General features: G+C 37.9%; 13 protein-coding genes, 1 long non-coding RNA gene and 2 other non-coding genes across 21 annotated transcripts; 12 read left to right on the top strand and 4 right to left on the bottom strand.

Annotated features, from left to right (window-relative positions):
- Positions 1-44,003: 44,003 nt before the first annotated feature.
- Positions 44,004-62,433, top strand: LOC122021573. Of its 4 annotated transcripts, XM_042579695.1 has the most exons (20): positions 44,004-44,554; positions 45,131-45,418; positions 45,884-46,063; positions 46,612-46,747; positions 49,431-49,762; positions 51,409-51,538; positions 51,942-52,070; positions 52,199-52,243; positions 52,756-52,835; positions 53,933-54,029; positions 55,462-55,551; positions 55,609-55,674; positions 56,205-56,270; positions 56,339-58,669; positions 58,761-59,173; positions 60,702-61,355; positions 61,469-61,529; positions 61,633-61,729; positions 61,815-61,903; positions 62,050-62,433. In XM_042579695.1, the coding sequence occupies exons 1-14, from the start codon at positions 44,184-44,186 to the stop codon at positions 56,489-56,491; spliced, it is 2,163 nt and encodes a 720-aa protein (XP_042435629.1). In that variant the 5' UTR covers positions 44,004-44,183; the 3' UTR covers positions 56,492-58,669; positions 58,761-59,173; positions 60,702-61,355; positions 61,469-61,529; positions 61,633-61,729; positions 61,815-61,903; positions 62,050-62,433. The 4 variants fall into 4 exon arrangements, with proteins under 4 accessions (XP_042435629.1, XP_042435630.1, XP_042435628.1 ...); XM_042579696.1 differs by having other exon boundaries at positions 55,621-55,674; positions 61,815-62,433; XM_042579694.1 differs by having other exon boundaries at positions 60,933-61,355; positions 61,815-62,433.
- Positions 57,648-63,358, bottom strand: LOC122019056 (ABC transporter B family member 10-like). Its single transcript, XM_042576564.1, has 11 exons — positions 63,321-63,358; positions 62,930-63,260; positions 62,776-62,830; positions 62,515-62,690; positions 61,979-62,179; positions 61,619-61,878; positions 61,214-61,527; positions 60,913-61,151; positions 60,496-60,848; positions 59,781-60,214; positions 57,648-59,179 (listed from the first exon to the last, which is right to left on the bottom strand). Exons 1-11 carry the CDS (start codon positions 63,356-63,358, stop codon positions 57,648-57,650), a joined length of 3,933 nt encoding a protein of 1,310 aa, XP_042432498.1.
- A 2,361-nt stretch (positions 63,359-65,719) lies between these two features.
- On the top strand, positions 65,720-73,954 carry LOC122018486 (secretory carrier-associated membrane protein 1-like). 2 transcript variants are annotated; one of them, XM_042575813.1, is made up of 13 exons: positions 65,720-65,875; positions 68,038-68,100; positions 68,234-68,338; positions 69,323-69,385; positions 71,174-71,207; positions 71,281-71,403; positions 71,913-71,975; positions 72,184-72,277; positions 72,379-72,424; positions 72,506-72,573; positions 72,889-72,937; positions 73,110-73,175; positions 73,608-73,954. In XM_042575813.1, the coding sequence occupies exons 1-13, from the start codon at positions 65,816-65,818 to the stop codon at positions 73,704-73,706; spliced, it is 933 nt and encodes a 310-aa protein (XP_042431747.1). In that variant the 5' UTR covers positions 65,720-65,815; the 3' UTR covers positions 73,707-73,954. The 2 variants fall into 2 exon arrangements, with proteins under 2 accessions (XP_042431747.1, XP_042431748.1); XM_042575814.1 differs by lacking the exons at positions 65,720-65,875; positions 68,038-68,100; positions 68,234-68,338 and adding an exon at positions 69,097-69,202.
- Positions 73,955-77,148: 3,194 nt separating this feature from the next.
- On the top strand, positions 77,149-80,400 carry LOC122020543 (receptor-like protein kinase THESEUS 1). Of its 2 annotated transcripts, none has more exons than XM_042578513.1 (2): positions 77,149-77,472; positions 77,586-80,400. In XM_042578513.1, the coding sequence occupies exon 2, from the start codon at positions 77,702-77,704 to the stop codon at positions 80,219-80,221; it is 2,520 nt and encodes an 839-aa protein (XP_042434447.1). In that variant the 5' UTR covers positions 77,149-77,472; positions 77,586-77,701; the 3' UTR covers positions 80,222-80,400. The 2 variants fall into 2 exon arrangements, with proteins under 2 accessions (XP_042434447.1, XP_042434446.1); XM_042578512.1 differs by having other exon boundaries at positions 77,579-80,400.
- Positions 80,401-80,968: 568 nt separating this feature from the next.
- LOC122019055 lies at positions 80,969-82,155 on the top strand. The gene is made up of 2 exons (XM_042576563.1): positions 80,969-81,245; positions 81,452-82,155. Exons 1-2 carry the CDS (start codon positions 80,969-80,971, stop codon positions 82,153-82,155), a joined length of 981 nt encoding a protein of 326 aa, XP_042432497.1.
- Positions 82,156-82,492: 337 nt separating this feature from the next.
- LOC122021756 lies at positions 82,493-86,707 on the top strand. Its single transcript, XM_042579908.1, has 7 exons — positions 82,493-82,931; positions 83,957-84,034; positions 84,368-84,402; positions 84,485-84,540; positions 85,306-85,407; positions 85,582-85,666; positions 86,460-86,707. The coding sequence occupies exons 1-6, from the start codon at positions 82,521-82,523 to the stop codon at positions 85,638-85,640; spliced, it is 741 nt and encodes a 246-aa protein (XP_042435842.1). The 5' UTR covers positions 82,493-82,520; the 3' UTR covers positions 85,641-85,666; positions 86,460-86,707.
- Positions 86,708-89,137: 2,430 nt separating this feature from the next.
- On the top strand, positions 89,138-89,642 carry LOC122018975. Its single transcript, XM_042576476.1, has one exon. The coding sequence runs from the start codon at positions 89,343-89,345 to the stop codon at positions 89,595-89,597; it is 255 nt and encodes an 84-aa protein (XP_042432410.1). The 5' UTR covers positions 89,138-89,342; the 3' UTR covers positions 89,598-89,642.
- Positions 89,643-89,933: 291 nt separating this feature from the next.
- LOC122018974 (B3 domain-containing protein Os07g0563300-like) lies at positions 89,934-97,820 on the bottom strand. The gene is made up of 13 exons (XM_042576474.1): positions 97,458-97,820; positions 96,882-96,963; positions 96,658-96,756; positions 95,763-96,087; positions 95,273-95,684; positions 95,045-95,141; positions 94,303-94,477; positions 93,842-93,918; positions 93,575-93,623; positions 93,258-93,490; positions 91,609-91,658; positions 91,049-91,077; positions 89,934-90,855 (listed from the first exon to the last, which is right to left on the bottom strand). The coding sequence occupies exons 1-13, from the start codon at positions 97,619-97,621 to the stop codon at positions 90,305-90,307; spliced, it is 2,343 nt and encodes a 780-aa protein (XP_042432408.1). The 5' UTR covers positions 97,622-97,820; the 3' UTR covers positions 89,934-90,304.
- Positions 97,821-102,009: 4,189 nt separating this feature from the next.
- Positions 102,010-104,411, top strand: LOC122021968 (sugar transport protein MST3-like). Its single transcript, XM_042580156.1, has 4 exons — positions 102,010-102,246; positions 102,345-102,667; positions 102,932-103,561; positions 103,783-104,411. Exons 1-4 carry the CDS (start codon positions 102,114-102,116, stop codon positions 104,254-104,256), a joined length of 1,560 nt encoding a protein of 519 aa, XP_042436090.1. The 5' UTR covers positions 102,010-102,113; the 3' UTR covers positions 104,257-104,411.
- An 8,291-nt stretch (positions 104,412-112,702) lies between these two features.
- LOC122020329 (CDP-diacylglycerol--glycerol-3-phosphate 3-phosphatidyltransferase 1, chloroplastic-like) lies at positions 112,703-115,767 on the top strand. Its single transcript, XM_042578214.1, has 8 exons — positions 112,703-113,302; positions 114,096-114,162; positions 114,260-114,334; positions 114,427-114,478; positions 114,675-114,760; positions 114,842-114,916; positions 115,033-115,127; positions 115,273-115,767. The coding sequence occupies exons 1-8, from the start codon at positions 112,791-112,793 to the stop codon at positions 115,337-115,339; spliced, it is 1,029 nt and encodes a 342-aa protein (XP_042434148.1). The 5' UTR covers positions 112,703-112,790; the 3' UTR covers positions 115,340-115,767.
- Positions 115,768-116,440: 673 nt separating this feature from the next.
- LOC122020330 (22.3 kDa class VI heat shock protein-like) lies at positions 116,441-118,207 on the top strand. Its single transcript, XM_042578216.1, has 2 exons — positions 116,441-116,814; positions 117,705-118,207. The coding sequence occupies exons 1-2, from the start codon at positions 116,508-116,510 to the stop codon at positions 117,956-117,958; spliced, it is 561 nt and encodes a 186-aa protein (XP_042434150.1). The 5' UTR covers positions 116,441-116,507; the 3' UTR covers positions 117,959-118,207.
- A 278-nt stretch (positions 118,208-118,485) lies between these two features.
- LOC122022175 lies at positions 118,486-118,696 on the top strand. The gene has a single exon (XR_006122900.1). It is a non-coding gene; the product is annotated as a small nucleolar RNA U3 (small nucleolar RNA).
- Positions 118,697-119,091: 395 nt separating this feature from the next.
- Positions 119,092-121,427, bottom strand: LOC122020136 (SKP1-like protein 1). Its single transcript, XM_042577919.1, has 2 exons — positions 121,008-121,427; positions 119,092-119,503 (listed from the first exon to the last, which is right to left on the bottom strand). Exons 1-2 carry the CDS (start codon positions 121,317-121,319, stop codon positions 119,330-119,332), a joined length of 486 nt encoding a protein of 161 aa, XP_042433853.1. The 5' UTR covers positions 121,320-121,427; the 3' UTR covers positions 119,092-119,329.
- A 557-nt stretch (positions 121,428-121,984) lies between these two features.
- On the top strand, positions 121,985-126,486 carry LOC122020798. Its single transcript, XR_006122333.1, has 3 exons — positions 121,985-122,195; positions 124,663-125,551; positions 125,704-126,486. It is a non-coding gene; the product is annotated as an uncharacterized LOC122020798 (long non-coding RNA).
- A 2,032-nt stretch (positions 126,487-128,518) lies between these two features.
- On the bottom strand, positions 128,519-131,685 carry LOC122021857 (subtilisin-like protease SBT3.5). The gene is made up of 10 exons (XM_042580024.1): positions 131,528-131,685; positions 131,366-131,457; positions 131,146-131,243; positions 130,885-131,040; positions 130,186-130,808; positions 130,030-130,100; positions 129,706-129,960; positions 129,521-129,638; positions 129,274-129,445; positions 128,519-129,172 (listed from the first exon to the last, which is right to left on the bottom strand). Exons 1-10 carry the CDS (start codon positions 131,624-131,626, stop codon positions 128,622-128,624), a joined length of 2,235 nt encoding a protein of 744 aa, XP_042435958.1. The 5' UTR covers positions 131,627-131,685; the 3' UTR covers positions 128,519-128,621.
- A 7,274-nt stretch (positions 131,686-138,959) lies between these two features.
- LOC122022205 lies at positions 138,960-139,062 on the top strand. The gene has a single exon (XR_006122912.1). It is a non-coding gene; the product is annotated as a U6 spliceosomal RNA (small nuclear RNA).
- The last annotated feature ends 1,748 nt before the right edge of the window (positions 139,063-140,810 follow it).

Here is a 140,810-nt window from a genome sequence, read left to right as displayed (position 1 = left end):
AGAATCACTACATGAAGTTGAACATTCATCAGAACCAGAGTTTGAACCATTACTTGATGAGGAAGAGGTAACAATCACCACTCCAGGTACCTTTCAACAGAACAAGGTCAGTATTTTTTGTGATACATCAGAAAATTTCATAAAGGTACCGATTATTGATTTTGTTAGATGTGATTCATTTCTTGATAAATTTTCTACCAACGCTAATATTCTCCTATTCTTTTCTCATTCCATATGTGAGTGGGAGAGGTTTTCTTTGATTGATGTTGTAGGAGAACATAAACTTCCAGAGTGGATGCTTGAACTGAATCGCCTCAGACCTCCAGAAAGAATTTTCAATGGAAAAATAATAAATAAAAAGAATTTGATTGGAACCTCAATTACTCCACTACCGGCGTGGATTCTTTTGTTAAATCTTCTTCAACCACCCGGAATTAAAGAGGAGTTGGTTCCAATTTTGCTTGCTTTTGCATTTTAATTCATGCTTTGTGTTTACTTTTTTCTTTAATAAATTCTTTTTGCTTTATATATTTTGTTAGTTGCACTTTCTTATATTTGCATTTTGTTTCCATACTTTGCATTTTGCTTAGTTTTCATAGCATGTCATTTGAATACAAGCCTCCATGAAATTTTCTAGTAATATTTTTAAGATAGTAAAAGTTTCTTAAATTTGATTATCAATTTTAAGTCATTTGACATGATTAGATGCTCTACTTACATGATATTGGTTAAAATGGTGGTGAATTCTATTTTGATCGATTAAGCTTGATTGCATAAAAAATATCTAGAGAGGACCACTTAAAGTCTATACTTCATTATTTTCTTTTGTGTGACATGCACTTACAACAATTGAAACTCTAGAACTTGCTTAGTTTCTTTTCAAAGTCACAATAGCATTTGTGTGCATGGAAATGAAGGATATTTTTCATTCTTGTTCCCTCATGATTTTCAAATTCTTTCCCCATAATTTTCTTTAATTCTCATCTAGTATTCTAATTCTTGATCTTCTTTGCTTGTCATTTTTCTTTTATTGAGAGTTTTAGTTGAATCTTTGATGAATTAGATTTTACAAGATGACAAAGAAATGAGTGTGTGTGTGTGTGGGGGGGGTGGGGGGTGTATAGTGATTTTGAATGTTAGGATTCATTTGTTAATGGCCGGGATTCAAATTCAAGCCAATGATGGAGATTTGGAAGATGCAATGGAGTTGAATGCTAAAGATTTCAAGGTTGAGGTGCTACTGTTCTAAAAAAGAAAAAATGCTGAAAATATTGTTATGAATGGAATGCTCTTAAGATTGAATGCTAAATGTATCCATATCTTGAGTTTTATCATGTCAAGAGTAAGATCCAATTGCTTTGGATTTTGAGATTTGATACTATGTTGATACATTCAAGACTCTACGAGACATATGTTGAAGAAGGTGACTATTCTGATGGGGATGTTGTCCATGAGCTGTGCTATAGCTTTTAGGAAATTTGTTTATCATTAATCCTTAAAAAATCTGAAACAGAAATGCATAAATCTTTTGCTTGCATTGTGCAGAAATCTAAACATTGTTGTGAGCTGCAGGAATACAAGTTGTGAAATTTCATAAACTGATCAGTGGACATTTTAAATGTAGTTTTTGTTCTTTCATTGGTCATTTGGTATTCCAATTTTCTCTGTGAAGTTTATTTTCAATTGATTCAAAGCTAAGGAAGAAGGGGGTATCTAAATGTGCAAGAGTTGAATTCTTTTAAAAAGAACTGTAGAAGTTGTTAATACAGAAGTTCAATTCTATATTGTTACTGCTAATGGCAACAGTGTTATATTCACAAGAGCTGAGATTTTAGATGCCATGTCTTAACAAATCAGATTCTAATTTCAAGTTGTAGAGGCAGAAATGAAGGCAGACAGTGATGAATTTGAAGTTGTGAAGTGATACTTCAGTCAAGGATTATAATCTAAGTTAGCTTGGAAGTTGAACAAATGAAGAAAAAAAGGACATGTTGTTGCAGGGACAGAAATGATCAGAGACTAGGAAATCAGGAAATGCAGAATTCTGCAGGAAAATGAATGTGGTATTTCTGTGCCAATATGAAAAACAAATTGAAACAAGCTAGAGACTTCTTAGCTGATGCTGTTAGTAGTATAGAGATATTAAGTTGTTGTCAGTTATGTATAAAAAGAAAAGGGCAAGGTGAAGATGTCATTGCCAGTTTCAGATGTTGTTGCTGGAAAAGGTTTCAAAGGAACAGGGAAGTTTCAGGGATTGTTGAAAACTAAAGAATGAAACTGAATTTGAAACTAAGAGTAGGAATTAATTGAAGTTGAGTTTTTACCTCATTGAATTGATACGAAAGCAATCAAATGTTGAATGGTATTGACTTGTTTAACAAAATTGTTTATTAAATAAGCTGGAATTTTATGAGTTTACAGTTTTTGAAATTTAGCAAAACAGAATTTGAATTCTGCAATCTGTGAATGTGTAACTGATTTCTTGGAGTCAGATTCTGTTAGATACGTTTGATCTTTAAGCTGGACTTAATTGTGTGTCAACTCCAGATATTGTTTCTTAACAAAAATCAATTGGAATTGAACTTGTCAGGGGTTGCTGAAATCAAAATCAAAATTCAATTTCATTGAATCTGATTTTGGGAATTGTGAACTAGCAGCTATTGCATTCGAGCTCTCAATCTTTTCAAGTCTACCAGAACTTAAGCATTCGACTACTTTGAGTCAGAATCCTAGAACTTAAGTTATGAATCTAAATTCCTTGAATCTAATTAACAAACTGTAGAAGTGCTGGAAGATTGTAGAATTGCATAACAGGAATCTGTTTGTGTGTGTCTAATCCTTATGCCATTTCTGATCTACATCGTTTTGAATTCAAGTTCCAAACATTTCAGTGCTAAATGATGTTTGCTTCCGAGATTAATCTTCATGAATTCGGCCAATGTATTCAAGAGCTGTTAAATGCATGATTTGAATTCTAAAACAAAATTGAGGGCTCTGAATTGGGGGTTTTCTTTGGCTCTGAATTAGTGGTTAACATTGAGTATTAGCTACAAAAAAAAAATCATATTCTTTAGACTCTAACATCTGAATTAGATACCTTGCATAAAGATAGTAATCATTGCTTGAAACTGCTGTAGGGTGGAAATTGAAAGGTGTTACAGCTTCTACAAAATCCTTCATAATGTCTGAGATTTTAAGGTGCATTAAGATCATATTGGCACTGTTTTCTGAAGTTTATGAATGCTGAAATGTAGGATAATTCTGTTATCAAGGATTTAATTTGATTATTGAAATTTCATTGAATCTAAATTCATTGAAACTTTTGGAAGTATGAAACCTATGTGCTAAGTTCTTATTTGCAGTTTCTAAGCAATAAGAAGTCCAAGTGAAGCTTTTGATCTATGATAGCAATAAGAATATGCACTACCAAATGATTCACTCTCCTAAGCTAAACTGTGCAAGCTTTAACTTGAAGTTCTCTGAGATGTAATTTCTGGATCTTAAACTATGAATTGCATAACAGAATTTTCTCCAGGCTGGTTATTGCAGGGAAGGTTATATATTCAGAAGCTTGGAAGAATGCAGTTGTTGATTCTTACTTGGAATTTGAAAATTACAGTAATTAAGTGTTTTGTGGGAAATCAGATAAGGAATTGGTAAGCATGTTGTGTTTCATTGTCTGAGACGGATAACATTTTAAGTGTGGGGGAGGGAACTCTTCTCCATAAGGTGATTTAAGATTGTTCTAGTCTCCAAGTGATGGAATTGAGGGTAAAAACATAAGGTGATTTAAGATTGTTCTAGTCTCCAAGTGATGGAATTGAGGGTACAAACAGTGAAGAAAAAAAAGTGGCAAATTAAAAGAGTATCAAGTGTGAAGATAGAGTATCAAGAATTTTTTATTGCCATCAAATTGAAGGAGAGGTTAGCTTGATATTTTGAATTGGTAATAACAAATGATATTCATCTCTTTACACATCAAATTGGTCAACTCATCAAGTATATTCCTCCAATACTCTCATATTCTCATTTTCTTCATTGAATTATTTTCTTTTGTCTATTTTCATTCACTTTCATTGTTCTTTTTGATTCCATTTCAATTCTTGCTGATAAAATCCTTTTGATTCATGTATGCTATGTTTTATAGTGATGGAGAATTAGATAATAAGCAAGCTTATGGTAGTGAAATGTTGTGAGTTGCATTGAGTGAACTCCACTTGTACACATGTTGAGTGTGAGAGATAGAATAGGTAAATACCTTGTGAGATTGTAACTTGCTTAATTTTTTTATTGGATTGAAACTACCATACTTACTGATTATTGTTTGGATTGTATTCATGATTATTACTGATCTTTAGATGTTCTTAGTTAAATTCTTCTTACCATCTTCTAGGTATTGTTAGGGAATTTGTGTGGAAATGATTTTTAATTTTTCTTGACTTTCACGGGACGTTCAAGAGTAAGTGTGGGGGATTTGATAACCATGATTTTACTGTATTATTTTCATTTCATACATTCATGGTTTGATGTAGTTTTCATAAATGGAACTCATATTTATATTACATTTTATGCATTGTATCGATTTTGGACTTAATTGCAAATTATTTCATTATAATTTTATTTGATGCTAATTTTTTATGGTTATTTTGTAGGCATCATAGGTTCTTGGACTGGGATGAATTTGAACCAAATTTGTGCTCGGATCGGAATTTTAATGAGACGATCAAGCTCCAGAACAATAGTAGTCGTTCATTCAAGATTGGAGCAGATCTACACCATTCATTGAAGATCCTGACCATCCAACCTAATAAGGAGTGGATCTGGACCGTAGATGAAGATCAGTACCGTTGAATCAAATTTTAGGCGATCTTCCACCATTGATTGAGCTCCGAGCATTCTCAGTCGTTGGATCAGATTGGGAGAGGTTTAAAAGCCGTGAGAAGCTACAATGCTTCCGGGGCTCGGGCGTACGTGGCATTGCTACTGTTCCTTCTTCTTCTTTGCAGTGACGGCCGACGCTCTCGTTCTCTATTCCAGATCTATTAGCTAGCGTTCTTCACCGGCGGCGATCCCTGAGCTCCGGCGTTCATCGTCCAAGGATACAAAGAGTGGCAGAGGGTGTTCCCCAGTCCACGAACTTGATTTCTGTTTCTCCTTACCGCGATCCAAATTAGTGGGTGTTCCCTAGATTTGCAATTTTCACCATCAACGGAGCTTGAGAGGCGTTCCCAGAAGCTTCGATTTCAACCCGAATTCCACTCCTTCTGCTGCACTCGAGTGATCTGATCAATCGGTTAAGTGAAGCAAATTCCAGATTTCAAATCTGTTTCTTCGTGCTTTGAGGACTCCACTCGGTTGTGAGCCCGAAGAGCGTTCTCAGAGGCTATGAACATTCAGATGGACTAGTTGAAAGTTCGAGATTCAAAGCCAATTGCCCGAAGGGCGTTCCCAGAGGCAATCCTGTAGTGACAGCAGGGAGGAGAAGCTTGCGGCAAGGATCTGTGATTGTTGAACGTTTCTTAATTTATTTTTCTTGCAATTACTTTGGATTGTTCATCACATTGCTTAGATATGAAGATCTGATTTATTTACCTTACCATTTCTTCTTTGTTTCAATTTCCTGCAATTCAATTTCTGAATTTCTTTGCAACTTTGTTTTTGTTTGAGTTCTACAATTCGAATCTTAGCTTAATTGTTTGCAATTTATGTTCATTTTGAACTTAAAATTCTGTTTAAGCTAGATTGTTAATTTCGATTATTAGTTGGCAATTCCTTAATCTTTACATTCTTATTTGCATTTAATTCGTTCCTATATCAAAATCACTTGATTTCAACATCAGATCTTTGTGTTGTGATTGAATTTAATTATGGAATACTTAACTTGATGTTTTGATTATTTACCTCTGTTCATTGATATTGAGAATTGAAGACTTAGCTTAATTTGATTGTGATGGTGAATTTGAAATGTTAACTTTGATTTTGGAATTGTATGGAGTTCTTGAGTTTAATGACCACTGTGAATATGAAGGTTGGATGCTTGAATGCTTTGTTTCTGTGAATGTGAATGGAAGATTAATTAATAGACTTAATTGATTATGATACTTGAGAATATGAATTTAATTGCTATTAACTTGACTACCAGGTGTTGAATTATGTTTAGATGAGAATGGACCTTCTTTGCTATAATTCTTGATTATAGAAGAATTCAATTTGCAGTGTGAATCAAATGGAAAAGCTTAGTTGATCTTGTTGATGAAATAATTCGGTTTGAATCAATTCTAGAACACTCACACACTCACTAGTTATCCTTGGAAAAATATGACTTGGGACTCCTTACTACACGTGTTGTCTTTAGTTTAGTTGAGTTCCTAATCTTGATTAATTTGGAGCGCCTAGTGACATGTGAATAAGGCTGACTGCCATCGACCAAATGAAGCTCACCTATCGCTTTCCCTCTGATTATTAAATCGCCATCCCTTCCATTTATGATCGTCCTCACCTATCGCATGACGGCTTTCTCCCTTTCTTTAAGGACCAATTTTATATCGGCCTCCACTTTCCCGTCCACCCCTTTTTCTCGAAAGTTTGCAAATATTTCCACATCTCTTTGCACCAACTAGTGCCCAATTCTTTTAGGTTGCTGTGCGGGGTGGTCGTATTATTCCATCTATATGGGATTCCCTTAGTACCCCACATGTTCCACTATTTCTATTACCCTTTCTATTTTAAGCTCGAGTGGGCACGGTCTATTTTGATAAAATGTCTTCCTCCAATAAGTGCTGGAGGGAGCATTATTTCTTCGTCCATCTTCCCGGCCTGCCTAATTATCTGACCGACTGCCAGATAGAATTGGTGAAACCTCCCTTGTTCAGCAGATACCACAACAAGCTGGACTATCTCCAGGCAGCCTTGAGTCTCACCGGTCAAAAGTACCACATACACCGGCTGCTGTTAGAGGGAGTTTTATACGTGTTCAGGCAAAGCCCAATCCGCACGTAGTTGTTGGTGCAGTTAGCACTAACGGTCTAACTCAGGTTTTGATGAATGACAAATCGGGTTAAGTTAGGTTTGTTGTGATCTAACACTCTGACCGAGTGTGAAGACGAAGTCCAGACAGGTCGACGGGCTGACCAGATGTCTGGCAAGAAGTCCAGCTAGGTCGACGGGCTGACCGGATAGCTGGCAAGAAGTCCAAGCGGGTCGACGGGATGACCGGACGCTTGGCAAGAAGTCCAGACGGGTCGAAGGGCTGACCGGACGTCTGGCAGGTAAGTGAAGGTAAGTCACTGGAAGGGAGTGACTGTGAGGACGCGTTCCCGGGAAGGGAACATTAGGCGTCGATCCGGCTTAGATCCATTTCGGATATCTAAGTCGAGATCGTGACTAGATTCCGGTCTCGGAAAGACGGAATCTAAGTCATACTTTTTATGTCAAACTTATGAACTGTGCTAACACTCTGTTTTGTAGGATATATACTATTTATTTGCCTCGGACTAACCTTGTCTTGCAGGAAAGCTGATTTCTGGAGAAAGGTGGTCCGGGCACCCGGAGGGGATCCGGGCGCCCGGAGGTCCGAGCGCCCGGAAGGGATCCGGGCGCCCGGGAGGAAAGTTTTATCCCGATCGCGCGTCGCCACGTGGAGCTTGCTGGTTGGACTTGCCACGTCTCACCAGGGTGCCTGGAAGGGATTTGGGGCGCCCCGAGCTTCATATAAAAGAAGGGGCAGGGGTGGAGCTTCAAACACAACTCAGAACTCTCTGCTCTACTGTGCTCCTGCGATGCCTTGAGGCTGCTCCGACAAAGCGCTGTCTTCAGTTTACTTCTTTTCAGTTTGTCGGTATTTTCATTCTATTAATTCCTGTACTTTGTTTGTAACATCTTTTCGAATTGATAGTGATTGCCCAACGAAAGCACTCGACGAGTGCGGGCCTTGGAGTAGGAGTCGACACAGGCTCCGAACCAAGTAAAATCGAACTGTGTTAGCCTTGCCTTCTTACTTTGTCTTTACTTTTCCGCTGCGCTTACTCGACGAAAGTTTGAATCGATATTCACCCCCCCCCCCTCTATCGAACGCTTACGATCCAACAACCACTCTAATTTGGTGCAACCACCAATCAGACAGGGGGTGAACTTTCTGTTAAGTTTTTTATTTTTTTTATTTTTTTCGCACAATTCCAAACCGGTAATCTTACCTTTTTGGAAAGTTTTTTTCGTTATTCAGATTGGTGCAACACTCATTTAGATCTCTTTTTCTTCCCACACTGCTAATCCAAGACCAAATCTTGGGACTTTTTCTTGTCTATTTTTTTTACTTGTGTGCAGGATTAAAAATGTCTCAACTTGAAGGATTCAGCACAGTGTGTCCTCCCCTCTTCAACGGGGATGACTTCCCATATTGGAAGAAGAGAATGGAAGTCTATCTCAAAACGGACTTCGACCAGTGGATGAGCATCACCAGACCATATAAAATACCAGTAGATAGTTCCAGAAATCTGCTGGACCCAAAAGATTGGATGTCAGACCTAAAGAAGAAGACGTCAACAGAAAATAAGGCAATCAACACCCTACAGTGCGGATTGACCAGAGAAGAACTGAACCGAGTCGGACCACATAAGAACGCCAAAGAACTATGGGACAAACTGATCGAGCTGCACAAAAGAACGAGCGATGCTAAGGTAACAAAACGAGACTTATTATTAAATAAAATATTTAATATAAAAATGCAGGAAGGAGAAACTACAAGTCAACTTCACGCGAGGATCAAGGACATCCTCAATGGGCTTCACGCCATCGGCCACCAAATGGAGAATCGGGACTTAATAAGGTATGCATTAAACGCATTTCCACGTAATAGTTTGTGAGCATCTATCGTAGATGTCTATAAAATTTCTAAGAATTTATCGAAACTTAAATTAGATGAGTTGTTTTGTGAATTAGAACTACACGAACAAACTAACGTCGGGGCCGAGAAAGGAATTGCTTTGTTTACAAGTCCCTCCAAAGAAAAGAAGAACAAGCCTGAGCCTAAAGCAGACTCTGACCAGGACTCTGAAGATGAAGAGCACCTAGTGAACGTGGTAAGGAAAATGTTCACCAGGAGAAAGAGGGGCTTCAGCAAGAAAGACCTTCAAAAAAATCAACTCCCCCGAATCAAGGAGCGTGACGTGCTTCGGATGCAACAAAAAGGGCCACTACAAGAACGAGTGCCCGAAACTGAAAAACGACAAACTGAAGCTGATCAAAAAGAAGGCGCTCAAAGCGACGTGGGACGACACTTCCTCGGATGAATCGGAAGCAGAAGAACAAAAGAACCAGAGTTACCTAGCACTGATGGCCCGCGAAGAAGAATCGGAGGATGAATCGGAAGACGGGTCTGAACCCGAATCAAGCCACGAGTCCGTACTCGTTTCCGAAGGTTCCGAAGAGGTATACCGAAATCTAAACAGAAAATTTTTTAAAATTATTTCCTGCTTAAATAATAAATTAGTAAAAATAGAAAATGAAAATAAGTCACTCCTCGAAGAAAATCAAGACCTCAAGGAACAAATCAAAAACTCAAGTCCAACTCAAGATCTAACACTTGAGGAGGAGAATCTATCACTAAAATTAGAAATTAATAATTTAAAAGAAATACTAGAAAAATTCACAACGAGGTCAAAGAACTTAGATTTAATTTTAAACAATCAAAAAGCAAGTTACAACAAAACTGGACTTGGTTACAAATCAAGTTCAACTAAAACTTTTAAATCATTAATAACCCAACACAAACCAACAAAACAAGCTTGGGTCCCGAAAGCATGTTTAACCACGCAAGTAGGACTTAATCAATACTATATCCCTAAAGATAAAATATATTATATAAAGTAAAATAAATCAAATAAACCATAATACAAATATGAACCAAAAGGGTTAAAATCTAAACATATTAAAATTCAACAAAATATAAACTATCATCAAGTGAAATTTAATTATAAAAGAAATAGACATAAACCAAGAACAAAGTTAAATTAAATGGTAATTAATTCAGGGGGAAACTCCAGAATAACTGGCACCTCCAAAACTAACCTACCCGGCAGGGTAACCCTTACCAACCTACCCGACAGGGTAATTAGGATTAGTTAAGAAGGGTTCAAGTTTAACTTGAAAAATGGTACTGGTGAAATATTGGATGATAGTACGTTAGGGAAGCTTAGTCTATGCATGTCTAGGAAGATATGGCTTCGACCTGGTGCATTTGGCTAAGTGGAACTGACCGAAGCTACCCTTTATTAATCCTAACCAGTTAGATCAAGGTTTTGTACTAAGTCCAGTGGATAGGACTATTTGGAAAATCTCGAAGGCATGATTACTTTAATGATGTCCGAGTGACTCACCATAGCCCAGAAGTTTATCCAAAGAACGTATATTTGTTGAACCCAAAGCTAAACATGAATCTAACACAAGTTAAAAACAAACTCCAAAATTGAATCTAATTCATCTCACAAAATTATAGGAATCCCTGATTGAAAACATAGGTCGGGTGAGATGACTAAGGACATTAAATTAAAATTAAATTAAAATTAAAATTAAATTAAAATTAAATAAATTAAAATTAAATAAATTAAAATTAAAATTAAATTAAATTAAATTAAAATTAAATTAAAATTAAATTAAATTAAATTAAAGTTAAATGTTCTTTTTTCAAAATTAAAACTTATTTTTTTATTTAAAATATTTTTTTAATTTTTTTTCTTTAAAATTTTTTTAATAAAACTTAAAATTAAAACTTAAATTTTCTTTAACTTAAAAATTTATGTTAAATTTGAAACGTAAATATTTTAACTTAAAAAAAAAACTTAAAACATTTTTAAGTTCAATAGTTAGACTAATCTCAATTCCTACATATTGTAGGAAACTAAGTGTATTTTGGATAGTGGTTGCTCCAAACACATGACTGGAGATCACACAAAATTCACTCAACTCACCTACAAAAGCCTAGGAACAGTTGTCTTTGGGAACAATAGCAAACTCAAGGTAATTGGTATAGGTAACATAGAACTAAAAATTGACTTTATTATTACAAATATTTTACTTGTTGAAAATTTCAAATATAATCTCTTGAGTATCAGTCAACTATGTGATACTAGGTATAAGGTTAGGTTTTTATCTACAGAATGTTTAATCAAACACCTAGACAATCCTAACATAAGCCTAAAAGGGTTTAGAAAAGACAACATCTATGCAATCAACTTAACCACTTCTTCAATTGAGTGTCACTTAACACAAAAAGAAGAAACCTGGTTATGGCATAGAAGGATGTCACACACAAATTTTAGAAATATAAGTAAACTAAATGGATTAGTTAGAGGTCTTCCAAAATTACTTAACTTAGACTCAACCATATGTAATGCTTGTCAACAAGGTAAACAGACAAAATCCACCCACAAACCAACTAATCAATCACAAACCAACTCAATACTAGAACTATTACACTTAGACCTATTTGACTCCCATGGAGTCAAATCAATAAATGGAAGCCTATATTGTCTAGTGATAATAGATGACTACTCTAGGTTCACCTAGGTAAAATTCTTAAAAAATAAGGATGAAACTTTTGAAATTTTTACAAACTTTTGTAAACAAGTTGAAAATGAAAAGGACCTTAAAATTAAAAGGATTAGAAGTGATAATGGGGGAGAATTCAAAAATCATAATTTCAATAAATTCTGTCTTGAAAATGGCTACCATCACAAATTTTCGTATCCTAAAACCCCCCAACAAAATGGGATTGTAGAAAGAAAAAATAGAACATTACTTGAAGCTTCTAGAACGATGTTAAATGAATACAAACTACCTAAATACTTTTGGGCAGAAGCTGTCAGTACAGCTTGCTACGTACAAAACAGAACAACTCTAAATAAAATCCATAACAAAACATCTTTTGAAGTTTATCATAATAAACAACCCAATATAAAATACTTTAGAGTATTTGGGTGTCCCATTTTTATCCTAAACATAAGAGAACACTTAGGAAAATTCACCTCTAAAGTTGAAAATGGAATCTTTCTAGGCAACTCCCTAAATAGTAGAGGCTACAGGGTTTACAATAAGGTTACCTTAAGAATTGAAGAAACTACTAATGTGAAATTTGAAGAATCCAAACAAAATCCAGAACAAACACAACTTCAACCAATTGAATTTGTTCAACAAAATAATAATTTTGAAGGAACTAACCAAACTCTAAGTCTTGAAGAAGAAGAACAACCTAAGGAAAGTCAACCCCCTAGAACTATAAGAGTCAACCCAAATTACCCAACTGGTCAAATAATTGGTGACCCAAATCTTAGAGTTCAAACTAGATCATCCTTCAGAAATCTAAGTCAAATATCTTTAATTTCAAAAATTAAACCCAAAACCATAGCTGAATCACTACTTGACCCAGACTGGGTCATAACTATGCAAGAAGAATTAGCTCAATTTGAGCGAAATGAAGTTTGGGACTTGGTACCACCACCCAAAAATAAGAAAATAATAGAAACAAAATGGGTATTTAGAAACAAATTAAGTGAAACTGGAGAAATTACACGAAATAAAGCCAAGCTAGTTGCTAAGGGGTTTAGTCAAGTAGAAGGACTTGACTATGATGAAACATATGCCCCAGTAGCTAGATTGGAATCCATTAGAATGCTACTAAGTTATGCAGCACACAAAGGGTTTAGACTATACCAAATGGATGTTAAGTCAGCATTCCTAAACAGACTAATAAAGGAAGAAGTCTACGTAGGACAACCACCTGGGTTTGAGAGTCTAGAACACCCTGATTATGTCTATAAATTGAAGAAAGTCTTATATGGACTTAAACAAGCACCTAGGGCATGGTATGAAAGATTAACATCTTACCTAATTTCTAAAGGATTTAACCAAGGACAAATTGACTCAACCTTATTTGTCAAATTAATAAAGGAAGATATCTTTATAGCACAAGTTTACGTAGATGATATAATCTTTGGTTCAACAAATTCAGATTTCCTAGATGAATTTACAAGTTTAATGGAGCACGAGTTTGAAATGAGTCTGGTAGGCAAATTAACCTACTTTTTAGGATTACAAATCAAACAAAGAAATGAAGGTAACTACATTTATCAACAAAAATATACTAAGGAATTACTTAAGAAATTTGAAATGGAAAACACCAAAGAGATAAAAACACCTATGGCAGTAAACACAATCCTAGACGATGATCCCAATGGAAAACCAGTTGATCTAAAGCATTATAAGAGTGTCATAGGTAGCCTACTATACTTAACTGTAAGTCGACCAGATATCTTATTTGCAGTTAGTATGTGTGCAAGATACCAAAGTTGTGCTAAAGAATCCCATCTGACTCAAGTCAAAAGAATCTTTAGATACCTTAAAGGAACAACAAATGTATGCATTTGATATCCTAGGACTAATAACTTTGAATTAATAGAGTACTCTGACTCAGATTATGCTGGATGCAAGTTAGACCGCAAAAGCACAAGTGGCGGATGTCAATTATTAGGTCCATCACTTGTCAGCTGGTTTAGTAAAAAGCAACATTGTGTTGCCCTTTCTACAACTGAGTCAGAATATATAGCAATAGGAGAGTGTGTTGCACAATTATTATGGATGATGCACACCTTAAAAGACTTCAACTTGAACCTCACAAATGTCAAAGTCTTAATTGACAACATTAGCTCAATCAACCTAACAAAAAATCCAGTGCATCATTCCAGAATTGAACATATTGAAATTAGACATCACTTCATCAGGGATCATGTTACTAAAGGGGACATTGAACTCAAATACATTGAGTCCAAATCCAATTTAGCTGACATATTCACAAAACCACTCCCTGAAAGTGAATTTAGCAATCTGCGTAGACAGTTAGGAATGTGTTTAATAGACTAGGATTTTCAAAATTCAAAATTGCTTTCAAATTGACTGTTTTAAATTCTAGGTTATATTTGTTTTCATTTGTTTTAAAACCTTCCAACTTTTAGAATTTCAAAACAACTTTAGCCTTAGACTAGAAAAATCCCCTTAGAAATCATGTTCCCCCAGGACTAGTGTTTGAGCATCTCACCAACACCCTAGGATTACCTTGCTTGTGATTGACAAACTTAGAAAGAGTTGAGATGTATAGGCCAATTGTCTGGACTTAAGATGCTTATGTCAGTGCATCGATATAAGTCTGGGCGTTAAATACAAAACCAACATTAATCAAGTTAAGTTATTCAGCTTAGTCAACCACTAACTGATCACAATGAACTTAACTTGACTAACCAAGTGAAAGCTGACATCTTCTGATAGTCAGTAAGTAACTAATTGGTTAGACAGCTATTTTAGATGTCAGGTTCAGGGGGAGGATTAATTAGTTGGTTTTGAAAATCTAATAAACTTGGTTTTGAAAATCTTACTTTTGCAAAATTATCTTTATAAAACTTATGTTTAAAAAGGTGTTTTAACCTTACAAGCTTATTTTGAAAATTTCAATAATTGGATCTAGCCTTAAAGTTTGATTTGAAAATTAAACTTCACTTCATTTTGAAAATCTGGATTTTGCAAACTTTGACTTGAAAAATAAATTTTAATTAGCTTTGAAAAGTAGATTTTTCAAACTTAGTCTTAAAATAAAACTAAGGGTTTAAATTGGATTTTATAAACTAAGGGCATAGTTTTGAAAAATAGATTTTCAAACTTAATTTTAAAATTTTGATTTTGAAAACTCATGTTTGTAAAGAATTCCAAGTTGAAACTTATTTTGAAAATTCAATTTCTTGAAATTTGGATATCTATACTTGAAAATTAGCTTTTAAAAGTTTGCAAATTCATACTAAGTTATGTTGCTAAATTAGTTATCTTTCAAAAATTAGTTATGTTACAAAAGTTAAATTACTATATGGTGGAATTTAAAACTCCCCCAAGTTAACTTGACATCATTTCCTACATTTCTTTATGCATTCTGTATGTTTTAATTATATCCTTGTTTGATGAATGCCAAAGGGGGAGGGATAGATGGTTAAGTTAGAAAAACAAAATATAAAAACTAAACCCCATGCTAGAACAAAATGTTTAACCTTTTATCTCGCATATTTTTACTAACTTAACCAGGTTGCCATTCCATCAAAAAGGGGGAGATTGTTGGTGCAGTTAGCACTAACGGTCTAACTCCGGTTTTGATGAATGACAAATCGGGTTAAGTTAGGTTTGTTGTGATCTAACACTCTGACCGAGTGTGCAGACGAAGTCCAGACAGGTCGACGGGCTGACCAGATGTCTGGCAAGAAGTCCAGCTAGGTCGACAGCCTGACCAGATAGCTGGCGAGAAGTCCAAGCGGGTCGACGGGCTGATCGGACGCTTGGCAAGAAGTCCAGACGGGTCGAAGGGCTGACCGGACGTCTGGCAGGTAAGTGAAGGTAAGTCACTGGAAGGGAGTGACTGTGAGGACGCGTTCCCGGGAAGGGAACATTAGGCGTCGATCCGGCTTAGATCCATTTCGGATATCTAAGTCGAGATCGTGACTAGATTCCGGTCTCGGAAAGACGGAATCTAAGTCATACTTTTTATGTCAAACTTATGAACTGTGCTAACACTCTGTTTTGTAGGATATATACTATTTATTTGCCTCGGACTAACCTTGTCTTGCAGAAAAGCTGATTTCTGGAGAAAGGTGGTCCGGGCGCGCGGAGGTCCGGGCGCTCGGAAGGGATCCGGGCGCCCGGGAGGCAAGTTTTATCCCGATCGTGCGTCGCTACGTGGAGCTCGCTGGATGGACCTGCCACGTCTCACCAGGGCGCCTGGAAGGGATCCGGGGTGCCCCGAGCTTCATATAAAAGAAGGGGCAGGGGTGGAGCTTCAAACGTAACTCAGAACTCTCTGCTCTACTGTGCTCCTGCGATGCCTTGAGGCTGCTCCGACAAAGCGCTGTCTTCAGTTTACTTCTTTTCATTTTGTCGATATTTTCATTCTATTAATTCCTGTACTTTGTTTGTAACATCTTTTCGAATTGATAATGATTGTCCAACGAAAGCACTCGATGAGTGCGGGCCTTGGAGTAGGAGTCGGCACAGGCTCCGAACCAAGTAAAACCGAACTGTGTTAGCCTTGCCTTCTTACTTTGTCTTTACTTTTCCGCTACGCTTACTCGACGAAAGTTTTAATCGATATTCACCCCCCCCCCTCTATCGAATGCTTACGATCCAACAGTAGCTACTTATCCCTCTAGCTATGTCCTTTTGTTGTTGCTCACCTTTGAATCTAACTCATTTCTCTTTCTTTTTTGCAGCATAAATCATGTTGAGGGCACTGCTAAGCGGCAAGAGTAGACTAGCCGACGTGAAGATCAATGCTAGAGGTGTTGTTGAGTTAGAGAGTTGCGGCTTATTGCCGGTCAAGTATTCCGATGATCCGATCGGTGAGGCAGGAGGAAGCCACGCGATAACTAGCGAGGCAGGAGACAGCCGAGTGGGGACTAGTGATGTTGTGGCCACAACAAGCGAGTTACCTGTTACAAACCACAAGTGTGTGATTACGTCATCATTAATATAAAAGATTATCGAACCTACAAGGACTGTTGATTAAGCACTAGAGATGTCACAAAGTAAGTTATCTAGATAGTTGAAAGTTGGCTTTGGTGCTTGTGAACTAACGAGAGCGATTAAAGAGAGGGAGATAAGGTTGAGATAAAGAAAGAGAAGAAAGAAGAAAGTGAAGTTGGATTTGAGGATGGATAAATGCTAGGATTTCGGTTTCGTTATGATGCTAGTTAATGTCCTTATGCATTATTCATCTACCTAACTCCATGCTTACACTTGTGTAGGGATTCTAACCAAAGCCTAGCACAACCCTCATGTAGGTTGCACTGAAGAGTCTATCTAAGTTCTAACACCATTAAGAAAAGAGGCAACCTAAGAAGTCCGGTTAAGAGGGAATCTCTGTTACTAGGACCCCCCAGTCATATATTCCTAGATTACATAGTCACTTACTAGCGAAAGCACTGGAGTATCCACTCTAATTGGAATGCCCTAACAAGGATTAGTCCCTATATTAAGATCTTTTGACTCTAGAAAGTGGTAAGTATCAATGTCCTCTGTCACTAAAGGTATATATGCCCAGTTGAATGAGTATTATCTGTCATTAAAGATCCCTGATTATCCAATCTAGTAGCAACCTTAACATAGAGACAAACCTCTCATGTCTATATGTTTACATCATTCACACATTTTGTTAAACATATAAAAGGTATAACACTTAGAACAAGTAGTAAACACATCATTGCATAGGAAAATGTCTAAATACATAGTTCATACATCATAGCACATCACACTACTTCGTATATCCTAAATCTATAGAATTTACTCTATTACAAGGGATTACAATCTAAAGATGAAGAAAGAAGCAAACTACAACTCAATACATGGAGATAGAGAGAAGAGATGCATATCTTTGAAGCGTAGCGTCCTTGGAAGCGCTCCCTTGCTCCAGAGATGGATGGAACTTAAAGAAGAAGAGATTTAGGGCTTCCCCCTAAGGAGAGAACCCTTTCCCAAGGAGAAGGAGGAAGTCCTCAATCACAAGATGAGTCAAAGAATGAGGTTCTTGACCCTTTTATACCTCCTCCAAACTAAAAACCAGGATTACAGGGGTCTGATAAACCAAGTTTTTCATCTATTAAACCTAGTTTTCTTGTAATTCACCCCGAACCAAAGTTGTATCTCTTGAAATTATCTATAATCTGATATTTGGATCAAGCCCTAGCTCTAACCGAGTATAAATTTATAATAGTTCAAAATTTGGTCTACGGTATGGGTGGAGGTTCCGATGAAGCCACGGTTGGGAGGCATGGAAGTGCCTTTTAGCATGGCTGGACTCTACTTTCTCTCTATTTAACCTAAAAAAAAGTTGTATATCTTGAAGTTAGATTCGTTTTGGTATAAAGAACATTCCATAACTCAAACAGAATGCAAAGTTATGGCTATTTTACGATTCATCTGCAATTTACCTAGAATTCAGCATGGCTCTGTTTTGGCATGACACAACCTCGGCTTCTCCTCCACACGGCCGTGGCATGCATGGTCTTGGTTGGATATGCATGGCTATATGGATTAACACAGCCACAGTCAGCTCCTGTTCTAGAAATTCCACATGGTCATGTGGATCTACATGGTCGAGGTCTGCTCTGCCTCTGGAATATGTACGGTCGTGTGGAATCCACACGGTCGATGTATGCTCTACCTCTGGAATGTGGTACGGTCATGTCATTTGGCATGACCATGCCTTTCTTCACTTTGGGATGGTCACACGATCGTGTTTTCACATAGCCTGAGCTTGATTTCTTCTAGAGTTGCTCATGTGTGTGTTTTTGCTCCATTTTTTCTTCAAATAATGTCCTTTCAATAAAAAACACACAAAAAACAGATATCCGACAAAAGAGTGGAAATGTAATATTATAATGAAATAAAGTGCAATAATATGCTCAAATATACAAGTAGATATGTGTCAAAATATGCATAAAAGTATATATAATCTACGCACATCACTACCTCCCGAGCGGCAATCCATGGCGTTGATTGTGGTGCATTTGGAGTCGACCACATCAGATGATCCATTAATCCAACGTTGCAAAAGGCACAGAGGGGAAGCTTCTTCCCGCTCAACCACCTCCACTCTGCAAACCTCTGCACCTACCGCCTCTCACCCGCATTCCAAGTGGGGAGAAACCTCATCTTCCGCTATCCCGGAGAAGGAGACAACCACACCAACTCCTCCATCATCCGATCGAATACCTTCATTATCTGTGCTGTCGGCCGAGATGATATACATGTTAGAGCAATCTGGGTACTCTAGATTTTGATATTTGGGAAAAGGTTTAAGTTAGGTTTATTATTGTATTTGATATATATTGTGAGTGTGTAGGATACAAGTACAACAAGGAGAGTCCAAGTGTGATCTTGGCAAAGGAGAAAAGTCCAAGGGTGAGTCTTGGTGATGTAAGTCTAAACATGTAGTCTTGGCAATATAAGTCCAAGTGTGACTTGGCAATGGATGAAGTCTTGGAGGTGTCGTCTCTTGACAAAGGAAGACCCGATAATAATGACATAGTTGATGGAAGCACCAGAAGGCAAAGCATAAAGGATGGGGAGTCATTCGAGGAATGCGAGACTAATGGAAGAGGCTAGAAGGCTAGGTCTAGATTATGCAGGCAAGGACAAGTGCAAAAGAGACTATACTTAGTGTAAAAGTCTAGGATACTGTAGCGTTACTATAGCAGTCAACCGGTGTTTTCATCAGTTGACTGGTAGTCGATCGTTGTCTTGTAACAATTGAATTTCACTTAGGACTAGTCGACTGGTGATTGTACTAGTCAACTGGTGGCGGAAAAATAGCTTGGTATTTTCCTCCCGAGCTCTATTTAATAGAGCTCGAAGTGCTTGGGCATTATTGATGAAATTAGTGATGGTTAACCCTAATTAGAGTCTTCAAGTGCTCAAGTGATCTAGTGTGGTCTTGTGCGAGTTGTAGTGAGGTTTATCCACCCACAAGGAGCTATGCGAGCTAGCCGGAAGTTTTCCGGGGAATTATCCACCGATGGATTGGGATCGTCCACCTTACAGACAGCTGTGAAGTAGGAGTAAGTGATCTCTGAACCACGTTACATAAACGTGTTAGAGGTCTGATTTTCTTGGTTATTGCCTCTAAGTTTAGATTTCTCTTATTAGTATTTATTTTTATATTCTACTGTGTGTACTAACCATTATAGGAAGCGACGATTTGGGTGATCGGCTATTCACCCCCATCTAGCGGACGTCAAGATTCTAACAATACGCACAGTCAGTTGCTTACATACCACCCTAACTGGTCACCTCCACTGCCCAGGTGTCCATGATGCGCTCCTCCCCGATGTCCAAGTCTAAGGGTCCAGCCACATATAAGCCATCATATCTGAGCGGTCGTAGACACATAACGGTCGTTATCCACTTGCTGACAGACGAGTGGTGTCACCCTGATAAAGCCGAGCCACGCTCTCCCAAGCACCAGATTAAGATCCAAGGGTCACTAGTGCAAGTTTAGGCAGATTCTAGGGCCCGGGCGATGACTATTCCACCTGGGGAGCTCGCGGACGGCTTCACTCAGAAATCCACCAGGGTATATTTTTAACCATGTTTTTCCTTTCCATTTCCCGATTTGCACTGATTAGCTTTTCCATCCTGTAGTACTGGGTTAAGAATCTAGCCATGTACCAGAGGCTAACGTTTTTGGAGCATGAGGTTCAGCAGCTATACGCTCCGGTCGAGTGATCAGAAACCTCCCAAGCCCGCATTGATCAACTAACTACGGAGGTGGCCCAACTGAAGGAAGACTTGGACCGGAGTTCTGAGTAGCTATTGGGCTTCAAATGAGTGCTTACTATTGAGAAGAACAAAAATCATGAGCAGGCCCTTCAACTTGATCGGCTGACCAAGCATGCCCACAACTTCGAGTCAAAAATAAATTTTGCCGATGCTAAGAAATTTCAACCATTGAGGACCTCAACATCAAAAACAATGAGGCTCGGGCCTTGGCCCAGAATCTTAAAGAGGCAGAAGCGACTCTGGCAGCCGAATGGGACAGTCGAACTGTGAAGCAAACAACGAGCAAACTCTAGCTCGAGGAGAAAGATGTCGAGCTGACCACCCTAAAGGCTACATTAAAGGCATCCATGGCGTCTTTCCATAGGTTCAAAGAGGAGAAACCTGGCCGGTTGGAATCATTCAGAGTAGACTACCTTCACTCTGATGCTTTCAACGACATGTTTACCGACTAGACCATTCACCTTTTTAATTATAGCATCAATAGGACCCTCTAGCAACTCAAGGACGACCGCTATCTCTCACCCAATCTAATGAGCAAAATTATAAACAGGGATAAGATTACTGAGTCACTCCCGGATGAGATCATTGATTACTTAGCGTAGTTTCCTTTTTAAGTTCTTCATCAGCTTTCTATACTCCCCCCTGGCACTTTGTAAAAATTTATAAGTATGAATAAATGCATGCCCATTCGGCGCTTTAAAGTTTTCGCTGTAGGGTCTTGTTTAAAATTTCTAGGTAGCATTCGGTGCACCTTCTCTCGATGGTTTATGGCTATCCAGTTTATCGTTCTATAAGCTTGTAGACCCTCATTAGGGTAGTCTGCAAAAATCTTCTAAGTATGAATCCACGTGCTCCTATTTAGCGCTATATAGTTTTTGGCTATGGAGATCTGCTTAACTCACCACTCGAGTCAAGAGTCTCCGACACTTGGCATGAGAGACTCGCTCATTAATCACACGGCCGAATGGCTCGTGAGTCTCTTCCACACCTGGTCTAGATCATGTGGTTGATTATCTTCAGGTGCAAGAGCAATGCTAGCTTATAACTCGCCTGATTGGGTCAAGAGTCTTTGACACGCCCGGTCTGGATCCCATGACTATTTATCTTCAGGCGTGAGAGCAACACTCACTTATAACTCGCCCGATCGGGTCGAGAGTCTTTGACGCGCCCGATCTAGTGTTTATCTTCAGACACGAGAGAAACACTCGCTTATAACTCACCTGATCGGGTCAAGAGTCTTTAACGAGCCCAGTTTAGACCCCATGGCTATGTATCTTCAAGCGCAAGAGCAATGTTCGCTTATAACTCACCCGATCAGGTCGAGAGTCTTTGATGCGCTCGGTTTGGACCCCGTGGCTAATTATCTTTAGGCGCGAGAGCAATGCTCGCTTATAACTCGCTCGATCGGGGTTGAGAGTCTTTGATGCACCCGGTCTAGACACCGTGGCTATGTATCTTCAGGCGCGAGAGTAAGATCAGGTCAAGAGTCTTTGACGCGTCCGGTCTGGACCTCGTGGCTAGTTATCTTCAAGCACGAGAGCAATGCTTGCTTATAACTCGCCTGATCAGGTAGAGAGTCTTTCACTCACTCGGTCTGGACCCCTTGGCTAGTTATCTTCAAGTGCGAGAGCAACGCTTGCTTATAACTCACCCGATCGGATTGAGAGTCTTTGACACTTGGCGCGAGAGCATCGCTCACTTATAACATGACCGAACGACTCATGAGTCCTTGACACTTAAATTATTTCCTTTCAAAACTTCCTACATTCATAAAATGAACATTTTGCAAGTTACATAAGTTTATTCATGAACTTACTACCCAGCCTAATAGGGTTATAGATGGTTCGCGCTCCAAGGTTGTTCTAAGTTCCTTCCCATTTCATCTTGTAGATAATAAGATCCTGAGCTGAACTTCTGAATCACTTTGTAGGGTCCTCCAATTTGCTTATGTCGCTAACCGGTTTAACTCTTTTCCAGATAAAGTCGCTGACCTAGAATGATCTGGAAATCACTAGTCTGTTGTAGTTCTGCTTCATCCTTTGTCGGTAAGCCATCATTCACGCGGCTGCTTTGTCCCTAATTTCATCTATTAAATCTAGCTCCATGCGGCGCCATTCAGGATTATCCTCATCGTAGAACTGCACCCAATCTGACTCCACTCCATCTTGACTGGCACTACAGCTACTCCATATACTAAGTGAAACAAGGTGATGCTAGTGGCCTCTCGGGGCATGGTGCGGTAGGCTCATAGCACGCTCAATAATTTGTCCTGCCAACTCCCACTGGTATGGTCGAGCCGAGTCTTGAGTTCTCGGAGGATTTCTCTATTGGTGACCTTCACCTGACCATTGCTTTGGGAATACACCACTGAGGTGAAGGCCTGTGTAATACCATAGCTAGCACACCATTCTCTGAGTCTCCTTCCTTACAATTGCCTTCCATTGTCAGAGACAAGTCTATGAGGGACGCTGAACAAGCAATGATATTCTACCATAAAAATTTTATGACCATCTTGTTGGAATCCCAAGGTTGCTTTGATGTGATCAACCAAGTTAGGTTAGGTTTTGTGGTGTTTTAACCTTGTGTCTAAGTGTGCAGGAGCTTAGAACACAAGAAGTCGAACAAAAGACGTAGCTAGCGAGAAGGACAGCACAGGAGAGAGCCGACGGACTCGGTGCGTCCGAGGGACAACAAGCCAGAGAGGAAGGTTGCTCGAGAAGACCGAAATTGGGTTCAGGTGAGCCTTATTTCAGTTGGCTGAAATCACCCAAGCGAGTGGAGCCTGAGCGGAAGACCCGGACCGAGACGAGCAGCACCGGAGCAAAGGGCCCGGACCGAAAGTCAACTATGTTGACTTTAGTGGTCTGGGCGCCCGGAACCCGATTTTGATCGAATCACGTTTGACTATGATCCGTTACGAAGGGGATAAAACTTTATTCCCCTCCAGGCGCCCGGAACACTTCCAGGCATCCTGACCAAGGCTATAAATACAGCCTTAATCTAGAATCTTTTCAATTCATTCAAAAAATTATAACAATACTTGTGTGTTTTCCTGTTTTGTTTAGCTTCCTTCTTTCTGTGCTTACATTACTGTAAAAGAGGCTTCTCTGTCTGAAGGAGAATTTAGTGCGATCATCTTCCTTGGATTAATAACCTCCCCGGTTGTAACCAAGTAAACTTCAGTGTCTCTTTTCTTTTAAGTTAAGTCTTTAATTATTTATGCAAGTGTTATCTTAAAAAGTTCGAGAAGGGTATTTTTATTTTGTAGAGATATTCAACCCCTTCGACAGTTGGCCACCAACGGTGTCCAACAAGTGGTATCAGAGCCAGGACGTTTCAAGAAGACTAAGCACCAATCGAAGCAAAGACGATGGTCAAACCAAGCATATACCCGCCAAAGTTTGAGGGGGAGTTCGCTAGCTGGAAAAAGCGAATGCAGGTATTTTTTAAAAAACTGATTTTGATTTACTTCTAATAATGGAATTCGGTTTTATAACACCGGAAGATAAGGAAAAATACCAGTGGGCAAAAAAGGAGCAGGCCGACTACGTGGCAAAAGGCAAACCAAAGTTTCATCTTCTGAGCATCCTTCTCCCACAAGAAGTCAACCGGATCGACAACTACGATTCAGCAAAGGAGCTTTGGGAGAAGTTCCTTGGGCTACACGAAGGGACGTTCAAAGCCAAACTCGCGAGACGGGACTTACTTCGCAACCAGCTGACCAACCTACGGCTTGAAGAAGACGAGACAATTGTGCATCTTCACTCGAGAATTAAGGAGTTCATCACCACACTATCGAATCTTGGAGAAAAGGTAAGTAACCGAGATTCGCTAAGGTACGCGTTAAATGCATTCCCTAGGAATACGAAATGGGCTTCACTTGTAGATGCTTTTTATATCTCTAAGGACTTAGAAACTATTACCTTAGAAGAATTATTTTCTATGTTTGAAGTGCATGAATCGAGATGTGCAGGTATAAAGGAGTCGAAGCACAACATTGCCCTCAAGGCAACGAGAGATGAAAATGAGTCAGAATCTTCTCTCGACGACGAGGAAATGATAATGATGGTAAGGCGCTTTAAAAAGTTGTTTAATTCAAGTAAAATTAACCATCCACAGGGTAGAAAGAAAAGGACGATCAGATGCTACCACTGCAACAAAGAAGGGAACGTCAAAGACAACCGCTCCAAGCTAAGGAACAAGGACAAGGACAAAGGAAAGATTCCTGTCCAAACAAAAAAGTTCAAGACACTAAAAGCAACGTGGGACGATATGTCGTCCGAATCGAAAATTGAGGCCTTCTCCAGACTTGCATTAATGGAAAGTCATCAAGACGAGGACTACGATTCAAGCTCGTCCAAAATGAGCATCGAGAGCATTGATGAAGGGGGAGCTACGTCGGAAGAAAGCAGCAGTTCAGGGGAAGCCACTAATAACGAGATCGATAAGATAAGTCAGGTATGATCTCTTCCTCCCGATAAATTATTTAAGTTTGTTAAAATATTAACTAAAGATTGCTGTAAATTAGAAAAAGAGGTTAAAATTTTAAAATTAATTCTAGCTAAATTTTGCCCGTTAGAAGAGTTTGACAAAGTAAAATTAGAAAATGATAATTTGTAAAAAGAAATAAATAACTTAAAAAATCTTGCATGCTCATCTAATACAAGTGTTAGAAAATTCAATAATCTAAATTGGTATTTTTAGATATCACAAAAGATAAATTAGAAAAATTTCTGAGAAATACATTCCAAAGAAATTACTAGTTAACCTAGTCGAAAGGAATCTTTAGTGGGTTCCAAAGTCTTATCCTAATTGAAAATTTTAGGGCTTTCAGAGAGTTCTTTAAATGTTTAATTTCTTTATAAAGCTTTGTCTAGAAGTGGTTGATGATCCAATAACCAAGAAGGCCTAGTGCCTCGTCACAGTCTGGAAGCTAAAATATTGAAATAAAATGTTTAATTGACTAACTGATAAAACATTAAATTAGGATCAGTTAATGCTTTAGAAAAAAAATTTCAAATATTTTTCTTACTTGGAAATGTCTAACTTAGATTTTTTTAAAATTCTTAAAAATATTTTTTCTTGTAAAAACTTATCAAAATTATTTTTTAAAAAAAAGTTAGTCAAAAATATTTTGTTGTTTGAATTTTTTTTTTTACTTAGAAATTTTTCTCAAATTTTTTCAGTACTATCAAAATTTTCAAAGTTTTCAAAATTCGATAGAAGTTATTTCAAAAATTTCTTTTACCCTTAGATTTTTCTTGGAACCCCATTTTTATGTGATCAAAGGGAGAGAAGAAAAAGTTTAAGTCTAGGGGGTAGATTCAAATTTTTTTGCACTTTATTGTAGAATTTATTATTTTAACTTTATGTCTCTTTACCCTAGCTTAATTTGGGTTGCTCACATCAAAAAGGGAAAGATTATTGGAATCTCAAGGTTGTTTTGATGTGATTAACCAAGTTAGGTTAGGTCTTGTGGTGTTTTAATCTTGTGTCTAAGTATGCAGGAGTTTAGGAACATAAAAAGTCGAGCAAAAGACACAGCTAGCGAGAAGGACGGCATGGGAGAGAGTCGATGGGCTCGGTGCGTCTGAGGGATGAGGTGTTGCGGAAGAGTACGCGGGCAGACGAGAATGAAGCGCGCAAAGTTTTCGAGGGACGAGAAGTCGGAGCGGAAGGTTGCTCGAGAAGGTCGAAATTGGGTTTGGGTGAGTCTTATTTCGATTGGCCGAAATCACCCAAGCGAGCGGAGCCGGAGCGGAAGACCCGAATTGAGATGAGCAGCACCGGAGCAGAGGGTCCCGATCGAAAGTCAACTATGTTGACTTTAGTGGTCCGGGCACTCGGAATCCGATTTTGATCGGATCGCGTTTGCCCTCAATCCATTGTGAAGGGGATAAAACTTTATCCCCCTCTAGGCGCCTGGAACGCTTCCAGGCGCCCCAACCAAGGCTATAAATACAGCCTTGGTCTAGAAGTTTTTTAATTCATTCAAAAAATTGTAACAACATTTGTACGCTTTCCTGTTTTGTTTAGCTTCCTTCTTTTTGTGCTTACACTGCTGTAAAAGAGGCTTCTCCACCTGAAGGAGAATTTAGTGTGATCATCTTCCTTCAATTAACAACCTCCCCGGTTGTAACCAAGTAAACTCCGGTGTCTCTTTTCTTTTAAGTTCAGTCTTTAATTATTTATGCAAGTGTTATCTTAAAAAGTTTGAGAAGGGTATTTTTATTTTGTAGGGTTATTCAACCCCTCCGACAGTCGGCCACCAACGGTGTCCAACACATCTGTTCGGTTATCTTGGCTAGCGGCTCGACTTCAACTCACTTGGAGAAGTAGTCTACCGCTATAAGGAGGAATTTCCTTTGTCCGGTCTTCATTAGGAATGACGCTACAATGTCCATGTCTCATTGGTCGAACATGCAAGATACCACAGATGCCTTCATCTCTTTCGTGGGTCTGTGCGATATGTTTTGATATTTTTGGCAGGATAGGTAAGTTGCTACTGTTCACGTGACATTGGCTTGTAGAGTAGGTCAGAAATACCCTGCCAGTAGGATTTTTCTGGCCAACGATCAGCCGCCTGGATGATTGCTACAGGAGCCTTGGTGAACTTCTTGTAAGATATATAGAATGCCCTCTAATTCGATGCACTTGAGCAGAGGTATTGAGTAGGCTCTCTTGTATAGGTGGCCCCCGATTAATGTGAACTGTCTAGCTCTCTTTTTTAGTAACCTAGCCTGCTCCCGATCGGTCGACATATTACCGGATGGAGAAACTTGATCAGAGGTGTACTCAAGTCACTAGATGCTCCTCCGATTGGCCTGTCGATATGAGCTACTAACATCACCTGCTCTTGGCCTATCTAATACCACTGGAGTTAAGGAACTTACTAGCTTTGTCAATTCGTCCATATACTGATTTTCCGCTCAAAGGATCTTTTGAATAATAACCTCTTGAAATCCAACCTTTAACTTTTTGAACACCTCCCCATATAACCTGAGCCTTGCATTGTTTATTTCAAAAGTCTCTCAGAGTTGTTGTGCCACCAATTGAGAGTCTGAGTGGATAATGACTCATGTAGCTCCTGTTGGTGCGGTTAGCACTAACGGTCTAACTCAGGTTTTGATGAATGACAAATCAGGTTAAGTTAGGTTTGTCATGATCTAACACTCTGACCCAGTGTGCAGGATAAGTCCAGACAGGTCGACGGGTTAACCGGATGTCTGGCACGAAGTCCAAGCCGGTCGACGGGCTGACCGGACGCTTGGCGAGAAGTCCAGACGGGTTGAAGGGCTGACTGGGAGTCTGGCAGGTGAGTAAAGGTAAGTCACTGGAAGGGAGTGACTGTGAGGACGCGTTCCCGAGAAGGGAACATTAGGCGTCGATCCGGCTTAGACCCATTTCGGATATCTAAGTCGAGATCGTGACTAGATTCCGGTCTCAGAAAGACGGAATCTAAGTCATACTCTTTTTGCTAAACTATAAACTGAACTAACACTCTGTTTTGCAGGTTATAATTTATATATTTGTCTCGGACTAACCTTGTTTTGCAGGAAATGAGCTCCCTGGAAAAAGGTGGTCCGAGCGCCCGGAGGGGATCCGAGCGCCCGGAGGTCCGAGCGCCCGGAAGGGATCCGGGCGCCCGGGAGGCGAATTTTATCCAAACGCGTCGTCGCCACGTGGAGCTCACTAGTTGGACCTGCCACATCCCACCAGGGCACCCGGAGGGGATCCGGGGCGCCCCGAGCTTCATATAAAAGAAGGGCCAGGGGTGAAGCTTCCACAACAACTCTGAATTGACGATCTGCTCTCTTGCGCTCCTGCAACGCTGCGACTCTGTTTCGACAAGCTCCATTCTTTTCTTATTGTGTTACATTTGTCGGTATTCTACTTCTAGTTTTTCTATACTTAATCATTGAATACATTATTCGAATTGCTAGTGGATTGCCCAACGAAAGTACTCAACGAGTACGGGCCTTGGAGTAGGAGTCGACACAGGCTCCGAACCAAATAAAAAGAACCTGTGTTAGCATTGTCCTTCTGTTATACTTTTCCGCTGCGCTAACTCATTTCGAACGTTTTTCGATATATAACCCCCCCCCCCCTCTATCGATTCCTCATGATCCAACAAGTGGTATCAGAGCAGGTACCGCTCTGATTTGGTGCAACTACCAATCAGACAAGGGGGTGACTTATTTTTAATTTCTTTTCGGATTTCAGTTTTTCGTAAAAGATCCAAATTGGTATTATTACCTTTTTGGAAGTTTCTTTCCGTCGTAATTTAATCTAAATTGGTGCAACACCAATTTAGTTATTTTTATTTAATTCTTCCCGCACTATTAATCCAAGACCAAGTCTTGGAACCTCTCTATATTTTTTTGTGTGCAGATTTAAAATGTCGCAAATCGAGGGCTTCAGCACAGTGTGACCTCCCCTCTTCAACAGGGATGATTTACCGTACTGGAAGAAGCGAATGGAAGTGTATCTCAAGACGGACTTCGACCAGTGGATGAGCATCACCAGACCCTACAAAATACCAGTAGACAGTTCCAGGAATCTACTGGATCTAGAAGATTGGACAACAGACCTAAAGAAGAAGGCATCAACAGAGAACAAGGCAATCAACACCCTACAGTGTGGATTGACTAGAGAAAAACTAAACCGGGTCGGACCACATAAGAACGCCAAAGAGCTGTGGGACAAACTGATCGAGCTGCACGAAGGAACGAGCGACGCTAAGGTAACAAAACGAGACTTGCTCTTAAATAAAATTTTTAACATAAAAATGCAGGAAGGAGAAACGACTAGACAACTGCACGTAAGAATTAAAGACATTCTCAACGGACTCCACGCAATAGGGCACCAAATGGAGAACCGGGACTTAATAAGGTATGCCCTAAACGCCTTTCCACGCAACAGCTTGTGGGCATCTATCGTAGATGCCTACAAGATCTCTAAAAATTTATCTAAATTAAAATTAGATGAGCTTTTCTGTGAATTAGAACTGCATGAGCAAACTAACGTTGGGGTCGAGAAAGGTGTAGCCTTATTTGCAGGTTCCTCAAAAGAAAAGAAGAACAAGTCTGAACCAGAAGAAGACTCTAACCAGAACTCTGAAGATGAAGAACACCTGGCGAACCTGGTAAGGAAGATGTTCACCAGGAGGAAAAGAAGCTTCAGCAAGAAGGACCTTCAAAAGATCAATTCTCCAACCGAATCAAGGAGTGTGACGTGCTTCGGATGCAACAAGAAGGGCCACTACAAGAACGAGTGCTCGAGATTAAAGATCGACAAACCGAAGCAGACCAAAAAGAAGGCCCTCAAAGCGACGTGGGACGACTCCTCCTCGAAATAGTCAAAAGCAGAAGATCAAAAGCACCAGAGTCACCTCGAGCTGATGGCCCACGAAGCAAAGTCGGAAGATGAATCGGAAGACGGGTCCGAACCCGAATCGAGCCACGAGTCCGTACTCGTTTCCGAAGGTTCTGAAGAGGTATTCCTAAACTTAAACCATAAATTTTTTTAAATTAATTCGTGCTTAAATAATAAATTAGTTAAGTTAGAAAATAAAAACAAATTGCTCCTCGAGAAAAATCAAATCCTCAAGGAACAAGTTGTAAATAATAAACCAACTCAAGATCTAACAATTGAGGAGGAGAACTCATCATTAAAATTACAAATTAATAATTTAAAAAATATGTTAGAAAAATTTACTACTAGATCAAAAAATTTAGACTTAATACTAAATAATTAAAAAGCATGTTATAATAAAACCGGACTCGGATATAAGTCGAACTCAAATAAAACATTTAAATCATTAATAACTCAATACAAACCAACGAATAAGGCCTGGGTTCCGAAAGCGTGTTTGATCACGCAAATAGAACCTAACCAATATTATATCCCTAAAGATAAAATATATTACATAAAGTCAAACAAACCAAATAAAAAACTAGAATACAAACCTGAACAAAAAAATTTAAAATCTAAATATATTAAAACTCAACAAAATGTAAACTATCACCAAGTAAAATATAATTACAAAAGAAATAAACATAAACCAAGAACAAAATTAAATTAAATGGTCATTAATTCAGGGGGAGGCTCTAGAATAGCTGACACCTCCAAAACTAACCTACCCGGCAGGGTAACCTTAACCAACTTACCCGACAGGGAAATTAGGATTAGTTAAAAAGGGTTCAAGTTTAACTTGAAAAATGGTACTGGTGAAATATTGGATGATAGTACATTAGGGAAGCTTAGTCTATGCATGTCTAGGAAGATATGGCTTCGACCTGGTGTATTTGGCTAAGTGGAACTAACCGAAGATACCTTTTATGAATCCTAACCAGTTAGACCAAGGTTTTGTACTAAGTCCAGTGGATAGGACTATTAGGAAAACCTCGAAGGCATGGTTACTTTAATGATGTCCGAGTGACTCACGATAGCCTAGAAGTTTATCCAGAGAACGCATATTTGTTGAACCCAAAGCTAAACCTGAATCTAACACAAGTTAAAAACAAATCCTAAAATTGAACCTAATTCATGTCACAAAATTATAGGATTCCCTGATTGAAAACATAGATCGGGTGAGATGACTAAGGAATTAAAATTAAATTAAATTTGAATTAAATTTAAAATTAAATTTAAATTTAATTTAAATTAAAATTAAATTAAACGTAAATTTCTTTTTAAAAAATTAAAAAAAATTAAAACTTAAATTGTCTTTTTTTCTTAAAAATTTATTTTAAAATTTAAAACTTAAATTGGTTTTAACTTAAAAATTATTTTAAAAAAAAATAAAACTTAAATTGTTTTTAACTTAAAAATTATTTTTTTAACTTAAAAATCATTTTAAAAATTAAAACTTAAATTGTTTGTAACTTAAAAATTATTTTTCTTAACTTAAAAATCATTTTAAAAATTAAAACTTAAATTGTTTTTAACTTAAAAATTATTTTTCTTAACTTAAAAATCATTTTAAAAATTAAAACTTAAATTGTTTTTAACTTAAAAATTATTTTAAAAATTAAAACTTAAATTGTTTTTAACTTAAAAATTATTTTTGTTAACTTAAAAATCATTTTAAAACTTAAACTTAATTCTTTTTACTACTCTCAAATTTCTATCTTTAAAATAATAAAAAAAAAATCGGAGTCAAAAACCAGGGGCGGGCGCCCTTGGTATACGGACCCGAGGCGCCCGGAGGGGATCCGGGCGCCCCTCCCCACTTGACCCCGGGCGTCCAGAACAGGTCCGGGCACCCGGAGTCCACTATATATAGGGGGGCAGGGGCGCCCCCCATCCTTGCACCTCCTCTTCCAAACTTTCGTTCAAGCTTCTTCCAAGCTTTACTACGAAAGCATTCAAAGTTAAAAAAATTTCTCGTTCTACGGTTAATACGCGGTCACGAATCAACCGAGGTCGTCAGTTCTAAAATTATTTTAGCAATGGCTCCTTGGTAAAATTCCTATCTTCTATTTAAAGTTTAAGAATATTATTACATGTTTGTTTTCTTTAATTAGTATAATTTTGTTATATAATTTAGGAAACGGTATAAATCTGGTGCTGGGTCCTCTACTCCTAGTGTTGACCCTAAGTTTCCCACTGATGAGCTTAGGATTAAGTTTGAGTCAACCATCTACATGGCCATTAGGACCAAATGTATAGATAGAGCGTTCTTTTTACGCTCTTGCGTTCCAGCCATAGAGGCTATAAACCACTATAGGTTGCAGAACCTTGTTGAATGTACTAGCCCAGTAAATATAAGTTTGTGCGACGAATTTTATAACAACCTAGTGAAAGTAGACGACTTTACCTATACTACTAGGGCAGCTGGGACTGATATCACACTGTCCCCTACTGCCATCCGTGAGTTTTTGGAGTTACGGGAGTCTACCTGTCCCTTTCAGTGCTATCCTCCCAAGGAGCTACCCTTTGGAGATCCCTACTCGCATATCACTCTTGATACGATTTATTCGTATTTTTTTGGGGGCGAGCGAGTACCCACAATGACCTAGTTTAGGTCAGTTACCATTCGAGTCCAAGACTACGCCCTTTATAGGGTCTTAGTCTTTTGCATTCTACCACTGAGCACTCGCGACATCGCGATGATGTGCACATTCCATTCCTTCTCCTCTATGCTTTGTGTCATAGGCTAGATATTGACATTAGCCTGCATATCTTTTCCACCATTATTTACTCGGACGGATACTGACGAGTGGGCGAGTTCATATGCCCTACTGTCACATTCTGATAACATATATGTCCTCTTTGGGCATTGATGTCACCAGAGGTGACATCCGCTATATGACCCGAGTTTGACGTTATAGGAGCTAGGAACTTTTCCCTAACTAGTATTCATATAGATGGTGAGGGTATCATGACTTGGCAGAGGGGGCACAGCACCAGCCTGACCCAGACGCACAGCAGGAGGAGGCCGATGAGTTTCTTCTCACACTCTTTCCTGACGAGGTCGCTCCTGCCCCAGTGCCAGCTCGAGCCCCACGTCCCGCTCCTCGCACTCTAGCCGATCGAGTATCCGGGCTAGAGAGAGCTATGTCGAGCCTCCAGCAGGAGTCCTCCGAGTTTCACCGAGACATACGACGAGAGGTCTTCGATTTCCGATGAGAGGTGCGACGGGAGGTCTCTGATTTACGGCGAGATGTGCGGCAGGAGATCTCCGACCTGCGATGAGACCTACTAGAGGACGACCGGACTCATCACACTGAGATATTGGCACTGCTTCAGTCGTTGGGCTCCGGACCACCTCCGTCATCGTCTCAGTAGTCGTGATTATTACATAGCACTGTTATGACACTATTACAACTTTTGTAGTACATATTATTCTATTGATCTTCATTTTCATATATGATTGGTTATACTCTAATTTAATAGACTAGGGTTTTCAAAATTCAAAACTGTTTTAAAATTGACTGTTTTAAATTCTAGGTTAAAATTGTTTTATTTTTTAAAAAAACCTTCCTACTTTTAGAATTTCAAAACAATTTTAGCCTTTGACTATAAAAATCCCCTTAGAAATCATGTTCCCCTAGGACTAGCATTTGAACATCTCACCAACACCCTAGGTTTACCCTGCTTGTGATTGGCATATATAGAAAGGGGTGAGATATATAGGCCAATTGCCTGGACTTAAGATGCTTACGTCAGTGCATCGATATAAGTATGGGCGTTAAATACAAAACATACATTGATCAAGTTAAGTTATTCAGTTTAGTCAATCGCTAACTGATCACAATGAACTTAACTTGACTAACCAAGTGAAAGCTGCTATCTTCTGATAGTCAGTAAGTAGCAAATTGGTTAGACAGCTATTTTAGTTGTCAGGTTTAGGGGGAGGATTAAATCAACACTTAACACCAAAATTATTTTCTCCACCTTAAACATAATATCTTTTCTAATATTTTTTTATTACAAATTGAATTTTGATTTCAAATTAAAGTTTTTACAAACTTCATAAATCTTGAAAAGAAAAGTTTTCAAATTTAATTTTTGAAATCCTATGTTTCAAATATTTTTATATAAACTAAATTCTTCAATTAGATTTTATAAACTAAGATTTTTTTAAAACTTAGTTTCAATCAGTCTTGAAAAGTAAATGTCTTTAGCTTTGAAATTTTTTTCAAAATTTGAAAAATGTTGGTTGGAAAATCTAGTTTTGAAAACTTAGCCTTAAAATTTTCAAAACTTATGTTTGAAAAATACTTCAAAATTAAAACATATTTTGAAAATTTACCTTGATCCTAAAATTTGAAACTTATACACTTATATTAGAAAATTAGTTTTTCAAAATTTTTTTATTAAGAAAGTCTCTTTTGAATTTGCAAAGTCACTTTTGGAAATTAAATTAATTTTGTAAATGATCCTTAAAAAATTGGCCACTCTTTCAAACTTAGCTATTTTTCAAAAGCTAAAGCTAATAATTTAGACAAGTCTTCAAAAAATTTAAACTCCCCCAAGATAACTAGACATCATTCCTTACATTTTTTATGTGTTCTGTAGTTTTAATGTTTAAATTATATCCTTGTTTGATGAATGCCAAAGGGGGAGGGATAGGTGGTTAAGTTAGAAAAATAAAATGTCAAAGTTAAAAACTAACTTAAACCTCATGCGAGAACAAAATGTTTAAACTCTGTTTACTCGCATATATTCTTTACTAACTTAACCAGGTTGTCATTCCATCAAAAAAGGGGAGATTGTTGGTACAGTTAGCACTAACGGTCTAACTCAGGTTTTGATAAATGACAAATCAGGTTAAGTTAGATTTGTCGTGATCTAATACTCTGACCGAGTGTGCAAGATAAGTCCAGACAGGTCGACGGGCTGACCGGATGTCTGGCACGAAGTCCAAGCGGGTCGACGGGTTGACCGGACGCTTGGCGAGAAGTCCAGCTAGGTCGACGGGCTGACCGAATAGCTAGCGAGAAGTCCAAGCAGGTCGACGGGCTGACCGGACGCTTGGCGAGAAGTCCAGACGGGTCGAAGGGCTGACCGGGCGTCTAGCAGGTGAGTAAAGGTAAGTCACTAGAAGGGAGTGACTGTGAGGACGCGTTCCCGGGAAGGGAACATTTGGTGTCGATCCAGCTTAGACCCATTTCGGATATCTAAGTCGAGATCGTGACTAGATTCTGGTCACAGAAAGATGAAATCTAAGTCATACTCTTTTTGCTAAACTATAAACTGAACTAACACTCTGTTTTGCAGGTTATAGTTTATATATTTGCCTCGGACTAACCTTGTTTTGCATGAAAGGACTCCCTGGAAAAAGGTGGTTCGGGCGCCCGGGAGGCGAATTTTATCCAAATACGTCGTCGCCACGTGGAGATCATTGGTTGGACCTGCCACATCCCACCAGGACGCCCGGAGGGGATCTGGGGCGCCCCTAGCTTCATATAAAAGAAGGGGCAGGGGTGAAGCTTCCACAACAACTCTGAATTGACGATCTGCTCTCTTGCGCTCCTGCAATGCTGCGACTCTGCTCCGACAAGCTCCATTCTTTTCTTATTGTGTTACATTTGTCGGTATTCTACTTCTAGCTTTTCTATACTTAATCATTGTAATACATTATTCGAATTGCTAGTGGATTACCCAACGAAAGTACTCAACGAGTACGGGCCTTGGAGTAGGAGTCGACACAGGCTCTGAACCAAGTAAAAAAAACCTGTGTTAGCATTGTCCTTTTGTATACTTTTCCGCTGCACTAACTCGTTTCGAATGTTTTTCGATATTGACCTCCCCTCTATCGATTCCTCACGATCCAACAGCTCCCACATACCTTGCTGCTTGTAGACCGGCTATTAGCGCCTCATACTTTGTCTCGTTATTCATGGCTCGATAATCTAGCCGAATAAATAGCTGCATTTGATCCTCGTGTGGCGATATCAGAAGTATGCCCATACCGCTTCTTTGTCGAGTGGACGACTCATCCACATAGATCTTCCAAGTTGCTTTTGGCTCGACATTCTGTACCTCTATCACAAAATTAGCGATGGGCTTCACTAATACAGATAAGAAGATAGATAATTCTTCAGCTCTTCTAGCGCCTTATCGCACTCGACATCCCATTGAAATTTTGTAGCCTAGCGTAGAACCTTGAAGAACGAGTGGCTTCGATCGAAAGACTTGGAGATAAACCTAGATAATGTCGTGATCTGCCCGGTTAGCCATTGAGCTTCCTTCAGGTTGCGTGAAGGTGACATGTCTTGGAGGGCTTTTACTTTGCTTGGATTTGCTTCGATTCCTGGCTCGGTCACTATATAACCGAGGAAGCACCCACTCTTTACTCCGAACATGCACTTATTTAGATTGAGTTTGATTCCATACCTTCTCAGCATTGGGTAGGTCTCCTCAATATCTCCATATTTCGATCGATCTGCCTTCGGAACACCTTATTTATCATCTATTGGTAAGTGGCTCTAGCGTTCTTCAGTTTGAACTACATTATATTATAGCAAAAGGTACCGTCAGCAGTTATGAAGCTAACCTTCTCTTGATCTTCTTTGGTGAGCGGTACTTGGTGGTAGTCTTGGTACGCATCCAGCATGCAAATCAGCTCGTAACCCACCGTCAAATCCATCATCTGATCAATGCATAGCAGCAGGTAATAGTCCTTCGGGCAGGCTTTGTTCAAATCTCGGAAGTCGATGCAGACCCATCATTTATTGCTCGACTTGGAGACTAACACCACATTAGCTAGCCGGCTCGAGAATTGTATATGTCCAGCCTCCAACAGCTTTTCTACTTCCACTCGGATGATCTGATTTTGCTCCGAGCTGAAGTCTCTCTTCTTTTGTTTAACTGACCTGGCGTTCGGTCGGACGTGAAGCTCATGGTACGCTATGGATGGTGAAATTCCTAAGAGATCGTGTGTCGCCCATGAGAACACGTCGTGATTTTTCCTAAGATAGGCAACTAGCTCCTTCTTCTTTTCTGTAGTCAGGTCGGCGGCTATGAAAGTAGTAGACTCCGACTGGCTAGGATGAACTTGAACCTTCTCCTTTTCTTCATAGACCAGCGTCAGAGGCTCCTCTAAGATTGTGTTTACCTCTAGCTGCTGGGCCTTCCGAGGGGCTCTTGACTCAGTCTTGACTATCTCGATATAGCATCACCGAGCGGCCAACTGATCGCCCTTTACTTCACTGGTCGAGTTCTCAATGGAAAATTTGATCTTATGACAAAATGTGGAGACGACCACCCAGAATTCATTTAGCACCAATTGACTGAGTATGACATTGTAGGCAAACGAGGCATCCACCATGATGAAATTCGTCATCCTTATCCTCATGAGTGGCTCATTGCCGAGGGATATGGCCAGTCAAACTTGGCCGATTAGAAATACTTCGTTGTCGATCCGTATAAAGGAGTCATCATGGGTTGCAATTCACTCCAGTCAATTTGTAGTAGATCAAATACCTTTTTGAAGATAATATTCACCGAGCTACCTATATCTATAAAAGTACGGTGAATATTGTAGTTAGCAATTATTGCTTTGATGATTAGGGCATCGTCATGAGGGACCTCCACTCCCTCTAAGTTTCAAGGATTGAAACTAATCTCAGGTCCTTCTACTGTTGCTTTGCTACATCCGATAGCGTGAATTTCTAACCGTCAGGCGTGTGATTTCCGAGCCCGGTTAGAGTCATCGCCGGTTGGGCCTCCCACGATCATCCCAATATCATCCCTAGTGGCATTGTTATAGTTTTCTCACCCCCCCCCTCCCCGTGAGACGGGCGCTCCCACTTGCCAGACGCTCAGGCCAGCCTTTGATAGTCTTCACGGTGACGCTACTGTCAGTTCTCTTCGGTTATCGACCTCCTCTCTTCACGCCACCCTCCCGCTCGCTGGTGATGGTGTTTATCAGGGCAGGGGGATTGGAGGCGAAATCTTGATGAAGTAGGTCAGCGGGGTTTCGGTTTGTAACTGTAGCAATCTCTTATTTTGTATGTTGTTGTCTGGTGATATGAGCAAAAGAGCGGGGTCCACAGCCACAACTCGGTGGGCCTCCCCTGCTCGGCCTCCACATATTGGACAACATGGGTCTGGGTCTCTTGGTGTTGCTGCATTGTTCCCGCTCGGGGCCCCTTTGGTGGTTGATATGCATGGGATGTTCGACGCTCCTGGGTAGCGGTTGGCTTAAGGATCACTTCCTTCCTCCAAGCTGTCTGAGCTTCTTTAACATTGATATACTCGGTAATATATCTGAGCAGGTGATCGAAGTCTCTAGGAGGCCTCCGGATTAGCAATCGAAAGAACTCGCCCTCTATAAGTCCTTAGAAGAAGGAGCTTATTAAGATCTCCAGTGTGGCTGATGGAACTTCCATTACCACTTGGTTGAATCTCTTGATATAAGTCCGTAGTGTTTCATTGGGCCCTTGCTTGACCGTAAATAGGTTGACATTTGTCTTCTAATGGCAGCAACTGCTAGCAAAGTGTTGTAAGAACACCAATCAAAAATCTTTGAAGCTTCAGATGGATCCGATCGATAGCCTCTTGGACCACCTTTATGTTGATCTAGAGAGCATGATGAGGAATACATGACTCTTGACTCCGTCAGTATACTGGTGGAGCGTTGCCACATTATTAAATTTGATCATATAATCTTCAGGATCGGTTGCCTCTGTGTATTCCCCGATTGTCAAAGGCCTATAATGGCGTGGCAACTGGTCGTCGAGGATCTTCTGGGAGAACTGTCAGTTAATTCGTTCAGGAGAGGTATCTAGCTAAGGTTCTTTACCTTTTTGCTCATCCCAGACGGACGCGTCATCTGACAAGGAGCTGGGTGTTCGCTCCAGTCGGCCCTGTTCTTTTGACGATGGCGAAACAATGCACGGTGGTAAGGGATGGGCCCGTTCGGCACATCTTGGGAGATGTCGGTCAGCCGGTTGCTTTGCTTCCAGCCGGCTTGATCTTCCACTCAGGCTCTGGGTTCAGCGTACTAATCATTACCCAACACAGCAGGGTCGTCTGCTCAACGATCGACCGCTATTTATTGTTATTCCATCATCTTCGCTACTTAATATTATATCAGTTACTCCAAGTCTTCTTGTGTTAGTGTTACCGTAATCTTGAGGTACTAAAGGTATGTCATATAGATGGAATAGTATGACCACCCTACACAGCAACCTAAAAGAGTTGGTGTAATACCCCGGTTCTGAGATTCTGGTTAAATATGACTTAAAAGGTTAGATGGTACTATCCATATCACCAAGGTGCACCTTCCTTTTCGGAAGCCCAAACTTAAGAACTCCAAAGTTAAGCGTGCTTGGCTTGGAGAAATCTGAGGATGGGTGACCTCCTGGGAAGTTTTCCAGGGTGCGTGCGAGTGAGGACAAAGCACGCTGAAAGGACCTCCGGTGGTTTGTGGAGCTAGTCATCAAACCGATAGGTAATTCTGGTGTCGTTCCTGGTTCGGTGCGGGTGGGGCCCGCCCGAGCCGGGGCGTTACAGATGGTATCAGAGCGACCTTGCGACCGTGAGTGCGCCTGTGGTAGGAGCACCCAGGGCACCACCTAGCGAGGGAGATTCTGGGATTTGTTTGTGGTGTGATTTGTGGTTACACAACGAGGACGTTGTGTCTTTAAGTGGGGGTGATTGTAATACCCCGGTTCTGAGATTCTGGTTAAATATGACTTAAAAGGTTAGATGGTACTATCCATATCACCAAGGTGCACCTTCCTTTTCGGAAGCCCAAACTTAAGAACTCCAAAGTTAAGCGTGCTTGGCTTGGAGAAATCTATGTGTGCGAGTGAGGACAAAGCACGCTGAAAGGACCTCCGGTGGTTTGTGGAGCTAGTCATCAAACCGATAGGTAATTCTGGTGTCGTTCCTGGTTCGGTGCGGGTGGGGCCCGCCCGAGCCGGGGCGTTACAGTTGGGCATTATTTGGTGCAAGGAAATGTGAAAATATTTACACACTGTGGAAAATAAAGGGTGAATCAGAAAACGGAGACCGATGTAAAATTAGTCCTTAAAGAAGGACAAAAAGCCATCAAGAAGTAAATAGGACAGATCATTAGCAGAGGGAATGGTGATTTGATAATTAGTGGAGAAATGATAGGTAAGTTTCATCTGATCAATTTTGTTGTTGTTGAACTTGGACCCGGTAGAAGTGTACCAAAGTCCGGGGATGGACTCATGAGGCTGAGGAGATGAGGCCATAGAAAACCAAGAAGGAAGAAGATTGAGAACTCAACGAGAGAGAGAAAGAAAAAGCTTACTGAGAAATATCGTCGGTGATGACGAGGAAGAAGAGAATCGGCAGCAAATGTGTGTAAGAGAAAAAGGGTGATGAGGAAGGGAAATGACGATGAATAAGGGCTTATAAACCCTGTGGACGGTCGCTTTGAGCCATCCGATCAAGGGTTACAGAAAATGAAGCCAAGATCTGATCGTGGGGTTCAAAACGGTGCTTGTCACATCAATCATGGATATTCGCCTTTCACATCAAGCGTGCGATGACAAAGAGCGAGACACGTGGCAGCTGGCGATAGGGAAGCATTAATGAGACTTAATTAAAAGGCATGGGCGACGTGTTCGGCAATAATGACCAGAGATTTGCACGGTCTTTCAGAAATTGGGGGAATGTCAGCAACCATTAAAAGACACTCATCCAAGGAAGTGGTGAGAAGTGGAAAAATAGCTAAGTGTCGTCGCCAACCATCCCGATCAGCAAAGATCTCTGACTAAAAAATAATCAAGTGTCGGCTCTAAACCCATGGGAGAAAGCAACTTCAACATCCACCATAGTCGAGTGGCAGCTTAAACCTAGGTCAGTAATTGATAGTCGAGTGGCGGCTCTCCACTCGGGTTAGTGGAAGATAGCTGAGCGGGGGTTCTAAACTCAAGTCAACAAGATAAAGTAGAATGGCGACTATGAGAGTGATGTGAGCAATCAGGAGCTCTAGAACAGAGAATGTCTGATCAGGAGAAAGGTCAATGAAGACACTGCTCTTCTAGTCAGTCGGACTTACAACCTCCTTCGATTAGACTTGAGGGGAAGACTTATGATGCGGTGGTAAAAGGGACATATCAAGTATAAGTCAAAAGTGGGACCAACAACCGACATGGAGGTCAAAGTCAAGACGGTCAACGACAGAGAACCAATGGACCCACCAAACTGTCGATCGGCTAGGAGACTTATATGAGTGGATCACCTGTCCGGCTAGGGTCACTACGAAGAGAACATCAAATGCTCACAAATGACCAAGTGAATGTTATGTCGACTAGCGAGCGCATGTCCGGTCGGGCAAGAAACAATCTGCCGAACCAAGGTACTATAGAGAAAAGCAACTGAGATCGACCGGGCGAGGAGTCGCGACCGAGTGACTTTCCCATTCGACCAAGCAATGGACCCCTCCCATATCTTATAATATCCCTCTGGGAGATAATTCTGCTGACAACAGGGAATGATCAACAGACAAATCGTATGATGAAAACTTCTACTGTCATATTTGGGATTTGCATCCCTTATTAAGGTATAGTGTCAAAGACACTTTTCTGACAAATCTTTTCATAGGATAGATGGGAAAACATGACTGTATCTTGAGAAGTGTGCACGTCGCCTACTGTAGCACTATATAAAGGGGGTCCATGCACCGAGGAGGTATGTGATATCTATTATTTGTACTTGTGCTCTCATTGCTACTAGATTGCTCCATCGTCTTTCTACTATTCCGGTGACTAACTTGAGCGTCGGAGAGCCAACGTCGGGGACTCCTTCCTTAGCCCGACACTCACATTTTTTATGTAGCAGATTGGAGTAGAGTATTCGCGCGGTCAACCAAGGAGTCACATCCCCAGCTAGTCTTCTTCACCATTTTCGGATAGGATTAGCCCCATTCTATTAATCCTTCTAAGTTCTAACTCATCCTAAATAAAAGCCCTAAAATGTTGCCCCAAAACAATTTCATACTTACTGGTTGTTACAAGGGAGTTGTGACAATGGTGGATCTCGGAGATGTGACAGCGGGCGTCGAAGCTACAATGATGATGGCAAAGGACCATGATGGAGATGGCAAAGCTGATAGTGCTAGCGATCTTCGACGAAGGGAGGGGACGAAGCTAGAGTTGCTGTCGTCTATGAAGGGACAGGATGGAGCTGGAGCTGTTGGCGATCATTGACACAGGGAGTCATCGATTTTGGGAGGAAATATTTTAGGGTAAAGCATGGGCTTTTGGGAGGGCAAAGCACAAGTTTTGTTTTTGGCTAGCAATCATGTGTTTTTACTATTCAATTTTTCGTTGTCTAGGGAATGTGATATGGGGATAAAAGCTTTTCATGATAAGAGATTCTACTAAAAGCCCTTATATTTGTTAGTACATGATTAATAATTAATCATTGATAATTAAAAAAATATTTTAAAAATATCATTTACATATAAAATTTTGAACACCACAGGTGATATTATTACTTGTACAACTTTAAATAGATATCAATTTAACTATCATTTTACCATTTTAATTTTCTCTCCCCAGGTACAGAAATTCATCCAAAATCCTCCATTAATAAAAATCTCAAAACTCTCTATTAATAGTATTATACCCTTTTTGATAATTTTATAATTAATAAAAAGATCTTATAATACCAAACACATCAATATCTTTAAGTCGATTGTAATAAGTTCACCCAAACACTTTAACAACTTATTTTTAAAATAAGATCTAACAACTTATAAGCTTCTAAAACAACTTATAAGTTGTACGAGCTAATAAACTGTTTTTAATAAGTTTAGCCAAACACCCTCTTAGTTTAAAGGCCAACAAAGTAGTGACGTAGCAGAAACTATTGAAACCTTTGATTCAAATACGAATAACGGAAACAATCTTCTAAATACCTATTGATTTCCCATAATATTAAGCAATAGATATCCAAAAACTCGTCATTTTGGAGGGAAAAAATAACAAGATATTATTGATAAAAACTAACTTAAAACAACTAAATAAATATTTAAATAGTCTCATAATCTTAATTGACAAAAATAATCTAAATTATAAAATAGTCCAAAAGATAATAAAAGAGATTAAAAATCTTTTGAGAAAAAAATTTTAAACGACTTCTTTTTTGTTTAGAAACTTGAAGGTTGAGTTTTACTATATAATTAACTTTAGATCTTTGAACAAGTTTCGATTTGATATATTATAGGTCTCATTGTTCAATCAAGTTAAAAGTTATGACCACTTAAACATTCTACCGATTCTACTCTAATTCTGCTTTGATCATATTCTGATCTTGCTTTGATTCTGCTCTGATCCTATAGATCCTGCTATGATTTCATCGTTGCTATGATTTCATCATTCCTGTTCCAATTCCACTAAAAAAAATAATCCTTCACAATCCAGGATTGATTCGGTATTCTAGATTATAAGATTGTGCGATCCTACGATTTAGGATTTTGCAAACATATCTCTCAACTTTTTTTTGACATGTTAATATAAAGAAATCTTATTGTCGACGCTCTAACATTTTTGAGTAAATTTAGTATCAAGTTTCATAAAAATTTATTTATGTTTATTCAATATTAATATCAATTAAATAAATAATTTTAAATTACATTAATAAATTTGAATTTATATCTATTCATAGTTGGTTAACTTTAATGAACAAAGATGATGAATAATTTATGGACTATATTTGTTAATAAATATCATTTTAAATTTGTAAAATAAAAAATGACATAACTCTCCAATATTGTACTTTTAAGTCCTAAATTGTTTGGGTGCATTATATCCTTTATGGATTTATAACTACTATAATGCACCAATTAAGATGGAAAAAATATAAGAAATATAGTAATAAGAATAAATTATTACTATATAGTGAAAGATAATTGTATATGTGGCACCCTCTTAATAAAAAAAAATTAAAATGGGTATCATTTTGATGATTTAAAAAAAAAACATCCTTTGACTGTTTGTCTAATAAATAAATTAATTTACAATACCAAACTCACTAATCAACTAAATAAACTTAAAAATATAAATGTTAAGCAATGAAAAAACTTCGAAACTTAATAACATTTAAATAAATTAAATTTAATCAAATTCATTGGGGAAAAAAAACAACCTTATTAGATAAATTCATACAATATAAAACTTGGAAGCTGTGGACATCTTACTGTCCGCGTGACTCTTTTGAATCTCGGGTTGACGTGAACGAAGGCACGAGCCAAATCGTGTGGACGTCGATCGGATTGGGCCTTGGGGGATCAACTCCGCCCTCCTACCGCAGGTTTCCGCCTTCTTCTTCCGAATCCCACCGCGGCGAAAGCCACCACTTGCTTCCCATCTCCTTCTCCGATCTCCTTGGTCATGGCCTGCTTGAGCTCCACGGCTAGCTGCTTCGCCGGGCGCTTCAAGCGCCGCCACCTCTCCCCCACTCTGTCCTCCATTTCCTCCTTCCCTGGCGCTCGTTCTGTGACCGTCGCGGCCATTTCTCCAAAGTTAGAGCATCTGCGATGCGAACTGGATGCAGTGTCCGTGGCGACGAAAGAGTGCTCCGAGGAGGAGCCCATTTCGGAGCAGGATGTCGGCACGCCGCCTTCGAAGGAAGAGAAGAGGATCTCCGGGATCCACTTGCCCCGGCAGAAGTACATCTCCGTCAACAAGGTCGACCTCCTTGATGCTATTCTCTCCATGTTTCGGACGAAGAAGGAAATTGAGGAGTTCAAGCGCTTGGCCATGTAAGTTTTCTTGCGACAGGCATCTTGGTTTCGTTGCTACTTATGATCCTATAACAGATTATAGAAGTTTATCAATTGTATAAGTTGGCTCTAGTCATTAATTGGCTATTCAGCAGGCGGTTAATACTTAATATTACTTGCAGCACTGCCATTGGCTGAGTCTGAGATACTAGAATTGCTATGTTTGCGCATCTACTTGTTTTCTCAGTACTTGGAAGTAGATTTAGAATTTAATTGGTAATACTTATTTCAGTCTAAAGTTTATAATTTTGGAAGATCTAGTGCTGACTATGGTAGAACAAACAAGGTTAGTCCTAAAATGATCTTATAAGAACTTGTTTTATGTGCTTTACCAGTCATTTTTTCCTGCTTGATTCTCCTTTTATAAAAAGTACATAGCGTTCATACATTTCACGATGCATTTTCGTTCATAAAACTTGTAATTTAGTCTTGCAGATTAAATTTATAACTTTCAAACTTCAAGTCTTGCTTAGATTTGTCGAATTCCTTTGTTTCCTTATTAATTTTCAATATCATTGCCCATTTATATATTATCTTATTTGTTCCCATCTTCAGGTGCTTGGACTCTATCCTTCATGCTGAACATAAAGCTATGCTTGAGGAGATGAGGGCTTGTTACTCGGGTGCTTCTTCACAAGATAAGCATGCATATGAGGGCTCTTGCTCTTCAATCAAAGCAGAGGATGTATCTAGAAAGAAAAATGCTCCTTCTGAGTTTTCTGGTCATAAGGAAGCAAATGGTTCCAGAAATGACGAAGTCGACAAATGGTTATATCTTAGTGACAGTTTGGACTTATGGAAACTATTTGGACAGTCTGCTGTGGTCTCTTTCCCTGAGTCAAGGTTAGTTTTCCTTCTTCTCGAATCAAGTTCGGTTACATTGTTTTGTCTTACATCTACAATATACAATGTGATTGAAATAAGGATGCTCTCAGATTCTGGAAAGTGTGTTTTTTTAAAAAAAAAAATTTGGAAGAAGTTCGAAGTACATATTGGGAGGAGTAATTTGAAAGTCACATAAGAGGTTATAGTGCATATCCTCAATCACCCATTGCTGTTGTTTGATTAGTATACTTTCCTGTTTGATTGCACACATGACAGTTTCAACTATGCATGTTCTAGTAGAATTCTTTATAACTTATGTTTATATTGCTTAAACCATACCTGTATCTAGAGTTTCGAAGAACCAGACTTTACATTCAATATTTTCTTGAGGCAGTCACAGGAACGTATCAAAATTCTAGATGCTCATAGCTGTTTAGGTGGATCTTCTGCTCCTAATACTTTACAATTTGTTATGAAATGCAGGGCTACCATTGCAAAAAAATTTCAGCGCTCTTTTATGAAACTTCTTCGAGATGCTCAATTTGAAGAATTATCAATAGAAGATTTACTGTTGGCTGATGCATTAAACACTGACTATCTTTTGAGGCTTCCAATATTTGTTGACTGGAAGAAAACATTTGATTCAAATGCTATAATATTCAAGTGAGGTTCTTAATCGGTTAATCCTATTCTTAGCCATATAAAATTTGTCTTTACTCCTCTTTAGCGGTACATCTAAATGGTCTACAGATTGCTAATGATATGATCTTATATAGAATTCAATGGAAAATGGAGGGACAAAAGCTATCAACTAGACCAAGAATAATCATGATACATGGTGTGTTATTGTAGTCCTCTGGACCATGATAATCAAGCTATGGGTGTATCTCTAGTGTTTATATTATTTATATCCTAATAAGCAACTGTTTAGTGTATTGTTCAGACTAAATTAATTGTATTTTTAATACTACAACAGAAACAACAACCAAGCCTTATCCCACTAGATGGAGTTGGCTAAATTGTATTTTTTTTAAAAGATATCAAATTTGATATCTTTTCCATCATAGGATCTTCTTTACTATTTGTTGGATTAGTTGAAAAAATACATTGAAATTTTAGTTGGCTAGCCAAAATTATGATGCTTGGTGAGTGACATGGTGCCTTTGCATTAGTTCCATCTTTCCATTATCCTTGTGCTTCACTCTCTTTAGGCGTGGATATACAACTGAGAGGCAGCAGGGATTACTTATAGTTGAAAAATTGGATTATTTGCAATCAAAGCTCTTGGATTCAATTTTCTCTAGTCTATCAAAACCAATGAAGAAAATTGGAAGATGGATTAATGAGGTTAGTTAATTTTTGGTTCTCTATTTGTTCTTTGTTGTTCTAGTTTATTATTGATTTGACTAGTCATAATGAGTCTTTGATGTTTGCTTGGCTTTGACATTAATGCTTGCAATTCATTCAAGGACTGCTCAATCCTATATATATATTTTCAATTTCCTTTTTCAGAGAACTTTTTCCTCCCAATCTTAGTATGTGAATAATGATGATAATTATGCTCAGTCCTTTTGATCGCATGACTTTTACATAACCATTGGTAGATATCACTTTTGTGAACAAAAGTTCAATATTTATGCTCAGTCCTACAAAAAATTAAGTTGCTTTGAAAAATGTTTTTACACGTCTTAGGGTAACTTCAATTAGCTTTTTGCAAAGTTATAACCTGACTTATGACTTTCTCTGTAATATTATTATTATCTATTATATTACAAGTTGGTCGTGGAAGGTCCTTCCACAGCTACTAAAAAGCCTTTTATTTATCCAGGACTTGAGCATTTATTTTAAATTTTTACTATAAATATTCAATGAAGTTCCTCAACATCTTAAATTCTATCAAATCATGCAATAGGGATGCCATAGAAACTTGCACCTATCATTTAAATATGCAAGTTTGATGTCAATAACTTCCATTATACTGAGTCAAATAATGAAAAAGCATATATCCACTTCAGATGATGGACGTGGAAACCAGCATTTGGTGATACTGATTTCTGGAATCTAATTTTTGGAATTTGTTCTAAGATGCAATTTTAAAATACCAAAAAATACACAAATTATGTGGGAATCTGATGATATCTCAGTTGGTCTATGGTTTGATTTTTTTTTGTTTCAAAATCTATTATTTTACCTTTATTCTTTCCACTTATTGTTCTCTTTTATTTTTTCTCATCCACGCTCGCAAACTTTGACACTGTTAGTGCGAGCTTGTTATTGTGGTGGTCACTTCCGCTTGCATCTTTACCATATCTAAGTCCAACTCTACATGACATTGAGTTATTATGTTTCTTTTGGAGAACATACTTAAGCCTAGTTTTAGTTATTTTTCCTTGATCCTATTCTACATGGTAGGCTACCATCTTGAAGTGAGCAATTAAAGTGTAGTTAATAATAAAACAAGTGAAAATAAGTTAAGATAGTAGGGATATTTTGAAACAACCAAGTGTGAGGAATAAATGTATATTAACAAAATTCTGTTTGATATAAATAAAAATTTATTTATATTTTCTAAGTGGATAATCTATTTATCCTGCCTCATGCAGGTATCACGGTTTGTGTTACTCCTAATTGAATGACATAATATGAAACCATCTTAAACTAAAGTGAATGGACAATATACCCTTCCAGCTGTGGGTTTGATTTCTTCCTATTGAGGCAGAAATTCCTATTATCAGTGGTTTCACCTATTCTTCTCAGTCCACTTACACAACTTTAATTTCTAGTAAAAATGCTAAATCAGGTATAGACTAAAATTTAATTACACTGATGGCAGGTAAGCTTATGTAATGGGAATGGGGTAAGGATACTAATGAATCCTAGTACTGTAGTTGGAATTATTGTAGCGCTACATGTATTAAAGTGTTACACCAATGGTCTTGCTTACTTCCTTGCTTGGTTGGTTAATCTTATATTGAGAGTGATTTTGCCTTTGGCTTAGAAAGCCTCAAGATATTTATATAAAATTTTAAAGTTTTTTATATGTATTTATAGGTAGGTAGAAGATATGGTAGTTATCAACATTTGAAATCTTGATTGGGACATACTAGGCGTGCTGGATGCTAGTGGGTGCGTGAAACCTTTGAAAAAGGAAAGGGGAAAATTGGAGGGAAAGGGAGGATTTGCAATGTAAATTGCTGAAGCTTTGCTTCATTGACAATAGGTCATTCGTTGATCATGAAACTCGTCTCCTCTGCCAGTGACTCTTAGATGGATGAAGCAACTTCATTAGGTGTGATCTTCTTGCCTATGATGTTTTGATCCCAAAATACTTTGTGACCTCCATGGAAGCTTTGTTGACCTCTGAAACACCTTGCAACCTCTATCGAAGCTTTGCAGACCTCCAAAACACCTCACAATGTCCACCGAAGCTTCACAAACCTCTAAAACACCTCACAACCACCCAAAATACCTCACTACTTTTGTCAAAGCTTTCTTGACCTTTGAAAGACCTTGCAACCTCTGCAGAAGCTTTGCTGCATGGGATGTTATGCTTTGATACTAAACAGATGGCGTTGTCATTGACTCACATTTAGAATACTTCATCTTGATTGACCATCTTACTTCGCCTCATGGAAATTTCACTTCCTCGAGGAAGCTTTGCCAACCTTCTATGAATACTTCAGTTGCATTTAATATGATGTTCCAGTTGTTTGGGGTGGTTCCATGTGTCGGTTGGAAAAATGAGGAAGTTCTGCCCCTGTTGAGCGACATAGAAAGATATTTTAATCTATGGTAGGTACCTAGCTACTTGCTTTTGTTTTTTAAAGGAAAGATCAGAATAAAATTATAAAGTAATTTTCTACTGCAAATTTAGGAAGCTTCTGGTCTTCAGATTTGCTGAAAATATTGGTAATTGCTTTGTTTATGTTTTCTCTCCATGTTTAATTTAAATAGTCTAGTTTATTCTCATGCAAGTATTGCTCTTTGTAATTTGAAGCTTCCTGTTCATATCTTTTATAGTTTACAACAGGCTTTGAAAGATTCTCATGAGGCACAAAGTGTTCAAATATGGATGGAGAAAGTGAAGAGTTGGTTGAGGGAGAACTATGCTCTTGAAAGCACATTGTCTTTTGGAGAAAGCACATCGAGAGACCAAGCAAAAATTGACCAGATAGAAGACAGTGGTCTTCCTGTTTGGCTTGCCGCACAAAAGGCAGTCTCTCTTTACGAAGGGCTCTTATCACCCATTGGACCTCGTGGAAGACTTATAAGAAGGTTACTTGCTTGGATTGGAGTAATTTCTTCGCCCCCAGAAGTATCAATTGAGTTTGAGAATGAAGTATATCCAGATATCTATTTGAGGTTAGTGCTGGTAGATTTTCAACTCTGATGGTCCATGGCTCCATGCTAGTCTATTTTGCTGACCTGGACTTGCATGTTTGACTTTGATGGATGCAAACATAATCATATTTCCCTTAATGACTGGAGTACCTAAAGTAAGTGAAATAAAAATATATATTGTCAAAAATGATGCATTCTCTGAGTTGATACATTCTAAACAGTAAGGAATGTGATTAATATGCCTCTTTATTTCAGATACATTAATTAGACGTGCTTCTATGCTTGTGCTGATAATTCCTTCAAATTCTTGTTTCTTTATCACATAGTAAAATATTTATAATTGTAGTTTACTTCTACTACTGGTTTGAGAATGATCGAGAGTTTCATCTGTAATTATTTCTAATATAATCATTTCTCTTGAGAACATTCAAGGTCTGGAATCAATCATTTTGAAAATATTCGTGTTACTGTCAAAACACGCAATCTTCTTCTACAGTTTAGTGATTGTCATATTTGATGTATCTTCATCCTTCTCAGTTTTCTCTTTGACAATGTTATTTGCAGAATAAAGGGACTAACAAAATAGGATACAGTAAGCATGCATTATGAAACTAATAAAAAATATATTTTGAACCATTGCACATATAATTTACCAGTTATAGCAACTAAAGACAGTGAGCATTTCATAACAATTCTAAACGAAGTCAAAGAAAAAATTGGTAATAATGCAATATTTTTCTTATTTGCAATGCAGTTGTAGGTTTTTGAGTGACTTTTTTGTTAGTCAAATATAATTTTTGATGCAATCATCCGATTTAACATTTTATAGTTGTCTAAGTTTTGTTCTCATTACAATATACCATAATACCTAATGTTTTTGAGTTAGATTAATCATAAACTTGCCTGGGCACCAATTCGGTGTTTCCATTAATCCAATTAGTTTAACCTGACAAATAGAGAATACAAAAGGAAAATGTAAAAAGATTCATAAAATTAGTGGATTTGGCCAATCAATCGGGGACAGTGATTTGTCTCTCTAGACTAATTAAAATAATTTCAATAATATCTCGTATTTTAATAAGTCTGGAACTTATCTTTGAGCATGTCAAATATAAATTTTGATTTTAATAACTGATTTGAATGAATTTCCAAAATATTGTATTCACCCACTAAGATAAATTCTTAGGTCTGACTGAGTATATCTATCATTGTCTTATTCCTTATTGGTCTGACTCATTTGAATTGCTGTGTCTTTGTGCTATTGGTCAACATAAAATTTCTGTTATCGTTATGTATTACTCTTATGTATGATGCAAAAGCTTGTATGACTGTGTTTTACTAGTTTTATATTTTCCATTCAAACTAATTTCTTATTATACACGTTAACTTTTTGTTATTCATCTTGCTGCTTTTGTGTGAAGGGGAGCCTTGGCGCAACGATAAAGTTGTTGCCATGTGACCAAAAGGTCACGGGTTCGAATCCTGGAAACAGCCTCTTGCAAAAAGCAGGATAAGGCTGCGTACAATGGATCCTTCCCTAGAACCCCGCATGGCGGGAGCTTCGTGCACCGGGCTGACCTTTTTTTTTATCTTGCTGCTTTTGTGTCCTTCAGAAGTCTATACAATTAATTTATGATAACTATATATATATATATACACCTTTTCAGGCCAAACTTCCTTCCAAGGATAACTCTTAGCAATTTATGGGAACCTGCTACATGGGAATCGTGTGGTTATAATAGTTGGAAAGTTTTAAAAACTGCAGCTTACATCCTATTCTCAAAATCAACTCTTCAGGTATATATTCTATACTATTAAACCAAATGCACTTTAATTTTAAACACGTTTCTATTACATAGTTTACTTGTCTAACTTGCTTGTTTGACAAGTTGATGAATAAAACAAAAACCTGCATCATCTCGCTTATACATACTTCTCCTGCTAGCATAACCATTTGAGTAAATGCTGCTTCTAAAACTAGTATTTTCCTGCATCAATTCCCTTATTAGGATCTCTAGTTCAATAAGAAGAAAATGCTCTACTGAACCTATTAGGATCTGTAGTTAAAAAATGGCATCAGAAAAGGTTAATGTATTTTGGGTTGTGGATATGTACAGAATAGTGTTATTTTCCTAGAAAATTCTAATGCCTAGTAGACCTTTGTTTTATGTAATGTTTCAAATTTTCTAATTCTTATCAGGAACCTGCATTTCAAGAACTGGTTCTTCTTTATGCTGACAAAGGAAGTCGAAATGAAAATGAAGATCTAGCAGAAATAAATCCTGTTCAATTAAAGATATATGAGAAGATACCAATTCCTGATCTTTCGGTAAACGTGTTATGATTGGGACTTAGTGTTATACATTTTTTTTGAGGATATGCATCTTGCACATATGCTTCTATTTGCAGGTTCTATGGGAGACAGGCTTATATATAATCTAACTACTGTGACTGTAGGTTATTTTTCCCCACAAGAAGTTGTCCTTCCGTATCCTGGATACAGTATGTATACACATTTAACCACTTATTATCAAAAATTTATTCATGAATATTTACACACATAACCATGGTTGTCCTTGATGTTGAATCCTATCAGTATCATAATTACCTACTCCACAACAACTTGAAATTTTTGTATGTATTGTATTTTTTAGCTAAATGATAGAGGACAGTATTGACAATTTATTTATTAGCATTAGGACCACTGGATCAAATGATTTTATTATAACAATATATTAACATTAGTACTATATGAAATTACCAATCATATTCAAGATTAACTAGCAGCTATCAGTTGTAACAGTTAGCATTTTCCCAAAACCTCTTGTTTGAATGAATGGGTTAATCCATTTTCTTCTACTATCCATGCCAGCTTAAGATAAAGGCTCCACGCTGTATTTATTGAAGCATAATTGGCCATAAAAGGGAAATGTAACTAGATTTGTCAATATTTCTATCAATTGACATCTTTCTAACTATGTTGTATAATGAACAATATTTCATTTTCTACTCAGGTACGCTTGGATGTTGCAAGCTTAGTTGGGTTGCTGGCATACTTCATTAACTACAAATTTGAGAACATTGCCTCTTCTCCGTACGTATGTGATAGCTTTCTACCTCTGTTTACACTTGGAAAAGTAAACCTGTGTTTTAGTTTCCTTACTAGGGATATGATATTCACATGATATGGTGTTGCATCGTCAATTTGGAAACGGAATAAAAAATTTTTTAGGCCTCTAGCAGTATTGAGATGCTAGATATCATCTACCACTTCCCATTCTGGACATTTGTTAGGTTCAGAGAATTTCAGTGAGCCAATCACTGGGGTACACTTGTTTTTCAAATTGGCAAACCAATAGATATAAGTTATAACCAAACAACTAAAATTTACGTGCATCCCAAATACGAAGGATTTAGGCTATGACACTTGGGTTATAGGTGTCAACTGTCAACTTGATTTATCCCTTGCTGCTATACTCCAGAATTCTGGTTGTAGGGTGACTTTTTACAGCACCTCATTAAGGACATTGGTGAGAATTCAGCAATAAGTGGGCAAACATCTTGTGAGGGATGTATCTAACACTTGGGGTTGAATTACCAATATTAAATCTCAATCATGAGCAAGCAGAGTAGAGAATATCTGAATCTTTGGGCATTCCTATACTACAATAAATGCTAAAAGAAGAAATGGAACAATCGAAGACAGAATTAATGAATTCAAGGAAGCTTTAGTATTACCTAAATCACTTTATTCTTTTCTCCAAATCCTCTAGCGGCTTAATAGTTCCTGTTTACTTATATGATTTAATTTACATGCATGATTCTCCACTATGGCAATGTAACTTTAACAAGATATATGATGATCAGAAATCAAAATGACACTTGAGCTCACACCTTTTTTTTCTCTGTGCAATTTATGTAATAGCTAGTTTAGATTCAAAAATCTGCAATAGAAAGAAAATTTCCACTTGCGGATTATGTATTGGAACTTGTGGCACCTTGCATCTCGAAGGCTGGCAGTACTAATATAATATCCCAGATGGATGGATGAAATAATTTCAGTTAACAAACAATTGTTTAACTTAGTCTCTGCATGCTGCTGATTACTGAATGCACACTACCTTCTACACAAAGTCTACTATTATTGGTATTACCATCACTTTCATTCAGTTTTTGTTTATGTAAAAACAGGTCTGCTGTTTTCCTTGATGTCATTGCCATCACTGCACTTATAATCTATATAACTCGAGTAGTGCTAGGTTACAAACAGACCACGGACCGGTATCAGGTAAGTTCACTTCCTATATTAGATAATGCTGTAGTAAATATTATTTTAATTTACCTTTTTTGAATGTATATTTCAATCAAATATGAATTTGTGCTGTTGTGTTTTCTTTTGTGCTTTGTTCACACACACACACACACACACATAGGAGATTTTTACCTTGCACACTCATGGGCAATTGAGTGTGAGTCTAGGTGTCTGGAGGCCCGTATAGGCTCCCTGATTCACTTTCGCTGATTGGGGCCCCTGGATGGGCTTCTGGGCGCCCAGACTCACACTCAATCGTCCATGAGTGTTCAAGCTAAGGGTGTGCAGGTAAATATATCTATATATATATATATATATAACTTTTTTTTGTCAAAACTAGATAATTATTCAGTGTTACTCAGAGAAAGGTCTTTTAGCCATGCTCCCCAACTTCCGGTATCAGAATATGAAATGTAGTTGCAGTTCATCATGTACACTTGCTATTTTTATCTCTGCTCTCAACAAATATGAGACTTAAAAGAAGTATGTGACCCAAAGATCGTGTCTGAAATGGATAGAGGGAGTAGTTGAAGATTCCAAAAATGAGAAAAACAAGAAAGGATACTTTCTTCTACTTCAATTGGTTTGGAACCATGAGTTGTGCAGAATTCAACAATGGCAACCCAATGAAAGACGAATCATTCTATATCTACTTTAGCCATTATCAGCAATATCACATAGAAGGAGTTGCAAGTAACTAGTCAAAACCCCTAATTCGCAAAGATGACAATAAAGAAGTTGTAGGAAATCATCTGCATTTTGAAATAGAACATGCAGAAACATTTCTGCATTTCATCACTATATATATTTTTTTCTCTGTCTTTCTTTTGAAAGACTTGATTGTGAACTATAGTTCCAATATTAGAGTTTGGCTGGGTTTTTTATGTTTAAGAAAAGCAAACATGGATCATGGAATATTGTCCTGACTAATTTATCCCTATCTGACATTGTTCCTAGAGTCATCTTCTTGAGGGCTCTTCTGCTAGGGTGAAATTATGCTCTCTCTGCTGCTCATGTGATAAATGATTGTGTTCGACATGTTATTCAACATTTCAAAGTATACTAGATCCCCAATTCTTTGTCATGTATTCCATGTTATTCTTGGCCTCTTTTGTCCTCTCACCCTAATTTTTCTCTTTAATGTTAAATTTTTCTTATAAATTAATTTGGCAATTGGTAAGAGGTGAGATAACCTTTTGAAAATTACTAGACAATTCGGTTTTAGTATTCATTAACTCAAAAATGAGGTTGTGATTCCAATAATTTCATAATATATAATTATTACTTTTTTATATTATTTTTATAAAATACAATTTTCAAAATCAGGAAAAATCATGATTACCTTTCCTGTTTTGTTCACTTGACAAAGATATCTTCCAGAAGAACTGAATGCATATATTTGTCTCAGCTGCTGGTTAATAGAACTCTTTATGAGAAAACTTTAGCAAGTGGATTTGGTTCAGTTCACTTTCTTCTTGATGCTTCTGAACAACAACAAGTAAGGAAAAAGTTCTCGCTTGGAGTATTCTTCTCATGTCTTGCCTTTATAATTTAGTATATCATGCAGTTCAAGGAAGCAATTCTGGTTTATTCAATTCTACTCCATCCTGAAACATATCAGGTACATTGACTAAAGTAGTATTCACCAAAAATCTTGAGCTGTTACCAAGGGCTTTGCATTTCTTTTATTTTAATTTTCTTTCACTTATGTCCATTTTTTAATGGTTAAAACCTAAAAGGATAGCTGTAAAGGAAGATTAGTACCATTTCTTGATTTGTATTTAAACTATAAAAAAATGAACTACTAATCTTAATCTTCATTACTGAGGAAGTGATGCCTTAGTTCAAACATCTTTGCATTTAATATGGACTAGAAGGTGCAAAAATTGAATAGATAGCATATAATTTTTCTTATTACTAGATTCTATCCTCTGTAGTGAATGTTTAGAAACTTTGCCACTGATTTCTTCTTGGTATGAACAAAACTATAGTCAGTTGTTTATTTTATCTGTACCTATTATTTAGTTGTCTGTATCTTTTACTTATCGTTGTCTGAAAAAGTGGTGTTGACATTTTCTTAATTTAGTTCTTGAATCTTAAAAGTTTAAGGATCTTAGAAATCTCTAACTGAATTTATGATTCATGATGCAGGTATCTTGTCGTAAAAAGATTAGAGAGTCCTGTGAAAAATTTATTTATGATAGATTCAGAGAAAAGGTATAGGATAAATTATTAATATTTCTGAGATGTGCATAACTTTAAAAATATATATTTACTTTATGCAGATTGAAATGCCTATTGACAAGGCTGTGGAGACCCTGACAAGGTTGGGTCTCTTATCTGAAATTCTTGTGGAAGGGAAGATTATACTAACAGTTCTTCCCAGTTCAGATGCCTTTGAGACCCTAAGAGATCGCTGGATTGGCTTGCTAGCATAGAAGACGCGCCTATTTTTCTCAATACTACTGGAAATGGTTTTGCTGACCTTGATAGAAATACTTCCATTATTCAAGTGCTTCATTTTGGTAAAATATTTTCACATCATGGCATACACACGTTATCAGCATGATGATGCTTATATATCCAGTACAGATGGACAAAATTAGCTGCAAAGATAAATGGATCTCAATGCAAGCATTCATTTAAGATAATCAATGCATAGCCAAGATTGCATAGTTGAGTATGTATTTGAAGCTGCTTCAAAGAAAACTAGATTGACAGTCACAATGACCTTGCAAATATTAATTGTAATCTCATTACCTTGTTGTGGCCTGCTTCAAGTTTCAAATTCAAGACTATTACCAACAAGCCGAGTCCTGCCGATACGAGTCCTTACCAGATTATACTTCTTCGAACAGCCATATGGTATGCTACCAGAAATTCCCCATGTTTTGTTTACAAGCTTGAAGAGTGTAGGTATATCATATTAATTCGTCTGTGTTGTGATTAGTCCAATCGCAATCAGTTTTTCAACTACATGTTTAGAATTGATGGATTGAAGATAGTAAAATGTATAATGATCATTTTTCTCAAACTTTGCTTTAGATGTTGCAAATGGGATGGTTGAGGTTGAGTTTGTTCCTTCCTGATTTTGTAGTGGCTATAAAGATAGTATTTTCTTTCTCAGTTAACTCTTCTTAGGGATCGTTGTTCAATATGTATGGCTCCCTTGCATACATTTTCATTTTATCATCTTCTTTTCTTTTTGTTTTTTGTCAAGTCAGTGCCTTTGCAGAATGTTATTTTTTTCCCCCAGCCGTCGAGTTGTATAAAATGAATGTTTGTAACCATGCTTGATCAATGCACAACAGTTAACATTGCTACCTGGAAAGACTGAAATATAATATACTATATAAAAAAGCAACCTCTCTGGAAGGAGACAAAAAAGTCTCTACAGAACCAACATGGAAATGAGTCCAAAAAAGAGCTTGCCTTTCCTAGCTCTGAAGCTAGAAACCCATAAGGAAGACAGAGTTAAGGTTCACTAATCCCTTCTTTTCCATGTCTGATATCATTTATCAGCTAGTAATTTGCATGATATAAGGTTTTATTTTACCATCAACTTAAAACTTAATTGCTATAGAACTTCATCAATTATGTATCATGGCTCTGAAGCTGGAAAAGCTTTGAGTAAACACCATTATCATCTGCAACTAAAGTTGAATGATCCCCCATCTGAACCACTCTACCGTTTTCCATCACCACAATTGTATCTGAATTGACCACAGTAGACAACCTATGTGCAACTGTTATCCTTGTGATTCTTCTTGATGCCTCCTCATCTCTCCTCCGCTTGCTGGATCCAAGAGCCTGCATGATGATTCTCTCAGTTTCAGAATCTAGTGCACTGGTAGCTTCATCCAACAGCAAAATCACTGGCCTCTTCAGCAGTGTTCTTGCAATGGCAAGTCTCTGCTTTTGTCCACCAGAGATTTGACATCCTTTCTCCCCCACCACTGTGTCATACCCATTTGGCAAACTGCAGATGAAGTCGTGGATGTTGGCCTCCATTGCAGCCTCCACAACCTCAGTCTCTGAAGCACCTTCACTTCCATAGAAGATGTTGTCTCTGATTGACGAGCTGAAGAGAAGTGGCTCTTGTTGAACCAATCCTATTTGGCGTCTCAACCAGTGCAAGTTATACTCTTTTATGTCTTTACTGTCAACCAAAACTCTTCCTTTGAAAGGATCATAGAACCTCAAGATCAGCGCCAAAACTGAGGACTTCCCGGCTCCACTAGGCCCAACAAGTGCCACATATGCTCCAGTTTCGATACTTAAGTTGAAATTATCTAGTACCACCACTTCAGGTCTTGATGGGTATCTAAAGCTGATGCTTTCAAAGTCTATTCTGCCTGTGATTCCCTCAGAGCTTATGGTCTCTGGCACATCTGGTGGAATTTCTGTTTTCCTATCTAGGATTTCAAATGCAGGTTTGAGTATGGTAATTGCAGAAATAACTGTCGGTATCAGTGTCCATAGCTCAGTGATAGATGGAACTGTGAGTGAGAAGATTTGGTATGATCTTATTCCATCCTCAAAGCTGGATTGATGCTTATCGACCAGGATTGTGGTGTACCACAAGGCAACTGCATGAGCAATGTTCCATAAACAAAGTGAGACACCTTGAAACACTCCATACTTGATGCTCTGTACCCTGCTAAGCCTCCTTGGCTCCTCTAATGAAAATTGTGCTTTCTTAAGCAGTTGCTCTTCGTAAACAAAAGAAGCTACAGTTCTTATATGGCTCACAGATTCTGATGCAAGAGCGACAAGTTGTCGGTGAGCCATGGCAGAGTCACCAGAGAAGCCTTTGGCAGATTTGGCTTGTATCAGACCACCGATGAAGTGGCAGGGCATTAGAGCCCAGGCTACTAGCCCCATCCTCCAGTTCACTTTCATGCTCACTACTGTTGCTATTAGGATTGAGGAGATGCATTGCACAATCACAGACATTCTGTCAGATATGATGGTCTTGATCATGGAAGTGTCACTAACAATATGCATTGCAAGGAATCCTACATTGTTCTCAGGTTTCTCAAACCAAGCTACTTCATTTCGGAGTACGGCTGCAAAAATATAAAGGAACCTTGTTTGAGAAAAAGGAACTTCTGATTTAGGTGAGTCTTATTCGATTATCTTTTTCTTTTCTATTTTTGATGGAATATTGTATTTCCTTTGTGATCTAGATTATTAAAATGTAAAAAGTGCTAGAAGTTCTAAACATAATGCCACCAACTACATGTACTGTATAGGATTCATGTCATTTCTGGAAATGCATTTTAGTTTCTTAAACCTAAATTTTGAGAGGATAGGGACACGTTTACAAGTACAGATATTGTAGCACAACTAAATCAAACTGTTTGTTTTGCTTTTGGATACAGAATCTCCAAAGAGTACTCAGAAAATATAGTTCCTAAGAATTCTCAAGGAAAAGAATACCTTGTTAATTTGTTTGACTAATGCTTGGACAAAAAATACATATTTCTTATAAATACTTTTGATAGAAAATCTGTCAATCTTTGTTGTGCATTCTTTTGCAATATAGCATATAATTAAACACAGTCAGGTTCGACCATACAAGCAATATCAAATTATTTCAGTTATTTTCAAGTAGTTTATTATTATGTATCAACCAATCAAAATTTTGACTTCTAATGTGACCAAAAGAAGATCATGAATAGGACAGATGTAAAACGTTCTGATATATTCAACTAAATTTCTTACCTGAAAACAGTGCTACTCTGAGATTTCCCATTGCTTTTTCACCAACCAAACCATAGTGATAGTGTTGCAATATGTGAGTGATTAACGTGAGGAAGCCAACAACAGTGAATATAATAGAATATTTGCCTACTTGTGACTTTGCATCTTCCTTGTAGTATGCCACTCCAATTGTCATAATGTAAAACCCAAACAATGGTTTAGATATTCCAGAGAATGCTGCTCCAAATGATCCCAAAGCTACCTTTGCAAACTCAAATTTGTTCAACCCATACCATATTCTTGAGAAACTAGCAGATCTGCTTTTTGTAGTTTTCGTTCCTTTGGTTGGATTAGCATTGATTGGCTGGCTCTTTAACATCTCATTCACTTCATGCTGTTGAGAAGATGATCTGTATTGAGTGATATCTGGTTTCTCGTTAGTGTTAGTAGTTCCCCTGTTGGCAAAAAAAAGTAAATCAAAATATAAATACTACTACCACATTTTTACCAAAATCATTGAAATCACAAAGTATCAAAGAGAAGTCTTCTTATGTCAAGTTTTAAATTTCATCTTAGTCACGAGATCCTAAAAGAATGAAATCATAATAAGACTACTTGTTTCAGATTCACCATGTATATTTTGATGTTTTCCCCCATAGTTAGCTTAAAGAAAATGAAAGCAACAAGCACAATAGAGGGTTTTTTTTGTTTGTTTGGATAGACAATTTTTCCCTACCTTGAGATTGTGTCTTCTAATTCTGGCTTCATGCTATGCATAGCGAACAAGTTCCTGTAGAAATTGCTGCTTTGCAGCAGCTCGTTGTGGCTTCCACTTTGTGCTACTTTTCCATTCTCAACCACAACAATTGTATCTGAACTGGTTATTGTGGATGTTCTGTGTGCTATCTTAATCACAGTTTTTCCTTGCATGACTCTCCCCAGTGCATCTTGAACCAGCTTCTCTGATTCCGAATCAAGTGCACTTGTAGCTTCATCTAGGAGAAGAATTGGAGAGTTTTTCAGAATGGCTCTTGCTATTGCTATTCTTTGTTTCTGTCCACCTGAGAGTTGTACTCCCCTCTCTCCAACCTGAGCAAACATTTATCAGCTCTTAATCTTAAACAAGATGAAAGAAAATTAATATAACTCTCACCCAAGTTGAGTATTTTTCAGGAAGTTGGGCAATGAATGAGTCTGCATTGGCTGCTGATGCTGCTTTGATGATCTCTTCGTCAGTTGCTTCTGCATTCCCAACCCTCAAATTATCATCTATGGTGCCTGAAAATAGTGCTGGTTCTTGTGGCACTGCTGCTACATTTCTTCTGAGGAACTTGAGATCCAGCTCCTTGACATCATGGCCATGGATCAAAACCCGACCTGCAACTTTATTTCCTATCAGAAACCGCAAATGTCATAGTTCATTAATTTCAATTCATTTGTGAAAAAGAACAGACCTGCCAATGGTTCATAAAACCTTTGAACAAGAGACAGGATGGTGCTTTTCCCACACCCGCTGCTGCCTACCAATGCATACACTTTCCCTGCTGCCATGCACAGTGAGAAGTCTTTAAGGATCAGCTTATTGGGTCGCGAAGGGTAAGCAAACGACACTCGATCTAGCTCTATCACTCCAACAAATTTTTCCAATGTTACTCCTTTTTTCTCACTGCTTATTCTTGGCTTCCTTTCGATCACTTGGAATATCTCAGTTCCTGTAGCTCTCGCAGCATTAAAGATCTGGAAGTCTGGTGCAGCATGAGTTATGGATCTGTAAGTATTTCAACAAGAACAAAAAAAAGTTAAAATTAGTTTCAAAATGACTAAGATAACAATTATCAATTAATTGGTTTATCTCTTACATTGCTCCAAACAGAATGCTCATAATTGCAGCCAATGTCTCGCCTCCATTCGCTCTTCGCGCAACAACAACGACTGCTCCAATCCAAACAACCAAAGCCCATGAGCAGAAGGTGACAGTTTGAAACAATCCCAAACTCAGTCCTTTAATTCCTGCCTCCTTTTTGCTTATGATGTACTGCTGCCTGATGTTCTCAGTGAAGGATTTTATCGACGAGCTCTCTCCCACGAACGAAAAGACCGTTCCAATATGCGATAAAGTCTGTAAATTAATTTTCACATTTGAGGTGACCGTATATCGTTCTTTTCTACCCTCCAATCGTTCAAGTATTTGATGCAATTTATTTAAATTTACAAAATACCTGTTCTACTATAGATGTTGCTTCTGACAAATACATTGTTCTCAAGGATGATAAACTGTTCATCTTTTTAGTGTAAGTAGCTCCGATAGCGAGAATCATCGGCACCACCATCAACGACAGTAACGCTACTTCCCAGCAGCATGCGAGGGCGATTACAACTCCAGCGAAATAAGTGGAGAAACAGGAGATGAAATGACCCAACTGGAACAACAAATAACTACAACGTCAACTCATTCTGAATTCATCGACAACTAGAGAAAAGAATTCATTTCACCATCACAAGAATTTTCTTTGTAATTTCAAAATCATTAGCATACATCCAACTGTTAGGGATTTTAAATTTTATCGCTTAACCATTAACACTGTTAATTCAATTAACAAAACAATGACGTGATAATTATGTTAATGATAGTGGTTAAAAGAATAAAGAGTTTGATATTTTGGCAATTTGGAAACTATAATTTTCAACAAATGAAGTGGTGAAATGAAAGGTTGTCTTCCAATTATGTTATTTGAATATTTAGAAAATAATTTACCTTCTCGCCTATGGCGTCTTGTATGATGCTCATGTGGCTTGTGACACATGCTATGACCTTGGCGGTGGTGAGCTCGGTATCGAAAGCTTCGATGTCTTGGTGAAGAATCGAATCGATGAAAGCTAATCTCATCCGTGCTAATTGTCTCTCGCTTGTGTACATCCAACATGATATTTCTATAATTTTGAATAAATAATTAGTGTTTACTTTCTCGCTATAAAGATACTATATCACTTGTCATATACAATATGTTTAACGTACCAAGTAACCCTGCAGGAAGCGTAGCGATTGCCATATACCATACAAATGGAATCACCTACACAAACCAAATGAAGCAGCTGAAAAGAGTTTCCTTCAATCGAATGTGGTTAATGATATATAACAACACTCCTCGTCATATGACTAACTAAATTACCTTCTCTAGAGCTCTGACCGTGGCTTCTTGGTCACCGATGTTGCTCCCGAAAGCCTCCAACGCTTTGCCCAGCAAGAGGTACCCAATTGGTTGTGCCATGCCGTGCACCACCGAGCCCACCGTCCCTAGACCCATCAAGACCCAATCCACCGTGTCTGCGTAGCTCAGAAGCCTTCCGAACGACACCGGTTTCGACTGCACTGCCTTCTTCTCCTTCTTCTCCAATTCAACCTCATCCATCTCCTTGTGGCGGTTTCCGACAATGGCTACAACAGTAGTGATGGTGGTTAAGTGTCTGTGATCTCCGAACTTAAGAGTGAGCAATGGACGACTATAAAAAAGGAAGGAAGAATGGAATGTGCATGGAATATGCTTGTGAGATTTGGATTACCTGCATGGAATCCATCTGAGATCGTTCTCATGATTCATTGTTGTTGGCTTAACTAATTTGTTTTAATCGACTAATTAAGTATGAATTAGGGCGTCAAACAATCTTATACATGTTTATTTAGTGATTTATAACCCAATAATGTGGGGTTGGAATATTAGAATTTAGATTAGATTACGATCGTATCGCTTGTCGTCTGACTAGTGTCACAAGTGATGGAGTTGACTTCGTCTGTAGTAATAATTTTTAATATAAAATTGTGTAAATTATATATAGATATACACGTGATGAAGAGGAGCCCCACTAGAGGTGAGTCAAAACAGGGAAGACTTGTTGATGTGGAGGTCAAAGTCAAATGGTCAAAGACCTTAGGCGGATGAACGTGTGGGTCGATCAGAGCTCCCAGGTCGGCCGAGCAATAACATCGAACGGCCTTAATCTAAGAGCTATCAAAACGGGAGTTAAAGAAACAAGCAGCAACTTCCAATTCCGACCTATCGGACGCTATAGTCGATCAGACAAAAGTTACTTCCCCGACAATAGGATGGCCGAGCAGATGATAAGTCACTAGTGCCAGGCGACACGACCAAATGCAAGCGGCCCCGCCAAGCAGCGTCCGGTTGGCCAATTATATGGTCCATTTTCATATCTCTCCATATTCTTTTGGAAGTTTGCATCACTGACAACAAAACAAGTACAACAAGTAAATTGTATTTTAGAAACTTTCGGCTTGTTAGATTAGGACATATATATATATATATATATATATATATATATATATAGAGAGAGAGAGAGAGAGAGAGAGAGAGTCGTGATATGCTGCGCGCCGCACAGTGCGCAGTTGCGCGCGCGCGCAGCATATCCGACTTTTTTTTTCAATTATTTTTTTAAAATTCTAATTAAAAAATCAATATTTATTTATATAAATCCCTAATACATAAATATATCTCCTAAACACATTACAATACTCCATAAATACTTAAATTTATTCCATTTTTAATTTTTCTTTTTACTAAACATTATAACCCAATTGGAAAATCTAAACCCTAGAGGTAAAATCTTTAAAAAAAATAGTTTTGATACTATAACCCAAATCCTGAACCCTAGACGTAAAATCTAAAAAAATAGATTTGATATTATAATCCAAAGCCTGAACCCTAAATAGCTTTGATACTATAACTCATGGGCGGAGCCAGCATAGGCCCAGTGTGGGCAGCTGCCCACACTGAGCCAGGACTCACTTAAAATTATTATTAACATAACCTAGGGAAAAAAATAGATGATGGAGATGACACAAAAAAAAAAAAAGAGCTTGTTCATTTTGTCTTGTTACAATAATATTTGATGCATGTTAATAACATTTTTTGCAATCCCAAATTCTTTATAAAATTTCATTGCACTTCAATTACATTATTGAACAAAAACATTAATTTTTTACATTTTTTTGTTGTTGGACCTAGGCATCGAAACCACCCTTAATTTTATGATTCTCTCATCTAGTATTTACTTTTTCCTAACTAAACAGCATAACAAGCATATGCAGTATGCCGAAAGCAAGATATACGTTGATACATTTCTTTTCTTGTTGTGTTTTCCATACAAGTATAAAAAAAAATTAGGCAGATGACGTCAAAAAAAAATTAGGCAGATGATGCAAAAAAAATTTAGCAAGATACACGACAACATGACTTGTAAAGCGGAGAGCTTTAGTTGCTTCACTACTGTTGGGCTGCTGTCGGAACTAGACGAGGCACTCTCCACAACATGTCCGTCAACGGTAACTACAATTGCCTACACTAAACTAATATCCTAGCTCCGCCCTTGTCTATAACCCAAAGTCTGAACCCTAGAGGTAAAATCTAAAAAAAAAAACCCAAAGCCTGAACCCTAAATAGCTTTGATATTATAACCCAAAGTCTGAACCCTAGAGGTAAAATAAAAAAAAAATAACTTTAATACTATAACCCAAAGCCTGAACCCTAAAAAAAAAATTTAAAAAAATATTTTTATTATTATTTTTTAATTCAAAAATAATAAAAAATAAAAAAAATAACACTAAAATCAGAGACATCTGCGCGCGCACAGTCGGCAGGATATATATATATATATATATATATATATATATATATATATATATATATATATATATATATATATATATATAATTTTTTGAATTGTTTTGAGCAAATCATATTTAAAATAATTGATTTAACTTTCGACATTGTTTCATCAAACAGCTTGGTAAAACTATATTTGTTGAAAATAAAAACAAAGTGTTTGAATATAAACGAAATCGGTTGAAACAAAATAAAAAAGTATGATCAATTTATAATAATTTACCATCATAACGGACGGTAGTTTTACGCCAATTCCAGAAGTCGGAGGGGTTTTGTGAGAAAAGATTTAGAAGTTCGTTTCGCGTCCGTTTTCGTTGCTTCGAGTGATTCGTCGTCCGAGGAAGGAGGAGGAAGGCGATTACTGAGACCTCGATCTCATTCATGGCGGGGCGATACGAGAGAAATCCCTTCGACGAGGAGGAGGACGTCAATCCTTTTGCGGTGTGTTGAATTCAACCAACCTCTCGTTCTTCCTTAAATCCACTATGCTCTCTCTCTCACACGCGCGCTCGCGCGCACAACACACACATTTACTTCCGTTGGATTCGTAAATGCCTGATTAACATTGCGTTTCTTTGCCAACATCTACACGCAAGGCTGAATATTGCGGAAGAACTACGGGACTCCGGAGGTCTGGATTTCTAGGGTTGCTTTCGCATTCTTCATTATAGATTATCAAAGTCTTGTTTTTCCCCTCCCTTTATCTCTCGTGTTGCTTTTTCTGATATGTGCTGTTGACGGCTTGATTGAAATTTTCAGAACAGACATGTCGATTTTATGAGTAAGATCTCAAAGCATCCTGTAATTGACGTTAAGTGTTCATTTTAAACACTCATTTATTAGATCATACACGGACATCCTGATAGGGGCCCATCAGGAAGGTTACCAGTGCGAGGAGGACAGTGTCTGAGAGTTTTTTTTTTCTCTGTCTGCCATCACATGTGTCCATTTAATATAGCCCATGGTAACGCTTCCAACCTGGAGCAATTAAGATTGCTTCTTTTGAGGGACGCTCTTCCGTTTGCTATCTCATATTTGAATAACTGAGAGATACCTAATGAACATCCTCATCATTGAGTTTCTTGCCTAAGCATTTGCAACTCGGTTACTGACTCACATTACATTGTTTCCTATGAACCTTAGTCAATTCTTTGAAGAATAGTGGCTTAGCAACTGACTTTCATTTTGATTGATACGGTGATAAAGAGGGGCCCCTGAAAAGCGGGTCAAAACAGCGAGGGTCGGCTAACATGAAGGTTAAAGTCAAATGGTCAATGCCGCAGAGTCGGATGGACCTGGAGACTGCTGACCAGGCAAGGTTGACCGAGCGGGCCTCACAACGCTAGTCGGACGTGAAAGGCCGACTGGACCATCCGAACGGTCGTCCTTCGCAACTCGAAGATGGAATTTGGAGTTAAGTACTGATTCATCCGGCCTACTATCCTAGTCGATCAGACCTAAGGTCCGATCGGGCACAGGACCAATCGGACCTACGGTTCAATTGGGCATAGGGCCAATCAGACACAGTGCGCCTTTCTGACAATATGAAGGGTCAAGTGAAGAACAAGTCGGTAGTTGCATTCTGGAAGGCCGAGTTGGCAAGCTCTCGGCCTAGTGTCCTTGGTCGGCCTATAGCAGAACCTAGATATCTGTCACATCGTACTCTTTTGGAAGTTTGTGCCGGAAAGGAAAGAATATCCTACCGGCAAATCGTCCTTTAGATGCTTCTAGCCTGTCAAGCCACAATGATCTATAGGCCTGTTTAAGGAAAGGTGTCAGTTTATGCCCTACCCTTTCTTAGAAAAGCTTTGGAAAGCGTGCTAATGTTTTGAGATGCGTGCATAATGCAGCAGTAACACTATAAAAAGGGAGTCTCCATTTACGAGCGGAGGTATACGATGCTTCTTATTTACACGCGCTATTTGCTACAGTTGCTACTTTCTTCTCCAAAACCGAGCACTGACTTGAGCATCGGAGGGCTAACTCCGGGGACCCCTTCCTGGTCCGACACTAACGCTCTTTGTGTTGTAGGACAACACGGAGTCTTCATCAAGTTAGCAGCAGAGCCACATGTCTAGCTCACCGCCTTCATCGATTTCGGAGGATCATTGATGATTCTGAATAAGGAAAATTGTCTTTGATTGTAAAAGAAACATATTCCAGTCGAAGCATTGTATTTTAAGGCATCAGTTGCAATTGGGTGTTGTGTAGTAGTTGTAGGTTCAAGCCACAGTTTTAAGGCATTAGTTGCAATTGGGTGTTGTGTAGTAGTTGTAGGTTCAAGGCACAGTTTCGATATTAATTCTAACTTTATTCTCAGTGCACATAAGGAATCTTCAACCTCTGAAACTTACTTCTTTAGTACTGATTTTAGAAAATACTGCATGTGTATTATTAGTGAAATATCCAAAGGCTAGAGTGTGACCCTTGTTACTCTATTAGAGTCTCTTCTTTGTGTACTAAGTCTAAGGGAGTTAAAACTTCCAAAATATGCGCACTAAAAATAAGGTTGTGTACTAAGTCTAAAGGATTCACGGATATAATTGGAGCCTTATTACTGTTTTTTCAAATATATTCAATCTATGTAAAACCTTCTGTTGCAGGATTCTGGTGTCCGTGGAAGAGCAGCTGGGTCAAGTTATGGAGGAGGGCCATTTTACATGACAGTAAGTTTTTTGCTTAATATTTGATCTATTTGAACTGGAAGATGATACATCTAGGCTCTTCATGTTTCCTTCAATAAAGATATACTTGGGTCCATTCTAATGGTTAAGTTTTACTGATATAAAAATATTCCAGAACAACGGAGGTGCTCTTCCTTCATCAAATTCTAGACTTTCACCTCTTGCTTCAGGGGTTGCTGATTTTCGTGCAACAATTGATATTCCTCTTGACACAGAGAAGGTATATTAGTGTACTCTTAATAATTTTGAATGGAGTTGAAAATTCTATTTTTTATTTAATCAGGTCTGATGATTAAACCAGTCACATATGTTGTACACCTGAACAATGCTGCATGCATTTAAGTTAAAATTCCCTGAGAATTTGATCTATTGGGATAGGTGAAGCAATCTAACTGTGCTGCTAGTGAAGAGTAGTAACAAGAAGAAGAAAGCAGGCAACTTGCTGAGAAGTCTTGAATCCCTCAACTGAAATAGCTCCAAATTTATAGCTTTGCTGCATATCAAGGGGTGATGGTTAAGCAAGAGTGATTATATATCAAGAGGAGAAAAAAAACAATGTTATTGCATAAATATCTCCTATAAACTGTTGACTGCTGAGTCTGTGTACTATCCATTAGCCAATACAGCCTTATGTCTTAGAGGGACTGCCCTTCTAAAATGGAAAATTAGAAGGAACTAAAATTTGATTGATACTATGCATTTTGTCTCTCCTATAGAAAGTGGAACTCCAGTGCTTATCGTTTAGGTTCAAATGACCTTTCTTTTCATACCTATAGCAGAGCTTAAATGGAATTTCACATACTTCGCCAAGTAGACAATTCTATACTGTGTTTATTGGAATTCAGCATGAATCTCACTGCTTTTTCTTTACATGATATTTTTTTTTGGCACATGCCAAACTAAAATCTGATCAAAATTACTATATTAGTAAATTATAACTGAATGCTTTTAGTCACCTTCATCCTTTTTTTGTACTTAGCAAGACTAGCTGGTTGCATGCTGAAATCGTTATAAACACCTGACTGTGATCCAACTCTCAAATATTCTTGGTAGGGGGGAAAGCAGTGCTCCAATGCTTCTTAAGGTTGCATATATTGAATCATTTGGATACTTGCTAGAATATACTGATCTGTTGTATTTTTATCATGTCCATTAAGTGAATTTGTGAAGTATTCTCCATGTTCAATTATGTTCCTTCATGTAGGATCTGAAGAGAAGGGAGAAGGAGCTTCAAGCTAGGGAAGCAGAATTAAATAAGAGGGAAAAGGTATACCCTTGAATTAACTACTCAAAGTCAAATCTTAGATGCACTGTTGAAACTATTAGCCTCTCATAATGTTGTGTGAATAAGTAGTTTAGTTGTTTTCATGGCAAGGGACTTGGTGTATGATGGTAAAACTTTGTGACTGATGTTTTGTTAGTTTACTTTTTTTTTAGGAGAAAAGAAAGGAAAACTGTTCAAAGCACACCTCATCTATTAAATTTTATAGTAAGATATGGGAATTCCTATTTGTACATGGGTTGATATATACAGTTAGTAGGTCTACGACGAGGTGTTTTGGCTCATCAAATGGCTCATCAACCGTCTTGGAAAGTAAACATTGTGGTGAGCCAGAGGAGAGCTCTTGTGTAGAATGGTGTTGGTTTCAAAAGTTCTGACCACACCGACCGACCAAATTCGAGTATTGCCTTTGATGGACTTTTTTTCACTTCTTGTTTGACTCTTGCAGTGCCTCTTATCTCAACGAAGGCATACTGAATAAGTTGTTCCAACAAAAGATGGAAGCATCTATTTTGTGAGAATATGCTCATTAGAAATATATATTTTTCACTTTAAAGAGAAGAAGCTAACCAAGTATAACAAGGGAGAAGAAAATAAGCTGATTTCTGTACACTAATCTCAATTAATGTATGAAGAGACAACAGGCCAAGCATGCCTTCACATGCAGCCCTTTTACAATGGAACTCGACCTATCATTAGGTATTTATGTTAACTGAAGTTCCAACTGCCAAATTGGCATTTGCTAGAAGTAGGGGGCCGGCCCTAGACTTTGAAGGGTCTGGTGCAAAAAAAAAATGGACCCTTTGCATTCATAAAAATAATAATAAAATTGATGCTATAAACACTCCAAAAAATAATTTTCGCACTTTCATTGATTGTTGAAGAAGGTAAACTATCCTTGTTAAAACACTATAGGCAACCTCTTCGTTCGTTTAGATATTTGTTCCTGCAGCAAAGACAGCAAATGGAACCACCACATAATCAGACTCCCCAATTCCTACCACAAAATAATAACAAAAAAGACTTCAATTGCAAACTGACTACGTGACAAACCTAGATAAATCTAGCCAAATGGCCCACTCACGTGCGGTCGGAGAAGAAGTCTGGATAAGAAGATTACCTCAACTTTCTTGTTCGGTGAAGAAGTCATGTGAAAGCGCCGTTGATGAGTTCATTGTTCGGTGAAGAAGAAAGTGTCGCCGTCCCTCTTCCCGACACAAACAAAAAAATACGGTTTAATGAAATAATAAACGGACAGTTGAAAAAAGTTTGGGGGACAAGGAGATTTAGCCTTTACTAATTTTTTTTTAAAAAAAAATACTAAAAAAAAATAGAGCCCCACCGGAGGTGGGGCCCTGTGCGACGGCCCCACCTTGACCACCCTAGGTTCGGCTTTGGTCAGAAGGGCTCTAGTAGTCATTCTACAAAAATGATCTGCTTGCTCTTGTTGAATCTAGCACAGGTGTTTGTTGCTTCTTTGAAAGAAGATGTCTGAGACGTTTATTGTATTTCATGGCTAAGTTATCTAGAGTTGATGTATTTCACTGTCTTGAATCATTAAACTGTGCATGCACATAACTTGATAAATTTAGTGTTTCTTACATTATAGCAAAAAATGAATGTACAAATAATGTGTCTATAAGTTGCTACCAACCCAGTCTTCTGTTGTTGTTGTTGTCTCTATAGACTGTATATGACCTTTGCTATTTAATACTCCCTTATTTTCACCTGATTATATATCACACTTTAACCATGATATGCCCCTGCATCTAGGAACTCAAAAGGAGGGAAGATGCCGCAGCCCGGGGTAATATGTCTTTTCTATCTGGTAAATGTTTATATATTGCTCATACACTGATTCTAATTTTTGTGCTTTGCAGCGGGTATTATCATTGAGGAGAAAAATTGGCCATCTTTTTTCCCTATCATTCACCATGATGTTGCAAATGAAATACCAGCCCACTTGCAAAGAATGCAATATTTTGCATTTGCATCATTATTAGGTGTGCTGTTTTTGCTGTCACTTATTGTTCCTTCATTTTCATGAATGACATATTACAATTACAGGTTTTCTGAGGATTGTTATAGTTAATATTTACATATCACGTAATTTCCTTTGACTGAGTGCATGTTGTATTTCAAGGTTAACTGGCTCAGCCATATAATGCATTTGCAGCAATTATGAGAATCAAATATATGGTCACTGATTTGCATGCATGTGTCAGTGTAATATCACCTTGTTATGGATGACTTATGAATGCATATTTGAACGACATAGAGGTGATGACAGAGCAATAGTATGAAAATTGACTTTTCCTGTGGTTGAATGTACATTTCTTGATTCTTTGTTCTGATGATTCTATAAAGAAAGTTGTAAAATTCGCTAACTAGTAATGCATCTGTGTTATAGTTCAATGGAGTGTGGGGAAAAGCATCTCTGACATTTATGTTTAGGTCTTCGACCTTCTTCTCTTAATCCTTGATTCATATCTTGATCAATTTCTAACTGCAGGTTTAGCTGGATGTCTTTTTTGGAATATCATAGCAGTAACAGCAGCATGGATAGTGGGAGAAGGTATCCAGATAAGAGTTAGAGTTTGTCATCGATTGTCTTTTCGTGTTTCATATTTAATATAGTATTTAGTGTATTTTGTCTTAACATAGAACATCAGTCATTTCGCCTTCAGCTCTGATACTCATCATGTGAATCACTGTTTTTACTATATTAAAGATTTTAGTGAGCATTTGTTATATCTCAATAAAGATCGCTCTTTGTTTTTCAGGTGTCAAGATCTGGCTCCTTTCCATCATTTACTTCATCTCTGGGGTTCCAGGTGCATATGTCCTGTGGTATCGGCCTCTTTATCGCGCCATGAGGTATTAGAGCCTGTACATCATTTTGAAGCCATGAATTGCAACTAGGATTTTGTAAACATTAACTTTATGTAGTCATATGATCTTGCATTCTGATTTTGCAGGACTGATAGTGCTTTGAACTACGGATGGTTTTTCCTGTTTTACTTGGTATGTCATGGGTTTCAGATTTCTTGGTGATTTTTTTGATAAAGAAACATCAGAGGCCTCACTGATTCTTAGTGTGTACAGCTTCACCTTGGCTTTGTTATATATTCAGCTGTGGCTCCTCCAATTATTTTCCATGGGAAATCATTGGCGTAAGATTCTATGTTTATTATATATTGAAAGATTCTTAATGTGGTTTGAAATTGTGAACCATATTTCTGATTAATCCGAGATTACATCAAATCTAACAGTTCCTTATTGACAAATTTCTTTTAGAATACTCACCTTACTATAAAATCTAATGTGGTTTTGCACCTTAACCTAAATTCCTATTACAAAATCAGAACATCTGAAGGATACTACTGCATCTTTTTTTGTTCTTGTTTTGTCACCACAGCTAAAGCCTCCAAATATTTGTTTTCAAGTTTAGTTTCAATGATTCGCTAACTTCAGTTTTCCTATAACAGTGGCATTCTTCCAGCTATAGATATTGCTAGTGTACATGCTGTTGCTGGGGTAAGTTCCAGATTAGCATTAAATGCATGCATTTAACTGTTAATTTGAACCAGAAGATTTAGTCAGAATTCGTATTAACCTTGTTGTACATATCATTATCAAATTTCCAGCAAATGTCTCTCTTTTCCCTTTGCCAATTTGCTTTCCTCACTGTAGATTATTTTTCTTGTAGATCTTCTATTTTATCGGCTTTGGATTGTTCACTGTTGAATCACTGCTCAGTGTCTGGGTTATACAGGTCACTTTCATACCCATGAAATTTCCATTTTCGTCAATTTACTCTCCAATTTAATATTATAAATTTCAAAGTTACATTGATTCAGCAAGCCTTTCTCTCTACAAAATACAAACATCATGTTTTTGCCCAGTATCTGGAATATACTTTTTGTTTTCTGTGTTTACTTGGAGAGGAGAAATTAGGAGGGAAATGAAGTAGAGAAGGAATTGAAAATGTTATCTTGCTTACTTGGATATTCAATAGATGCCTAAACTTAATCTCTTTCCAATTTAGAAGAATTAGGTGGAATTGTATTCCTTTCTCCTTCCACTTCTTTCTTTCCAAGTATAGAAGTTTTCTTCTGTACCTGTTTCCGCCCAAGCATGGCAAACGAGGCATGATTCCTGCTGCAGTGTGACTAATCCAAATGGTGTTTTCGCACATTTCCTGCAGGAAGTGTATGCATACTTCCGGGGGAGCGGAAAAGCTGTAGAAATGAAGCGCGAGGCGACACACGGTGCTATGAGAGCTGCAATGTCGTCAAGCATATGAAACCCCGGTCAACATGCGTTAATTGTTAGATGAACTGAGATTACAGCAATGATCAAGCGATAGCTTGCATTCTTATCTTCTTTGTTCATTCATTGTATTTTGAGGTGTTCTTGTAGTTCCCATATCCGAGGATGTATTTCGAGTCATCTTTATGAACTCTATCCCTTATCCCCCAATTGCATTGTCACCCCTTTTTTAGCTTGACATTTTATTCATTAAGGAAAAGTATATCATAATAGTTTCTCAAAGAATGAATTATTCTTTTGATATTTTTCTTTAATAATATTCTCGCATATTGTTGAGAAGTTTAATCTTCTTGTTTGTGTTTTAAATAGAAAATATTCTTATATTCGATGTAATGTGAGAATATCGAAGTAGTTAAGGATAGGGATGACAATGAGTCGGATTCAGGTCGGATTCTATATCCTCCGTATTCATATCTATCGGATATAGGATATCCAATGGGTATACCCATACCCATTAAAGGACCGGATATATTCTATACGTGTAATTTTTCTTCTTTCTATCGAGCTATTATCATTCAACAAAAACATATTAAAATTAACATCCTATATATATATATATATATATATATATATATATATATAAAATTAAAAAAATAGATTAAACATCTATATAGGCCTACTAATATCAACAAAAAAAATAGTAAGTTGATTTTAGCAAAAGAAAATTTTCTTTTATATATGTATATATATTATTTAATCGAGTATTCGGGTCGGGTATCGGTTATTGATAGTCCCTCCATACCCTCCTCCATTCGGGTCGGATGTCGGATCCTCCATTGGGTTCGGATGAAATTGTCATCCCTAATTAAGGAGATCGAGATGGAAAAGGAAACCATTTATAGAGATAGATACTACTCGAGTACTCGTGAAGTCATTCAACACTAATTATTTCTATACGACTTTAAACTCTATCATGCTATCACTCTACTGGATGGATCTATTAGAGTAAAAAATAATATAATTCATTTTAAATGCTTCAATATTATTGGCTTTATAATAAGATACAAATAAATTATAAGAAAATATTTTATTCAGTCCCTAAGATCACGATGGTAAAAAATGAATACGCTTGTCCCAGCACCTTCGTCAATCTTTTTTAGGATTAATACAGAGGAGGTAAATCACGGACGACTATTAATCCTTAGAATAGTGACTAGTAGGGATCCAAATCTTATGATGATAACATCTTATGTTGTTAATCACTATTTTTAAGGATACGAAGAGAGATAAATACATTAAAAAAATTAAGGTATGGCTGGAAGCTGTCTTTCTCATTTACATTCTAGATGTTGACTTTAACTCTCTAATTTCAATAAAATTAAATCCCAGTCCTTGTCACAACGCAGGCTGTCACAACATTTGCCTGAAAAGTAGGTTTCCCATCTAAACAAGTACATTATAGTTTAGAAGAAACCGAGGCAAAATTTTCAAGTCGCCCATCCAAATTCCAGTAATCCTTCTTTAAATTTATCATAATTTTAAATTTTAAAATTGATCTAATTTAATTTATTATTTTTATATGTGTGGTTGAATAAAAGCTGTGGCGTGAGAGGAGAAGAACCGAAGAAGAAAAAGCCAAGAGGCAGAGGGGCCAGATCCTCACATGCACACATCAAATCATGCACAACGGAATTCAACTTGTAATTCGTTAAATCATGTAAAACGTCAAATCAATACGACGGTGGTTGGTCCCCGTCGAATTAATTCATTTTTGGAAAAAAGAAAAAATCTTTTCAAAAAGTTGCCCTTTCGTTATTGGAATAATAAAAGTGCATTCTGTTTTCGTATATCTAAAAGTAATCTTCAATTCCATCTCATTTTATTTTTTAAAATATATTATTATTATTATTATTATTATTATTATTGACATAACAATTATAATTTATAATAAATATTTTAATTCTGATCATATTATAACAGTTATAATTTATACTTAAAAATAAAAGTTTTTTCTCCTAAAATTTGTTACTTGATTTTAACCGTGTAAATATACAAATAGCTCTGTTTCTTTTTTCACTTTCTCCTTTTCTCAGGAAAGATAGAGAAAGAAGATAACATAGACATAAAGCAAGATGGCGATAGCTTACAACTTAATTATGAAGCAATCCCCCCATAAATTTAGCCTCTCGTGGTGGGAAAAAGCAAAGAAAACATAGCAGAGAGGCAACCGACCACATGCTATACTGAGACAGACCACAACAGCTGGGATTTCATTCACATTGCCCAAGATTTTGCCCAATAATATATATGGTGCCATGGTGGTGGGGTGATGGTCGCCTGAATGTATGGATTTCTTTTGCATTTCTTTTGGTTGGGTACTCAAGCCAAAGGTAAACGAACTATCCGAATGAGCTAAATGAGCCCAAGTTTGGTTTGAGAACACTTACGCACTGTTTGAGAAGCGGGTAAAAAGGGATGAAAAGAAAGGAAAAAAAAAAAAGAAATCTCGTCGGGATGAAAGTGAGCTATGGAAAATAAAAATACGGAAAGGTAAAATGAAAGATACTCGGACCACCTAAATTTTAACCTTTTACTTATAAAATGAAAGAATTTTTTACATATGATTTAAGAAAATTATTATTTTAGGTATTCTTTATATCATGATTAAAAATATTCGGCCCGTCTAATTTGCACCGCTCGACGTTCGCATTTTGTTGATGTCAACTTCAACGTAGACACCGATGTCAATTTCAATGCCGATTTTAATGTCGATGTCGATTTCGACGCTGACATTGATACTGATGTCGACGTGAATTTTAATAAATAAGATACATTTACTTAAATACGTAAATCTTAACTAATAAATATATACTAGATATATTAAATACTTGAACATGGAAGTCTTTAATAAAAATAAAAATAATTTATAATTTTATATATTTAATTTTATTATCCTCATTTTCTTTATAAACATAATAACATATGTTATGTTAATAAATGTTCCTTCCTTTTCAAATAAATAGAATATAAATATTTTATTTTTTTCTCCCTTTCCTTCTCTTTCTCTCCCTTAATAAATCTTCGCTCACACAATCCAAACACAGCGTTAAGATGTATCTCCTTACTACAGACACTGTTTCATGTGTCCTCGTGTCTATTTTAAGTTTGATCGTTATGCAAATCGTCAATGCGCCGTTGAAAATGAGCGAGATTCCCTTGATGACGAATGGAGAAGAAATGCTAAGGGTAGCAAGTAGTAGTGTAAAGATTTGATGATGTTTACTTACTAGCTACTATTATTGCTATTATTATTATTTTTACGGATATACAGTCCACTATAAACTAACTAACCTCGTAATATCATTGCTATCATTGTCCAAGTTGCTCATTGCTTCATCTGCTTCCTTTGAATGCCTTACGCCGTGCTCTCTCTGTCGCTTAGCCTGCTGCAAAATTGCTTTTTTATTCGCCTCAAAATCAAGTGGAGAACAGCGAGCGAGCGAGCGAGAGATGATCGATGATCGAAGTGGGTCCTCCGAGTAGGTGGCGACAGCCTCATCCGATTACTTCCCCAGCCTGGAAAGGCGCTGTTTTTGGGTAGATCAAAAGGCCTCCCCACTGATCTGATACCGCAAACAAAAAGGGCAGCAGACAGCAAGAGAAAACCCTCCCTCGATCCTCCTCAGACCGCCGTTCTTCGCCGCATTTTCCCTCCGGAACAGTTCCCGGATCACTACGCAGCTAGAAGTTACGACCTTGGAGGGAGAGGGAGGAGAAGATTTTTCCGCATTGAGCTCCAGGTCAGTTCTCCGTCTTCCCCGGAGCGATCTACGAATATAAAGTTTTTTTGGAAGCTTGACGTCAGTTTTTACTCACTAGGCGCTCGTTTTGCTTGCTTGATGTTAGTTTTCAGGAGTAGAGTAGAGATCTGTGGAGTGAGCTACGGTTGATTTACTTTTCTGGCGGGGTTTGGTAGCATGCGCAATCGCATTTTGTTCTAGGAGCAGGGAAATTAGGGTTCTTACAAGTATGAGGTTGATCTGTTTGCTCCTTGCGATCCCTGCCTTTTTTATTCTTGATGCTTCCTTTGCGGCGTTTGCTCCGATTGATAACTATCTCCTTGCTTGTGGAGCTTCTCAGAATGTGTCATTCCAAGGCCAAGTTTTCCTTCCCGATTCTCAAGAATCAGCCTTTTCCTTAGGAACCTCCGCCGATGGCGTCTTCTCCTCCTCCTCCTCCAATTCTGCTCTCCCTTCCCCGATTTACCAATCTCTTCGCTTCTTCACCCAGCCGGCGCACTACAATTTCGATATCCGGCAGGAGGGCCGCCACTGGATCCGCCTTTACTTCTATCCGATTCCGAATTCCGGCCATGACTTGGTCTCTGCTCCTTTGACAGTGGTGACAGATGAGTTTGTCCTCATGAACAACTTCACCTTCAAGAACTCCAACAGCACCTACATGTTCAAGGAGTACTTGGTGAATGTGACCTCTGATTCGTTGGCCCTCACTTTCATCCCCGCCAACGGCTCCATCTCGTTTGTGAACGGGATCGAAGTCATCTCTGCTCCTGATGGCCTGATCTATGACCAGGCCCTTGCAGTGCCTAATGCTCCTTTCAGTGGCATCTCTGCTCTTGGCCTTGAAACCATGTATCGGTTGAACATGGGCGGCCCTCTTCTCACTCCATTGAATGACTCCCTTGGGAGGACTTGGGAAAATGATGCCAAATACCTCCATGTGAACAGCTCGGCAGTGAAGGTGTCTGCCGAACTTGACAGTATAAATTACCCTGATGGAGTCACAATTGAGACAGCTCCGAGGTGGGTTTATGCCACCGCAGAAGCAATGGGGGATCCGAATGTCACAGATTTGAATTTCAACATCACCTGGGTCTTCTCAGTCGATCCGAGCTTCCAATACTTGATCCGTCTCCATTTCTGTGATATTGTTAGCAAGGCTCTGAACACACTAGTGTTCAATGTGTATGTCAATTCCGACATTGCCATTGCCAGCCTTGATTTATCGTCACTGAAAAGTGACTTGTCTGTGCCATACTACAAGGATTTTGTTGCAAACTCAAATGGTTCGAACACTATGACCGTCAGTGTGGGTCCGGATACAATGGCTGATTTCAGTAATGCTATTCTTAATGGTTTGGAGTTCATGAAGATTAGCAACGATGCTAAAAGCTTGGATGGAACCAGTGCCGTTAAAGATCTTCTACCTGATTCATTGTCATCGAAGAATAAGTTGGGTTTGGTAATTGGAGTCGTGTTGGGCTCGTTGATTGGCATCTCTGCTGCAATTTTGTGCTACTTCTGTTTCGTCATTCGAAGAAGAAAAGCTAGCTCCAATAATCAACCATGGCTACCACTTCCCTTTTATGGGAATTCCCACTCCATCAGTAAAGTCTCCACAACTTCTCATAAGAGCGGAACAGCAAGTTGTATATCTTTGGCTTCTACAAACCTTGGCCGGGTTTTCATGTTCCAGGAGATCTTTGATGCCACCAACAGGTTTGATGAGAGCTTGCTTCTTGGAGTGGGTGGGTTCGGAAAAGTCTACAAGGGGACGTTGGAAGATGGTACTAGGGTAGCTGTCAAGCGAGGAAATCCTAGGTCTGAGCAAGGTATAGCTGAGTTCCAGACTGAGATTGAGATGCTGTCCAAGCTCCGCCATCGCCACCTTGTCTCGCTCATTGGCTATTGTGATGAGCGCTCCGAAATGATACTGGTCTACGAATACATGGCAAATGGGCCTTTAAGGAGTCATCTTTACGGCACCAACCTTCAGTCCCTCTCGTGGAGACAACGGCTTGAGATCTGCATTGGTGCTGCACGAGGGTTGCATTACCTTCACACTGGTGCAGCTCAGAGCATCATCCACCGTGACGTGAAGACAACAAACATCCTTTTGGATGAGAATTTTGTCGCGAAGGTGGCAGATTTCGGCCTCTCAAAGGCTGGTCCTGCGATTGATCAGACCCATGTTAGCACTGCAGTGAAAGGGAGCTTTGGTTACCTCGATCCTGAATACTTCCGGCGGCAGCAGCTCACTGAGAAGTCAGATGTGTACTCCTTCGGGGTCGTGCTGATGGAAGTTCTCTGCGCGAGGCCAGCACTCAACCCTGTTCTGCCAAGGGAACAAGTGAACATCGCGGAGTGGGCAATGGCATGGCAGAAGAAAGGCATGCTCGAAAAGATTCTAGATCCAGCATTGGCAGGGAAAATCAATCCAGCTTCACTCAAGAAATACGGCGACGCAGCTGAAAAATGCTTGGCAGATCAGGGAGTCGACAGGCCGTCAATGGGCGATGTCTTATGGAACCTCGAGTATGCTCTCCAGCTCGAGGAGACTTCCTCACTTGCCGACCCCGATGATAACAGCATAAGGAGCATTTCTGGTATCCTCCTACCACACATGGAACCGCTTGATCCTAGTAGCTTGAGCATGGCTGAGGGAGTAAATGCCAGCACCGTTGACATCCCTGAAGATGCTACCACAAGTGCAGTATTCTCTCAGCTTGTAAACCCTAGAGGAAGATGAAAAGTTAGTATCATTTTTTTGTGTTTGCTTGCTGCTGCACAATTTTCAAATTAAGCTCGAGAGATCTTTATCATTTGTTTCCCATTCCATCTTTTCCTTTGTTTCAATTTGTAATATATTTTCAATATGATGAGATTATTTAGCTTATGAAACATCAATGACAGAGATTTAATTGCATCCATGTGCTTGTTTTTTTGATTAGATTGGCAAATTGGCATGGAAAGTCAAATTTCATTCGCAAGTTGTGTTTGTCCTAACTATTTGAACTCGATTGCGATTACATGCTATATCTGAATATTCGACAATTAAAAAAAGAATTCTCTTCATATAGAATTCTATAGAGGTTCCTTCACAGAACTTCCATTTGCAAGTGCTTCTAATTGTAAAACCTGACTTATTTATTTCCCAATGATCTTTAATTTGATAGTTGACTTTTGACATTGTCATAGTGAAAGAAACAAAGTTCTCTCCATGTTACTGAAACTGATACCACCGATCAGGTTCTCATCCTCACATTGACTTTTCAGCACCCAAAACTATAAAAAAAAAAAAAAAAAAAGCTGCCCACGTTACTGGTAGTCTGAAACTAGATTTGTGAGTTTGTATTAAAATCATTCTCGTTTACTTGAATGGATACAGAGACTTGGGACTCCAGCAAAGTGATGTATATTTATATGTATATATATCTTGTATCGAACACACGAGTGTGAGGAGGAGGAGGGCGAGAAGAAGAAGATCATGATGATGATGGTGATGATGATGATTAAAACTGGGTCATGCAAGGAGTTGTTGTTGTCGTCATTGCTGCTGCTGCTATGTTCAATTTTGAATAATGTTTATGGCGCGGAAGTTGCTGAGGTTTCGGGAGAGATCAGTCGATTAACGTGCAGAAACAGAGCGAGTCCTTGCTTCCTCCGGCTGATCTCTTGTCCGAGGGAGTGCCCGGAAGTGAGGCCAGAGGATCCCAGAGCTAGAGCTTGTTTCTTGGACTGCAACTCTCCCAAATGCGAAACTACTTGCCGAGGTCGGTTTGTAGTAGGAATTCTAAATGATTTTGTTTTTTTTTCTTTTTTGTAAATTCACGTGAAAATTATAAGAACAATTGAGTAGGCATCTTGATTTATTTTTTTTTTAAAAAAAAATTGAGGTTATTTTGAAATGAAGGGCAATTTTTACCCTATTTATTTTTTTAAAAAAAGAGCGAACTAATAGTTAAATAATAATTTTCAGGGCGCAAGCCGAACTGCAACGGCGTTGGCTCCGGTTGCTACGACCCTCGTTTCGTCGGCCGTGACGGCGCCATCTTCTTCTTCCACGGCGAGAAAGATCACAACTTCGCGCTCGTCTCCGACATCCACCTCCACATCAACGCTCGCTTCGTCGGCCTCCGCCCCGCCGGCCGCCCCCGCGATTTCACCTGGATCCGCGCCCTCGGCCTCCTGCACGGCCGTCACGCACTCACCATCTCAGCCACGCCAACCGCTCACTGGACCGATGACGTTGACCACCTCGCCTTCGCCCTCGACGGCGAGCCCTTCCACCTCCCCGTAGGCCACCTCTCCACGTGGAGGTCGCCCGACGGAACGCTAACGGTGGAGAGGACCGGGAGCCGGAACAGCGTCGCGGTGGCGGTCGGCGAGGTGGCGGAGGTGATGGTGAACGTTGTTCCGGTTACCGCGGAGGACGATAAGGTGCACGGGTACGGGATACCCTCCGGCGACTGCTTCGCGCACCTCGAGGTGCAGTTTAGTTTCTACGGGCTATCGCCGGAGGTCGAAGGGGTGCTGGGGCGGACGTACCGGCCGGACTTCAGGAGCACGGCGAAAGTGGGGGTGCCGATGCCGATGGTGGGCGGCGAGGACGAGTACCGGACTTCGTCGCTGGTGGCCGCCGATTGCAGTCGCTGCATCTTTGCCCCGGTGGCAGACGATTGAATGATTCGTGCTCTGTTTTCTGTGGGAATTGAAGAATCAATCACGAACTTCTTTAATTTGAGAAAAAGAAAATTGGGATTGATTCATGATTTAGTCGCCTAGTTAATGGCGATCAAAAAGAGTTTAATTTTTCAAGATTTTTCCATAATTTTCTTCATAAACAAAAATTATTCGCTGGAATTTGAAAACCGTTTCTATCTCCTCAGCTTTATCTTTGAAGAAGGTCGCTTTTCAACCGTCCGATTTGGTGTAATCCAGTTCTCTGGCGAGCCTCGTCGACAGAGACCGAACAAGATTAGTCCGACCCTATCCATTTACCTTTGATCCTTCTTCCTCCCCACTTGCTTACGAATGATCTGTCAATCATGGCCTTTCTTCTAGGTTCCCCCCTTTCTCCCCCAATTTCCAGGAGCTCCGCTCACGGTCTTCGCTTCCAAAGATGCCGGTTTTCACCAAGGTTTCTCCAGCGCCCTGTCGTTTGCTCGCTGCGGAAGCAGAAGAGTATTTATCTGCGTAGGAATGCGCGCTTCGTGAAGCATAAGCGGCAGGAGTTTCCATTTTCCGGAGGGTACTTGAAAGATTGGAGCTTGGTGAGTAAAGGACGCTTCTTTAGAGCTAACCAGGGGTTTGGTTTCAACGACGGCGGCGGTGGCGGTGGATGGGACAGGAGCTCCACCACAAGGGTGTTGGGCAATCTGGTTTTGGCTATTGGGCTGACATACCTTACCGTGACTGGGCGGCTTGGTTGGATCTTGGATGCTATCGTTTCCATCTGGGTAAGTACCTTCTCCTTTTTTGGGTGACTAGGGTTTCGTCTGGTTCTTGTTCTATTAGTTTCCCTATCATGTAGTTGTATTGATATTTAATCCAATTTGGCACTCTGTATCTACTATATTCATGACTGATTTTATCATCCAGAAATAAGAACTATTCATCTTGACTATGGAGTGAGTTAAGTGTCGATTACATGAATTTTATTCTTCCATTGAGCTCTATGCAAGCAACTATAGATTGAGATAGGAAAATTTTGTATTAGGAGATAGGAAATAAGTAAGATACTGGCAATCAATTTACTCTAGCATTAGATACTCCTCTCGTTTATTCTCAGCAAAAAGTTGACCTCCAATTAAGTACAACAACTATCATCTTATCTACATTCAGTGTGGTAAATCTTTAGTTCTCATTTTTGGGTTTCTTTTGGTGAACATGGTTTGATAGGTAATGTGATTGTCAAATTAAGAAGTTTCCTTGATGAAAAATGAGTAAGAATAGATGAACTTTATTTCTGACCAGTGTTGTAACCAGTGACTCAGATTTTTGGATAATTGATAATAAAATGTGATCCAGAGATTCCTGGATTTAAAAAGTGGTACCTTAATCTAAGTTTGTTATTATGTTCTGAGATGATGTGTTTCTTGTTACATGCTTGTAAAAGCTGGGGGACTTTGAGTCTTCTTGGACCCAGATTTATTGAAAATTTTGGATAACTGATAGCGAGACATGACTTTTTATCAAATGAACTGCTGGGATATGATACCTAAATGAAGTTGCTTGTTATTTGATATTCTAGTAAACCTACCTTCTACCTAGAGATGTTTAGCAGGACATTCAATCATTTCCCCTCCCCCCCCTTTTATCTGTATATTGGACCGGTTAAAAACATGCTTTATAAAGCTTAACAGGAAGACTAATTTCAATGAAGACCTATGACATTTTACTTGTCTCTTCATTTTATCTGGTGAATCTTTTATATCTGATTTCAAGTTTCTGAATGTATGACTGAATTGGTTCATGCCAACAGCTTCTTGCAGTTTTGTTACCTATCATAGGTTTGGCCGCTTTCCTCTGGTTCGCTGGACGCAACATAGTTCAGAGCAATGTGAGTATATTCAGTTAACTAAAAGTCTTTGTAAAACTCTCCACTCTGTTACCTTGCCGATATATTAGATAAATAAAAAAATGTCATTCGGTCACTATATTGTCATATATATTCATAATATGTGTATGCATTCAATTACTTGTAAAGTTGTTTTGAATAGCTTGAACACTGAAACTATTAGTGATTTATTAAGGTGTCAACATGTAGGACTTCTATCTTTTTCCCTTTGTAGAGTTTAAGCTTTTAAGTTTTGACTTTTTTTAAACACTCCATAGTTCAATTTTTTGAAGTCTGTCCAGAAGTTGATTTACATCTTTCCACTTCCACATGCAGTGTCCCAACTGTGGAAATGAATTTCAGATTCTGAAGTAAGCATGCCGATGGACCCATGGTTCTCTACTTTGTCATTAATCTGACATAGTGGCTAAAGTACAATGTGTTTTCTTCTAGGTCGGCTACTAAAGATGGCCCACAACTGTGCCCATTTTGTAGTCAACCATTCTCTGGTACTTTACTATCTTGATTTTAAAGCCTTATTCGTGTGATTGATTTTTCTATCATGACGGAGATTCTGTTTTCTCTTTTCTGCCTTGAGCTAGTTATTCAACAAATCTAGTTTTTGCAGAAAAGACATCCCTTTAGAATGCCTTTTAAATTGCAAATCATATATTTTCTTGTTAGTTTTCTTCCTATCTACTAATATGATGTTTATTTTTTGACCTTATGGCATGTGTTTTATCGGCTCTACTCAGCTATGATTTTTCTGCCAGCTGGGTTCATATGTTGCTCATGACCGAGGAGAGTCACTTATAGATTATGTAACTTAAGTACCATACATGAACTTCTAGTTTCAAATATGGTGTGGCCGTTTAGGTCATATGCTAGCCATCCATCAGTCACCCACATTTGTATACTACCCAATTGCATCAGTTATTACAGAAACAATTACAGTCAATTATCTTGTAACATTAATAATTGGTGACAATTGCAGGATTTAAAAATATCCTCATAACCTGAATAATTGGGTAGAATTGCAAGATTTAGAAATAATGGCTTTTAAAATTAATAATTGGAAGCACTTGTAGGGAGTATAGTCAGAATCCTTTTGAAAGTTTTTCCTGGATGAAAATATGAATTAGCCATTGATTGTTAATTTTATGGTTTCTTTAGATGAATAAAGTGAGTTTTGTCTACTGGTCGTCCATTGAAGTGTCTTTGTGCATGATTTAGGAAGCTAAGACAAGCTTTTTCTCTGATATCTGTGATTGCAGTTCAGGGTAACATATTTATAAGAGAGCCTTCAGGATTCACGTCTGACCGTTCGACAGGTTATAGACAAGCCTTCAATGGGTTCTCACCCCGAAAGGAGAAAGGTATATAGTTAATGTTTCATAGCTGCAGTTTGTTTTGTACCGACTGTTTATTATGTCGGATTACTTTCTGATGTTTATTCCGCTTTGGCTAGTGAGCTGTTTTGTAGAGTTCCTTTGTTCATAGAACATTTGCTAAAATTGTGATATTACCATTAGAATTTTTAACAACTGCAGGTAAGACCTCTTCTACCGTGGTTGTTGACATAGAAGCAGATGTTAAAGACATTGACTGATGTGTTTCTCAAACAAGATTAAAATGGTAAGAAGTCTATTAGTTTATAATGGCTGAATTCTTTCCCACATTCCTAAGGTTTTGAGAACATGGTCACTAAGTGAAAGCACTAACCTCGAAATAGATTTTTTTTTTCATGTTGGATATGTTTTAAGGTTCCGTGTAACATGCATGAGACCTGCTCCAAACTGATATTTTGCACTTCTATCGCTTTGATTGCAGCAAGCTTGAGTACCAAATATCTTATAATTTGAATGAAATGTTTCATGTTTTTTTTTTATAGTTATCAAAGTCACTTGGCTTGATATTTCTGTAAGGATTTTAGACATTTTGTATTTATTATTTCCGGAGAGATTTACGAGATACATTTTACAAGATAAAGACGAGATGCTGAAACTTGAGATGCCCCTTTCCTGTTTTGCTTCTCTCTTATATTCAAAGTAATTGTCAATGCAGTATCTCACTGAAACAATCTTATATGCGTTAGTTCATGAATTGTTTTCATAGACGTATTGGTTTACCTGGAAGTTTTTTGTCACATGTTATTGATATTAGTTTACCTACAAGTTTGGTGTCGAATCCATGATATCGAGGTCATACGACAATAATTTTACCATTGCATAAAAATAAACTGTATGTTAGATCTTGCATCCTTCCTGCTAGAGACTTAAAGTCCTTCCAACTAGATCATTTGACCATTCAATTGAGCGTATCAAGTTAACGAATCGCTTCCTCTAGTTTGACAAAGTTCTTTCTTTACGCATCATAATCTTATTATTTACAACATCCAACAATTTTTTTTTCTGTTTTTTTGATGCAGTGCTCTCGCGATTCCCATCCAAACCGGAGGACGACAACTAACAGTCAAAATAGTATCCATGACAATGAATCTTTCAGATCCTCATAGATTGTATCGAAAACAATTGTAGATCAGTGGGTAACAAAGATCACAAATGAAGATCAATGTCTGTTTACTTCAAATCCTGTAAATAGAAGTTATTATTGTGTGGTCTATAAAAATTTTGTTCTTCACATGTAATCTAAATAGTTATAGATTGAGAGACTTAATTAGTTATAGAGGAATAATGGTGCGTTTGGTTTGCAGGGATGGCTATTTTATTCCTTTTGAACTATTATTAGAGGAAATTTAATGCTAATTTTGTCTTGTTGTGTCTACTACAAATGAACAAATAAAGAAATGCAAAATTAAATCAGGGTCGGTCGGTCGGTTCCTGCATGTAATCTAAAAATAGTTGACGACGAATTTAAGAGCGCCGAGCCATGCAAATCTGTAACGTATTCAACGCGTTTACTGCATTGACTTTTATTCTTCTTCTTGTTTAGTCTTCACACGTCAAACGTTCGTGGTTTAGTTGATGAATGCCGTGTCGGAAAAAGAGGAGGCCTACGTGGTTTTGAATATTTTTGAAATTATAAATTTCGAAAGCCACACGATAAAATCTTGAGAGAGGATTTTTGGACTAGAGAGAGGATAATCCATATTATTATAGTTGGGTTGTGGTAGTGATTCAGTTATAATTGATTATAATTTTATTTTAGATTTATCTTTCCATCCAGATTATAATTTGGATTGACATTGATAGCTGAAAGCTGTCCGGAAGTTGCCCGCGATGGGCGGATGGTCGGGCTGCAAGGCATCGAGCGGGAGTGGCCTTCAAGCGGACTCTAACCGTCCACCCTAACTTAATTATAACCTAAATGAGAAGATGATCCTAAGAAGGAATCATAACCAAATTACGACTAATCACAATTATATTATGAACCATACCCCTCGTTTTTAATAATATAAAATAGCATTTCAGCATGTTTCTCATTCTGAAATTATTTTTATTCCAACATTATTTTTTAATATGCGGTGTGTTAAAATAATTATTTTTATTTAGTTAAAAAAAATTATATATAAAGCTTTTTATAAATTTCTTTTATCACTTGATCAGAATCATTTCAACAACATGATTATTTTTTTTTAAAAAATAGTTGCTATAATAGTTTTAATGTGATTTTGATTAAGTTTATTTTTTTTAATCAAATTGATAAAGATTTTTTAATATAAAATACTTAATTATGTATGGTATTTTAGTTTTTTAATATAAAATACTTTTATCGTATTTTGAGAATGAGAAATATATTAGTGTAAGTTTGATTTTTTTTAATAAAAAATTTATTTTGATAATTCTAATAATTTGGGTCGTTTTTAAATTTATTTCCTAAAATTTAAAATGTAGCATGAGAATAAAAGGATAATAAATTTAAATAAGTTAAATTACTATTCATACCTTAAAATCTAATTTCCTTATTTTGGATGGAACTAATTTAGCGTATAATTTACTAAAATTATAAATAATGCAACATGAAACTAAATGAATTATAAATCGATAAATTACTGACAAATATTTTAGTAGGCGAACCAGGGACCTAATATCGAAAAAGAAAAAAAAAGAAATTATAAATCAACAAAATATAATTATTCTGTTGTATAGTTTATTTTTGACTTATTTTTATTAGCTGCGATTAATTACTTCAATTAATTGTAGAAAGCAAGTATAAAAACAAAGAGTGTTAGTCGGCAACGAAAGATAAATATTAATATCCATCAGATAACGACGGCGGCGACGAAAGGTGGCCAACGGTGATCATGGCGTCACCTACGCTGCATGGCCAAGTTCCTGATAGAAACAGAGGGAGGAAGGATGAAGAAAGAAAGAACATAATAATAATAATTTGGAAATATTATATTTTGCTAGTGATTCGTGTGATTATAATATCAGATATGGTAAATCTTAATGGATTCAAATCAATCTGAGATTACTATCCATTATTTAATCTTCTTCAATTCTCGTGTGTTGCCACCTATAAATTAAATAGAGTAGAGTAAGAGGAGTCGTAATTAAGAATTAAATAATCTAGATATTGATTAGAGAGTGGATATGCTGCGTCTCAAGGTGGCGCTCGCCGCCTCAGCGGTGGTGGTGGCGACGGCAGCGGTGCAACTTGGAGATGGAGGACTGTCTTCCATACGACGACGACTGATGGCGACCGAGGTGGGTGAACGGCTGGCCGGCTGGTTCACGCCGCCCTACATCTACGTCCTTCTCAACGCCATCATCCTGTCCATCGCGGCGTTGGACTTGTTCATGCGGCTGCCGTCGGATCCTGCGGCGGATTTTGGGACAGAGCACGCGCGGGGGGCGGCGGTGGAGTGGAGCGGGGAGGAGATGAAGGAGGTCGCGTGGGAGGGGAAGGACGAGGACTCGGTGGAGGCGGAGAGGTTGAGTGGGCCGACGGAGCTGCCGACGGGATCGCCGGAGGAGCTTCCGGTGGAGGCGGACCTAAGCCTCGAATCGGATTTTGGGACAGAGCATGCGTGGTGGGCGGCGGTGGAGTGGAGCGGGGAGGAGATGAAGGAGGTCGCGTGGGCGGGGAAGGACGCGGACCCGGTGGAGGAGGAGAGGTTGCCGATGGGATCGCCGGAGGAGTTGCCGGTTGTGATCCCGTTCGGCTACCGGCGGAACGGCAAATCCGAATCCAACATTTGTAATTCATTATTTATTATTTTTCTTTTCCAACACCGATCAGCGGCACAATCGTAATTATCTAGTGTACAGATAAGGCGGCGCGGAGGAAGAGACGGAAGCCGAGGCTGCCGCCGGCGGACTCTCTGGAGTCGATTTGGCTGGCGATCATGGAGGGCCGCGGCGGATCACGGAGGACCGCCCGCGACGACGACAACGTGCAGGCGGCGACGACCGAGAAGGCGTCGTCGGAGATAAAATCTCTGCAGGCGGCGACCGAGCTGCGGAGGGATTCGTGGCTGGAGAAGGAGGAGCTCAACCGGCGGGTGGAGGAGTTCATCAAGAAGTTCAACGACGAGATGCGGCTTCAGCACCAGCGATCGATGCAGCAGTACGTGGACATGATCAATCGCGGCTGTGCTTGATTATTTTATTTGTGAATAATACAACTAATCGAATTATATTGTGAATATATAAAATTATATAGACAAGTTTTTTTTTTTTAACTTGCTTGGATGCTTTCTTTTGATGTTCTAAAGAATTTAATATGATTTTTTTTGGAAAAAAAAATTAAGAAAACTTTTATTCTTCTTATATGGGCCTCATCTCATTTCCTTCTGCAGTAGAAATCACCAGTAGAAATCACAACCAAATAACAAGAAAAAGGCTGGAAAAACTAAAATGAAAGTGTAGCATCATAGATTACGCTGACTTCATCACTCTTCTTATAATCCGTCTTCAAGTTATACGAAGAAGAAAGGTAAATCACAAAATTAACTCATAGCCAACTGTGAAATAACTAGGGAGTGAACGAAATTTTTCCTCCAAACCATCCCACCGCAGAAAAAAAAAACTAAAATGAAAGGACCTTCCCACAGTTGCTAACGATTACACGGGACAAAATAGTATGAAGCTCCTTACCATTAGTTATGTAAGAAGAAAAAACTAAATAAAGGAGGTTGATGTATACGTTAATGTAACTTGCCTGAGCACTGCACATCAGTTTGCAAACCAGCAAGCAAACTGTGAGACGTTGATGTTGGCCATGAAATTGCCTACTTGGCTATGGCAATCCCTCACTTTAGTTTGGCATCGTCTCACCACCTTGTTACTTCCATCTTCTCCGTAAGTCTCAGTAGGGTACCAGTGTCACAGTTTGCTGTAGGGTTGATGGTTCTTCCTCCCGCTCCGGCTGGATGTTCAAGTCAATCTGGGTGATCTTGAGAGGCGGCGATGCGGATATTTCTGTATCGACATTTGTGGTTCCTTTCAGAGAGGGAATCTCATCACTTGGGCTTGCACCAGTTGATCGTGGATCATTAGTCCTTGCTTCTGGTAAAACATCGGATGGTGGGATGGTTGATGGCGGTTGCTTCTCTGAAATCTCAAGTTCCTTTTCAGACTGACGCTTCTCGCGCAGCGTTTTGAACCTGCGTCTCACGGTGAGGCAGACGTTGCAATTGCACTCTGGCTTGTGCTTGGGGCCCTTACCGCTAGGAGGCTGTATACAAACAATGCATGAACAGCCAGGCTTGTGCCGAGGATGCTTAGTCGTTGGTTGGGATGCTGGAAGGTTTTCGCCAATAGCAAGACTCGCAAGTGCAGCAAGACGATCAGACACTTCAACATTGTCCTTCTGTGCCTTTGCCTTGCCCCTCTTGGAACCACCTGCTACACATTGAACTATCTTACAGAAATGTTAAACAGAATTAGCCTTACATACCTCAGCACCAAAACACACCTTAACAATAATTAGCAGAATATATTCTTTAATGTGCATGAAAAATCTAACGATGACAAATTGGAAGGTGCAACCTTCCTGTCAAAAAAGATATTAACCTTCCTGTCGAAAAAAGATATTATTATTTTGACGCACCTGATTCTTGAGCAGCAATGCAAGCTGACCTGCACACATTGGAAGATAGAAGTTATGAACAGTTAATTAAAGAGGATTGAACAATAGTTGACGTGCATAACCTTCTGGTGAATCAACAAAAGTACGTTGCTAATTAATTATGCTTAGACAAATTCTGGAACATGAATTCTAATGACAAATTTCAAACTGATCCATATGGTATCTGCTATTTGTTCTGGCAATAGCAGATTAGGTTTGAACAAAGTGCTAGTATCAGCCACTGTTGAACAAGGTTGTTTATAGATCTTTTGTCAATTCAAATACTCAATCGGAGAACTAAACTCCTAGGTCGCCGCTTCCCATGAGTTGGCAATTTCTTAAAAGCTTGGGACAAACATATTTGCATGGCTTTTGTTAATCCAAATAATCAATTAGCAATTCATCAAGTGGGTTTCAGTTCTTATATAGACTATTTTTCAACAAACTTTGAACTTATAACATATTCACTCAGTTTGAGGGTATGTTAAAAGCCACTTATGACCATTATGTATAAAATGAGGAAAATGTGCTAGAAAGAATACCCAGCTTGATTTGAGGTCAAGTATGGCATCTTCCCGAGTATAGGTGCTTCCTGTCCAAGACAAAAAAAAAAAAATAGTTTCATGCAAAATAGTAAACAAGGACAAAAAGTTTAAAGAAGGTCTAAGTTCAGCACGACAAAAGCGGAGTGCAGTCTTAAAAAGAGGGGAAAAAACAAAATGCTTTACATTTGTCAGAACTATCTTCGAAAAGAAATGCGATGGAAGGTTCAGCTAAAAAAATTAGTTAATGTACTGTATTAAGATTAAATCAGTGTTAATGTAATCAAGCTATAGCAGTAATTGCACAATGAGTTTAAACCAAAAAATAATTGCTATAATTGCCAAAGAATTGAGTTTTTATTTTGCCCTGCACAAGAATTAGTACATCTGCAAAGCATGAAGATGGAATTGCATACTGAATAGGTGATGGATGATATACCAAAACTCAAAACAAGGAAAGGATACAACAACACCAACCAAACCTTATCCCACTAGGTGGAGTCAGCTAGATGAATCCTTTTATGTCATTGGGCTCTATCCCCTACTATATCATCATCTGTACTTAAATAAATTTTATCTTGTTTTATTGTTGCTCTTCCTTTTCATGGTTTGATATGTGTATTTATCATAATTTCACATTGCCAACAGTATATAATGTGATGAAATACCAAAACTCAAAACAAGGAAAAGATACAACAACCAAATCTTATCCCACTATGTGTGCTCGGCTATATAGATTCGTCTATGTCATTAGGCTCTATCCCATACTATATCATCATCTATACTTAAATAAATTTTATCTAGTGTTATTGTTGTTAACTAAATTTTTTTTTTTTTGTCTTCCTCTTTCTTGTTTGATGTGCATATTTATCATAGTTTCACATCGCCTAACTGGAGCATTTATTGATCGTCTAAGTACATGTTCATACCATCAAATCAAGGAAAGGATACAACATATAAAAAGGAACAAAAATGCTTCAGAAAATAATATAATAGGTCATGAATAAAAGCATCAGAACGAACACTGAAAGAGAGTAATTAAAGTAGCCCCTTTGAAATAGCAAATTAAAAGCCAAATTCAGTCTCATAGTTAGTATAATGGAGGAGTGAATGATGAAACTGAAAGAGGGAAAACTAGGTTAGTTTAATTGCATTTTGATAAATGCTCTATTGTTGTATTGCTTATTGGCCATTTATGTATCTAATAGTATTGTTTCTCGGACTGTTAGATGTCTGACATAACTGACAGAGTCAGGCACTTAATGATTGGACTAGGTTAGTTATGTTTTACTGGATAGAAGGTGAATTAATTAGGAAAAGAGAAATATCCATGTGATCTAACTAAAACTATCTGTAGCACTTGAGCCACGTCAAAACAGTGCTAAAGAACACAAACTTCACTGATTGGATAATGGCTCACTTAAGCAGATAAAGATGCACCCAATGGATACTCACTACATGACTATTATAAATGTGGGCATACGGAAAAATTGTTACAAATGACTAAACGTGTAAAATGAACAAGGAAGCCAAAGAATGGGACAGGGAATAAAAACCTCAAAATCTAATATGGTTAACCTCATGACAGGATTTAAAAGTTAAATATCAGCATTGCAATTATAACATGGTGGATACGTTAAGTTGTTCACCTCATATTCCTCAAACTCATGGCCTTCAATAACAACAATGCTAGGAGAAGAATTTGGAGGTGGATGGAGCAATTTTTGAGCCTCTTCCCATGTTAGTTTCAAATCCATGGATTCCTCATTTTCGATTCTAAGGCGTTTATTCTTTGAGCCAAGTGTTTTGGCTTTCCTCTTGCTAGGAACAGGAAGTGACCTGGAAATAGACACATCCTTTTGTATAGGCCAGGTAGACTGATCTGTTGCATTGACCAAATCGAACAATCATATGATACTTTATATTTGAAAAACATCTAGAGGGAAAACAACATTTTTCTCATTACCTTCTGGTGGTGATGGCAAATCATTGCCAGAATTGTGTGTTTTAGGATCCTGCAGTTTACAAAGTCTGAATTAAGATTTCAAGATGTAAATCATTCAAATTGAGGCATTGACAAAACATTTAAATGGAAGGTTCTATGAGCATAGAAGACATCGGTAATGTCTATACATATTTATACATAAAGAACACAGGATTTCTCCATTTTGTAACCTAGATAATCCTTGACAAGCAAATATGTTTAAGAAATGACAATATTTGACTAACCAACCTGTTCATTAGAGTTGCTAGAAGCCTTTCTAAATCCCATGACAAGCTTTCCTTCTGGATCTATCCTACTAAATGTAACTGCAGAAACACATTTAGTTTCAAACGCACAGAAAAGATGTCCCTACATGTAATTGTAAAATTACACTTGTATGTATAACCAGCACAGCCTTCATATTAGAAGTGAAAATAACAATATAACTAAAAACTAAAACCATTTAGAGAAACAACTTCCAAATTGTTACTTGATATCTCTGTCAGAATTGTTTATGACTGGTGGTAAAAGCTGTTAATTAAACTAATGAATTAAATTCCCATGGCAAATGGAAAGGACAAATAAAGAAATATGTATATCCATTGATTTTAAGGAATGACATTGATTATCGAGAAGAGTTTTTGGAAGCATCTATTAGCAAGTTTTGCAAAGAAAAGATTGGTCAACATGCAATTTAGCTTGAACAATACCTGTGTCACCTGCTTGCAGTTGCATTGCCTGAATACAAGGAGTAACCCCTTCCAATACATACATCCTGCTGTTGTTGTTAGGCCAAAATCGAAATTGGAATGTCCAATTCCTTCCACTTGTATCCTGAACTTTTAATGGAAGTCCTTCAGGCTGAGAAATTGTAGGGAAGTATACCTGTGCAAAAACATCACCCATCAGAAGACTCACAGAACGATAGACATATAAATAGTACTCTAAATGAGAATCTTCATGTGAATGAAATAGTTGACATACAAGAAACATTTTTTACAAATGCATTTAAGTTGCAAGTACCAAGGTAGTAAGTCTCAACAAGTTGACTAGAGATGCAGTATAATCCATGCAAAGTTGAAGCCGGCATAGAATTACTATCATCCAAAAGTTCCTCAAAATGTATAACCACTTAACTTCAAAAGAGCAATGGAGCACAATTTGTAAATCAAACTATTTGATGGATCAGTAACTCGGATATTCATAATCCAATCCCAAGACAATTAATAGGTGGATAACATGTGAACAATATGGATAGATAATTTAATCACTTGGTGAGAATCACATTCCTCTATCCTTATCAGATTTAATCAATCTCACCCTTCATTTAAAAATCAATCATTCTTGCCAATATTAACTTTAGAAGTACAAGGAGGAATACTTAATTCATAAAATTTAGGGATAGTGTTGCAGAAGTTTCTAAACTAAATATTTAAAAGCTGAAGGAGTCACCTCTGCACATTTCTTGGGTAACACAAGCCGTCCAATCCGGGCAACATCACTAGCAGTTAGCATCTTCTCAAACAAGGGAGTGATGATGGTTTGTGAACTTGCAATAGTCAAGTAATACTTCCAGTAAAAGTTATGGGAAGGGAGGAACGTCATAAATGGGAAAATCGAGGTAAGAAGAACAATGCAACCAAAACTTTCAAACAAAGAATAAAAGAAATGGAAGGATACCTTCCAGATATTTGTTGTAGATCTTGATCTGTTATCGTAGGCCAATATCGAGGAAGTAATTGTGTTCGTGGAAAGGCATCACCTTTAGTTCTTCCATTGCGCATTTGAACTTGCAATCCAGCTTCAGTGATATGCGGAGGGCACAGCTGGCTTGATAATGGAGAAGTTACTTGAGCTAGTGGCTGATTTGCTGGAAGAGTAATTGGACCTTTTGCTCCATGTGATGATGAAAAGGGAACAGGTAGTCCAACAACAAGAGATGAGTCTTCTTTTGCGACAGGTGATGTTTGCAAATTGATTGGTAGTGGATGCAAATTGGAAGATGGGTTTGGTTTTGTTTCAATTTTAAATCCAGAACTGGTTGAAGGGTCCATAGATACCAGTTTCCTTGTAGAATTTGGATCATTTTCTCCTACAAGAAGACATGAGTTTGACAAATATTAGGATTGCTTACTCTAGTATTTGCTGTAAGAAGGAAATGAGTACAAACCTGTGTTCCCATGAGCGTATCTATCTTGTGAAATGTTGTTAACGCTGCCAGAAATTACTCTCTCAGGCTCAAAGTTTTTTTCATGTGCTGATATATAGTGTCGCCTCCCTGGTGTCAACCTTTCAATGCTACAAGGCCTGTCAAACTCATATGATAGTCTTTGTTGCAAATCAGACTGCATATTTGTCATATTCCACATATGTGGAGCTTGACGCCATTGCCCAGAAAATGGAGTGGTAACTGATTTCCAGGGTTTAGCAGATGAATCTCTCCTTTCAGATACATGTTGCATAAGCATAGAAGGAGAAGACATTTGATTTGGTGTCTAGAAACATATTAGTAGCAAGAAAATCAAGGAGTCAAATAGGTGGACAAAAGTGTGATGTATCTAAAACAATTGTTAATGGATACCTATATTTGCAGCTATCGCGGTAGGGAATTAGAACAAACATCAGCATAATATAAATAAATAAAAGTACAGTGTTAATAGCTCAAATTTGGTTCAGTTAAATACAACTGAATGAAATCGTAACCTGCACATAGAATAGAATCACATGACACCAATTTAACCAAATTAACAAATATATCTCAAGGCTTTCACTTTTAAAGTGAAAACAGACAGAAGCAATTACACCATTACAGAGTGTCCCAGTTAATCGCACTAATTCTCAATTTCATTACATGCTCCTATACCATTATAATGTCTAATAAAAAATTATACCAACAAAAGTTCCAAACAATATAATTTGTAGATAAAGACTAAGAAGGTTTTAATCCACGATATGCTGTCATGCACTCAACTAATTTAATACTGCTGTTAGTCGAAGAATAGGATGGTCAAACTGAGAAAGTATTGCATGACATTGACAGAGTGAGGGTGAGTTCTGCCGCTCACCTTTGGAAGAGATTTAGTGGCGCATGCAATGCACTCAACTCCTCCAGCGTCAAGATAAATATAAGTTTGAGCTGACACTATACACCCGCAATGCAACCGCTGCAAATAGGACAATTAATAAGGTATACACAACACAGCCACAAAGGGCGATTTTGCATTCATGTGAACAGATGAGTAGCATGGTAATAAAACTAGTTAGAATCAAAACAGAGTTCCTCTCTAACCTTGCGGCATGTCTCACAGTTTCTCCAACCAGTAACACCAGAATGAAACGTCTCGCAGAAAGTACCTTGCTCAAATGCACTTCTACAGTAGCAAATAGATATGATTCAATATACGGGGGCGAATTAATCGGAGAGTAAATTAGAAACATTGAACTCTTTTCTATATATATATATATATACATCATGTATGACTCATCCCAAGAAGAAAAAGGCATCCGTTTAGATCTTTATCCACGATAATTCATGCGGTATTAAACATAAAAAAAAAAGCATTTTAAAAAATAAAGTCAAACATGTAATTCGCACGGTCGCAGTAGTAGAACTCACATTCAGCAAGCGTGAATCACATAGACCGAACGGAAGGATAGAAGATTCGTTAGAGAGAACAACAGAAGCTGCCTCAATCGCTCGCTGTAAAACCAAACCCGATCACCTCAAGGCCCAAATTCGAATGAAAAAACGACCCATTTATGCTAACACGGAGACAATACTTTTTTTAATAAAAAAATGGGGTAAACTAGTGCAAGGAAGCTTAAGGATTGGGGAATCAAGCAAGAGAGAAGGGAAGGGCAGTACGAGCAGCGGCCGCAAAGCTCCGCGATCTCTCCGGAGCGGAGGCGCCACCCCTTCTTCCTCGGCGGCTGGTGATCCGCTACGATTTCCTTGCACTGGGAGTTGAAGCAGATCTTGGTCGCTGGCGGCGCCGCCGCGGACGCCGAATTAGAAACAGGCGCAGACATGGAGACGAGGAAATGGGCATGTAGATTGAAAATCCCAAACCCTACTCTTGAGCTCGCAATCCGGAGCCACGACTCCTCGAATCGGAAGCCAGTGGAGCGGCGAAGGAGAGAGTGGGCGACTTCGATCGAAGGGTAGACGCGGGAGCGATCGAGGAGGCGCAGGAAGAGGGAGATGTGGATTGAGACATGTAACGTAAAATACTACGTGAATTCGGTGAGCGGAGGCTGTAAATAAACCTAGTTTGGTTGGAGAAAATTGCCTTTCACCCCCTGTATTTTCCATCTTTTTAAAAATATTCTTAACATTTTAAAGATTTTTTCATCCTTTTGTCGTAAACAATGTCTAACTCTTTAATTACTGAAAATTATCAGTGTTAATTAGAATTAGAATTAATTTAATTAAAAATTACATCCTTTTATTTGTTCATATAGCATCCTTGTATTTAACATGAGTACCCTTATAATTCTTAAATCGCACATAATTCCACCTCCAAATTACTCCTAGTGTTTTTAAATTTTTCACCTTACCTCAATTAAATAATATGCAATGTTCCGTTTTTTTTATTTAAAGTATACCGATGAGTATATAAATTATTTACTGTATTATTATTTTATTAGACAACTCAATGATATTAATAACCGTGCAGTAAAATAATAAGAGTTTAGAAATTCTAATATTTGAACAAAATAAAAAATAAAATATATCTTTTTTTTGTTGATATGGATATGATGATAAAAACATGGTGAGGGTTATTTATAGAAAGTATTATAGTAAATATTCAGCACTACCTTATTGCTTGAAGCTATAAATATTCTTCGAACGAAATTCAACGTCAACAGATTGTTTTTTTCAACACGAAGTTTCTTTTTTTTTAATATAAATTTTTGAGAAAATTTAATTTGCATAGAGTGAGTTATTTTCTCCCTTCACTTTGTTCCCCACGGGTGTAGCTCGGCCCCATAGCATCGTAAGCGGATGGCATAAGATTATTTGGGACGAATAAAATCATCTATTGTCAGATATTTAGGAACAAAGGCGTAGTCAGGGCTGGGCTTTGCTGGGTTCTAGCCCAGTGAAGCCTAGCAATGCCTAGCAATTTTAGGCCTCACCCAGCAAGTAATGCCCAGTAATTTTAGGCTTCAACCTTGCTATGCTGGGCTAAGTTTTACTGGGCTCAGCAGTTTTAGCCCAGGCCAGTTGTTCAGCCTAGCAATGTCCAGTAATTTTAAGCTTCAACCTTGCTATGCTGGGTTAAGTTTTACTGGGCTTAGCATTTTTAGCCCAGGGCAGTTGTTCAAGCTGGCTACGCCATTGTTTAGGAAGACGGCTCAATTTATTTGGTTAGTCGGCTCTCAGATTGAGTTTTCGTTAGATTGAGTTTTCGTTTTTTTTAGTTGCTATTAAATATTTAATTTATATCAATTAATTCGGAGATGACGGATTCAATCCTGTAAAAAAAATTTATTCCATCAAAATAAATCAAAAAATACTCACAACGAGTGATCAATGTCTATTTATTAAAAAAAAATATATTCATTAAATTCATTGAAATTATATATGACTCAATTTTGAGATACATGGAAAATTGAGAAAACCTCTCACCATTGGTAGCAAAAAGATGTAATCTGTCATTCCAACGGTTTCATACAATCGATCTCATGACTATCTATGAGAAGATAAATTTAAAAACTATATTTGGCTAGTATAATGAGGATTTCTTTTTCTTCGACTTTGTCGAGATTCAAATCATTACCCTATGATAGTAATTCTGTCTCACACTACTGAAATTAACCCTCTCTTCGGATGAGAAGATGTCCTATCATTGCACTATTGTGTGAGGGCAATTGAGGTTACCCGTTAATCGAACCATGAGTTAGGCCTAATTAGACCAAACTATTTAACTAATTTTGAGGGTGTTTGACTAAACTTATTAAAAACAACTTATAAGTTATTTTAGGAGCTTATAAGTTGTTAGGTCTTATTTTAAAAATAAGTTGTTAAAGTGTTTGACTGAACTTATTACAATCAACTTAAAGATATTGATGTGTTTGATATTATAAGATTTTTTATTAATAAAATTACCAAAAAGGGTATAATACTATTAATAGAGGGTTTTGGACGAATTTCTGCACCGGGGGAGAGAAAATTAGAAAGAAGTATTGACGGAGAAGATGACACAATGTTGAAGAAAAGTCGGCGGAGATAAAAAGATATTAGGCTTATAAAAATTTATGGAGAATAAGATGGAGATTTATGAAATTATATAAGGATATTTTAGAGAAACAAATTATTAAAATAAGATTTTTAAAAAAATAATAGAATCTTTCATACTTTTTTAAAAACAATTTATAAGCTTCAAAACAACTTATTTTGACAGCTTATAAGCTGTTTGAAAAAAAAATTTATCAAATAAATTTGAGGAAACTATAAACTCCAAAACAACTTATAAACTATTTTAAAAAGTTTATAAGCACAGTCAAACACCCTCTTAGTTAAGTTAAGAGTCATATTAGAAAGGTTAGTCAGTCCAATAAAGTTAAGAGTCATATTAGAAAGGTTAGTCAGTCCAATGGAGTATCGTTGAGTTAGCCGAGCTGAGCAGATTGATTGGATTAGGTGATTTAGTTTGATCGACCGGACTAAGTAAATAAATCGAGACAAATGCTGAGTTGGGCCGAAGGGATATCAGAGATTTGATTGGTGGAATAATTTAAACTAAGTTAAATTAAAATTTTATTAATTTATTTAAATACGGACCTAAACAAATCAATCTATACCGATTCAGGTCTAAGCGAACGGGCCCTAGCGGGCTCAGATTGGTCCGTCTGTTGAGAATCAGAAAAAAAAAAAAAAAAAATCAAAATTTAACTGTAGACTATATATTGAAATTTGTGAATTTTTTAGGTCAATTATTCAGGCTAATATAATATGTCTGAAATTAAGAATTAAAAATTTATTGAAGATATTTTTTAGAATTATTTATTTATGAAATGATTAAATTAAATTAACTATTGAGATTTTTTTTATGTTTTTTTCTTTTTGATAAGATAACCCGTTTAATCCACACTCCATCTTGGATTACGCTGAGTTAGTTATTTCCCAGTCTATTAGAATGATTGGTAGTTCATGCTACCTTGCTAGATGATGATTTTTACTGGATCACGGATCAAGCTGCTCCGCCATAACTCGGCCATCTTACAGCTTACTTTAGGCTGAGAAGGCCAAGTGGATTTAATTGATTTAGTCAGCTCAATTAGTAGAAGTAAGGGTTAATCTAGCTAAATAAAGCTGAGGGGAGTGATCAAATGCTTATCTATTTGGGCAAGTTGATCCCTCCAAATGAATCAATTGATTAGGATGAAAACTGCAAATTTGACCTCAAATTGCATTTCTATGAGAATTTTCTGAATTTATAATTTGAACACATTGTTTACTCTCCCATAAAAAGGAGAGGCAAGAAATTTAAAAAAATGAAAAAAAAAAAAAAAAAACTATCATTGTCCCACTCTTCGTCTTCTTTGCTCACAAGCATCTCGAGCCTCTTTCGCCCTACTTGCTTGCCGATCGACCACTAAATCTATCTACTTGCTCACAACTTTGCTTGAGCCTGAGCTTGCAAAGAGGGAGATAAAGACTCGTACTTTTTAAGTAAGTCTTATCCGTTCATATAATTGTCCCCTATACATATTAAAAAAATGGAAATATGTGTGCCTTTGGAATAGAGAAGAATAAATAGCAATAAGTTATTAATTACCCATTTTAATCTCCTATTAAAGATGAAAATTAGGGACGTCTTTTGGAAAGCTCTATGCTTTTATTGACCAAGGATAAAGTTAGGAATTATTTTAGGATTCAAATTTATTTCCTTATATATAAAAGCCCACCTCATAAATTTATCCTTATCCACTATTCCCCCACCCAATTATTTAATTTCCAAAATTACATAGTACTAAAAATAATTTTAGAATTCATAAATCTTTTGATAAATAATTCAAGCTTAGTGCGTGAAATAAATTTCCAAAAGAGTCGTTGTTTGAAATTTAGATAATTAGTCAAACCATGTCCCGACTTAAGGGTCCGATTGGACCTTAATTGTCGGTTTTAAATAGTAAAGTATCTTTGATTTGAAGAAGAATAATTATTATTTTGGATTAATTGACTTTTTTAACTTGCAGTTTTGGAAATTAATCTCTGAGAAACATGCATGGAATCGTAAATTTGATTTTATTCTTAATATAGATCCCGCGGTATGTGTCGGTTCGCGGTAGCGCCGAAACCCGAAACGCTTGAAAGCCGATATATCAGGTAAAAACCCGTATCGCGTTTTCCGCCCTTTTGCTATATAAAGAGCTCCTCCGTCGTCGTCGTCTCCTCGCTCTTGCATTGCTCATCGCTCTCTTCTTCCTCGCTTCCTCATCGCTTTCTCTGCGTTCTCTCTGTTTCAGGGTTTTAGGGACTAGGTTAGTTGGTGGAGTTCGATCTGAGGTAACAATGGCGGGCGGGGCGGTCGTTGCTGGCGGGGAAGGGAAGGAATACCCTGGGAAACTCACGCTTTTCGTTCTATTGACCTGCGTCGTCGCCGCTACTGGAGGTCTCATCTTCGGATACGACATCGGCATCTCTGGTGACGTGAATCCTTCGATTTGTGTGATTTTGTTGCCTATTGAGTTTTTTTTTTTTTTTTGTCTGGATCTGATTGAGGGATTTGGTTTTTGGATGTAGGCGGAGTGACGTCGATGGACTCGTTTCTGCGGAAGTTCTTCCCGGAAGTGCTCAGCAAGGAGAAGGCGAACAAGAGCACGAACCAGTACTGCACGTTCGATAGCCCGTTGCTGACCATCTTCACGTCCTCGCTGTACCTGGCGGCGCTGGTGTCCTCCTTCTTCGCCTCGGTGGTGACGAGGGTATTCGGTCGAAAATGGTCGATGCTCGGCGGAGGGCTTATTTTCCTCATCGGCTCTGCCCTCAATGGCGCTGCCATAAACGTTTCAATGCTCATCTTCGGCCGAATCTTCCTCGGCATCGGTATCGGCTTCGCCAATCAGGTTGCAATCGATTAAATTGTTTTTTGGAATAACAAATAAATTTCCTAAACATTGCAATTGTTTTTGTTACTTTTCATGCCGATCTTCATTAATTGCATTTATTGACACAATTATAATTATTTTCTACAAACGGAACGTCTATCAGGAATATTATCCATCCAATTTCTATTTAGTAATTTAATTTTCTTCATGACAAAGATTATGAAAAAAGTTGCCTTTTATAAATTGCGATCATCTTTTATGTTTTCTTTGTGTAAATGGCAGTCTGTTCCACTGTACCTTTCGGAGATGGCACCGGCGCGCCTCCGTGGAATGCTCAACATCGGATTCCAGCTCATGATCACGATCGGCATCTTTGCCGCCAACGTCATCAATTACGGCACCGCTAAGATTGAGGGCGGCTGGGGATGGCGTGTCAGCCTCGCCCTTGCCGCCGTCCCTGCATCTATCATCACGATCGGGTCTCTCTTCCTCCCCGACACCCCCAACTCCCTCATCGAGCGTGGTCACCCTGAGGCCGCCAAGGAGATGCTCCGTCGCGTTCGTGGCACTGACGATGTTTACGAGGAGTTCAGTGATCTGGTTGCCGCCAGCGAGGAGTCGAAGATGGTGAAGCACCCCTGGAAGAACATTCTCAAGCGCAAGTACCGCCCGCAGCTTACCATGACCATACTCATCCCGTTTTTCCAGCAGCTCACTGGTATCAACGTTATCATGTTCTACGCTCCTGTGCTCTTTAAGACCATTGGATTCGGAGACGATGCTTCCCTCATGTCCGCTGTTATCACTGGCGTGGTCAACGTCGTCGCCACCTTTGTCTCCATCTTCACCGTTGACAAGCTCGGCAGAAGGAAGCTGTTCTTGCAAGGCGGAACTCAGATGCTTATTTCTCAGGTATAATCATCTTTGTTTCTTTAGTTGTTCGCACTTCCATTGTATTTCAACTTGAATCTTGATCCATCCACTCAGGTAAGATTTTTATCTTTGTCAAATTTATCCACGACATCGATCCATACCTACGCACTTAACTTCAATCGCCTAATTTATGGTTGTTTTAAAGTAATACCAAACAGCAATAATGGAATCATTGGTTGTCCTTAAACTCTTTGATGCAGGCAATTGTGGGAACCTTGATTGCGATCAAATTTGGTACCAGCGGCCAGGGGCAGATTCCAAAGGGCTATGGTTATGTAGTGTTGTTCTTTATATGTGTCTATGTTGCTGGATTTGCATGGTCATGGGGTCCCCTTGGTTGGTTGGTACCCAGTGAGATATTTCCTCTGGAGATCAGGTCGGCCGGGCAGAGTATCAATGTTTCCGTCAACATGTTCTTCACCTTCATCATAGCTCAAGTATTTCTCACAATGCTCTGCCACATGAAGTTTGGCCTCTTCTACTTCTTTGCTGGATGGGTGCTTATCATGACCATCTTCATCGCCCTCTTCCTTCCCGAGACCAAGAATGTTCCCATCGAAGAGATGATCTCGGTGTGGAAGGCCCACTGGTTCTGGGGCAAGTTCATTGCTGATGAGGACATCCATGTCCGTGGCGATCATGTTGGATCGGCTGATCTCCACGCTAAAGCATGACCTGAGTTATAAGCATCAGCTTCACAGGATAATGCTTGTAATGGTTTATTAGTATAATTTTTAAAAATCAGTCTGTAATATCATTTAAGGTTTCTTATTGTTAGAAGTTATATAGTTTTTAATGATGGAAAAACTATGAAACTCAATAAAGCTTTGGTTTTTACTGCATTCTTCCAGTTGTTTGTATGTCATTCGATCTCTCAACATTCTTTGTTGATCTTAAGCATCAAGTGATAAGTTATTTTTGCATTTCGAATGTATAATGGACAACTGATGCCAATTTGTGACCTCTGTTTGCCGGAGGACAGCTATTTGCTTCGTATTCAGTGGGGTAGGAAGTTTAACATGGCAAGACTCAATTGAATTGGTTTGCATGTCAAATTCATGACAGGAATTCTTAGTGCTTTCTTGTTGAAGAATGCAAGTGATGATGAAACTTTAAGAGTCTAAAGACCCTGAACTATCCCAACTAACACTGCTCTTAGAACAATGCTTTCTTAGAGCATCCACAATGATACCAAATATTTCCTCCAAATATTTATGGAGCCCACTTCCATATCATCAATCAAATATCTCACTTATCAAATATCCCAAAACTCACAATAAAATATCCCCTCAACCAAATATTTATGGGCCCCACCTACCAAATATTTTTATCTCTCAATCACAACTTGTGGGATCCACTTTCCTACCACCCATAATGAAATCACCGGGCACAACTTTGTGCTCGGTGATTTTTATTCTCCTTTCAAATATCCCCCACAATGAGAGATATTTGAGAAAGGGAAATATTTAGAGAAATATCCTCTCCAAATATCCCCCATTGGAGATGCTCTTAGAGGATTTTGAAAATAAAAGCAATTTTAACATTGCAAGATTGACCTGAATTGGATAGCTTGTCAATTCACGACGTTAATTTGGATTCTATATAGAGTGAGGTCTGTTAGCTCTTTTCTAGTTGAATGATGTTAGATCTTGTACAACTTCAAAGTTTCATTCAAAACCTTCCTTGCAAACATTACTTTGAGACTGTTTTCTTGGAGGGGTTTGCTACATGAAAGTAATTTTAACCTTGCAAGACTCTCCTGAATTGAATTGCTTGTCAATTCATGACGTGCATTTCGATTCTATCCTGAGTAAGGTTTGTTGGTGTTTTCCTAGTTTAATAAAGTTAGCACCTGTTTACTTCAGAGTTCAAAGCATCCATACTAACACACTAGGTAGGTAGGGATGGCAACTGACATCCAAAAACCGTGTATGTTGATACGGGTTGTTACGAACGGACCTAGGTATGACGTGACATTCAAAGTCAAGAGGGCGTGACAGTTAAAATCAAAGGGAGATGACAATCAGGGATCACTCACAACAAATCTTGGTTCCTCGCCCCTCCGTACAAGGATAGTCGACCAAGAGGCCGATCAAACCAAAGGAGCCTGGTGCTTCCTGCCTATAGTATGACACCCACTATATACCCGATCAATCATCATCCCTCCATTCAAGAGAGTCTCGACCGACCACAAGGCCGCTCGGGAATAATATTCGAACATGACCCGAGGACCTAGTTGTGCTTTAGGTCCCTAGTATACAGTGGGTTGATATGGTAATCGGTTAAACATATGAACCTTCACTGTTCATTCTTCTGTCCTCCTGTTTATGGGTGGCCTGATATACAACTGACTAGAGTTATAAGCTCAGTATCCTTATCTTTGCTGGGTAAACATTCAAAGCGAATCTCAGAAGAAACTTGACCGAATTTCCAGAGTTTAAATATCACTTCAGGGACAAACCTCCCAATACAAGGACAATCGGCGGAAAGTACCAGTCGGGCCTCTCGGGGCTCAGTTCCTCATTCTTCAGAAATAAGTATCCCTGCATATGGCTGGTCGGTCTTAAGAACTGTTCGGACCTAGGGGACTCGACTTTCCATTTTTTCATAATCAAATCATTAGCATTACACAACGTATATCCGAGCGAACTTAAGGGTCGAACGTCCTATACTCGGTCGGATAAATATCTCATCGTGATATCTTCGGGAGACCACATTGTCAGAGAATTTCAACAGTCCGTAAGAGAATAATAACCGTTTGTCAGAGAATATTCTTATGTTATTACATGAGCATTTAATAGGATCTTTCTCAAAGGTGATTCTACATTTTTCATTAGCTGACACTTTATGACAACATATTTCTTCAATTGCCTCATTAATGACGTCAATTACAAAAGAGTGCACATAAGTAACGGAAGATTCCTCAGGTGGTGACTATATGCCTCCCAGAATACATATTCCCTTACTCGATAGTTTCTAACACCTGACATTCTCTGTCACCTCATATTTTGAAGTTATTAAAGGTGCTATATAAAGGGGGTCCTCTCCGATGGCAAAGTGCGCTGGAAAATATGTTTTTACTACACACACTATGTTACGTATCTACTGTTTAATTTTTAGCTCGGACATTACACTAACTTGAGTGTCGGAGGGCTTTCGCCAAAGACCTCTTCCCTAATTTTTAGCACTGACGTTTGTCTGCTCTCTCGAGTGTGTGAAGGAAGGATTTTCGACCTCGTTCACAGTCCCTGCTTCAATCTAAAGTCTTTGTTCAGTCAACCTCGCAACCACCTTCCCAGCGCGTCAACTCTCCAGCTTTCAGATAGGATCATATGTATATCGGGTTCATATAAATTATATTAGTAATTGTATCATATTCAGATTAGGTTTGGCTTTGAATAACATTACTAATACGGGGTGTAACGGGCGAACCCAGAAGATAATGTGGTAGTCAAGGTCAAGGCGACGTGGCGGTCAAAGTCAAGGGAAGAGAGCATTCCCTCACCTGGCTTGATTGTGCGCCCAGCGCTAAGGCTTTTCAGGTCCAACCCGACCTAGTTGCAAGCCAGGCGAGAGAAGGCTGACCAGCCCTTGCACCGATCGAACATAAGGGGTTTAATGCTTTACTCTTGAACTAAAAAGATAGCATGCCCGATCGAGTTTAAAGATGTCCGACCCATATTACAATCGACCAGTCATAAATAGGAACAGCTTCCCCAATTCTCATAAATCTCTCTGCATGCCCAGTCAAACAAAAGGCTTACCGGGCCTAGGGCACTTAAGGCATCATATTATTTTCTGAACGGGTCCTCAATATTATGCAGAGCATAATTGAGTAGCTTAATATAAGGACATATATAAGGACGATCGATTTTATAGGGCGGCTGAGATATACGCAACATAATACATAACTGAGCAGACTATATAGAACATAACTGAGTAGCTTAATAGAGACGACCGACCTTATAGACCGATCAAGATATACCCAACCAATAATATGAGCAGAGAACCTTAACAACTTGTCAGAATAACAACCACCAATATTCTGCTGGAACCTTTTTCAAGAATTATTATGTCTCTCATCAGCCGACCACTTATAATAGCATATTCCTTTAGTGACCTCAACAATGACATAAGCTATAAATGACACAAGAGGTATATATATGGGTAAATGAAAAATTCCTTAAATAATTATGGCACACTGCCCAGGTGGTATCCTCTGGTCTGCAATTTGCAGACCAGAGGATGGTCCATTGCATGAAGACATTTGATTTGGATAAACTCTATTTATAAATAGATGGGGTCTATCCAATCAAGGGTCTAAAAAAGTGGACCATCCTCTGGTCTGCAAATTGCGGACCAGAGGATCCATACTCTACCTAGATTATACACTCTCCGTTATCCCAACAAACTCTAACATCACTAGCCACTTCATGATTGCGGAGGTTATGAGAGATGGTATATAACGAGGGTCCTCTCTGTGGGCAAGATATGTTCTCTGAACAGCTGAAGCTTATTCTCTCACGCACATTCTTTACTGTTCTTCATCCACCCGTCCGGACTGGTACTGAGTACTTGAGCATCGAAGGGCCTTTGTCAAGGATTCTCCTATTGTTTTTAGGTGCTGACGCTTTGTTGGCTCGTCTCGATGTGCGCAGGATTGAAAGGGAACCTCTCCGTGAAGTAAGGAAGTCTTCTCTTAGTCAACTACCGATTCACCGTGTCCAGCGCGCCATCTCTATAGTTTTCAGACAAGATCAATTATTTTGATCTAATTTCAACTGAGTATTTATTATCACATGCTCTGCACAACATGGTCACCCTCTATTAATCCCTTAATACTGAAGATTCCGTCTGTTAATCCTGTTTCTGCTTGCTGCTAAATGATCACAATTATGAGGCTATGATATAACAAGTGAGTCGAAGCACAGAGCCTGTCCTTAAAACCTTTTCAAATGAAGTATCTGAAAATGATATGTTCTTTTTTTCTACTGAAAATGACATGTTGCTAACTGGAAAGCAACTTTCCTCAGCAGCAAAGAGGAACGCATGCAAACTGTGAAGTTATTGTGGCTTGATCCTCAATGGCTTCCACTTCCATTTGTTCTCATTGCCATTTCCTTGTTTGTGGGCAAGATCAGAGGCTTTTCCTGACTTTCCTTGCGTATTGAATGCTGAAAGCGAAGGCCGCAGATTGATATCAAGATCATGAAAAGTTGAATGAGGTTGGGTGAAACAAAAGGTAGAAGTTGAATGAGATTTCATTGAATGCTTCTTCTTTTTTTCTTCTTCTTCTTTTTGGGGCTTGTGGTTTTCATTAATGTTGTTTCTGATGGATATATCTGGATATGTTTGTGGATAAAGTCCGGATAATTTGAAGATGAGTTGTAAAGTGTTGAGGATTTTGGTTGAGAAGTCTTGAGGGAATTAATTGATCTTTATGCTTAAAAGCTTGTCCTTTAAAGCTCTTTATCTTTGTGTTTGTGGATATATGTGATTTTAGATTTTGTAAAAATGAATATGCAATTTCACAAGTTTAAACGGGTTGACATATACTTTTTGTGATTGGAGGATGATCTAATTTGCTCTACTTAACAGGGCAAATCAAAGTAAGCAATCTTTGTCGTAGGGATATTTTTATGGATTGTGAATCTGTAATATATAAATTTTTTTATTGACATATGCATCTTGGGACTACGATTCATTTAGATATCTGTGATTTAATTCTCAACTATGATATATTTATAAAAAAAATTCTTCCAAATAAGACACGAAATTATTAGATACTGCACTTTTAGATTTTTTACTGTACTTTTCTATCCATCTTAATAAAAGATGAGAAATTTATATAGGGCTAGACTAATCGCCCATGTGGATATTATTGGCATATGTTAACGCGATCTATTTGTTTTTCAAATAATAATATCTCATATTGAGTTAATCCTATCAGTCCAATTTAAAAAGTTAAAAAATATATATATATCGCATCTCAACTTTGGAAAGTTAAAAATTCATACGATATAATAAAGTGAATTCGATGAATTAATAAGTGCATGAGGTAAGTTCGATCCTATATTGTAAAATTAGTAATCTCAATTAGTTTTAATAACATGATAAAATATTTAAATTATCATTTAGATATCTATAGTTTTAAGAAATTTTTCATCTAAATTAGGAGCGTAATCAAAAGATGTCGAACTTTTAGGTTGATCGTCATATATGTATTTTTTAATTTATCTTAGCAGTCAGTAAAAAAAACTTTCATGATATTATCTTATAAAATTACGATCTGATTTGTAGGATTATAGGATTTTACTATTCAAAAGTGCCAAATTACACTTGGATGGCTTGAAATCATCTTTGGAGAGTCAAAGTAAAATCGTTAGCATCCACATCCTATGTTACAAATATTTATATATATATATATATATATATATATATATATATATATATATATATATATATATTATTGTATTATTTTATGATATGAAAATATAAATATTATTGGATGTTATTATATTATATTATTAATTAATTTAAACTTGTATCGGTAATAATGTAATATGTGATGTGAATGTCAACTGTGGTATATGTAAAATTATTAATTTATTTATATATAAATGTCATTTTTAATTATTATTCACATCCAATTGTAATAATATTTAATTTTAAAATTTTAAAAAAATTTAATAGAATTGTGGGATTCGATCGAAACCTACCGATCCGATCTTGTAACTCCGAATCGATCCAGATAATGATCCTACAAATTATGGGTGATATTATTGACTTTTCTTCTGGTGATGAGCTCTAAGAACACAACCTCACCCTAGCGGAGGCATGACTCTTGTCCAATGGCGATTGTAATATGCACAGGTAAAAACATGGCATCAGAATGGATCTAGGATTAAAAGCCTTTTCTTTTAAATTTGGGAGTTCAAAATTGATGGACAATTAAAATTAAAATAACCTCCCGTTGGGCCCCCAGTTACCGCCCGAGTAAACATATACGGGCTCCGTCTTGCTCCCGTTTCTTGTCAGACCGGCCTTTTGCAACACCAGAATCAGACGCATTCAGCGCCTTGAGATCTCAATAACTCAATAATGTGTTGTATAAAGATGATAACGGATCGGATTAGTGTCGAATTTTATATTCTCCATTTTATATCCATTAAATATAGAATATCCGATGTTGTATATATATTAAGATTTAATTAAAGTCTCATATTAAAAAAATTCAATAAAATCATAATCGACCCTAGGGTGCTCAAGATGGGGCCGATGCACAGGACCCATCATTTCTATTAGTAAAAAAAATTAATATTTATTGAATAAAAACTTAATTTAAAAAGGTTTATAATTAATTATTGTAGATTTTTTTTTAAAAAAATGTCAATAATAAAATAGAAAAATATCCATGGGAGAGAATTCGATCATATTTTTTCTCTCTCTATTCTTTTCCAGTGTCTTCATCATTGCTTCGTGCCCACTAACACTACACAAGTGTTTAGACCCTTCAAGACTTTAATTTAAGTAGAGTTTTATGTTTTGATCTATGTTAATTTAGCTTGGTGCATGATTAATTGAAAAATGATTTTAAATTACTCAATTCAATTAGTTTGTTTGATTTTTGTTTATAGTATTGACTTTATTATTATTTTTATATAAATACAAAAGTTTTTTTTTTACACCTGACGTTTTGAAATCTAGGGTCGGCTCTGGTAAAATCTTGGATTTAAAAGGAGATATGATATCTCTATTAGTATGAGACCTTTTGAACATAACCCAATAGCAAAGTCATAAGGGTCTAAGCTTAAAGTCGATAATATCATATCATTGTGGAAATATGTGAACATTCTTAGGACACAATAAATGATATCAGAGTCATGATCCAGATCAAACCCAATGTGAGGTAGCCTTGAATGAAGTTAAGGGTGGGACCGAGATAGGTCGGGTTGACCAGATACTTACGGAATAACCTTGAAGCTGGTCAGGATGATCGAATACTTATGGAGAGGTCTGGAATAGGTCAGGGTGACTGAATGCTCGCGAAGAGACCCGGAACAGGTTAAGATGACCAAATATAGATATTTCTAGGGAGACCCAGAGCAAGTCAAGATGACCGTTAATATCTTTTATATTTATAATTTTCTTTTTATTCAATTATTATCATTCAATAAAAATATATTATAATTAATATCCTCTCTATATGTATTATTTAATTGAGTATTCAAGTCGAGTACTATGATCTATGATCGCTACCTCGTGCAAATACTTAAGACCCTTGGTTATCTACCATTTTCATTTCTTCGCGGCATTTAGAGGAATACCATTGGGTCCCAAATCTACAACTTCTTGTTAATTACTATTTCTCTATGAAATATCTAAATCTTTGCCAAGATCAAACATTGGGAATGTTCTTTTAGGTCCAAAGAACACTTATGATACTAAAGGAATGGTCTTCGACTCTTCCAACGAATCCTTTCCCATTTGCCATGTATTCACAGGTGTCGTAGTTAGACCCTCTAATAATAAATTAAACTTTTAGAGTTCAAGGTTTAATTACGATATAAAGATTTTTTTTAATGAATAATGAACTTAAAAATATTATCAATTAGAATTAACCTTTACATATACTTTCTTGATTTATCATAATAATCAGTGAAAAAATTTCATAAATCTATTTTAGCATTAGTCGATCCGAAAGTTTAGATAGATGATGTTGAAAAGAATCCCTTGATTGTCACCGGCATGGGCAAAACTATAAATAAGTGTGTAGCTAGGCTTTAGCCCGGGCTGTACGAAGATCATTTTTAATTTTTTTATATGTATTATTTATTATATCGGTCTTAAAATTTCAAATTAAATTCCGCTGGATTATATTTTTTATTTTTAATTTTTCGTTAAATTCTTTTTAGCCTAAGCCGTCATTGACCATCGGCATTCGGCACAATAACAAGGGGGCTGATATGAGTGAGTAGATCATTTGAGCTGGTTAAACTTGTCGAGCAAGACGATCGAGTTAAGTTGAATTGAGAGAATTGGATGAATTAAGACACATGATAGATAGATTGGTTAGGCTTTATCAAACTTTAAGAAAAATATTTTTCACCGAAATTAATATACGATACTTTTGGCCTCAACATCCGTTTGGGTCAGCGAGTCAACGGCAAAACCCTCAGCGACCGAGCTTCTCCTTCGATGCTCTCCCATGACAATCTTCAGAACCCTAATTCGATCCCTTCTCCGGAACCATGGCTCTCGATCTCACCTTTCATGCCGCACTCCATCTTCTCTTTCTCCCCTCGTTTCCTTCTCCCCTCTCCCTCTATCTCACTCCACCGTCGCCTCCAATCCTTTCGCCTTCGTTCTCCCGCTCAACCGTTCGCCTGCTCCGATCTTGTGCCCTCCCTTTCGATGGACCCCCTTCTCCGGCCCCCTTTTCCTCTCTTCGCCCCCATGGAAGCTCTTGCAGTCGGCAACTCCTTTGTATCTGCGCGGTAAAGATGCGATCTTTCCGAAGGATCTGCTTCAAGTTCGGAGCTTTCCGGTCGAGTTAAGATTGATATCGATGGGAGAGATCGAGAGGGGAATTGTAAGGAATGAAATTCAATGGAGAGAGGAACCCAAGGAAGTCGGTTCTGAAAGGATTGATGAGAAACTCTTAAATTTGCCTAATTTGGTCTCGATCAGCAGGATGGTGTCGGGTCCTATAATCGGATGGTAAGTTGGTTTGTATGTATGTTATTTCAGGAAGTTAATCTCTCGCAGTTAGTATTATACTGAAGAAAAATACTTCGATTCATACTTTGCGCTTGGTTTTGTTTGTCTTTGGACTTAAGGGTATGCTGTCATTCAAGAGAAATTTTGTGGAAGTAGCTGCGGGTATCTATATTTTCTTAGTTCATTTTTTTATTGGAGAAGTGGCATTTAACATTACTATTTAATTTCATTAGCAACTTCCCTGGATGGTTCTTGAAGTGTTGTTAATCACTGAGCCATTTATCAAAAAACTGAAAAAAAGAGAATCTCCCTTTTATTCACTGGAAATACTAGCTATCCAATCTTTAGTTAAGTACCCAACTTTCACATGGTTCCTGAAACATGAAACTGAAAAATCAATTATGCGTGATAAAAAGAATGCTAGGTTATGGTCTTATGGAAAAACTTACTGATATATGCGTGCAATTGGATCTGTTCCATTCCATGAAGAAAAAAGTGTTTCTTTACTTGACTTTTGTGAAATGATCTTATGTTTCATAAGTAAAATTGAATGGTACCATTGCTTGCTACATTTGGCATTATTACAATAGTGTGTATCCCCATTGTGGAAAAAAAAAAATACACGTGTCACCTTTTATCATTCATCTTGATGTGTCTAATATATAGAATAAATTCACTTAAACCTCTCTGAATGTTTGTTATATTGATTAAATCGGTTAATATTAACATGAATTGCTGAAATAATTGCTTATGATAATACTTCCTGAATATCTCATCAAAGTATTTGATGTAGGATGATTATAAATGAGTGGTATCTTCCTGCTTTCGGTGCATTGGTTGTCTCTGGAGCAACTGATTGGGTGAGCAATTGAACATTATGTTGATTATTGAGATAATATTTTTTTTGTTTTCAATTCTGATTCATTTGGTCTCAGTTGTTCTTACTTTGTGTTATAGTTGGATGGTTTCCTTGCAAGAAAGATGGGTATTCATTCAGTCTTTGGTTCCTACCTTGATCCACTAGCTGACAAGGTTTAATTTTTTTGGATGAAACTTATGGTTGCTAACCAATTGTGCTGTGTGTATTCTTAATATGATATTGTACTCCGGTTTTGCCAGTGCAGGTTTTAATTGTCTGTGTTGGATTGGCTATGTTAAAAAAGGATCTACTAAATCGTGAGTCATTCAACTACCTTCCAAGTGGATTATCTCACACCTAAACTGAGTCCAATGCTACATACCTGTTTTCCTACCTTTTCTAATTAAGTAATTAATAAATCGTGCTTTATTTTAGATTGCTAGTGTTGTTTTCCAAAATTGTATTTCAGACAAAAACATGGCAACTACCTGAATTTGTCTGTTATAATTCCAGCTATGCTTGTGGCCTTGATCGTTGCAAGAGATGTAGGTCTTATTGGTGGTGCATTTTATAAAAGAGCTGCAAGTTTGGGATGGGAGGTAAGGTTACATTGTGTGCAATTTGAAAATCTTGAACGAGTCTGATGAACTTATTGAATCCTCCTATGATTCTGTTCGCAGTGGAAGAGTTGGTCTCAGTTTGTAAATCTTGATGAAATGCATAGGCACAAGGTAGAGCCTCTCTTAATAAGCAAGGTATAGTTTTGTGTTCTTGATGCTCATCTCTTTGAACGCTATGCTTTCTTTTCTGACACTGTTGCATCCTTCTTCTACATGGAAATACATCATCATTTAATGAGTGGATTGTGCAGGTGAACACAGTCTTCCAGTTGCTTTTAGTTGCTGCTGCTCTTCTTCAGCCTGAGTTAGGGAATAAAGAAACTCAGGTTTACATAACCTACTTGAGGTAAATTGCACACAAGATCCTCTGTTTTTCCTTTTAAGTTTTTTGAGCCGAAGAAAATTATTTAGCAACTCTGCAATAAAAACACGTATCGCTTCATGTTGCGTGCAAGAGTATTGATAACAAGTATTGTTGGATATTTTCGCAGTTGGTTGGTCGCTTCAACAACGTCTGTCTCTTCGATCGCATACATAGTTCAAAATCTTCATAGATGATCTGCTTTCCACTGCAGATCATTGTGGTTGGTGAAGAAGTACCAACGGTGCTTCCTCTTGTTCTTTGAGGGCATTTCATGAAGTCTTCAGAATTGATCACAAGCTTGTGGTTCCATGTTCTCTATCACAAATAGCAGGCCCAGCGGATGAGATACATGTATACTTTTTTTTTTTATTTGAAAAAAAAGAGTCAAAATCCTTTCATTTTGAAGGCAAGAGTTCTTTTTCCCCTCGTAATAGTGGATGAAGTGCCCTTAATCCATGCAGATTAGCTAACACTCATGTTTGTATCTGCCATTTGTGTCTAAATGCAGACAGAAATCAGTGATATTTCAAATTTAATCTCAAAGATAATTTGAACTCGTGATTTGAAGTTATTGGTTTACCTAGCAAACAATATATTAGTGACATAATTTACTGGATTGTGATAGGCATAAATATAACACGATGATGTAGTGAAGAAGTGTTTTTGTTTTCGGAATTAACATTGTGTCGAGATTCTGTAAGAGCACTGAGTTGATCTCTGAATACAAACACAGTTCTTAAAGAACTTTTGCTTGGTTCATTTGTAATCATATGCTAAATGACCAGAATATGCTGTGGCTTATAAATCATATCTGCAATTTGATTTCTGTCATGATATGATCCACTTGGAGCCTGAATCTTCTAAATGACCTGCCTGAATCTTCTAAATGACCTACAAAGATTAGTGCTGGATACTGACATTTATCTCTGCATTTGGTATATATCCTTATCCTTTTTCTTTAGCACATCATGCGTTAAAGTCAAAATGCCACTGAGTTACTAGAATATATATTATTTGTTATTAACTGTGGTCCTTTTGCACTAAATTATTTTATATTTTGTTTGATTGTCAGTAAAGATTAAAAAAAGAGTAAGGATATAATGAGATGGAATAGTCAAAAACAGTAGAAAAAAAAAGGACGTGGGAGCAGAAAAGCATAGATATCTGAAAGAAACGCATAGCGGACTATTACAGGCAGCGACACCCAATGATAGAAAGATCCACGGAAGTAAACACCTTTAAATATTCCCACAACGCCAAGACCATACCCTTTTTTTTTCCAAAAGCCACCCTCAAACTTTATAAAAGGCAGAATTCCCAGCGACCGTCCTCTCTCGAATCGATCACCGTCTCCGATCGCAGATGCCTAGCCGGAGGGCGATCGAAGTCCGCACCGGCGACGGGAGCTCGCAGAAGTGGCGAGTCTCCCTAGCGGAGGGCGTCTTCGACTCGTTCGTCGCCCACGGAGGCGCCGCCGCCCGCAGGGTGTTCGGCGAAGGGTCCCTTTTCAGTCCGCTGCTGTTCGGGAAGTTCTTCGACCCCGGTGACGCCTTCCCTCTGTGGGAGTTCGAGGCCGACGCGCTGCTCGCAGGGTTGAGGAACGCGTCCAAGACCGGCGTCGATTGGTTCGAGACCGACTCCGAGTACGCCCTCAAAGCGGAACTGCCAGGTACTGGAAATTCGTTAGGGTTCCTAGTGGGAAGAACAAAAGGCTAGCTGCAGATTGAAAGCATAATAGTAATTCCTAGGTTTGATACAAGAAATGGGTAGCAAAGCTTGAGTGGGAATGATAATTTTGGTAATTTCAAGTTGCAATCAAACTCAAGAATATAATAGTTGTCTCATCAGATTTCATCATGAACGAAAGTATTGCCACCAAATATGAAATAGTTATGGAAGTCAGTACCTCGTTCACATTACGAATGATATTAAGGATGGAAGTAGCATGTTTAGTTTAGGAATGAGATTAAAGACGATTCTTAATCAAATCTCACTTGTGATTCTATCCATATAAAAATAGAAATCTTGCTTTGTTTCTTTCTGATCCATGTGCTGCTTGGTTTCATCAGTTGATGCTGATCCATTCAATAATGTCCGTACAAGTTGAAAACTTGCATCTATTTTCAGCAGCTGATTAGCTTTAATCTATTCGAAGTCTTGGATCAATACATAGCATATCTTATGAGTTTCTGTTTAATTACAGAAAGCAAAACTCTTAGGCCTTGTTCTTGGTCTTCTTGATGCACTTTGTGCTGGTATCATACTAAAGATTTGATTGTATAGGACCAAGAATAGGTCAAGCATTTGAGAATAAAGGTCGGCTCAAGTTTTGTTTTATTTAATTTGTATTTGAAGGAGCCAAGATTAAGACATGAGACATGCACCATGATATGAATTCCAATTAGTATCACTCAGTGTGACTAAATTGTATTGTCTCAGTTGTAGATTTGTATCACTGTTGCGTACGTGCTAGAACGGTTTTGGTCATACAAAATCAATACTCCAACTTATCTATACATAGACAATGCTTGCAAACAATGACTGAGTTTCATTCTACAGTTGGCGTGAGGAAATGTGATGCAGAAGTGTGTGGGCAAAGCACGAAGGTGATCGAGATCAGTGGGCTATGGAGGGGCAAGGAATCCGAGGCAAGGGACTGGAAGTTAGGCCGCTGGTGGGAGCATGGATTCGTCCGGCAACTCGAGCTACCGGCCAACGCAAACTGGAAGAAGACAGAGGCGCACATTGTTGATGACACCCTCCTGGAGATCAAAATTCCAAAGCACAACACTGCTGATGGAAACCTGCACTGAATGGCGAGCAGCAAGGAATCTGAATCTGTATTCAATCGTGGCAACTAGTGCTCTCTAATTTGACAGAATATGTCCATGGTGGTGGCTGACAGGAAGAATAAAGAAGCTGTGCACTGATGGAAGAAGATGTGTAATTAATTGTCTATTGTTGCTTTATAGATGTAGCATGGATTTGATTTATTGAACAATGATATGAAATATTTTGTGAGTTTTCAGATGAATTAAATCAGCACAGGAAATTTTAAAATACCTTTCATGAGTTTATTAATCAAATGCCTTTTATTGTTTTTTATTTTATTGTTTAAATACTCGAATAGTAAATAGAGAATGGTATTTTGTAAATGTATGAACTAACTGGAAATTTCTCATTATTTATTAATTTCCAGTATATCTTGGGCAACATAAAGTACTCCAAATTTTAATTGGACGATGAATGATGCATGGAGATGCTAGGGAACTTTAGTCCCACATCGCTTATTTACATTAGTTTTGGAGGCCTTATTAATCGCTAACTTGCTGCACTTGGCACGACCTTACTTGAACAGGATCTGTTCTATAGATCGTACCACTGTGTCCTTGAGTGTAAAGGAGACAGGCAACAAAATCTGGTTGATGACATGTGATCTCGGGATCAGGGGCATGATTAACGGCAAAGGTTCTTTGGAACCGGTTGCTGTGGAGGATTGTTCTCACCAGATATGGATCTGGTGGGGTGGTCTTGAGATTGTCTGACAGACCCAAACTTCTTGATCGTTTTAAATTAGAGATTATGTCTGAATATTATTTTTATAAAAAAATCAGTATCAACGTGGAGAAAACAAAATATTTAAATTTTTAATCATGAAAATTAGAGATTATGTTTGTGAATATTATTTTTATAAAAAAATTAGTATCAACGTGGAGAAAACAAAATATTTATACGTTCGATTCGAAGATATATATAGGAATAGAAATCTGGGCACTTTGAGTGTATATATATATATATATAATACTAAACTTTATTTTATTTTTATTAAAACAAACTAAAATCAAATAATTTTTTTTTCCTTTTTAAAATTTTATTAGACTTAATTTTGCCAGGAATTTGCATCGCCTTGAAAAAGGAAAGCAAAAACATTTCAGGAGAATCTATGGAAAGGAAATAAGATCGAACACATACTGATGCCTTGGAATTACATCTTTTTTCACAAGTCAGATGGTGCAATCGTTAAACGACATACGAAATATAAAGCTATAAATTATCCACGGTTAACAGAAGAAACATTGATAGTAGCAGATAACTCCCCCCAATATGAATGAACACTCATAAAATACCAACTTAGATAAACGGCAGAAACTAAACGCTTCGAACGGGACCGACCTTCTCAAAATTCATTCGAATGCCCACTGGTTCTCCCGCCGCACCTCCTCCTCTTCCTCGGGCGTGAAATCGTTCTTGATGTTGAAGGTCTTGCGGATCTCTTCAGGTGTCTTCCCCTTGATCATGTCAGCCACGGTTTGGCATGTCAGATCCAGCAGCCCTTTGATGTTCAGATAGTTTGCTGCCTGAATTCATGAGAGCAAATTGTTAACATTGTAAAAGTAAGGTTGCAATAGCTATCAACTATTAGATTTATTAGTACAAATGGCATCAAATTACAAAGATGAAACAATGGAATAAAAGTTTCAAGATGAAGAACAAATTTAAAGAGCAATTACCCTGAAAAATGAAATGGATTAAAAAAAGGCCCAGTAAATTAGGTGTTGAGAATAAGCAGTTCCTTTCTGGGCACTTATTTAGCTGTTCAATAATTTTATAAACACAGTTGAAAACAACATCAAGCATTTTCTAACGTAATGGTGACATACTTGAACACTTTAATTTTAGTACGAGGTATAACACCGATACAATGATAAACATTTGAAATGGAGATGCTAAAAAAATAAAGAAATTTTATAGTAAGGCAGATAGATTAAGTAAAGAGATTCACAATTTGTCAATGTAGTACCAACGTTGGACTCAGATGCAACATAACCAAGTGATCAAGATGCCTGCCAGTGACTTGGGTTGCATTTCCCAAGTGTCATGGTGGTCCCATCTGAATCTAAGTCGTCATGTTTCTATGTATGTGTTATGATAGTCCAATCGACATACATGGCCAGTTGAAGCAAGATAATATAAGACCGAAAGGAAAAGATGGGGAACAAATTGTCACAATTCTCTGAATAATATCTTCTTACTTATCTGCACTTCACTAGCTCATATTTGTCTACCGATTAACATATTGATGGCGATAAAACAAAGAACAGAACATCTGAGTAGGAAAGAATGAACTAACATGAAAATTTTAAACCTGAAGCAAATGATGCTAGATAAGCAATCATGGTAATACAATAATAATTTTATTTATAACAGCACCAAATTCATTGATCACTGGTACCACTGTAACAGATCTGACATCTGCATAAAATGGTCTCAGAAAATACATGGTTAGATGGAAAATGATAATACATTCAGCAGCCAACTGAACTTTTGAGGCAAAGACATCTGGATTAGAAGGGTCGCAGTGGAACCGGGAGTAATTAGGTAAACTAATAATGAGGGGTGATTGTTGATAGGCAAAGGTTGACAACCAGGAACCAATTGAGTATCAGCAAAAGCCAATATTGACATATATCTAATGAGCTGAAATTTTGAGAGAAAGATGTACCAAATGAAAAAGAAGGACACATTGATTGATATGCTTCACTTATCTAAACTGAGCAAATCAATCCCCATATTGAAAAAATTCCTAAGAATTCTATGTTGGGATTCAAGTGGGAAAATTAGACTTGGAATTCCATTGCATATTACTTTGAACCGAGAGTATGGACATACTTGGCATCATATTCTGGAATCCTTGACTTTTACGAATTCCCAAGACATATAGAACACAAACTTGACCAATTTTGATCAATTTGTTGGGAATAAGACCTATGGTTCTAGTCACTATCTAATTGAACTTTGACGTAAGAATTGTCAGACATATTCACTCTACGAAGAATCATGAAAGAAGCCGAGAGATCCCACCAATATCAGATCGAATAGGGTGGCCTGGTCGACTTTGACGAATTCGGCATCCCAGGACTTGAGGTCCTCATCGGAGATCCCAGATCCGGCGGCGTCGTCGGATGACGACTTGGAAGCGGCGGCGTCGACGTGCTTCTTGCAGTACTCAACTACCTTGGCGAGGATCCTGCAGGAGACGTTGGGGAGGGGGATGCCGTTGTCGGCGCAGTCGTCCTCGATCATATGCTTGATGGTCTGCGACTCCATCGCCACCGCCTCCTCCACCTCGAACACCTCGCCGTCCGAGCTCCTCAGCGTGATCATCCTCGCCATGTCCGCTACGGTCCGACAGAAACCCTCACGAGAAGATCGAAGGAGCGATCAAGATCGGGAAGGAGGAAGAGGGGAAAAAGGAGATCGAGTCGTGATAACTATCGTCGAGATTGGGGATCCCTCAAATTACCCGTTCGCTTACCTACCCGTATGCTATATCAATATCCAGTGGGTCCCTCTTTAACTCGGAGAGGTAAGTCTCCGGGTAAATGTTTGATTGGCATATTTGACAAATGATAATAATGATAAAATTATCTCCATAAAAAATTAAACAAATAAACAATAATTATATTGCTAGAAATTATATAATTTTTAGTCAAAAGATTATATAATTCTTAAAAATCATAATTCCATAAAATTCTAATTAAAATTTAATTAAATATCAAAAGTATAATTTTATAAATTATTTTAAAAATCTACATCTCTTTAAGAAAATAATAAGATTTAGAAGTGATTTTAGGCAATAGCCAAAAAAATCCAATTTTTTTTAATAATTCAGAGATTAATTCGAAGACAAAATCCACCTTTTTCATTTTTTTTGTTTTTTTAATAATCCAGGCGTTCAGGCGGAAGACAAAACATTTTGTTGTTGTTTTTTTTTACTCCACGAGTGGTAGTTTAGTAAATTTATAAAAGGCGAAGGTTATATAGGTCAATTTGTTTTCGATAGGATGAGCCGCATGACTTGCTGTGCCCTTCCGCTTCCGACGACAGAATCAACACCGTCGTACGCGAACGCCGAAGGCAAGGTGCTTCCGATTCGTCTTCTCCATCCGTTCGATCCCGTTGAGAATCTAGGGTTTCCAGATTCTCAAAACGGTTCCTTCCTGTGAACTCTGAAGCATCCTAGATCTTCTCTTCGGCCTCGGATTAAAGGTAAGTCGATCGCGAATTTGTTGCTAAATATTTTATTGAGACCTGGACTTTCTCGGGTTAAATTGTCGATACTGATTTGTTGTGAATGGAGTCTCCCTTTCGCCTTTTTTTCCTGTGGCTCACATAAAAAGACTGCTAATCGAGGCAGAACTTGGGATTGTTGTTAGGGTTCTTCCTATTTTTGAAACAAAAAAAGTGATTATGGGGGCGTCTCTCTACGTAATTTTGATGGAATAAGCTAGGTTGCGCAACTGCAGAAATGTTTTGGAACGATTGCGTTGAGGCTTGTTTGTTTTAGAATTTTTTTTTTTAAACCATTTTGGTTTGTTACAAAAATAATATAAATACTTAAAATCGATTTTGTTTTCTGAAAATTACAAACTTGCAAACTGAAAACAGAAATTTTTTAAAATTTGATTTTGAAGACAACAGATGGTATGTAAGCGAACTAGTAGCTAACTCTCAAAAATTAGTTGGATAGACTCAGAGCACTGCAGAAATTAATAGCTGGTAAAGTTCAAGCATCTTGGTCTACACAGATTATGAGAAGTGTTTCTCTGTTGTCTTATATTGTTCTGCAGTTAATTATCTTACATTATGAGGCAATGTTGTTTACTTAATATTTATACAGTGTTTTTTTTTCTAAAGATGAGTAACCTTTCATGAGAGAGATGGGTAACCTTTCTTACATAAAATACAAGCAAAATGGTTGAAATAGAAGAGAGTATTTTTTGTGATTGTAAAATACCTTTAAAACTTGAAGGAAGTTCTATAAAAAGATAATTAGACTTGCTATGTTATATGAAGTTGAATATTGGGCTATGACTCGCGCATAGTAGAAAATAAAAATTGCATAGATGAGAATGTTAAGACGAATACATGGACATACGATGATGAAAGTCAGAGTTGCATTTATTGAGAGAAACATTCAAAAGACACGTTAAGATGGTACAGAGTACTTAGAAGACTAATAAATATTTCAGTTAGGTAATGTGAAATTATGACAAGTATGCACATTAAACAAGAAAGAGGAAGACCAAAGAAGACTTGATTAATAACAATAAAATAAAAAAAATTATTTAAATACAGATGATGATATAAATAGGGGATAGAGCCAATGATATAGAAGGATTTATATAGTTGACCCCACCTAGTGGGATAAGTCTTAGTTGTTATTATTATTGGGTAACCTTTCATGAGGATAACATTGTGGTGATAAAACTCTCTTTTATAAGAGAGCTGATCCCTTTCATAAGGTGAGATAGAACTGTTTGAATGTGCTCAAATTGAAGGACTCTTTTGGGTGGCTCAGTAGTTTCTCTTGCAGCAGAAATGTATTGATGGTTCTTAATTAACATTATTAGCCACTAATATATTCACTTTCTGGCAGTCCACTTGGTTTAAAGTTTAACATATTAAACTTTTTTACTTTATCTTGATATGGATTGGGTAGAAATGACCTGGGTTAAAGATATCAACCTCTAATCTTAATCTTGATGAAACCATTAGCATGATTTCAATATATCCTTAGTTAAAGTTTGCCATTTTGAATGGATTGGGTGGGGTTATACATAGGGATCTTGTTTGGATGCTTTTAGATAAAAGGGCCTTTTTTTATCTCAATGGATCTGTCTCTTGAGAGCTATAAAAAATTTAATAGTAGACTGGTTGATAATGTAAGTGATCTCTCTCCATTTATCAACTTTTTTTTTAGTTGTATAATTAGTCATCATTTATGTATGTTTAGCTGCCAGTCAAGCAACCTGGACTTTGTTTTTTAATGTTTTAATCTCTTTTGCTTCACTGAGGCACTTCCTTGGGTAAGTCCTAAGACAAAATGGTAGATTTGCTTCTTCCAATATTTTGAACGGCAAGACTGCAAGTCTTCCAATCTTTTGGAGTGGCAGTATGTATTTTTCAAGCATGTGACCATCTTAAAACACCACATAATTGTCCAAGATTAACAAATGCACATTGTCACGGTCTATATGTTGATTATGAGCCAAATGAATATGGGTATATTTCAGTTGTCACATCTTTTATGGTTTAGGGCTATGCAAAAGGAAACTCTTGGGTATTATGAAGTGTATGCTACTTGAATTATCCATCCTTTTTTCCAAGAAAAAAGTTCTTCTGCATGAAATAAATTATTTAAAATCCAAATGAAACCTAGGCATAATTTTAGTTCAAGTCTGAGTACAAACTCTAACTTGATTTTATCCTAAACTTAATGCTATCCAGATAATCCCTTACATTTATTTTGTACACTTACAATTGGGAATCAAGATCCATTTTTGAAATTATTTAGTATGAACTGATAGCAAACCTTAGTTGTCCTTGTTATCATTACATTTTGTATCAAATGATGTCAGAAATTGTCAAAAAAAAATTTTGTTTTAATCTTTTTGATGATTCTTATACTATTATTGGACCATTCTTGGTTGTGTTTAACTCGTGTTGTATGCAGGGTTGGGTAAGAGGTATTGGAAATAAGAGAGCTGGTCAAACCATGGCGGTTGCAATGTCCTCATCCTCGTTCTCGCTTGCCTCAATCTTCCTCCGACGCATTTCTGCTGCTACTCTCAATCATGCCCCTCCTGTTTCAGCACTAAAAACACCACTACTGCCCTCAGCAACTATTCCCACTTATCATGGAACAACACACAGGTCATCCCTTCTGACTAACCCCTCAGTTGAGCTTTGTAGAAGGATCTCTTTTGTGCCCCCGTCCAGTGATTACTTACCATATGGCAGTCTCCGCAAGAGGGGTTTCTGCAGTGTAAGGGCCACAGAGGTGTCTGATTCCGGCTCGATCGACTCCCCTATGATACAAGCCATGGAGAAGAAGATTAAGGAGCAACTTAACGCGGATGCTGTCGTCGTTAAAGATGCATATGGAGATGGCCGACATGTAAGCATCGACGTAGTCTCCAAAGCATTTGAAGGACAATCATCCGTGAACAGGCAGAGAATGGTATACAAAGCTATATGGGAGGAGCTTCAGAGCACTGTGCATGCTGTTGACCAAATGACAACAAAAACTCCCGCAGAGATCAACACAAATAAATAGTTTCAATTTAGGCACTATTCAATTATATTTTGTGATACTATTTTCAAGCTGTGATAACTTAATGTCCAATTCCCTAGGTCATTATGGGTCGTTTGCAAACTTGAGAATAATTCCTGCATCATAGAAGAAAATCAATTCTCTCATGTAATCGTGTTCTATTCTATGCCACTGGTGAAGATGACATAGGATGGCTTTCATGTTATTTGCAGACTCCAAATTTCATGTTGGTTTTAGCTTCTTGTCCTTAAAGGCTTTGGCGCACCAAATTCCAACTTCTATATGTTATGTGAGTATATGTTTTTTTCCTTGTTTTTGCTTGTCGTTTTGTTTGATAATCCTCAAATGTGTTATGGTTACAATCTTTATAGACTTAGTTTGCGTTATCTCTATGATAACACGGTTATATATTGTGCCTTTCTGTGATTTTTCTTGCAACAGATCATGGCTTTGCAGTTTGTGTCATCACAAAAGAGTAGTAGCTGGAGGCTTAGTTCAGTTCATGTTCTACATGGAGCAATAGAGATTGATCTTATAGAATGAGCGAAACAAGGGGAATTTAATATCAAAAATCAGAAACAGACATTTTATCTAGAGCAGAGGATCTCCCATCTCTAATCAACATTTGGTGACCAGCAAGAGCTTTAGATGCCTAATTTGCTCCATAACCTGCCTTGACACAGCAACTCTGAGCCTCTTCAGCTTTATGCCAATCTTTGACCTCCTCAACCTGCAAGCTCTGAGCTTCGAAGCACATGGTGGTCTCCTTCTACTCCTCTCGTCAGCTTCTTTCAGTATCTTGTAGATCAGAAATCTTGCTTTCAGATGCCGCACGTCTTCCGGATCTTCCTTCTCAATTCGTGAGTAGGAATGGGGATTCTCAAAGAGATGCATCTCAGTGAGGCTTAAGAGTTGCATAAGCAGCAACAAGGGCTCATATAGAGAGATGCACATAGCAGCCCTTAGCTGTGTTCACAATTCATTCAATCAGGAATTTAAGTTCATTTATCTTCCTTTATCAGCTCTTTTAAGAACATATGCCTTGAACATGGCTTCCTGTGGTCACCTTGTTGTTGACTACCAAATCAATCCTCACTGGAATTGTCCACCAAGAACACATCATTCTAGCTATTTGCAAACTGGCATGATATGGTATGTGGGATTTAAGTATGGATGATAAATCCAACATTTTAGCATACAGGTAAATATATTATTTCTTGTTTAGAAATTGTATTTGATGCGCTTTATAGTGCTTTAGTATTGTTGACTCATCTAATTGGTTATTCAAATATATTTTAGATCAATTATATATATATATGACAGATTAAATATAAAATGAATGGTATGTGGGACAGTGCATTGAATTGTATAACTTCAGTCCATACAATTGTGGTCTTCTGTTATATCCTACTTAATGGCAGATTGGTTGGATGGTAGCTCAGTTTGGGCTCTTTGACTCAGCATTTATGGCCTCTCATCTTAGTTTTCATTTAAGTTAGTAAAAATAAAAATGAACTAATCATTATTTTTGATTTGCTAAACTTGTTTTTTGAAATACATTTCAAAAGTTTTGATATCAAGAAAGAAGTTTAAGAACAATGATTCAAACATATGATACAAAAACTAATTCTTAACAAAACCTTATGCTCCTTTAATTATATATGTATTTTAATGACACTTTATATCGGAGATACAAGATATTTCATGATAGAATCATACTACTTGATGTTCCTACTCTACCTTCCTCCTCTTTGATTTGAATTAGGTTAGCAAATCCGATCTTATATTTTTTTTTTTTATTTTTTTAATTGTTTGGACAATAAGGGGCTTCATGGATTTTTATTTTATCAATAAGGCAAAACACAAGTATTCATAGGAATATCAGTTGCTATATATAGTTGTATAAACATTAAATTTTTTTTTTATATTTCTATATAAATATATTTTCACGTGCTACAGATCGATCGATATCAATATCTATATATGAAGTTCACTCAGGCAGCTCCGGTATGCTCTGCAACTCCGGCGTCCAATGCCTGACCACCTTCTCCTCCTCCTCCTTCTCATGCTGTCCCTCCCACAACGTCAGCAGTTGCCGGAGCCCCTCCAGATCCCCGTCGACCTGCCGCAGGAGCTTCTCCAGCTTCTTCTTGCTCGTCTTGATCTTGATCGTCACCATCGTCCTCGAACCAGTTCCCCTCGCCTCCTCCTCCTTCTCACCGTACCTCACCTTCCTCCTCTGCAACCCCTTCTCGTCTACCCACACCGCCTGCTTCTGCAACTCCATACAATTCCCCATTTCAACGAAGGAAAAAAAAACTAGATCTTTTTTCTTCTTCTCCGGCTGTGATAGAATGAGAAGGTGGAGAGGGGAATTGAAGCTGAGAAGAGATGATTTATAAAGGTGGAGTTTGACTTTTCTGTTTTGAATTTTGATCCGTACGTGAAGTCAAGGCCGATGACGTGATCCAATACGGGGTCTCAGGTACGCTCCCACCTAAACAAATCGTCGCAGATGATCCGTGATCTGGTCAGCACCGGCACCGACGCCTCGCGGTGGCGGGACGGCCACGGATGGATTACGGCCATCGGAGATGGGTGCCGACGCAGTTTGTAGGACAGCTTAAAATGAAATAAGTTTTTTTTTTTTTTTTAATGATTGTTCAAGTTTAATTTGTTTATTTTTTATTGGCTTAGAATTTTTAAAATTTGATATGAGTTCATTTAAATATTATCGAATTCTTAGTTAAATTTGATTTAAGTTTGATTCGAGTTTAATTTAAGATTAATTTATTTAGATATTATCGAATTTTTAATTTAAGATTATTTAAAAATTTTAGTTGTTTGATTAATTATTGAGTTTAATAATTTAAATTTATTTATTTTATTTTATTATTTATTTAATATATTAATAAAAAATTTTATTAATCATTATGGTTGATGAATATTATTCGTGAAGAACATAGATATATATATATATATAAATTTATTTATTTAATTTAATGAATTATTCAATCTTATTTAGTTAATTAATCTTTTATATATTAAAATTAAATATTAAATTTAGTCATCAACGTTTTTGTCTCCAAGAATTTCGCAGCTGGAATTCCCAAATAATTCTACGCCCTGTGCGATATTAAATTAAATATATATATATATATTTCGTGTTCGTCTCGTTTGTCTCTTCTAAAAGTAATTTTTTTTCTTTATCATTTCGTGTGACACGTGTGAATCAGATAGGTGTAACACGAAATAATGCGATACAACAAATCAAACCATGCTTATTCTCCGTATCGAGCCAAAAACAAAACGTATGCACGATGAAATATCATGTTGTTGCTGCTCGTGTCTGAATTCTCTCACGCAACATCAGCGTAGAAATCCTGAATCACAACGCGAGCTGCGATCGGTATCCTCACAACATGGTCCCCACCATCAGACCAAGTCAAGCTTCCAAACACGTAATCTCCCTGCAGCTTGTGAGCCGCCTTGAACGTCACCTTGAAGTCGTGCACCTTGGCAGTGGCGTTGAACACAAGGACCGGCGGCTGCACGTCCACACGAACGCCCGGCGGCGATTCGACGAGCGCTTTGTAGACGGCGTCCACCTCTCCCACGTTAGTGACCCTCCTCCAAACTGTTTTTCTGGTCATCAGATCAGGGACGGAGATGGCAGGAAGGTTCAGGTTGTACACAGGCTGCTGATCCCGTGCTTGAGCACAGACGCTAAACCGCCCTGCAGTGCAGTTGAAGAACTCGAAGTACTCCCGTGGATCGATGTCGTAGACCAGGCCAGGATCGGAGGCCCTGTTAGGATCGATCTGACCACCTCCCAAGTCGAAAGGGTCTGCAATTTTTCGTGGGGTCGATTCTGCTTGTATCGGCATGCCGTAGGCATTGATGTTCGATGCTGTGCGCATCAACAGAGCCAAGTTACTTACCGTGCTCACATTTTGTGCAGAGTTCGCACGCCGAACAAAAGATTGAAAGGAGAGTTCGATGATCAGTTACCTGTTGTGACCAGTGCTGATTTGATCGCAGCATGAGACCAGTCGGGATGGAGGGACTTGAGCAAGGCGACCACTCCTGATACATGTGGACAGGCTGCCGATGTTCCTGAGCCCAAAGTGTAGCTGTCCCTCTCTGCTCCCAAGATGCTCACGCCAGGTGCAGCAACATCCGGCTGTTTCAAAGATCAATACCGCGGTGTTGATCGTCGTAACAAGAATTCCTTTGTTTTTAAAAGCTTGTTTCTAACCTTGAGCACTCCAGGGAAAAGCACAGCTGGCCCTCTCGAAGAGAACCATGCTACTTTTGGAGACAGAACTCCTTCTCCTACACCACTGTGCGTCAGCTCCACTGCAACTTCAGGCGAACTGCTTAATTCGACAGTGTCGACGTGTTAGACCTGGATACAAAGATATTGATGCTGAAAAAACTTGCCTTTTTGCGGCTGCGTAGTTGCTGATCCGGTTTGCGACGTCGAAGTCTACAAGAACACAGATGACCCCCGTGCATTGGTAAGTGATATCCAGGATATTAGTCGTGAACTGTGCAAAAATGAGCCCCTTTCCCCCGGCATTCAAGACGTTGGACAATGCCTCGATGAACGAAAATACAGGTGAGATTGAGTTATTCGAATTGCAAAGCACGATCGATCTGCTTATGTCTGTTCCATTCAGGGATTCCTGTGTACAACTGCAGAGGCAGAGCATACATTAGAATGCAATGGCAGAGATCGATGGTGTTGGAGTTCATATGTAATACCTTCCGCCATCGTGGAGAGGCCGGAATTTGTTGCGTGATTGATAGGTCCGGTTGTAGAAGATTGACTGGCCCTGCAAGTAGCCATGGCAATGGATTTCCTGATTTATTAGTGTTTTGGCAATTACGTTGAGTAAAGAGTCTAAATTGAATCCGTACAATGAAAGTTCGATTGTTTCCTAGCCTGATCACTGTCGGAAACGAACGATCGATCGTGCTGGCGGCCACCGTGATGACCCAGGGCGCGGTGTTGACGATGGATTTCGGAGTGGGCCCGCTGTTCCCGCCCGCGTACACCACCGTCACCCCCTTCGCCACCGCGTGCAGCGCGCCGAAGGAGTCCTCGTGCGGCACCCCCAGCGACAGCGACAGCACGTCCACGCCATCGTGGATTGCGTCATCGATGGCCGCGAGCACGCCGGCGCTGGTAGCCACGGGCCCTTCGCTGCTCGACCAGATGACCTTGTACACCGCGAGGCGGGCGCGGGGAGCGCCGCCGCGAGCGGCCCCTGTGGCCAGGCCGTGGAAGCTGGCGCCGGGCACGACGGAGCCGACGGCGATGGAGGCGGTGTAAGTGCCGTGGCCGAAGAAGTCGCGCGGCGACAGGAAGTCCTCCTTGACGTCGTCGGCGTCGATGCCGGCGGTGTAGTAGCGGGCGCCGATGATCTTGCGGCTGCAGTTGGAAGGCCCGAAGGCCTCACCGACCTGGCACACGCCTTTCCACCGTGTAGGGATCGGCCCGTAGCCATCATCGTCGAAGCTCTTGGATTCCGGCCAGATCCCTGCTCCAAAGATTCACCCAGCGTCACTATTATTATCGCATTTGGTCTTTCTACCAAAAATTGGAAACGAAGAGACCTGTATCAACGATCCCTATGATGATCCCATCTCCATAGTTGCTCCTCTCAAGGAGTTTCGTTGGATGATCATACTGAAGCTCCAGAAAATCCCAGCTCCGTGTTGTTTGCAGCTCATAATTTCTACTTGGCTCTACACTCACAATGTCAGGCGACTCTGCATTACCAATTTCCTCATTTCACTTCAGCAGAAACCAAAAAACAAAAAAAAAAACATTTTCTCCTGTTTAATTTGATTCAGAAAACTAGAAGTCAATTCAACCTGCTAATTCTTCCACTTGCTCTTCCGTGATCATAGCTGCAAAGCCTGAGAAGCCATGCTTGTAACTGTACACCAGCGAAGCCAGGGCATCCTCCTTCCTGTTGCAGAAGATAACAATCAGTTCAATTTATAACCTCAATTTAATTTCTATTATTCAATTGCAAGATCAGGATATGAACAAAGTGCAGAAAAGGCCTGTCTGAGCCTCCGAGTTTAGCACCTTCCAAAGAGAGAAGTGAGCAGGTCATGGTGTGAGGCGGTGACATCCTCTGGGTTGTCGTGCTTCCTCTCCCCCATGTACACAATATACAGCTGAAAAACCACCAAGAGCTGTGAACCCCGATCAGTGAAAACTAACAAAGAAAAAAAAAAAGAATCTCACTTTGGCATCGGGTGTAGCTACAGTGGAGAAGATCTGATAGCACTGAAGAGTTATCATGCAGAGGAGAAAGAGAGACCAGTTGTGAGTTTGGGATGCCATTTCACTACTGACTTTTTGGCTCTAGCTAGAACATCAAGAGCCTGTTCTTAATCTATAGGCAATTCCTTCTTTGACGTGCCACCCAAAAATGTGTAATTAATTGCTCTGTTTCCACTGATTCTTGGCCATATGTCACAGATGAGTGGTGACTCAAATGAAAGAGACTTGATTAAAGAGATTAGGTGTTCAAGTTGAATGCGATCACTTGATTGCCCTGTTAAGGGTTTTGCAGTCAGTCAACTGAAACTAAATTTCTGTAACAACCTGTACTAGTCGTATTCTTTTTAACTGAGGTAAGACAATAATGATATTATGCTTTATTTTAAAATTTGAGAAGTGTTAATATAATATTTATTCTGACTGAAATAATATGAATAAAAAAGATATTTTAAAAAGAAATTCTAATGTGAAACTACGTCATCAGTGTGCATCCCGTGTTTTGGTTGCCTTGCGCATAGTAATTCTCTCTCGCATAGAAACTTGACACGACGACAGTACCAATCGAGCACTAAGCGGACTAGGGATGTAAATGAACCAAACAGTTTGTGAGTTATTCGGAGCTCGGTTCGATAAAAAGCTCGTTCGAGTTCGTTCGTTTATCTTATCGAGCCGAGCTCGAGCTCGATTTCGAGCTCAACAGTTTTATCGAGCCGAGCTCGAGCTTAAGAATATTCGGCTCGTGAGCTCGCAAACATATTCGTTTGTAGACTCACAAGCCAAAAAACGAGTCTTAAAACGAATCTTAAATCGAGCCTTAAATCGAGCCAAAAAACAAGCTTTAAAATGAGCCACAAAACGAGTTCTAAAACAAAGCTTAAAACGAGCTTTAAAACGAGCCAAAAAAATGAGCTCTAAAATGAGCCCGAAAATGAACCCGAACTCGCTTAACGAATTAGACTCGTTAACTATGATAATCGAGCTAATAACGAGCCGAGCTTGAACTGCTTACGAGCTTGATAATTTCAAAACGAGCTGAGTTCGAGCCTTGTAATAAAAGTTCGATTCGAGCTCGAGCCCGAATATAACTTAAACGAGCCGAGCTAGAGCCTAATACTGTTCGGCTCAGTTCGGCTCGTTTACATCCCTAAAGCGGACCCACATGTAAATTGTTCCCTGCCCGGAAGGAGACAGCTAATCATGGAATCGTGTGGGTTGTTGGGTTTGGTATTTCACCCATGGCGTGATATCTCATGGGTTCTTCATTTGCTTAGTCTATGCACACATGACATTTCTGACATAATCATTATCGAGAGAATTAACGATCTGAGTTTACTTTATCATGTGCCTAACGTCTGTATATTTGTATTTATCTTTCTTCGGACTGGTAGCGGATTTTTTTCTTCTCATAGACGAATATCAAAAGTTTTTGATCAACTTGTGAAACACGAAGATTACTACATTACAAGTATCTGATTTTAAATTTCCCACATTTCCTTTGATTGGTATGGATACACAGCAATAATTTAGCCAGTTATTCATGCTATTCCTAGTTATCCATACTATGCATAGTGTGTGGAGATTGTGGCTGGTAACATGCTTATGTCCCACTGGCCTCTCAAATGCCATTTTCTTTATTTAACCTTTCTTTGAATTTATTTTGTGGTTGCTACTATTACTGGTGTCTGAAACACTTGCATTGCGAGCCATTTTGCAGAATGTCACTTCTACTTTGTATTACTATAAACACAATAAGGGAAAGCACACTTATTGGTATTGCCACAACCCACAAGTTAATTAAGGTCTATTTTTAATTAAGAGAGTCATTTCTCTTGTAGTTCACAGTGCTTTGTTTGTTATATCATGTGGTGGTTTTTTCAATCTAATTGGGATTTACGAGGTACTATTTCAATTTGCAAGTTAAATTTGAAGTAGTTTTGGAGAAACAGGGACAAATGTGAAACAAATACTTTCTTAATATTGCAGTGATATATGACAAAATGAATCCAAAACTATTCTTCAAATAACAATTCAATGAAGTATCAACTCTCAAGTACATTGAGAAAGAATTTTTTTAAATTTCTGGGATAGTTGATTGACATTGGACAAGTAGTAGACTTGTTATCATTGGAAATATGTTGAAAACTAAATGTTAAGATAAAATTCATATAAAAGGAGTGATTATCTGTTCTTATACACATTGGAAGTTGTATGTTATAATATATATTATTCTGCTAAATATTTATAGGTTCCTTAATATCCTAGCAGAATTCTGTAGAAACTAGAATGTGATATCCATGGTTACTGGTAATTGATTTTAAATTAGGAAATACCTTAGTGATGTTCATGCCAATCATCAGTAGTTGATTATACTGAGCTCTTTCGAGTCATCAATCCCATTCAGAGCTTGACTTAACTGTTGTTCAACATTGTGATGTAGTATGCCATGTTTGCTGGCATGCTTGATCTTAGTAGACTTGTAGTTTGTACTCACACTTGCAATGTGGCCCTTTTGCATGTTTATGCACTCAAAGTAAAGCTAATGATAATAACCAATTTAAGTATCAAAATGTAATTCTTTCAATCATTTATTTCTTTGGGAATATGTATAGGTAAAGAATAGTAAGTACAATCAGACAATCAAACTAATAAGGGAGGAATCAATCTGATAGATTGAATTCAGTTGAAAAATACTCTGATTGACATGGGTTGAATCAGTCATATCATGGATCAGTAACTTTATTAGAATTTAGATGACTTGTTACCCATGTCAATTTAGTTCACTTTTCTAAAGACATTTACTATTTTTTCACTTTATTATTTCCCCCATATCACATATAATTAGCATGTTTACTAGACATGTGGCTTAACTAGTAGCCTAGCAACTTGGAGCTCAATTTTTCATTTCTAGTCCAAGTCTAGAAAATGCTATCAAAAAGCTTTTATCACTTGGTCATTGAATTTTTCTGATATTCTGTACTCATTAATTTCGAAGGACAAGCTGGTGCTTATGATTTTGTATTTGGTTCATGTTTATGTTCATTGACTTTCCATTGATAATTTTCTGTAAATTTATTTAAACAATCAAATTCTTTTGGCAGAAGAAGTGATGATGATTTCAATTGCATCTCTTATTGTCCTGTTTAGCATTCAGAGATTTAACACTAGCAAAGTAGGACTTGCAGTGGGTCCTGCATTATTCATTTGGTTTTGCTTACTTGCAATGATTGGCATCTTCAATCTTTGTTAGTATTGATTTGGCATGCTGAAAGCATTTGACCCAGTTTATATTTACTATTTTATTTTTAGAGAAATCCGAGTCAAGCATGGATGTCCTTAGGAGGTTGTCTTCTTTGTGCAACAGGTAAGAAACATGCTTTTTTAAATCTATCTAAAGAAGAAAAAAAGAGGTCTGTGCTCTTTATTTGACTTCTGATCACTAATTAAACCTTTTAGTCACCATTACCTTCCTGATAAACATTTGCATCTCTATGTCAATCAATATAATATTTTTTTTAAGTGCAGCCTTATATTATTCTCATGCTCTGTAACTTTTAGGTTCTTACTGCAACAAAACCAACCATCTAGGTTCTTTTTTGCAACTACATATATCCTGGGATTTTAAGTAATTCTTTTTATCATCTCAGCAGAGAAGCATTATGCCCATAATACAATATTCTTATCATATATTAATATGTTATTCCATTAAGTACTGCAAGTGTTTGATTTCTTGACACCATGTTATATCCTGTTTTTCCTATCATTCAATGTTTATTTTATACTTAGCAGACTTTGATGCCCATGATATTAATTCAGTGGTAGATGTGTGCAAATAAGTAGAAATGTTAACGGAGTCCAATCTTTCATGCATCATATCATTCAAGGATAATTAGTTAGAAAGCAACAATCTGTTTTTGAAATGATGGTTCATTATGGGTGTCAATCAATGATCAAAATGGTCATGTAAAGGTTTATATATGCATGTTTTCTTGAATGTAGGATGAATTTTACCATTTAATGGCTGAAGAATCACCACATGAACTATTAGAATATGAATGAAATAAACAATTGATGTGCACTCAACAGGTAAAGAACCATGCTGAAATTGGAGCATTGTAAGTTTCTATCATCAAGACTGGTTTTAGTTGATAATTTTTTAGTTTCAAAACTACTAAGTACTCATAATGTAATCATATAAATATCAGGTTAAGTAATTAATATAGTAACATTATTTGATTTTTGGAATACCCTAGTTCAGTGGATATCTAAATCAAGATTATGTGAAAGAAAAACTAAAATCTCAGATTTGTTCAATACTGTCACTTTTTTAGCATTTCATCTGATTCTGTTGTGCATCATATTCTACATATGCTGCTCCTTAGACTTAAAGATTAATCTGATTTATATGATGCTTTCAATACAGGGTCTGAGGCAATGTTTGCTGATCTTTGCTACTTCTATGTTAGATCTGTCCAGGTATTTTATTAGCTTCTGAGCTCCCCTTTTCTGTGCCTCCCAATTCTTACATTTTTAACATTTTAGTATGCTCTGATTACTTTAGCTTCCTGTTGCAGCTCACTTTTGTTGCTATTGTTCTACCGTGCCTTCTATTGGGATACCTTGGTCAGGCTGCATTTCTTATGGAAAACATTACTGAAACTCAGCAGGTCTTCTTTTCATCCATTCCAAGTAAGCTAGATCAATTTATTTGTGTTATTATATTCTTTAACATCACATGTTTTTGATGAGTGTTCCAATTGATTTAATGTATAAAGGACCAAAATATCCATTTCCTTTCCAGTTGCAGAATCTTTTTATGTAATTGTTTATTGTTCCTTGAATTTTCAGGAAATGACTGTGCTATATTTAATGGCAGGTGTAACCTTCTGGCCAGTCTTCTTCATAGCTACCATAGCTTCACTAATTGCTAGTCGAGCAATGATAACTGCAATATTTTCATGCATAAAGCAATCAATATCCCTCGAGTTAAAAGTCATTCACACATCCCGGAAGTTCACGGGTCAGATATACATTCCAGTGATTAACTGGCTTTTGTTGTTTTTCTGTGTGGCGTTTGTTGCTACCTTTGGTAGCATATTTGAGATTGGCAATGCATATGGTGCTTATTCCTTTCTCTTTCTTTTTGTTTACATTGAACATACTATTTTTCTTACCTTTGTGTTCTTTTCTTTTCTTGTTTTATTTACTTCAATAATACTCGACATGAAATCTGTTGGGAATCTGTCTTTTGTATGAGATTAAAAAAGTAATGGATGACACAAGTGCAAGGAGACTAAAATTGTTCTGATCTGTTTAAGCATAATGGTGATGGCGTAGTTGTAGTTGTTCAATTGCCCCATTCATTTTATGGACTATTTATCTGCTGAGAAAATACTTTTGACAAGTAAGATTGTGGAAGGACAGTTGAAAAAGTGTAGGACATTTGACAAATCAGACGGAGAGAAGTTACTTCAGTTTGCATAGGATGTCTGCTTAGACAGAGGATTGAAACTAGGTTAGGGCACTGTTCAAGATGAAAATTATTTTTACCAGTTGTCATAATGCTTGATGTAAAGATTATCCTAGACTCACATTTTTCAGGTAAAGGCTAGGAAGACTTTCATATTTTTCCTTCTGCTCAAACAGTGAAAATGTAATATTAAGATACAGTCAAGATGCTTGCTTGGGAAAAATCTTGTCCAACATCAAAACCTTGACCTAAGACTGATTATCTTTGTCATGATCTTTACAAACCTGAGACCCAAGCAAAGCTTATGGATACATGTCCCAACTGGGTAATTTGGGCTCTATTAAGTTGTATGAAAATGAGGTAAATTTGAGGTCTTAAAAACTTTCTATGATTACTTGGTTTTCACTTTTCCAAGTTGGTTGGAGTTATTTGTTCAGATATTTAATTACTGTTACTTTGTGTTTGGACTTAGTTGCCAGATTTGCTGTTTAATTCACTTAGTGAATGGTGGTAACCTTTAAGATTGTCTTAAGGCTAAATTTTGCACTCTAATCTTTAAGTCATTATTTGATTAATTTGCTCACAGAATAGGTAAATCGTGTTGTTGAACCCGTTGGAAGAAACAATATGTTGCCGGAGAATTTTGAAGACTTAGCTGAATTTAAAATTACATAGAATTTAAATTTAACTTACAATAAAGATGGCCTGAACAGATAATTTCAGGCTACCGACAGGGACTGATTTCTGCTACATGACGAAGAGTAACAGATCGGACTCAGTCGTCAAACGGACAGATCTACTAAGCAGCAGGTCTTTGTTGCCGAACCGAGTAGTCAAGAGTACAGAGTCTGATCGGACAGAGCAATCGTCCAACCAGAGAGACCGATCGGAAATACTATCACGGGCACTCTGTCGAACAGGAGTTGCATCTTAGACCTGTAACTTTTTGATTAATTGCCTTTGCGTCAAAATTGTTATATAGTTTAGAATCTCCTTTTGGTGGAGGCATTGTCAATGAGCTGTGATTGTTCGTTCTCAATTTTGATGCTAGATAGCTATGATTTAAGTTTAACGAAGAAGCATACTGTCATCAACACATGAAATAAATATTCTAGTTCACTATATGTAAGTTTGAGCTAATTCTATGTAGTTAGCAACTTCTTGTTTCAGTACACATTTGATCACATAGGATTGGCTGCTTGTGGCAGATATTTCTTTTAGGATTTTTAAGTTAATCTAGATTAGTTGAGTTGAAAACATTTTTTATATTTGATTTCAAAACTGAATTTGAAATATAAACACATTCTTTTGCAATTGTAATTCTCTAGATATATTCTATTAGTAAGCAATAGTTATTCCTTACTCTATTCCTATTTCAATGTTCGAGTAACACATATTCTTATTTTATCTGATCCTCAAAAAATATATATATAAATTATAAACAAGCAAAGCAAAATGTTTGGGAAATACTAAAAAAAAATTAAATTATGCAACTACTTGTTAATGAATTGAATACCAGGAACACATAAGCCCTCCCCTCCCGTATTCCATTCTTCCTAGATTTTTTTTTTGTTTACTATTTATATAAATGACTAGAATGGTATATGATTATTATAATTTAACATTTATGATTGAGTATTATGTATTATAATTTATGACTTATTGTAGATATATTTCAGATTTATTCAAGAAGTGCATTGCGTACATGAATTAGATTTGAGAGTGATTAAATACTACAGATATTGCCTATTTTATGTTATTAAGTATTTATGTGTTTTATCAGTTTGTCATATTCGATTGTAGATTCTTTTAGGTGGCCCAAATGTTCTAATTTGGCAATCCAGCCCATTAGATGTGATTTAGTCCCACATTGGTGGTTTGTGAATCTCGCTTCGCTTGATATTGTTCTCTCGACAGCGTGGAGTTGTCTCTTCGGAGACATCCGATAAAATTGGAACGATACAGAGAAGATTAGCATGGCCCCTGCGCAAGGATGACACGCATAAATCGAGAAATGGTCCAAATTTTTTTTTCCCTGCTCGCGCAAATCGCATGGCGGATTGGATTTAGGTTTTGCCCCCTTTTTATCGACTTCATTCTTTGGTTTTGTTCCTCCTGCGATTATTAATTGGGGTGTGGCTGTCGATCTTTGATTTGTTACTTGGTTTGCTTCCTTGTCACGGTCGTTTCATGAATTGCGAACTCCAATCTTGAATCTTTTTTTGTTTTTGTTTTTCTTCTTACTTCGATTGCACCCCATGTGTATACCTTTAATTCAGAGAACCCTAAAATCACTTTTTTTTTAAAAAAAAAAACAAACATTTTTCCCTCTTTCGATGTACTGCGGAAAGTTCAAGGGGCTAAATTTGATAGCCAGTAATGTTTATGCTACTTGTTATACGGATTCTAGTGCTTTAGTTCTCCTGGAATGGTTTCATTTGATTCAATGATAGGTTTCAGCTTCCTTTTGTGAAGTTGTCTTCCAGTAAAAGAAACATTGCATGAGGCAGAAGAGCATTGGAAGGATTGGGTTCAAATTATCTTGTGCATCACTCAGATGCCATCAACTTTTTCCTGCTTTTTAGTCACTGTCGATCATCAATGTGATAGAAGAAATTTGGACATCTTTCTCTGTTCATGTGCAAGTGCGTTTGTGTTCAGTTTTCAACTGTGCAAAGTGATGAAATGAAGTCATTTCTCATTACAGAGATTTAACATCATTCAAGAATTGTCCAGCCAGAATGCCTGGGAATCAAAAGCTTCTGAACTGGTGAGTCTGAGAAGATATTGATAATGCTCTTTTCTATGAATTCTGATATGCACAAATATAGAGTCAAACTGTATAATATATCAAAATATGATTTTTCATCCATTTGTTTTTGACTGTAAAAATCAAATGCAACCATATGTTCATTGATATATATCCATTTTGTATAATGGATGCTTGTGCATGACTTGATTATTTTAAAATTTCTTTGACTGAACATGACATCAAATTAATTTCTTGGACAAACAGCCTAGTCGCTGAAATCCTCTAATTATTATAAAAGAGTTGCATGTTGAAAGAAATCAACTAAATATGGAATATGGTGGCTGTAAGTATAATTAACATACCTATATTTCAATGTGAAAATTTATGTACTGAATGGAGGAGCTAAGCCTAAACCGTTTAAGTAGTTTTTTTATTGAAATGAGTTGATGCTCGTGGATTATACCTTGACGGTGTTGCAAGTGTGAATATATTACTCACATCTTGATCCAACGTAAAAATCAAGTCAACTTAATGTTTTTCTGGGTAGGTTGTAACTGGCACAGTCTCATGATTTCCTAATCTGTGAATTTAAGATTGAAACCTTCATGAACAGGCTTTAGGTTTTTAAAAGAATGAGAATGTTTTTCTGAGTGGTATATTCTATTACTGAACATATTATGCTAGTGCATACCTATATATCAGAATATCTTCTCATTCCTTTCATGTGATTTATGATATGTCCAGATCGTTGTTGTTCATTTTTTTTAATCATTTTGTCCCGGTTGTTGTCATGACTCATTATGTCCACACATTGCCAGAGAGTGAGGTCGCCTACAAGTGTATGCTATGTTAATCACATCTTGGCAATAGCAAGAAACTTTATGTTTGTGTTTTGGTTTAATTTGTTAATTTTTCCTTTGATCCATAACTTGCATAAGCTGGCCATTTGGTACAAGATTGGACTATCTTCTGCACCTGTTTGGTGTTCAAAACTTCATCTACAACTTCAACTCGAAGGTCGACTG

The sequence above is a fragment of the Zingiber officinale genome, chromosome 9A (assembly GCF_018446385.1).
Source record: "Zingiber officinale cultivar Zhangliang chromosome 9A, Zo_v1.1, whole genome shotgun sequence".
Classification (NCBI taxonomy): domain Eukaryota; kingdom Viridiplantae; phylum Streptophyta; class Magnoliopsida; order Zingiberales; family Zingiberaceae; genus Zingiber; species Zingiber officinale.
The sequence above is the reverse complement of the archived record's forward strand: the minus strand, read 5'-3'. Positions and strand labels throughout refer to the sequence as shown.

Excerpts from the sequence above, each read along its gene's own strand:
- LOC122019056 (XM_042576564.1), bottom strand. The coding sequence starts at position 63,358 with ATGAATCATGAGAACGATCTCAGATGGATTCCATGCAG. Across the intron at positions 62,831-62,929 it reads CGGTCAGAGCTCTAGAGAAG|GTGATTCCATTTGTATGGTA; the intron begins GTAATTTAGTTA and ends TGGTTTGTGTAG. Across the intron at positions 62,691-62,775 it reads GCTTCCTGCAGGGTTACTTG|AAATATCATGTTGGATGTAC; the intron begins GTACGTTAAACA and ends TCAAAATTATAG.
- LOC122019055 (XM_042576563.1), top strand. The coding sequence starts at position 80,969 with ATGGTGATGATGATGATTAAAACTGGGTCATGCAAGGAGTTGTTGTTG. Across the intron at positions 81,246-81,451 it reads ATGCGAAACTACTTGCCGAG|GGCGCAAGCCGAACTGCAAC; the intron begins GTCGGTTTGTAG and ends AATAATTTTCAG.
- LOC122020543 (XM_042578513.1), top strand. The coding sequence starts at position 77,702 with ATGAGGTTGATCTGTTTGCTCCTTGCGATCCCTGCCTTTTTTATTCTT.
- LOC122018974 (XM_042576474.1), bottom strand. The coding sequence starts at position 97,621 with ATGTCTGCGCCTGTTTCTAATTCGGCGTCCGCGGCGGCGCCGCCAGCG. Across the intron at positions 95,685-95,762 it reads ATACGCTCATGGGAACACAG|GAGAAAATGATCCAAATTCT; the intron begins GTTTGTACTCAT and ends GTCTTCTTGTAG. Across the intron at positions 91,078-91,608 it reads TTGACCTCAAATCAAGCTGG|GTCAGCTTGCATTGCTGCTC; the intron begins GTATTCTTTCTA and ends CAATGTGTGCAG.
- LOC122021756 (XM_042579908.1), top strand. The coding sequence starts at position 82,521 with ATGGCCTTTCTTCTAGGTTCCCCCCTTTCTCCCCCAATTTCCAGGAGC. Across the intron at positions 82,932-83,956 it reads ATGCTATCGTTTCCATCTGG|CTTCTTGCAGTTTTGTTACC; the intron begins GTAAGTACCTTC and ends TCATGCCAACAG. Across the intron at positions 84,035-84,367 it reads GCAACATAGTTCAGAGCAAT|TGTCCCAACTGTGGAAATGA; the intron begins GTGAGTATATTC and ends TTCCACATGCAG.
- LOC122021968 (XM_042580156.1), top strand. The coding sequence starts at position 102,114 with ATGGCGGGCGGGGCGGTCGTTGCTGGCGGGGAAGGGAAGGAATACCCT. Across the intron at positions 102,247-102,344 it reads ATACGACATCGGCATCTCTG|GCGGAGTGACGTCGATGGAC; the intron begins GTGACGTGAATC and ends TTTTGGATGTAG. Across the intron at positions 103,562-103,782 it reads CTCAGATGCTTATTTCTCAG|GCAATTGTGGGAACCTTGAT; the intron begins GTATAATCATCT and ends TCTTTGATGCAG.
- LOC122018975 (XM_042576476.1), top strand. The coding sequence starts at position 89,343 with ATGGAGGGCCGCGGCGGATCACGGAGGACCGCCCGCGACGACGACAAC.
- LOC122020330 (XM_042578216.1), top strand. The coding sequence starts at position 116,508 with ATGCCTAGCCGGAGGGCGATCGAAGTCCGCACCGGCGACGGGAGCTCG. Across the intron at positions 116,815-117,704 it reads CCTCAAAGCGGAACTGCCAG|TTGGCGTGAGGAAATGTGAT; the intron begins GTACTGGAAATT and ends TTCATTCTACAG.
- LOC122021857 (XM_042580024.1), bottom strand. The coding sequence starts at position 131,626 with ATGGCATCCCAAACTCACAACTGGTCTCTCTTTCTCCTCTGCATGATA. Across the intron at positions 129,446-129,520 it reads TTTTCCCTGGAGTGCTCAAG|CCGGATGTTGCTGCACCTGG; the intron begins GTTAGAAACAAG and ends TCTTTGAAACAG. Across the intron at positions 129,173-129,273 it reads ATCAGCACTGGTCACAACAG|CATCGAACATCAATGCCTAC; the intron begins GTAACTGATCAT and ends TGATGCGCACAG.
- LOC122020136 (XM_042577919.1), bottom strand. The coding sequence starts at position 121,319 with ATGGCGAGGATGATCACGCTGAGGAGCTCGGACGGCGAGGTGTTCGAG. Across the intron at positions 119,504-121,007 it reads CCCTATTCGATCTGATATTG|GCAGCAAACTATCTGAACAT; the intron begins GTGGGATCTCTC and ends TCATGAATTCAG.
- LOC122020329 (XM_042578214.1), top strand. The coding sequence starts at position 112,791 with ATGACAATCTTCAGAACCCTAATTCGATCCCTTCTCCGGAACCATGGC. Across the intron at positions 114,479-114,674 it reads AAAAAAGGATCTACTAAATC|CTATGCTTGTGGCCTTGATC; the intron begins GTGAGTCATTCA and ends TTATAATTCCAG. Across the intron at positions 114,917-115,032 it reads AGCCTCTCTTAATAAGCAAG|GTGAACACAGTCTTCCAGTT; the intron begins GTATAGTTTTGT and ends TGGATTGTGCAG.
- LOC122021573 (XM_042579694.1), top strand. The coding sequence starts at position 44,184 with ATGGCCTGCTTGAGCTCCACGGCTAGCTGCTTCGCCGGGCGCTTCAAG. Across the intron at positions 44,555-45,130 it reads GAGTTCAAGCGCTTGGCCAT|GTGCTTGGACTCTATCCTTC; the intron begins GTAAGTTTTCTT and ends TCCCATCTTCAG. Across the intron at positions 45,419-45,883 it reads GTCTCTTTCCCTGAGTCAAG|GGCTACCATTGCAAAAAAAT; the intron begins GTTAGTTTTCCT and ends TATGAAATGCAG.
- LOC122018486 (XM_042575813.1), top strand. The coding sequence starts at position 65,816 with ATGGCGGGGCGATACGAGAGAAATCCCTTCGACGAGGAGGAGGACGTC. Across the intron at positions 71,976-72,183 it reads AGCATGGATAGTGGGAGAAG|GTGTCAAGATCTGGCTCCTT; the intron begins GTATCCAGATAA and ends TTTGTTTTTCAG. Across the intron at positions 73,176-73,607 it reads TCAGTGTCTGGGTTATACAG|GAAGTGTATGCATACTTCCG; the intron begins GTCACTTTCATA and ends CATTTCCTGCAG.